Source organism: Papio anubis, chromosome 18 (genome assembly GCF_008728515.1).
Source record: "Papio anubis isolate 15944 chromosome 18, Panubis1.0, whole genome shotgun sequence".
In the NCBI taxonomy this organism is placed as follows: Eukaryota; Metazoa; Chordata; class Mammalia; order Primates; family Cercopithecidae; genus Papio; species Papio anubis.
This window is the reverse complement of record NC_044993.1, coordinates 15,868,345-16,007,872: the sequence shown is the minus strand read 5'-3', so window position 1 is coordinate 16,007,872 and position 139,528 is coordinate 15,868,345. Positions and strand designations below refer to the sequence as shown.

The 139,528-nt window shown below is 51.5% G+C and overlaps 5 protein-coding genes across 14 annotated transcripts in view; 3 read left to right on the top strand and 2 right to left on the bottom strand.

The window, feature by feature from the left end:
- The window catches only part of COG4 (component of oligomeric golgi complex 4), a 42,010-nt gene extending 29,542 nt beyond the window's left edge, over positions 1-12,468 (top strand). For both annotated transcript variants that reach the window (XM_003917166.4, XM_021932165.2), the window contains exons 13-19: positions 1,397-1,459; positions 9,270-9,386; positions 10,237-10,329; positions 10,860-10,943; positions 11,170-11,271; positions 11,549-11,677; positions 11,894-12,468. In XM_003917166.4, the coding sequence (XP_003917215.1) occupies positions 1,397-1,459; positions 9,270-9,386; positions 10,237-10,329; positions 10,860-10,943; positions 11,170-11,271; positions 11,549-11,677; positions 11,894-12,028 (723 nt within the window). In that variant the 3' untranslated portion in view covers positions 12,029-12,468. The remainder of the gene's footprint in view (positions 1-1,396; positions 1,460-9,269; positions 9,387-10,236; positions 10,330-10,859; positions 10,944-11,169; positions 11,272-11,548; positions 11,678-11,893) is intronic.
- A 293-nt stretch (positions 12,469-12,761) lies between these two features.
- Positions 12,762-41,008, bottom strand: FCSK (fucose kinase). 5 transcript variants are annotated; one of them, XM_031658101.1, is made up of 24 exons: positions 40,805-41,008; positions 31,413-31,516; positions 30,910-31,061; positions 29,544-29,594; positions 27,712-27,837; positions 26,731-26,803; positions 26,213-26,310; positions 25,742-25,822; positions 24,734-24,853; positions 24,380-24,551; positions 23,108-23,220; positions 22,466-22,567; positions 22,186-22,356; positions 20,437-20,501; positions 19,697-20,067; positions 18,744-18,954; positions 18,390-18,556; positions 18,073-18,294; positions 17,555-17,698; positions 17,281-17,400; positions 14,593-14,780; positions 14,402-14,501; positions 13,637-13,860; positions 12,762-13,461 (listed from the first exon to the last, which is right to left on the bottom strand). In XM_031658101.1, the coding sequence occupies exons 2-24, from the start codon at positions 31,492-31,494 to the stop codon at positions 13,360-13,362; spliced, it is 3,255 nt and encodes a 1,084-aa protein (XP_031513961.1). In that variant the 5' UTR covers positions 31,495-31,516; positions 40,805-41,008; the 3' UTR covers positions 12,762-13,359. The 5 variants fall into 5 exon arrangements, with proteins under 5 accessions (XP_031513961.1, XP_031513962.1, XP_031513964.1 ...); XM_031658102.1 differs by lacking the exon at positions 40,805-41,008 and adding an exon at positions 40,515-40,798 and having other exon boundaries at positions 12,765-13,461; XM_031658104.1 differs by lacking the exon at positions 40,805-41,008 and adding an exon at positions 40,182-40,506 and having other exon boundaries at positions 12,765-13,461.
- Positions 41,009-67,126: 26,118 nt separating this feature from the next.
- On the top strand, positions 67,127-126,322 carry ST3GAL2 (ST3 beta-galactoside alpha-2,3-sialyltransferase 2). 4 transcript variants are annotated; one of them, XM_009196841.4, is made up of 7 exons: positions 67,133-67,301; positions 106,852-108,205; positions 111,299-111,492; positions 118,066-118,245; positions 123,046-123,091; positions 123,356-123,475; positions 124,445-126,322. In XM_009196841.4, exons 2-7 carry the CDS (start codon positions 107,867-107,869, stop codon positions 124,616-124,618), a joined length of 1,053 nt encoding a protein of 350 aa, XP_009195105.1. In that variant the 5' UTR covers positions 67,133-67,301; positions 106,852-107,866; the 3' UTR covers positions 124,619-126,322. The 4 variants fall into 4 exon arrangements, with proteins under 4 accessions (XP_031513960.1, XP_009195105.1, XP_031513959.1 ...); XM_031658099.1 differs by lacking the exon at positions 67,133-67,301 and adding an exon at positions 82,381-82,684; XM_021932166.2 differs by lacking the exon at positions 67,133-67,301 and adding an exon at positions 104,585-105,653.
- Positions 124,796-126,322, top strand: LOC108583558 (WAS/WASL-interacting protein family member 1-like). The gene has a single exon (XM_017953552.3). It carries the CDS (start codon positions 124,825-124,827, stop codon positions 125,599-125,601), a length of 777 nt encoding a protein of 258 aa, XP_017809041.2. The 5' UTR covers positions 124,796-124,824; the 3' UTR covers positions 125,602-126,322.
- A 5,890-nt stretch (positions 126,323-132,212) lies between these two features.
- The window catches only part of DDX19A (DEAD-box helicase 19A), a 28,547-nt gene continuing 21,231 nt past the window's right edge, over positions 132,213-139,528 (bottom strand). For both annotated transcript variants that reach the window (XM_031658098.1, XM_031658097.1), the window contains 5 exons: positions 138,471-138,648; positions 137,900-138,137; positions 135,234-135,396; positions 134,050-134,241; positions 132,213-133,689 (listed from right to left, as the gene is read on the bottom strand). In XM_031658098.1, coding sequence (XP_031513958.1) covers positions 133,628-133,689; positions 134,050-134,241; positions 135,234-135,396; positions 137,900-138,137; positions 138,471-138,648 — 833 coding nt within the window. In that variant the 3' untranslated portion in view covers positions 132,213-133,627. The remainder of the gene's footprint in view (positions 133,690-134,049; positions 134,242-135,233; positions 135,397-137,899; positions 138,138-138,470; positions 138,649-139,528) is intronic.

Below are 139,528 nucleotides of genomic sequence, written 5' to 3'. Positions count from 1 at the left end.
AAGTGTGGGATTACAGGAGTGAGCCACCGTGCCCATGCTACTTTTATCATTGGTATTTCTGCACCTAGTCTGTAAGGCAGTCGTGTTATGAAAAAAGTCATCTTTGGACCAGAGTAGGGAGACCTGAATTCATTTTTTTAGTTTATTTGTTTATTATAAAGGATATTATATAGGATATAGATGAAGAGATGAAGAGGGCAAATTATGGGGGAAGGGGTATGGAGCTTCCATGCCCCCAGGTGGCCACTCCCCAGGAACCTCCACCTGTTTATCCATCTGGAATCTCAGAGACCCAAATTCTAAGCCTGGCTCCAGCTTTGTGGCCTTGTCACTCTGAGTGTCTGTCCCTTATCCTGCTTTATTATACTTCCTGACATTATATAATGCATTTGTTTACTATCTGGCTTCCCTTCTGGAATGTCAGTTCTGTGAGGCGTGGACCATGTCTGTTCTGTTAATTACTTTCTCTCAGTGCCCAGAACCGTGCCTGACACATCCAGGTGCTCAGTAAATATTTGCTGAATCAGTTGCTGTCTGACCTTGGTGAATCCTTTTACATTATTTTTTTTTTTTGAGACAGAGTTTTGTTCTTGTCACCCAGGCTGGAGTGCAGTGGCGCAATCTCAGCTCACTGCAACCTACACCTCCTAAGTTCAAGCAATTCTCCTGCCTCAGTCTCTGGAGTAGCTGGGATTACAGGCGCCTGCCACCATGCCCGGCTAATTTTTTGTAGTTTTAGTAGAGACAGGGTTTTGCCATGTTGGACAGGCTAGTCTTGAACTCCTGACCTCTTGCTCCACCTGCCTCGGCCTCCCAAAGTGCTGGGATTACAGGCATGAGCCACCGCGCCTGGCCAAATCATTTTACCTTCTGAGGTGTCTCATTTCCTCCCATGTACTGGGCTTGATAATATGTGTTCTGTGGGGGTATTTGGCAGACTCCATGAGTTAAAGAATGAGACAATACCTCATAGGTGGCAGGCTCTGTGGAAGCTTTTCTTTAATGAGTGTCAGGCTTTGTGTCACTGACCTGGGGCTTGACCATTTGGAGCCTCAGAACTTATCCCAGACCTGTATGCCTGAGTCATTTCTGCTCTGTAGGTAACACAGTACAAGAAGACCTGAAACCTGAACTCACTACCTCTGAGGTCCTGATAGCTTTAGGCTCCCTGGTATCAGGCACAGAATAAAGGGCCAGCCTGCTTCCCCATTCTGCCCAATCCAAGATCTAAGCGTCCTGCTCAGATGTAGCGGTGTGGGCTTTCACTAGCCCGAGTCTGAACTCCAGCCAGCCCTTCTCTGAGCTTCATGGAGCGCAGCTGTCAGCCAGTCTGGCATTGGAGTGGGTGGCAGGCACAGTCGGCAGGAAGTCACGTTCTTCCTTCCTCATCTCCCAGGTGACTCTGAACAACGTGGAAGTCTGCAGTGAAAACATCTCCACTCTGAAGAAGACACTGGAGGTACAACGGAAATTGCCTATCGGTGGTCAGCAGCCACTTTTTCCCATGTCGAGAGAGAGCCCTATACACACATCATGGTGAAGATGCTTATCCTGGTGACGTTGAGCCACACTCGAGGGGATTTCTTGGTGACTGACATGATAGCAAGGCATCCTTGGACCAGGGGGAAAAGCTCAGGAGTTGGAAGATCAGAATTCAAATTAGATCTTCCAGGCAAGGCACAGTGGCTCATGCCTGTAATCCCACACTTTCGGAGGCCAAAGCGGGTGGATCACTTGAGGTCAGGAGTTTGAGACCAGCCTAGCCAACATTGCGAAACCCCATCTCTACTAAAAATACAAAAATTAGCTGGGCATGGTGGCAGACACCTGTAATCCCAGCTACTTGGGAAGCTGAGGCAAGAGAATTGCTTGAAAAAAAAAAAAAAAAGAATCGCTTGAACCCAGGAGACGGAGGTTGCAGTGAGCTGAGATCGTGCCACTGCACTCCAGCCTGGGGGACAGAACAGACTCTGTCTGAAAATAACACACACACAAATTAGATCTTCCAGCACACAGTTGGCGTGTGACCTTGGCCAAGTCCCTTAGCCCTCTGAGCCTCAGTTCTCTCATCTACGAAATAAGATACATAGCTCCATCCTGCCCTAATTTGGGTTTCTTTGATAGCCCAATGAAAAAACAGGATTGAGGCCAAGTGGCTCATACCTATAAGCTCAACATTTTGGGAGGCCAAGGCAGGAGGATTACATGAGGCCAGGAGTTTGAGACCAGCCTGGGCAATGTAGTGAGACCTCATCTCTACCAAAAAAAAAAAAAAAAGGCCGGGCGCGGTGGCTCACGCCTGTAATCCCAGCACTTTGGGAGGCCGAGGCGGGTGGATCACAAGGTCAGGAGATCGAGACCATGGTGAAACCCCGTCTCTACTAAAAATACAAAAAATTAGCCGGGCGCGGTTGTGGGCGCCTGTAGTCCCAGCTACTCAGGAGGCTGAGGCAGGAGAATGGCATGAACCCGGGAGGCGGAGCTTGCAGTGAGCCGAGATCACGCCACTGCACTCCAGCCTGGGCGACAGAGCGAGACTCTGTCTCAAAAAAAAAAAAAAAAACAACTTTTTTTAAAATCAGGATCAGGGCTGGGTGAGGTGGCTCACGCTTGTAATCCTAACACTTTGGGAGGCTGAGGCAGGTGGATCATGAGGTCAGGAGTTCAAGACCAGCCTGCCCAAGATGAAACCCCATCTCTATTAAAAATACAAAAAGTGAGCCAGCCATGGTGGCGGCTGCCTGTAATCCCAGCTACTCGGGAAGCTGAGGCAGATAATTGCTTGAACCTGGGAGGCAGAGGTTACGGTGCAAGGTTGCGCCATTGCACTCCAGCCTGGGCAACAGAGGGAGATTCTGTTTTAAAAAAAAAAAAAAAAAAAAAAGAAAAATCAGTATCAAAAGCACCTTATAAAAATGACAAATCCCTGTATAAATGTAGGAGATTAAGATAAGGTTTGCCTAATCCTATACAAAGCTGTAGCTGTTATTTTTTAGAGGAAGGCAGCAGAGTATAGTGGAAATTGCTTGGGCTTTTAAGCCAGACACCCCAAGTTCAGATCTTCATTTGACCACTGCCCAGCTGTGTGGCCTTAGGCAAAATTCTGTAACCTCAGTCTCCTCATTCATAAAAGAGGATAATGACCTCTGTGCCACAGGACTGTTACAAGATGAATGTGATAACATGAACCACTTAGTACATGAGAGGCATGCAGTGGTACTTACTAGTTGTATTAACAGTTAAAAATAATAGTAGCTGGGCCGGGCGTGGTGACTCATGCCTGTAATCCCAGCACTTTGGGAGGCGGAGGTGGGTGGATCACCTGAGGTCAGGAAGTCGATACCAGTCTGGCCAACATGATGAAACCCTGTCTCTACTAAAAATACAAAAAAATCAGCTGAGCGTGGTGGCATGCGCCCATAATCCCAGCTACTCGGGAGGCTGACGCAGGAGAATCGCTTGAACCCCGGAGGTGGAGGTTGCAGTGAGCCAAGATTGCGTCACTGCACTCCAGCCTGGGTGACAAGAGCGAAGCTCCATCTCAAAATAACAGTAGCTGGGTGGCTTGTGCCTGTAGTCCCAGCTACTTGGGACCCTGAGTCAGAAGGATTGCTTGAGGCCAGGAGTTCAAGGCCAGCCTGGGCAACATAATGAGACCCCCCCCCCATCACTTAAAAAGGAAAAATAGGCTGGGCGCAGTGGCTTATGCCTATAATCCCAGCACTTTGGGAAGCCAAGGCAGGTGGATCACAAGGTTAGGCATTCAAGCCTGGCCAAGATGGTAAAGCCCTGTCTCTACTAAAAATACAAAATATAAAATTTAGCTGGGCACGGTGGCGAATGCCTATAATCCCAGCTACTCAGGAGGCTGAGGCAGGAGAATTGCTTGAACCCAGGAGGCGGAGGTTGCAGTGAGCCGAGATCATGCCACTTCACTCTAGCCTGGGCAACAGAGTAAGACTCCATCTCAAAAGAAAAAAAAGGTAAAAATAGTGGCCGGGTGTGGTGGCTAACACCTATAATCCCAGCACTTTGGGAGGCCAAGGCGGGTGGATCACCTGAGGTCAGGAGTTGGAGACCAGCCTGGCAAACATAGTAAAACCCCGTCTCTACTAAAAATACAACATTAGCCAGGCGTGGTGGTACACACCTGTAATCCTGGCTACTCAGGAAGCTGAGGCAGGAGAATCACTTGAACCTGGCAGGCGAAGGTTGCAGCGAGCCAAGATCATGCCACTGCACTCCAGCCTAGGCAACAGAGTAAGACTCTGTCTCAAAAAAAAAAAAAAAAAAAGTTAAAATAGTAAAAATCAATTTAAATTTAACAAAATAAAAATAACAGCATGGAGAGATCACTTGGTGAACTACTGGAAAATGAGGGGCCCAGTTCTTCCCCACTCCCAAACAGCCTCTGGGAAAGAAGTGAGGCCAGGGCCCTGCCTCCACAGTGAACAATTGTACAAAGGAGGATGCTTTGCAGCAGAGACAAAGGGCTCGGTGCACAACCTGGTGTGAAGTGTGGGCCTTATGCTGGCACACTGAGGAGGAGGCTGGAGCCAGCACACAGAGGAGAGAGGGGTGGCTCAGAGAGAACAGTCAGGCGGGTGTTTATAGTACTGTAAACTGGATTACATTAGGAATTTACCCCCAAAAAAGCCTCAAAATGGGGGATGGAATAAAATAAGGTGGCATAGGCCGGACGCGGTGGCTCACATCTGTAATCCCAACACTTTGGGAGGCCAAGGCGGGCAGATCACCTGAGGTCAGGAGTTCGAGACTGGCCTGGCCAACATGGAGAAACCCCATCTCTACTAAAAATACAAAATTAGCCAGGTGTAGGGGCTCATGCCTGTAATCCCAGCTACTCAGGAGGCTGAGGCAGGAGAATCACTTGAACCCGGGAGGCAGAGGTGGTAGTGAGCCGAGATCATGCCATTGCACTGCAGCCTGGGCAAGAACAAAACTCCGTCTCAAAAATAAAAATAAATACGGTGGCATAATATACCGATAATATAGTATCTGTCACATCGTATGTGTTCAACAAGTTGGCTGTCATCATTGTTGGTTTTTTGTTTTTTGTTTTTTGTTTTTTTGAGACGGAGTCTTGCTCTGCAGCCCAGGCTGGAGTGCAGTGTCGCGATCTCGGCTCACCGCAGGCTCTGCCTCCCAGGTTCACACCATTCTCTTGCCTCAGCCTCCCGAGTAGCTGGGACTACAGGCTCTCGCCACAGCGTCTGGCTAATTTTTTTTGTATTTTTAGTAGAGACAGGGTTTCACCGTGTTCGCCAGGATGGTCTTGATCTACTGACCTTGTGATCTGCCCGCCTCGGCCTCCCAAAGTGCTGGGATTACAGGCATGAGACAGAGTCTTGCTCTGTCACCCAGGCTGGAGTGCAGTGGCACGATCTCGGCTCACTGCAAGCTCCGCCTCCCGGGTTCACGCCATTCTCCTGCCTCAGCCTCCTGAGTAGCTGGGACTACAGGCACCCGCCACCGCGCCCGGCTAATTTTTTGTATTTTTAGTAGAGACGGGGTTTCACCGTGGTCTCGATCTCCTGACCTTGTGATCCGCCCGCCTCGGCCTCCCAAAGTGCTGGGATTACAGGCGTGAGCCACCGTGCCCGGTGGTTTTTTTTTTTTTTTTTTGAGACGGAGTCTCACTCTGTTGCCCAGGCTAGAGTGCAATGGCACGATCTCAGCTCACTGCAACTTCTGCAATTCTCCTGCCTCAGCCTCTGGAGTAGCTGGGATTATAGGCACCTGCCACCATGACCAGCTAATTTTTGTATTTTTAGTACAGTTGGGGTTTTGCTATGTTGGCCAGGCTGGTCTCGAACTCCTGGCCTCAAGTGATCCACCTGCCTTGGCGTCCCAAAGTGCTGGGATTACAGGCATGAACCACCTCTCCTGGCCTTGTCTTTATTTTATTTTATTTTTATTTATCTATTTTTTTTTTGAGACCAGTTCTCGCTGTGTTGCCCAGACTGTAGTGCAGTGGCATGATCTCAGCTCACTGCAACTTCCATGATTCTCCTGCCTCAGCTTTCTGAGTTGCTGGGATTACAGGCACCTGCCACCATACCCGGCTGATTTTTGTATTTTTAATAGAGATGAGGTTTCACCATGCTGTCCAGACTGGTCTCAAATTTCCAACCTCAGGCAATGCACCCGCCTCAGCCTCCCATAGTGCTGGGATTACAGGCATGAGCCACCATGCCTGGCCTTTTTTTTTTTTTTTTTTGAGATGAAGTTTCGCTCTTGTTGCCCAGGCTGGAGTGCAGTGGCGCAGTCTTGGCTTACTGCAACCTCCACCTCCCAGGTTCAAGCGATTCTCCTGCTTCAGCCTCCCAAGTAGCTGGGACTACTGGCGCACACCACCATGCCCAGCTAATTTTTGTATTTTTAGTAGAGACAGGGATTCACCATTTTGGCCAGGATGATCTCGATCTCTTGACCTCGTGATCTGCCTGCCTCGGCCTCCCAAAGTGCTGGGATTACAAGCATGAGCCACCACACCCAGCCGACATCATTGTTTTTAAGTCATGGCACTTTAGGCTATTTCTGACCTTATCCTTAACATGAGTCTATTGGGTTTTGGAAGTAAAATTCGGGGAAATATTAGAAATTCATACGCGAGCTTATAACTTTCATAGAATTAGCCAAGTAAAAGAGCTGAAAAACCTATTTCCATAAATCCCAGCCGCCCTTAGATTTGCATTTCACAGATGTTCTTACTTAGCCCCATCAGCAGCCCTTTGAGATAGGCAGATCAGGCCGGGCGCGGTGGCTCAAGCCTGTAATCCCAGCACTTTGGGAGGCCGAGATGGGCGGATCACGAGGTCAGGAGATCGAGACCATCCTGGCTAACACGGTGAAACCCCGTCTCTACTAAAAAAATACAAAAAACTAGCCGGGCAAGGTGGCGGGCGCCTGTAGTCCCAGCTACTCGGGAGGCTGAGAAAGGAGAATGGCGTAAACCCAGGAGGTGGAGCTTGCAGTGAGCTGAGATCCGGCCACTGCACTCCAGCCTGGGCAACAGAGCGAGACTCCGTCTCAAAAAAAAAAAAAAAAAGAGATAGGCAGATCAGGTGGCATGACATTCAGCTTACAGGGGAGGTTACAAGACTGCTCGAAGACAGTAAGTATCAGGAATACTGTGGGAGTGAAGGGCCTCTGTCTGCTAGAAGAGTCCCTCTGAGTTCTTCCACTCTGCTTCCTCTCTGGAGCCAAAACAGCATGAACTTTCTAAGGAGGCTACAAGAAATGTGGCAGCTCCTGACAACCTAAAACACAAGTTTCAAGCAGTTCCCCCTGGAGAGTTCTACACCTATGCTGTAGTGTGGTGATTAGAAACAGGCATTCTGGGCTGGACACGGTGGTTCACGCCTGTAATCCCAGCAGTTTGGGAGGCTCAGGCGGGCTGGCCAACGTGGTGAAACCCTGTCTCTACAAAAATACAGTAATTAGCTGGGCATGATAGTGGGTGCCCGTAATCCCTGCTACTCTGGAAGCTGAGGTGGGAGAATCACTTGAACCTGGGAGACAGAGGTTGCTGTGAGCCAAGATCATGCCATTGCACTCCAGCCTGGGTGACAGAGCGAGGCTGTCTCAAAAAAACAAAACAAGACAAAACAAAAAACACGATTTTTGGAGTCAGAATACCTGGCCTAGAGTCCCAGCTCCATGATTTATCTACGTTAAAAGACGGGTCTCTGCTGGGCGCAGTGGCTCACACCTGTAAATCTAGCACTTTGGGAGGCCAAGGCAGGTGGATCACCTGAGGTCAGGAGTTCAAGACCAGCCTGGCCAACATAGTGAAACTCCATCTCTACTAAAAATACAAAAATTAGCCAGGCATGGTGGCACGCACCTGTAATCCCAGCTACTCGGGAGACTGAGGCATGAGAATCGCTTGAACCCGTGAGGCAGAGTTTGCAGTAAGCCAAGATCATGCCACTGCACTCCAGCCTGAGCGACAAAGTGACTCTGTCTCAAAAAAAAAAAAGAGAGACAGGGTCTCGCTTTGTTGCCCAGGCTAGTCTTGAACTCCTGGGCTCCAGTGATCCTCCTACCTTGGCCTCACAAAGTCCTAGGATTACAATAGTGAGCCACCGTGCTCAGCCTTTCATGACTTATTGCCATGATTTTGAATAAATTATTAACTTCTGTGCCTCAGTTTCCTCATCTGTACAATGGGGATAATTTTACCTACTTCATAAAGGAGATACTTTTTTTTTCTGAAGGTCAGAGTAACTTACAGTAGTTCTGGGGGTTTTTTGGTTTTCATTTTGTTTGGTTTTTAAGCAGAATAGGTACTTTGGTCTCACTCTGTTGCCCCAGCTGGAGTGCAGTGGCACAGTCATGGCTCTCTGCAGCCTTGAACCCTTGGGCTCAAGGGATCCTCTCACCTTAGTCTTCTGAGTAGCTGGGGATGCAGGGGTGCAACACTACATCCAACTAATTCTTTAATTTTCTGTGGAGACGGCTTCTCACTGTGTTTCCCTGCTGTTCTTAAACTCTGGCCTCAAGTGGTCCTTGCACCTTGGCCTCCCAAAGTGCTAGAATTACTGGCATGAGCCACTTCGCCCAGCCTGGTACTGTAATAAAAGCAAAATGCTTAGAACAAAGCCCGGTGTACAGTAAGCCCTTAAACATTGGCTATGATCTTGACCATCTCCCTTTGGTAGCCAGACCAAAATATTTAAGAAGCAGAAACTGGCTTTTGTGGTTTTTTGGTAAATTTAAATAAAATTTAAAGAGAAGTAAATAAATATAAAAGTGGGAAAAAAGAAAATAAAAGGAGGAACTATAGCAATAATAGCTAGTGTCTCCTGTGCCAGGCACTGAGCTAGGCATGTTGTGCTTCATCTCATACATGAGGAGCAGGAATTGGTGTTCCCATTTTATAGACAGGAAAACTGAAGCTCAGAAACTTTAAATCATTTGCCCAACGTCACTCAACTAATACATGACTGAGCCAGGACTTGAACCTAGGAATGTCTGACTCTAAAGATAGGAAAAACTTTGTGGTATTTCTGTTTCTTATTCACTTCCCCAACACTGGTACCCCCCATATTACAGAGGGGGAAGTGGGAGCCAAGTGGATAGCCACCAGGATAGAATCGAGGTTTTCTGAAACCCATCCAGGACTCTTGACAGGCCATAGCTACACCCAGAGAAGGCTGGAGGAGTAGAACTGGCTGGTGCCTCTCCTCACACTCCCATGGCCCACGCATGCTTGGTGGTCTTACAGCAGTGTTCTCCCCTAGAGTGATTGCACCAAGCTCTTCAGCCAGGGCATTGGAGGGGAGCAGGCCCAGGCCAAGTTTGACAGCTGCCTTTCTGACTTGGCCGCCGTGTCCAACAAATTCCGAGACCTCTTGCAGGTAAGCCCCAGGTTCAACTGCTGACTGAATCCTGTGTCTGTATGTTGCTCTGAGAAGATTGTTAGCTGGCTCATCGTGTGCAAGGAAGCCAGGAGGATGGGTGAGGGAGCAGCAAGCAAGTCCTGATGCCTGGAGTTGTGCAGGTCCCTTGAGACTAAAGGCCCTGTTGGTTTTTCAGCAGTGAAGTTGTCACACTGACAAGCCAACCTCTAGTCCTCTAGACTTTCCACTTGGCCCCACAATGACAAGAGCCCTCAGAAGATGCTCAGAGGAAGCAGAGTCACATGGTTATTCTGACCTGTGGCCCTAGCCACAGGTGCTGCCTAGCACCCGGCATTCTGAAATCTCTCGTGAGTCTATCAGAATAGTCTCAAGGCCTCATTGTTACCCTGGACCTGAATCATCTGAGATCCGGAAAGGGGCATGTTCCTGGCTCCTCCTTTCATTAGCACTAGCTCTGTTATAACCTCCAACAGGGCCTGCAGAAAACCTCAGGGTTGGAAGAACACCTTGCAGTCAAGAGATGGGGAGAGGAGAGAGGGAAGGGGTGGGGAGAGGAGAGAGGGAAGGGGTGGGGAGACGAGAGAGGGAAGGGGTGGGGAGAGGAGAGAGGGAAGGGATGGGGAGGGAAAGGGAAGGGATGGGGAGAAGAGAGGGAAGGGATGGGGAGAAGAGAGGGAAGGGATGGGAAGAAGAGAGGGAAGGGATGGGGAGAAGAGAGAGGGAAGGGATGGGGAGAGGAGAGAGGGAAGGGATGGGGAGGGAACGAGAAGGGAGGGATGGGGAGAAGAGAGAGGGAAGGGATGAGGTGTGCCTTCTGTGTTACATGTCTCCACCTTGTCTTGTGCAGGAAGGGCTGACGGAGCTCAACAGCACAGCCATCAAGCCACAGGTGCAGCCTTGGATCAACAGCTTTTTCTCCGTCTCCCACAACATCGAGGAGGTTAGCCTGGCCACAGGCAGCCATCAAGCCCCAATGACCCCTCACCCCTAGCCCCAGCTGGAGGGAGCGGAGCCATCTGAACAGACTAGACCTTCCATGCTTCCCAGCCCACCCTCACCCTTGAAGACTAGGTTCCTCCCAGGAAACAGTTTGTCCCTAGTCAGAAGGGCTCAGAAAGACATGGAGTTTGCCTTGACCTAACTTATTCCCTTGTATTGGAGCTCTTTTTGCCCCACCTATGATAGACTTAGAAGCGTTTTTTTCCTCCTGGCCTAGTGATTTCATTCCTGTAGAACATGAGATCCAAGAAGGAATAAAATGCCAGGAACTTTACCATATTATGTGGGCTGTTTGCTGGTCAGTTTCTGCCAGCCTGGGTGTCTGAGCTGGTTTTAAACTAGATGAGTCAAGGCACAGGAAAGGAAGAACGTTTTACATTATTTTCTTAGAGGGATAGAGGTGGGTGGCAGTGAATGATACTTCTTAGAAAGAGGCCCATGGTGACCACCAGTCCTGCTTCCTGACAACAGGAAGAATTCAATGACTATGAAGCCAATGACCCTTGGGTACAACAGTTCATCCTTAACCTGGAGCAGCAAATGGCGGAGTTCAAGGTGAGTAGGGGCCCTAGGGATCCACTTAGGGAAATTACCCACCTCTGCCCAAACCAGCAGCCTGCAGGGTCTCATCACATTCCTTCTGGGAACCCTGGAAGCCCTTCCAACCCTAACCTGTAGAAACACTGCCCCGTGGCCTCACCTAACCATCCTCGCCACCTAAGACTCCAGCGTAGAGGCAGAGGAGTTAGGTGGGGCTCTGATGTCAACCCTCTATGTGCAGGCCAGCCTGTCCCCGGTCATCTACGACAGCCTAACCGGCCTCATGACCAGTCTTGTTGCCGTCGAGTTGGAGAAAGTGGTGCTGAAATCCACCTTTAACCGGGTAAGGTAAAGGGGTCATGGGTCTGCAGCTCGCGTTTCTCCTCTGAGGAAGACAAGCCATGCCACCACCCCAGGACTTGCATCCCCTCTGTCTGCTGCCCACAGGCCCTGCATGTCTGGGTCCAGTTCTGCCCTGACTTCTGAAGCTGTAGAGCAAACTGGAGCCACAGGGCACCACCTGAGGCCTGGCCAGCCTTGCCACCCAGCTCTGGGGGCAGTTGGAGGCCAGTTCTGCTTGGCCAGGCCTAAGTAGTTACTGGGCTTGGGTTCTTCTGCAGCTGGGCGGTCTGCAGTTTGACAAAGAGCTGAGGTCACTCATTGCCTACCTTACCACGGTGACCACCTGGACCATCCGAGACAAGTTTGCCCGGCTCTCCCAGATGGCCACCATCCTCAATCTGGAGCGGGTAGGTGGCTCGCCCTTGGCCCAGCCACGGAGGGGTGACTGAAAGAGGCAAAGATGGATCCCTGCCACTTCCCTCTAAACCATGTCTCTGCCAGCAGCCAGCCCTACAGGACACCTTCCCCTTCCCAAGTGCCCCTGCTCTGCCCCTGGTGGAGGCCAGAGCCCTCTTTCAGAATAGCCCCACCTTGCTGACTGGTCTCTATATCTTTCCCCACAGGTGACCGAGATCCTCGATTACTGGGGACCCAACTCCGGCCCATTGACGTGGCGCCTCACCCCTGCTGAAGTGCGCCAGGTGCTGGCCCTGCGCATAGACTTCCGCAGTGAAGATATCAAGAGGCTGCGCCTGTAGCTGCCTGGGTGAACACACCTGGCTCATCACACTTCCGGGCCTGTTCCCGAAGGGGCCCCAGCCAAGGAGCTGAGCGAGACTGTCTGACTTGGGGGAGATCTGACAGCCCAGACCTTTCTACAGCTGGCAGCAGAGAAACAAGGTCTGGACCCCCTCCATGCTCTGCCCTCAGGCCTGGCCAGGTGATGCTCTGGGGGCAGCGTCTCCCCACCAAGAGAAGCGGGCTCCTAATGAGGTAGGAAAGCCACGGCAGGCAGTGGGCAGCCCAGGCCAGCTTTCTGCGTGGATGGTCAGTCTCTTGCCCTCAAACACTACAGCAAACAAGCTACCCTGCCAGCCCTAGACAACTTGGGTACATCTGGGGACCTAGCAGTTAGGCTTGACTTCGAGGAAAGGCTGTGATGTTTATGATCCCTGAATAAAGCTACCCCTTGGAGAGATGCCAGTGTGCTGTTTCCAGGGAGGGCCAGATGCTATGGGGCAGGGCAGGTCTACCAGTTGCACTGAAATAGGAAGGCAAAACCCAAGACCTCAGCTTCCTCCCACACGCAGTGCAGCACACAGCTGTGTCCGGGACCCACGTGATGGCAGGAGCCCCCATCCAGTCCCAGACCCTCACGCCCCTATGGGGCCCTCAGCACCACAAGCTGGATCACCGCAGGGCCAGTTCCCCATGGTGTAGGAAGTGGGAACTGTTCCCAGGAGGAGCAAAAGTGACTTTATGAGAACCACCTGTAAGGACAGAGTGACTTTATTCCAAGAATGCCAGTCCTGAGAACCCACTTCCCACAGGCACCAGGTCACTTGGCACGGTCCGTAGCTTTGCTGGTTAAGGCCTGGGATGGCAGTGAATCGCTGGGTCACTGCCACCAACTTGGCAAGGGACCGCCACCCTCACTCCCACGCTCCCATGAGGGTGAAGCGTGAAGTCTACAACTCTAAGGAAGGCCACAGGGAATGCCTCGGAGGGCCTCTTCAGGGTTGGCCTTGCCAAGGGACTCCCAGCCATATGCCAAGGCTGGCTGTCAACCCTTTCCAGGGCCCTCGTGGAATGAGAAGGCCAGCCATAGGATTTGTAAAGGCCACATGGGATACTAAGCTTGGGACCTTCTTATGTCCAGGAGGAACAGAGGCTATACCTAGGCCACTGTCCACCAGGTCAGTCCTGTCCCAGGCACTCTCTGCTTGCCCAGGTCTTGCTCTGGTCAGCTTCCTTTGGGAGCAGATTCGCAGAGGTGGGTGGGGAGTAGGAGGTGGAGGTTCCCATGGGGCAAGGAAGGTGGGGGACACTGTAGCTCCAGGTTTTCTCCTGTTGCAGAGAGAAGCCAGCTTCATGGGAAAGGGCAACAGGTTGAGGCCTCGGTCCCCAGCAGCTTCAGGCTCAGGCCCTGCGTGTCCACTTCAACCAGGTGGATGCTGTAATTCCCAAGGCCCTGGACAGGACAGGAAGTATTTAGAAGGCTTTGGACAAATCTCAGGCCTTCTGGAGGCTGGACTGAGCCTGCAGGACCAGGGGAACTTGCAGATATAGCCCCTGGTTAACTGGTGGGCCACAGTGAGGTTTCTTGCCCCAAGAGGTCTCCTGACCAACCCCAGCCCCATCAGTACCTCGGTCTTGGCCAGCACCGCCTCCAAGGCCTCCTTTTGCTGTGGCTCCTTGGTCAACAGATAGAGAAAGCCTCCACCGCCTGCCCCAGCCAGGCTCTGGCCATGCACGTGGGGGGCCAGGACATCCATCATACGCCGCACAGCCAGGGGCTCACAGCCTGGAGCCATGAGCTTCTTCTGCTCCCAGTATGAGGTCAGGCACTGGCCCAGCAGAGGCAGGCTTCCTGAGGTGGGGCAGAGGGGAGTGATGTGCCTGGGCCAAGATACTCAGCACCCATCTGGAGATTGCATGAAGTGCCAGGACGTGCTGCTGAGCCAGTGTCATGGTAAAGAAGCCAGATTCCAGTGCTGGCTGGAGCTGGAAGTAACAAGCCCACCTCCCAGGACTGCCTGAGGACCAATGTGCAGGAAGCAACCAACACCACACCCAGCACAGTCGGCATCTAGGGAGCTATGAAGCCACACACTGGGGCCCTGCCCGGCTCAGACTTCCTTGGAACTCAGCCATGGGGTGAGTCCCTTCCCCTTTCTGCTTCCTGTTAGGTGGGGCTGGAGGGCCTTTCCCATGATGGAAATTTTGTGCTCAGATGTGACTTTCCCCTAAATGTGAGACCTTGGAGAGGACAGACAATAGGCTTCTGTTCCCAGAGGCCTAATATCTGGAGCTTGTGCCAAGCCTGCAGATGACCCTGGCCTCAAACCCACAAGTGGCAGGATACTCGCTCCTGGTGCCCTGACCCTCCCGCCCCGGAAGAAGCCCCTCACCTTGGCGGAAGGCTTCAGCACACTCCTCAGTTTGCTGCACCAGGCTGTGGGCATTCTGCACCACAGCAGGCAGTCGGGCGTACCAGCTCCTCAGCACATCCTGTGGACGGGGCAGGAGAAGGGGTGGTGAGGACCCAGGCCCAGCCAGCAGGCCCCCTGCCTGCCTCCCTCATGCTGGGGCCAGAGCTCACCTGCAGCAGATTCCGAGCCAGGCGGGTCTTGCCAGTGTACACCAAGAGCAGGTGGTCATTGAGCTTCTGGACAAAGCCCTCAGGCACTGTGACCTCTTCTACCTCCACCTTCAGCGGCAGCTGAGCCCGGGAGCGCCCCACCTTGATGCCAGGCATTAGGCCACCCACTTGGTCCTGCCAGCCACCTCCTGTGAGCCCAGGGCCTGTCACTGTTGGAGTCTGTCTGGCCCAGCTTCATTCTCCCAGTCTAGGCTCCCGGCCCTGCACCCCTTGCTGGGAGCAGTATGGAAAGATAGCTTCCCTCAACTCCACAGGACAGTGAGCTACGCAACTTCTGTCCCCAGGACAATCCCAGCAAGGGAATGGGCTTCACCCCAGGGCAAAGCTTGGAATTCCCGAGGCCTGAGTTTTGTTTTAGACCTAATGTGTAATTGGAATTGGGATAAACCACATTGAAGGATAAAGATTTTACACTATGGCCGGGCATGGTGACGCACACCTGTAATCACAGCACTTTGGGAGGCTAAGGCGGGCAGATCACTTGAGGTCAGGAGTTTGAGACCAGCCTGGCCAACATGGTGAAACCCCATCTCTACCAAAAATACAAAAATTAGCCAGGCATGATGGTACGTGCCCTGTAATCCCAGCTTCTGGGGAGGCTGAGGCAGAGGTTGCAGTGAGCTGAGATCTCACCGCTACACTCCAGTCTGGGTAACAGTGTGAGACTCTGGCTCAAAAAATACATATTTTACACTAACCTCTGCCCCTCATAGGGGAGTTTTAGTCAGAGGAGAGGCTGACAGATACCTTCCCTATAGCCTGAGTCTCCCTGCACCATCTTCTGACAGGTGGTTTATGTTGGAAGGAAGCTCATCAGGATCTATTTTTATCTTATCTAACTTACACATCTTTCCAGCTTCAGTAATGAAAGGTATGTATCATTTTCCTCCTTGTAGCTGCATAAAAATAACAAAACTAGTCCGGGCATGGTGGCTCACGCTTGTAATCCCAGCACTTTGGGAGGCCAAGGCAGGCGGATCACGAGGTCAGGAGTTCAAGACCAGACTGGCCAACACAGTGAAACCCCATCTCTACTAAAAATACAAAAAATTAGCTGGGCACGGTGGCAGGCGCCTGTAATACCAGCTACTCGGGAGGCTGAGGCAGGAGAATCGCTTGAACCCGGGAGGTAGAGGTTGCAGTGAGCCGAGATCGTGCCACTGCACTCCAATCTGGGTGACAGAGCTAGACTCCATCTCAAAAATAAAAAAAAAAAATAAAAATAACAAAACTTGAGTTGCTTCTGGGACAGACCCTTGATATTTAGGGAAGGGCCTGCAAGGGTTTAGAGTACGAAATGCAAAAGACAGGAGCCATCTGGAACTTTGCAACCAAATCCTGGTGGCTGCAAAGTGGCTAAATCTTGAAATGTCAAGACTTAACTGTGCCCCTCTGCTTCAGAGCACTTGGCACAGTTTGTAATACACATGCACCTGAGTGGTTATTGATTAATGTCTGTCTCCAGGAGACCACAGGATTTTTGAAGGCAGGGACCCCCTTTTTGCTCATTTTATCCCCGGGGCCCCACAGAGTGGGTTCTCAACAAATAGTCATCCGTTGGCCAGTGTAGAACTTGAATGGCGCACCTCAAAAGAAAGCTGGAAAGGCTTCCCCATCTGCACCTTTTGCTAATGACTACCGATTATGGGATATGAGTCACTACAGTGAAATGAGAGGCTTGAGCTACAGAGTGACAGAAAACACCACAATCAGGCTTCAGTAGGCCTTTGCAGCAGTTTCCTTCCAGGGGTGTGCTGGAGACGGGGCCTGACACCCTGAGGTGGACCTGAAACCAGACAAGCCTGTGGCTGCTCTACACTAGCCATGGGTTCCAGGGGGCTTGGTGGCCAAGAGGAGTGAGAAGCCTGGCACTGGTGACATTCGTTAGATCATAGTCATTGTTGGGCTCTTGCTGCCCTACCATATGGCCAGGGGGTGGGGGCGGGGGCACAGGTGATCGCATCTCAAGTAAGGGCATGATGCCAGAATGGCAGGCAGAAGGTCCAAACCAGCTCTGCCCAGCCCTACCTGAGCACAGCCCTGGATAGGCACAGTCACGAAGCATAGCACCTGGTTCCAACAAGCATAAAAGGCACAGCACAGGCCCAGTGCGGTGGCTCACGCCTGTAATCCCAGCATTTTGGGAGGCCGAGGCAGGCGGATCACTAGGTCAGGAGATCGAGACCATCCTGGCTAACGGTGAAACCCCGTCTCTACTAACAATACAAAAACTTAGCTGGGTGTGGTGGCAGGCGCCTGTAGTCCCAGCTACTCGGGAGGCTGAAGCAGGAGAATGGTGTGAACCTGGGAGGCAGAGCTTGCAGTGAGCCAAGATCACACCACTGCACTCCAGCCTGGGTGACAGAGCAAGACTCCATCTCAAAAAAGAAAGAAAAGAAAGGCACAGCACAGAATCTGGCACTCAGTAGATGCTCATGAAACAGCTCGTTGGGAGGTAGAACATTTCAAGTTGAAAGTGACCAGAGAAGGTCAAAGTGACTAGAAGGAAAGTATTTTCAACAGCAGCACAGTCATGTGGCTGTTGGCCAATCACATGCAAATCCACTCCCCCCGCAGGCCCTTGGGAAAGTGTCAGTGACTTCCCCCAACTCCAGGGCAGTCACATACCAGTGGTGAGCACCTGCTCCAGGTGCAGCACTGCATGGATCAGGGCTTCCGTGCCCACCACCCGGCCTGCAGCTCGCTGCAAGGCAGCCAGGGCAGTGCCTGCCAAGATGCTGCTGGTGCCTGCAGGGCAGAGAGGAGAGAGCAGGCATGAAACACCTCTGTCCTGCCCAGGCCTGCCTGACTCCCTCTAAGGGCAGAGGCCAGGGAAAGGGATCACAGGCAAGGTTGGAGGGCTGTGACAGTCAGTGGGTAGCAGGTGGCAGGGCCCGCTTACCCAGGCCAGAGCCGTGGGGCAGCTCAGACCAGGTGTGCAGCTCAAAGCCGCCCCCGAAGGTGCGGAGCAGCTGCTCATTCAGCTGGAGTTCCGAGTGGACATGCACGATCCCCGCGCAGATGAAGGCCGCCTTCAGCAGGGCCCCTGCAGAGGGACAGGCATGAGGAAGGAATTTGGTCTCCAAGGGCAGACGCAGACACCCACCCACCCTCATGACTTCCCAGCCAGTGCGGGACTCATCCGGTGGGACAAAAGTCCAGCAGCAGTACTGGCCCCACCCCCAAGCCATAAAAGGGCCTCTGGACTCCCAGACAGGGACACATGTCATCTCTACTTCCTGTGTCTGTAGGTGCCTATGCAGGTTGACTCCCAGCCCCTTCCTTCCCTTCAGGCTCCTCAGCCAGACTGGCTGGCTCCCCAGGCCAGACCCCAGTGGCTTGCAGTCTCTAGCTTTTGCCCCCTACCCCTAGCTGGCCATGTGTGCCAGCCCCACCTGCAGAGGTCTCAGGGTGCCTGACCTGGGGCATGGGGCTGGCAGTAGTCCCGCAGGTCAGCCAGGCACCGGCACACTATCTTCACAGTCATCTCATCCTGCCGAGGCCCCACCGCCAGCCACAGCTCAGGCTCCGGGATGCGGCGTGCCCTGGCTCCAATGGGCCGGCGGCCATCCACTCGCACAGCCAGGCCCAGCACAGCCCCACCAAGCTCATAGGCAAGGGGTGGCGTGTCACTCCAGCCCCCTACGGCAACGTGGCAAGACTCAAGTTGGTCACAGAAGCTGCCAGCCTGGCTCTGGGGCAGGTACCCTCACCCCCACCTACCACAAGGGGCTCACCAGAGAAATCCACACGGGCTGGGCACTCAGCCACCACCCACTGCCCAGGTCCCGGCAGCTCCACCGGCTCCGTGGAGACAAAGTGCTGGGCTGACATCACAGCCTGGCGGATCAGGATCTGCCCAGCCCCCTCATAGTGGCGGGCCGCTCGCACCAGCAAGGCTGGCCTGCCAAAAGAAGAGAGAGGGATGGCGGCATGCAGCCCAAGCTGGAGGCAGATTGCCTGGCTTTGGGGACCTGACTGTCCTGGGGTACCCAACGGTGCCCCACCTCTCTCTGGGCTTCGTCCATCAGGGGCCACTTCCCAGATAGCCAGGGGCATATCCAAGGGATCTGACCTCTGTTAGTACCCACCTGCTTAGCCACTTGTCCCTCTCCTGGGCAAGCGCCTCCACGCCCGCTGCCAGGTCTCCACACTCCAGGTATGAGAAGGGCCGCATCCACTCAGGGTTGGCAGCTGGCCCGCTCCGCAAGCCCCCACGGCCCTCTGCCATGCAGCCCAGGACGTCCGCCACACAGGCCAGTGCCCGCGCTGCCACGCCAGGATCTTCTGCCCCAGCTGCAACTGAGGGACCAGGAATTGGGGGTGGCAGGGGAGGAGGCCTGTCTTCAAAATCCTCTGCCCTGAGAGGCTACTCAACAGTCCCCAAATGCGCCAGACCCCTCACACCTCCTGGCTTTTGCCCACAATGTATCTTTGACTGTAACTGCACCCCTCCTCTCTGCCTGGCAGAGATCCTCTCGTCTTGCCAGTCCCAGAGTCCCAGCCCATAGGTGTCTCTTCAGCCCCACCCAGGACTCCCATAGTGGTGAAGAGCTCAGGCTCTGGGCTCAAACCACCTGGGCTCAGGTCTCAGCCTCACCACCAGCTAGCCGTGTGGCTCTGGGTGAGTAGCTTCAATACCAATCATGTCCATGGTCCCTGGGACCTTCCACGAGGTACGGCCTAGGAGGCTAAGGCTGTGAGCCCCCAGCAGTGTGCCTGGGACCTCACGCAGAACTGACCATGTCCCTTGGGGGCCCTGTCCCCTCCCCACGCTCTGCACCCACATCCCGGCACCCGGTACAGAACATGCAGGGTTTGCCGATGTGCCTAGGACCTAGAGCTCAGCTGCCAGGCCTCAACCTCTGACCAAACCCCACTGACAAGGATGAGGCCTTCCAGAATCCTAAAAGTAAACTCCAGCGTGCCCCTTCCCAGCTTGAGCACCTCATGGCCCCCTAGTCCCCTCGGGGGATGGCCCAGAGGACAGGGAGGGCAGATGCCCCTGGCCTGACTCTGCAGCACTACCAGCCCGCACACTCACCCTGGTCCAACGTGGCCAACAGGGGCCCAGGGCAGCCCTCGCGGACAGCAGCCCAGATCAGCGGGCGCAGGCTGAGGTCCTGCCGGGCCTCCAGCACATGCCGCGCTTTATGCAGGGCCTGGCGGAAGAACAGGTCCCGGCGAGAGGCCAGCGTGGCAGCCCGATCCAGGCATGGCTGCAGCTGCTCCCAGGACAGACGCCAGGAGGCTCGCCAGGCTCGCAGGGCCTCGCCCCCATCCTCCTGGCGGTCCAGCATCCACAGCAGGTCCTGGGGTCCCAGGTCCCTCGAAGGGTGGAGCACAGGAAAGAGGCGGGCGCTGGGAAGGCAGCACTCTGCTGGCGGCGTGTCAGGGTCCCACAGGTCCCAGGCTCTGATGTGGGGAGAAGGCACATTCCCAGGAGGGAAGCAAAAGCTCCAGTCTCCTCCCCAAGCCCTGAGCCACCTGTCAGTTCATGGGGACACGACAGTCTTCTCCGAGGTAGCACAAGTGGGCAATTCAGGTCTGGGGCCGGGCTGCCTGGCATCCTTTCCCAGACCGCTGAACAAGAATGCCAAAGTCAGCACAGCCAGAGACTGGGAGCTGCCCAGGGGAAAGTACTGGAGAGAATCTCAAAACCACCCAGGCCCCTGGATGGTAGCAGGGCCCGTGCTGCTCTGGGGCAGGGGAGAGACACACCTCGAAAAGCAGCAGTCACCCCAGCTGCCCAGGTCACAGAGACCCTAGGGGTGTCCACCTTACCGAACACCTGTCCTCTTGAAGAATTCACTCCAGGGTACGTTGAGATATGTGCCTGCCCCCTGTCTCTGGGGGAGAGGAGGAAGCAGTCAGGGCTGCAGGGGCCACAGGAAAGGGTTAGAGACACTAGGCCAGGGGGCCAGGAGCTGCTCAAGTGCTCATGTGAGGGCAGAAAGACAGACAAAGCACGTACTTGACCCACCCAGGCTGGAGCGCAGTGGTGCAATCAGCTCACTGCAGGTATGAACTCCTGGCCTCAAGAAATCCTCCCACCTCGGCCTCCCAGAGTGTTGGGATTACAGGCGTGAGCCACTACACCCAGCCATGGAGCAATTTCTGAAATTGCTTTCAGCCCTGCAGCTCCAACACTCCTGCCGAGGTGCCTGAAATCTGGAGCAGAACCCTGGGTTCCAGGCCCAACCCACCACAACTGGCTGCAGCCCAAGGCGGGTTACCTCCCTCTCTGAACCTCAGTCTCTAGCCTGCCAAATGGGGATAAAAATCTCCACCCAGCCAGGCGCGGTGGCTCACGCCTATAATCCCAGCACTTTGGGAGGCCGAGGTGGGCAGATCACGAGGTCAGGAGATTGAGACCATCCTGGCTAACACGGTGAAACCCCGTCTCTACTAAAAAATATTTAAAAATTAGCCGCGCGTAGTAGCGGGCGCCTGTAGTCCCAGCTACACAGGAGGCTGAGGCAGGAGAATAGCGTGAACCCGGGAGGCGGAGCTTGCAGTGAGCCGAGATCGCGCCATTGCACTCCAGCCTGGGCGACAGAGCGAGACTCTGTCTCAAAAAAAAATAAAAGGCCGGGCGCGGTGGCTCAAGCCTGTAATCCCAGCACTTTGGGAGGCCGAGACGGGTGGATCACGAGGTCAGGAGATCGAGACCATCCTGGCTAACACGGTGAAACCCCGTCTCTACTAAGAAATACAAAAAACTGGCCGGGCGCGGTGGCTCAAGCCTGTAATCCCAGCACTTTGGGAGGCCGAGACGGGCGGATCACGAGGTCAGGAGATCAAGACCATCCTGGCTAACACGGTGAAACCCCGTCTCTACTAAAAATACAAAAAACTAGCCGGGCGAGGTGGCGGGCGCCTGTAGTCCCAGCTACTCTGGAGGCTGAGGCAGGAGAATGGCGTAAACCCAGGAGGCGGAGCTTGCAGTGAGCTGAGATCCGGCCACTGCACTCCAGCCTGGGCGACAGAGCGAGACTCCGTCTCAAAAAAAAAAATAAATAAATAAATAAATAAATAAATAAATAAATAAATAAAAATAAAAATAAAAAATCCACCCAACCGGCCTGGCCAACATGACGAAACCCCATCTGTACTAAGCTGGGCGTGGCGGTGCACGCTGGTAGTCCCAGCTATTTGGGAGGCTGAGACAGGAGAATCACTTGAACCTGGGAGGCGGGGGTTGCAGTGAGCTGAGATTGGGCCGCTGCACTCCAGCCTGGGTGATAGAGCAAGACTCCATCTCCAAAAAAAAAAAACAAAAACAAAATCCCCACCCAGCCCAGCTGGCTGAGCAGATGCAAGAAGGGAGAAAGCCTGTGGAGACTCTGCTGGTCTCACAGCCTAACCTCACCCTACCTCCTCCCTCATCCTCTCCTCCTACATCCTACCCTCCTCACAGCCTGTCCCACGGACCAGTGCTCAGAGAACCCCGCCGTGGGGTGGGGGCCAGGACTCCTTGGGGCTCCCCAAAGCCTGAAGATGGGGGTGAGGGAATGCAGGGCGACTGCCTACCTCCCAGCTGTCCAGACGGCCAACAAGGGTGAAGGCATGGCCCGGGGAGCCGTGTAGCCGCGTACGGTGTCCCTGCAGGACAAGGTCATGCAGCTCCCAGCCATGCAGAGCCTCGGAGTGGGTTATGTCCAGGCCACTCACCATGCAGCCAGCGCCTATGTGAATAGGGCCCTGGCGGGGGACAGGGCAGACATCCTGGGTGGGCAGGCACCCAGCACCCCCCAACACACACGGGACGCCAGCACCCTTGCCCCAATATGCCCACGCGCTCAGGCCTCACCCGCAGGTGGCAGTGCTGCAGGACACTCCCAGGACCCAGCCGGACAGGGCCCTCCAGCAGGCAACTGACCACAGAGCTTCCAGCCGCCAGGAGCTGCTGCTCCTGTGCAGCCGGGTAGGAAGAGCATGAGGGTCAAGGGCCAGGGCTGCCTCAACTCTCCTCCCAAGCCAAGCATCTGGGGGCGAAGCGTCCAGGCCTACTGCTCCCCTGCCCTGCAGCCCCCTAGACTCCTCTCTGGACCTGCCTTGGCCCCAGCCTGAGGCCTATTTCCATCCCACCTGTCCAGCTACGCCCAACCCCGCCACCCTGGGGGCCACCTTTGAACCCTACCTGTCCCCTTTCTCAGCAGCACAGCACTGACCCAGGCCCACCACTGTCACCCCAGGCAGACCCCAAAGAAAGGTCTTCTTTAGCTTCTCAATCAGGTAAGCTCCATGCAGAATCCTGACTTGGTCACTTACTGGCTGTGTGGCCTTAGGCAAGTTACTTAGCCTCTCTGAGCCTCCAGCACTTCATGCGTAAGCCAGGGGTAACACCTGTACTCAGGCCATCTGTTCCAAGGCCGGCTATTGTCTCCTGGGAATCCACATCCCACCTGACCCCAGGCACCCAGCAGGCACCAGAGGGGCAGGGAGGTCTCACCTCCACCTGGGAGTGCACAATCTGGGCCCCAGGAGCCCCAGGGAGTGCGAGGCTGTGCAGGAACTCAGTGGCTGAGGAGGTCATGTAGCTGTAGCTGCCGTTGGAGACGTAGGCTGTAAAGACATAAGTACGGACCCCAACCCCATGCCTGCTGCGACTCAGGCTGGCCTCCCAGCAGCACAGACACATGGGGGCAGGTGTGGCAATGAGCCTGTTAGGGGAAACTGAGTCAGGAACCTGCCCAAAGCCACACAGCTAGAAAGCAGACAGGTTGGCTGGGCACGGTGGCTCACACCTGTAATCCCAGCACTTTGGGAGGCCGAGGCGAGCGGATCACAAGGTCAGGAGATCGAGACCATCCTGGCTAACATGGTGAAACCCCATCTCTACTAAAAATACAAAAAAAAAAAAATTAGCCAGGTGTGGTGGCAGGCGCCTGTAGTCCCAGTTACTTGGGAGGCTGAGGCAGGAGAATGGCATGAACCTGGAAGGCAGAGCTTGCAGTGAGCCGAGATCGTGCCACTGCACTCCAGCCTGAACAACAGAGCGAGACTCTGTCTCAAACCAAAAAAAAAAAAAAAAAAAATTAGCTAGGCATGGTGCCACGCACCTGTAATCCCAACTACTCAGGAAGCTGAGGCAGGAGAATCACTTGAACCCGGGAGGCAGAGGTTGCAGTGAGCCAAGATTGCACCACTGCACTCCAGCCTGGGCAACAGAGCCATACTCTGTCTCAAAAAAAGAAAGTAAGTAGACAGCTTAGGGCCAGGCATGGTGGCTCATGCCTGTAAACCCAGCACTTTGGGAGGCCGAGGCAGGCGGGTCACCTGAGGCCAGGAGTTCAAGACCAGCCTGACCCACATGGTGAAACCCCATCTCTACTAAAAATACAAAAATTAGCCGGGTGTGGTGATGCACGGCTATTATCCCAGGTACTCAGGAGGCTAAGGCAGGAGAATCGCTTGAACCCAGGAGGCGGAGGTTGCAGTGAGCTGAGATCGCACCACCTCACTCTAGCCGGGGCGACAGAGAGAGACTCCGTTTCAAAAAACAAAACAAACAAAGTGGACAGGCTGGGAGAGCCTAGGAATGAGACAAAAGGAAGACAGGAAGGGGAAGGAGGTAGCTCAGTGCGGGGCTCCGGCACAGGACAGGAGAACTGCCCAGTCCCTGTGCTAGGCTGCCTGTCCCCGCATGCAGTGAGCAGCTCCATTCTTGGGGTCCTCACTCCCATGGTCTCCCCACCCCAGGGAGCTGAAAGGCAGTACCCACCCATGGTAAGGGGCTGATCGCGAAGCTCCCTCCACAGCTGGGCCCGGGCACTCTGCAGATAACCTGCTACATCCGCATCGCCTTGCCCCAACTCTGGGGGCCTCCCCACCAGGAAGTCCTCCCTGGTCACGTTCTCAGCCATGCAGTACAGAATGTCAAAAAACAGAGACAGCTGCGGGAAGGGGAAGAAGCACAGCTATTGGCGTGGCAGGGGTTTAGCCCCCAAGTTCTGAGGCTAAACCAGGGCCGTCCCGTCTGTGGAGACTCTGCCCCAGAGAGGGGAAGTGGCTGGCCTGAGGCCACACAGTGCCTCATCCCCAGGCCAGGGCCCCCCAGCTGCCCTCCCCCAGTCACCTGAACAGGCCGGGCTCCAGAGTCCAAGCCCAGGTAGGTGCAGGCATCCAGGGGCGGGCTCACGTGGGTGGCTAGGAGGCGCTCGGCAGTCTCCACCGAGAAGAAGACAACCCCAGAGACCTGGAAGGGACCCCAAAAGGATCAGAGACAGAGAGCCCTGGACCAGGCCCTGGTACAAGTCAGGGAGGGCACATGCAGACGGGCCACGTGAAGCTGAGTGCCACACCAGGCAGGGAGTGTCGCCCTCTGACCACTCCACCACCCAGACTCCAGGCTTCTTTGGGGCAGCTCCCACCAAGGCACCTTCTGGGACCCCCTCAACTGTCAGGCCTCCTCCCAAACCCAGGTCTCTACCCTCATAGTGGCCCACTCCCAGATTTCCCCGCCTCTCCAATCCTTGCCCCTCATGCTGGAAGCATTCCCGGAGTCTGGCTCTAGGCCTCCTCCCGTCGCGCTCCTTAACTTGCTCACATTCTGGTTCTAGGCCTCCTTTTTGTGTTTGAGCTTTTGAGGTTTGTTTTGTTTTGTTTTGTTTTGCAGCGGACAGGGGGTTGATTCAGAGTCTCACTCTGTCACCCCGGCTGGAGTGCAGTGGCATGATCTCCGCTCACTGCAACCTCTGCCTCCTGGGTTCAAGCGATTCTCGAGCCTCCACCTCCCAAGTAGTTGAGATTACAGGCACACGCCACCATGTTCAGCTAACTGTTGTATTTTTAGTAGAGACAAGATTTCACCATGTTGCCCAGGCTGGTCTCGAACTTCTGACCTTAACTGATCCACCCACCTCAGCCTCCTAAAGTGCTTGGATTACAGGCATGAGCCACCGTGCACACCTGGTTCTAGGCTTTCTGGTTCAGGACAAGACCCTGAATTTCAAGACTACCCTGTCCTCAGATTCTAGCACTAGCTTGTCCTGGAGGCTTCCAGAAGGAATTGAAGGAAGGCAAACCCTCCCTCCCCATCCCATAATGTCCCCAAAGCCCCACAACCTGGGCCCAGCAGCCATACCAGTGGCACCCGCCCATCAGGCCTGACACACCGCTGAATCTCTGCCTCAGCGCCCTGGTAGTAAATGTCCAAAACGAGGCCCTGTATGCAGGGAGAAGCAGAATCAGGGGAGGGAGCAGGAAGGGATCTGGAAGGAGGCCACAGCCACAGGTAGCAGCAAGGGCGTTCTTCAAAGCAAAGCTGAAGATGCAAGGCTGGCAGTTGCTGGCGTTCTCAGGAGGCCTGAGATTTCTACTCCATGATGGCGGAGGACAGGCTTTAAATATCTTCGCAGTCCCAAGCCCGGGCACAGAGACCGGGCAGGCGGTCAGTGTGAAATGTATTTTTGGCCAGAGTGAGGGAGCACTGGCGCCGTTGCCATGGAGGAAACTCCTTGGATTCAGGAGCGTACCAAGAAATCCAGGATGAGAGGTTGACCAGTGGCAGGGGGAAGGCTGCCCCAGTCGGCTCCACTGCCCCCAGGGGAACTACCTGGGGGTCAGTGAGGTAGACGCCATGATTCCGAGCGTAGGCCAAGCTCCCTGGGAGGGCGATCACTCTGGCTCCCCGGAAGTTGTCCCAGCTGATCCCTGTGGGGTGGGGCAGTCAGGAGGCTCCCAGGGGCCTCGACCCAAGGCAGGGAGTCCCCCGCCAGGAGGAAGCAAGAGCCCAGGGCTGGGGCACCCAGGCGCCTCTAAAAGGGAAATACGGCTTCCAAGCCAAATGGACATTTCCCTGGGAAAATGACAGCCCTCCTCTCCCAAAGTTCTTCTGCAGAACCCTGTGGGGCAGAAGGGGCAGGGCTGCTTCTGTCCATCCTTCAGACAGACAGACTGAGGCACAGCAGGAGAAGCCCTGCCTCCACCGGGCTTCATTCTCCACACCCTCCAGCTTCCCATCTAACAGGGCAGTGGGGCAAGCCCAGAGGCAAGGTGGGCAAAGAAAGGCAGAGCTGGCTTCTCGCTGTGGCTGTGACGAGGGAAGGTGGTCCCAGGTAGTCTCAGGCTCACCAGGATTTACAGGAACAGACAGCAGCATGTCAGTACTGCAGACCCACACGCCTGGCGGGGAGCCCGGGCCCAGCTGCAGCGAGGGAAGGAGACAGAACACAGCTGGTGCCTGACCCAGCGCTTCACCTGCCCTCAAGGATACTGTGCTGTTGACGTAACAGGGGCCTCCAAGACCTGGTCTGCCCCGCCCTCTGGCTGACCCGGGTTTACAGCTTCTCCCATGTGACTAACTTTTTTGTTGTTACTGTGACAGGGTCTCATTCTGTCACCCAGGCTGGAATGCAGTAGTGAGACCGTAGCTCACTGCAGCCTCAAACTCCTGGGCTCAAGCGATCTTCCTGCCTCAGCCTCTTGAGTAGCTGGGACTACAAGAGCATGCCACCACGCCCAGGTAATTATTTAAAAATTATTTTGTAGAGAGGGGGTCTTGCTGTGTTGCCCAGGCTGGTCATGAACTCTTGGCCTCAAGTGATCCTCCCACCCTGGCCTCTGAAAGTGCTGAAATTATAGGCATGAGCCACTGCCCCCAGACACAACTAACTTCTTGAAGCTCTTTTTTTTTTTTTTTTTGAGACGGAGTCTCGCTCTGTCGCCCAGGCTGGAGCTCACTGCAAGCTCCGCCTCCCGGGTTCACGCCATTCTCCTGCCTCAGCCTCCCGAGTAGCTGGGACTACAGGCACCCGCCACCACGCCTGGCTAGTTTTTTTGTATTTTTTTTAGTAGAGACGGGGTTTCACGGTGTTAGCCAGGATGGTCTCCATCTCCTGACCTCCTGATCTGCCCGTCTCGGCCTCCCAAAGTGCTGGGATTACAGGCTTGAGCCACCGCACCCGGCCAAAGCTCTTAACTAACACTAGGCACCCTCAAAACCATTCCTCCTGGGGCCCCCCAGCTGAGCCAGCATAGATCATAGCTGGGGAACAGTGGGAGGGAAGTGGCTCTACCTGAGACAAGGCACTAGGGGTCACCACCCAGCCTCACCCGATAGGTCATGATGTCCAGCAGGCAGTCCAGGTTGCAGACCAAGGCTTCCACGGGGGCCTCGGGGTTCTCCACAGGGAGGCAGGTGAAGGCCCTGCCACAGTCATCAAAGGGGAAATCTCGACCCTGGGAGTAGGGGGACTGGTGAGGAAGCCCCGGTGCAGACAGCCCAAGGCCACCTCATCAGCTTTGCAGGCAGAAAGCCATCCAGTGGAGGGCTGATAAAAAATGTTCTCTTGATATTTTCTCCTACAATATATTTTTATATTATGCATTGCATTGCATTGCACTGAAATTTTTTAGACGAAGTCTTGCTCTGTTGCCCAGGCTAGAGTGTAGTGGCGCGATCTCAGCTCACTGCAAGCTCCACCTCCCAGGTTCAAGCAATTCTCCCACCTCAGCCTCCCAAGTAGCTGGGACTACAGGCGTGTACTACCACATCTGGATAATTTTTGTATTTTTAGTAGTGACAGGGTTTCACCATGTTGGTCAGGCTGGTCTCAAACTCCTGACCTCAAGTGATCTGCCCACCTTGGCCTCCCAAATTGCTGGGATTACAGGCATGAGCCACTGTGCCTGGCCACCAGGCCCTGTTTTAAGCATTTACATGTAGTGTCTCAGAATGTTCATATCCACGTTGGGAGGAAATTAAGGCCTAAAAAGGGTTAAGTGACTTCCACATGGTCATAGAGCTGATAAGCCTGGATTCTAGTCAATGCATAGAGTTAGATGGAGATATATATATATATATATATAGTTTTTTTTGAGATGGAGTCTCGCTCTGTCACCCAGGCTGGAGTGCAATGGCATGATCTCAGCTCACTGCAACCTCTGCCTTCCGGATTCAAGTAATTCTTCTGCCCCAGCCTCCCAAGTAGCTGGGACTACAGGCATGCACCACCATGCCTGGCTAATTTTTTGTATTTTTAGTAGAGACAGGGTTTCCCCATGCTGCCCAGGCTGGTCTCGAACTCCTGACCTCGTGATTTGCCCGCCTCAGCCTCCCAAAGTGCTGGGATTACATGTGTGAGACACTGCACCCAGCCTATATTTTTATTTTTTGAGACGGTCACCCGGGCTGGAGTGCAGTGGTGTAACCATAACTCACTGGCTCAAGTGATCCTCCCACCTCAGCCTCCTGAGGAGCTGGGACTACAGGCGTGCGTTACCATGGCGGCTAATTTTTGTATTTCTTTTTTTTTTTTTTTGGAGATGGAGTCTCGCTCTGTCGCCCAGGTTGGAGTGCAGTGGCCGGATCTCAACTCACTGCAAGCTCCGCCTCCCGGGTTCATGCCATTCTCCTGCCTCAGCCTCCCAAGTAGCTGGGACTACAGGCGCCCGCCACCTCGCCCGGCTAGTTTTTTGTATTTTTTTTTTTAAGTAGAGACGGGGTTTCACTGGGTTCGCCAGGATGGTCTCAATCTCCTGACCTGGTGATCCGCCCGTCTCGGCCTCCCAAAGTGCTGGGATTACAGGCTTGAGCCACCGCGCCCGGCCAATTTTTGTATTTCTTATAGAGATGGGGTTTCACCATGTTGCCCAGGCTGGTCTGAATCTCCTGGGCTCAAGCAATCCTCCCGCCTTGGGCTCCCGAAGTGCTGAGATTTACAGGCGTGAGCCACCGTGCCCGGCCCTAGATGGACCTTTTAATCTGATATTCTGCTGGGAAAATACGTGGTATATATTTAGCCAATTCACAATTTTTAGACATTTAGAATCTTCCAGATTTCACCTTGCACACACACTGTGGCAGAACATGCCTGAAGTCCTGCTCAACTCCACGAACTGGGATTCCGGCCTTCTGCTTGGCCCCCGCCCCAGAGCTCATTTACCATGTGCAGAATGAGGATCCAGGCCGAGTGCAGGACATCGGATGTGACCACCTGCAGGAGTGGGAAAGCCCTGTGAACAGAGGCCTCAGGCAGAGGCCCTGGAGGATGGCACCCTCCAATCCAGAGAGAGACCCCAACACAAATTTACTCAGGTACCCAAGGGACAAAAGGCAAGGTCAAACCAATGGCCACAGGCAGGCAAGGGGTAGCCCTGGTCCCTCCTGGATAAGGCAGCCCAGGGCCCTCCACCTGGGCCACCTTCTTGCTGCCTGGTTTGTTGCTGCTGTTGTTGGCTGTTTTGCGACAGGGTCTCACTCTGTCACCCAGTCTGGAGTGCAGTGGTATGATCCCAGCTCACTGTAGCCTCGGTCTCTTAGGCTAAAGTGAGCCTCCCACCTCAGCCTCTTAACTAGCTGGGACTACAGGTGTGTACTGCCACGCCTGTCTACCTCTTATTTATTTATTTATTTATTTTTTTGAGATGCAGTCTTGCTCTGTCGCCCAGGCTGGAATGCAGTGGCATGATCTCGGCTCTCTGCAACCTCTGCCTCCCTGGTTCAAGCGATTCTCCTGCCTCAGCCTCCCAAGTAGCTGGGATTACAGGCGTGAGCAGCCAGGCCCGGCTAATTTTTTTATTTTTATTAGAGAGGGGGTTTCACCACATTGGTCAGGCTGGTCTTCAACTCCTGACCTCAGGTGATCCGCCCACCTCGGCCTCCCAAAGTGCTGGGATTACAGGCATGAGCCACCGCGCCCGGCCTCTGCTGTCTGTTTTGAAGGGGAGGTTATAGGCGACAACAACTGGGGCCTGGCTGGGTGACTCTGGGGAGTCAGCTCCATAGCAACTACAGTGGTCCCCACCCCTGCTGGTGCCATCTCCCTCTGCAGAGCATGTCCAAGCCTATGCCTACCCTCACTCTGCACACAAAGGTGCTATGCAGATAAGGTGACCAGGTGAAGTGGCTGGTTGCACAGGAGACACGGGACCAGTGGGATGCTGACTCACATGCTCTGCCCAAAGCAGGCAGTCACATCTCAGTTCCAGTGAACAGTTAGTTGCCATGTGGGGATGACAGCCCAGACTAGCAAGACCTTTGAATGTTTCAAGAGAAGCCAGAAAGCCTCACTTTGAGATATTGGCTCCAACTCTCTAAAAACACTGCAAAAGCTGGCCCTGCCTTCTGCCCTCACTTGGACGACAAGGCAAAGATGAGTCCACCCAATTTACAGAAACAAAAACTGAGGCCAATGCGGAAGCCAATGCTGAATTAGCCAGGGCAATGGAGCCAGAGGAGCTGGGGATCTCAGAAATGACCTGGTTCCAGCAGGGACACGGACCAGGGAGGTGGCCCTGGTGAGCACTCACAGTGAAGCCTGCCCGGGCACTCAGGTGTTCAGCAGCCACCAGCAGGGCGTTGAGGGTGGCTCCTCCGCTGCCCACACGCTTCTCTGGGTCCTCCACGGCCAGTAACAGCGTCCCAGCAGGGATCTGCTCCCGCTTCTGCCGCACTTCCAGTTCTAGGGTCAGAAGAGACACTGGGACCTGACCCCCATCTCTCTGCCCTGGCCCAAAGCACCTGAGCAAGGCTATTGATCATCAGTGTTTGATCTTCCTTGACTTAGCTTTCCATATAGAAGGCCATTAGATCTTCACCCAACTCAGTGAGAGAAGTCCTATTACTCCCATCATACAGATGAGAAAACCGAGACACAAGGAATGACATGCCATGTATGCTGTCACATGGCTAGGGAGAAGTGCGATCTGGGTTTGAACCCAGGTCGGCCTGGCACCTGGTGTTGGAGGGACATAGCCAGGAAGGGGAGGGAGGTTCTCCATTAGGGGCAAGGTGGGAAGGGGGAGTCCCCTACCTCTCTGAAAGACCTGGACACTGTCCTTGTACTGGCAGGTCAGGATGACGACCGTCCAATCAACTCCCTTTGGCTGCTCCATTCTGGCCAAGCAGAGGGGCTTCCTGAGACGGCAATATGAGTAGATATGACTATTTGTTAAACTGTCATAACTAAAATTAATTATTTTTGTATACAATCTATGATTTTAACATGTGTATAGATTCGTGTTGGTATCACCACTATCTACACTCAGACAAACTTCCTCGTGCAACCTCTCCTCCCCGCCTAACCCGTGACAACCACTGATCTGCTCTCTAAAGCTACAGTTTCATTGACTTAAAAAATGTCGGCCGGGGCCAGGCACGGTGGCGCACGCCTCTAATCCCAGCACTTTGGGAGGCCGAGGCGGGCAGATCACGAGGTTAGGAGATCGAGACCATCCTGGCTAACATGGTGAAATCACCGTCTCTACTAAAAGTACAAAAAATTAGCCGGGCATGGTGGCAACTGCCCGTAGTCTCGGCTACTCGGGAGGCTGACGTGAATGACGTGAATCCAGGAGGCGGGGCTTTCAGTGAGCCAAGATCGCGCCACTCCACTCCATCCAGCCTGGGCAACAGTGCATGACTCTGTCTCAAAGAAAAAAAAAAAAAATGTCGGCCGGGCGCAGAGGCTCATGCCTGCAATCCTAGCACTTTGGGAGGCTGAGGCGGGCAGATCACCTGAGGTCAGGAGTTCGAGACCAGCCTGGCCAACATGGCAAAACCTCTTCTCTACTAAAAATACAAAAATTAGCCAGGTGTGATGGCGTGTGCCTGTAGTCCCAGCTACTCAGGAAGCTAAGGTGGGAGGACTGCTCGAGCCTGGAAGATTATGGCTGCAGTGGGCTATGATTGTACCACTGCACTCCGGCCTGGGTCACAGAACAAGACCCTATCTCTAATTAATTAACCAAAATAAAATAAAGGCCAGGACAGGTGCAGTGGCTCACGTCTATAATCCCAGCACTTTGGAAGACCAAGGTGGGAGGATTGCTTGAGCCCAGGAGGTTAAGGCTGCAGTGAGCCATGATCACTCCACTGCACTCCAGCCTGGTTGACAGAGCAAGACCTCAAAAAAAAGAGTCAAATAAAATGGAATATAATCTTTTGAGATTATCTTCTTTCATCCAACATGATGCCTCTGAGACGTATCCAAGTCATTGCGCATATCCGTGGCCCAAGCCTTTTATCGGAGGAGCAGTGTTCCCTCGCACAGACGGGCCGCATCTGTTTCTCCATTTACCCACTGAAGAGCATCTGGGCTGTCTCCAGTTTTTGGCAGATATGAATAGTCCTGCTATGAACCTCTGGAGACAGGTTTGTGTGAACAGAAGATCTCATCTCTCTAGGTGGACACCAAGGCGGATGACTAGGTGACACGATCAGCGTGTCTGCTGACATTACAAAATGTGGATGGGTGCCATTTCCCCAGGGAGCGTGCCCAGGAAGGAGGAAGGGAGGGCAGCAGGATAGGGTAAGAGTTGGGGCCACCCAGAGCAAGGGGGAAAGGAGGTTGAGAGCAAATGCCTAACCCCACCCCTCAGGCTCCTCAAGCTGATGGGGGTTCCCTGGAGAGGGGGGCAGCTGTGGGGAGCACATATGCACACAGAGCTGCAGGAGTGGGCACTCGGGGACCTCCCTTCCCAGGGGTCTCATCCAGCCCGGCAGGGGCTACAGCCGTACCCGCCCGCCATCTTCCTCCAGGGCACTCTCAGCAAGTAGGGGCAAAGCAAGGCCAAAGATTTGGCTTCACCCCTACCCCTGTCTCCCCCAACCTGCCAGCACTCCTGCCAGATGGAAAACCAATCTGACTCCTGAGCCCCTGGCCTCCCTGAGACCAATGAGTCCCCAGGAGTACCTGCACATTCACCTCTGGCAGGGCTCCCACTGCTGTCCCACAAAGCAGCACCCCCACTTCCTCCCTCCAGCCCTCAAAGCTCAGCACGCGAAAAGATCACGCAAGTAAGCTGCTCACCAACGGCTGAGCTGCGCCCTGAGCACGCGTCTGGTGGTCAGCCCACATCCCAGCCAAAGTGACAGGAAACCTGAAGCTCAGTCCAGGCTCTTCTTGTGCCAGGCTCTGCTGCCACCAGAAGAGAAAAGGCTGACAGGACACTACCACTCAGCAACACCCACACCTTCAGGAAAAGCCTCTGTCAGTAACAGAAATTGCTCCATTCCCTACTCAGCCCACAAGAGAAAACCAGAGGGGAAATTCCAGCTAGAAATCCCAGCCAGGCACTTGAGGGTGAAGGCTTCTCCCAGGACACCCACCAAGCTCTCCCTCCAACTTTGCCACCAATTCACCATATGGCTGTAGGCACCTCTAACCCTCAGGTCAGCTGCAGCAGGGAGTTTAACTAACAGATGCCCCCAGCTGCTACGATCTGAATCTCCCACCTTGTTTACATGGAGGCCACGCTTCCAACCAACCTTCTCAAAACCAACGACTGAGCACAGCTGGCACACTGAAATAGACCTATTCCTGTGAGATTCCAGACTCCTCTGGCAGGCAGCGTAGAACTGCACTGTCTTAGAACTGCACTGCCACCCGGGCGTGGTGGCTCACACCTGTAATCCCAGCACTTTGGGAGGCCAAAGTGCACAGATCACGAGGTCAGGAGTTCCAGACCAGCCTGGCCAATATGATGAAACTCCATCTCTACCAAAAATACAAAAATTAGCCAGGTGTGATGGCACTTGCCTGTAGTCCCAGCTACTCGGGAGGCTGAGTCAGGATAATCACTTGAACCCAGGAGGCAGAGGTTGCAGTAAGCTGAGATTGCACCACGGCACTCCAGCCTGGGTGACAGAGCGAGATTCCATCTCCAAAAAAAAAAAAAAGAGGCCGGATGCAGTGGCTCACATCTGTAATTCCAGCACTTTGGGAGACTGAGGCAGGCGGATTGCCTGAGGTCAGGAGTTTGAGATCAGCCTGGCCAACATGGCGAAACTTCATCCCTACTAAAAATACAAAAATTAGCGAGGTGTGGTGGCGGGCGCCTGTAATTCCAGCTACTTGGGAGGCTGAGACAGGAGAATCACTTCAATCAGGGAGACAGAGGTTGCAGTGAGCCGAGACCATACCATTGCACTGCAACCTGAGCAAGAAGAGCAAAAATCTATCTCGAAAAAAAGAAAAGATGAAGAAATTGCTGGGTGTGGTGGCTCATGCCTATAATTCCAGCATTCTGGGAGGCCAAGAGGCCAAGTCAGGAGGATCACTTGAGCCCAAGAGTTAGAAATCAGCCTGGGCGGCCGGGCGCGGTGGCTCAAGCCTGTAATCCCAGCACTTTGGGAGGCCGAGACGGGCGGATCACAAGGTCAGGAGATCAAGACCATCCTGGCTAACACGGTGAAACCCCCGCCTCTACTAAAATACAAAATTAGCCGGGCGTAGAAGGATGCATTTCTGTAGTCCCAGCTACTCGGAGGCTGAGGCAGGAGAATGGCGCGGAACCCAGGAGGCGGAGCTTGTAGGAGCCTAGATCGCACCCACTGCACTCCAGCCTGGGCGACAGAGCAAAGACTCTGTCTCAAAAAAAAAAAAAAAAAAAAAAAAAAAAAAAGAAATCAGCCTGGGCAACATACGGAGACCTTGACTCCACAAAAAAAAAAAAAAACCACTTCAAGAAATGAAGCACGAGATGAAATAATTCTACAAAGCTAGCAAGTAGCAGAGCCAAGTTTGATACTAAACCTTTTTTCCAGAGTATCCATTTTATTCCTTTCCTTTTTGAGCTGGATCTTACTGTATCCCCCAGGCTGGAGTGCAGTGGTACAATCTCAGCTCACTATAATCTCCACCTCCTGGGTTCAAGCAATTCTCCTGCCTCAGCCTCTGGAGTAGCTGGGATTACAGGCACTTGCCAACACGCCTGACTAATTTTTGTATTTTTAGTAAAGATGGGGTTTCACCATGTTGGCCAGGCTGGTCTCAAACTTTTGACCTCAGGTGATCCACCTGCCTCGGCTTTCCAAAGTGCTGGGATTACAGGCATTAGCCACCATGCCCAGCCTCTTTTTATATTGCCTTTTTTACTTTTTTTTTTTTTTTTTTTAAAGACAGGGTCTCAGTCTGTCACACAGACTGGAGTGTAATGGTGCAATCATAGCTCACTGCAGCCTCAACCTCCCAGGCCCAAGCAATCCTGCTACCTCAGCCTCCTGTATAGCTGGGACGCCACCATGCCTAGCTAGTATTTTCATTATTTGTTTTCTTTTTAAGAGATCGGGTCTTGCCATGTTGCCCAAGCTGGTCTCAAACTCCTGGACTCAAGCAATCCTCCTGCCTCAGCCTTTTTTTAAAATTAATTAATTTTTAAATTCATGCTTCCCAGGCTACTACAGGGTCCACTTGCTCAACCACTACAATAAACCCACTTTGTAGAGCTGAAGTACAAAAGGAGTAAATATATGTAAAGAGCTCAGTATGTATTATCTGTTGTAATTATGACAAAGCCTAAACAAATACAAGGGAGGGATGATTTACTAATAATAGCCACTAGGAGGTCAGGCACACTGGCTTACGCCTGTAATCCCATCACTTTGGGAGGCCAAGGCAGGCAGATCACTTGAAGTCAGAAGTTCAAGAGCAGCCTGGCCAACATGGTAAACCCTGTCTCTACTAAAAATATAAAAATTGGCCAGGCATGGTGGCAGGTACCTATAATCCCAGTTACTCAGGAGGCTGAGGCAGGAGCATCCTTTGCACCCGGGAGGTGGAGGTTGCAGTGAGCCAAGATCATGCCACTGCACTCCAGCCTGGGTGACACAGCGAGATTCTGTCTAAAAAAAAATTTAAATTAAAATTAATAGGCCGGGCACGGTGGCTCATGCCTATAATCCCAGCACTTTGGGAGGCTGAGGCAGGTGGATCGCCTGAGGTCAGGAGTTTGAGACCAGCCTGGCCAACATAGTGAAACCCCATCTCTACCAAAAATTCAAAAGTTAGCCAGGCACGGTGGTGGGCACCTGTAATCCCAGCTACTCAGGAGGCTGAGGCAGGAGAATCGCTTGAACCTGGGAAGCAGTGGTTGCAGTGAGCCGAGATCATTCCACTGCACTCTAGCCTGGGTGACAGAGTGAGACTTTGCCTCAGAAAGGAAAGGAAAAGGAAAAGGAAAGGAAGAAGGAAGGAAAGAAGGGAGGGAGGGAGGGAGGGAAGGAAGCAAAGAAGGAAGGAAGGAAGGAAAGAAGGAAGGAAGGAAGGAAGGAAGGAAGGAAGGAAGGAAGGAAGGAAGGAAGGAAAGAAAAGCCACTAGGACTGAGCACTCTGGACCACAGTTAAGGTGCTGTGATTTTTTGTATCCTGACAACACCCTTAGACCCTGCAAGATAAATATTATCTCCTATTATCTCCACTTCACAGAGGCCAGGAATAGTCAAACTTGCAACATATCTGGGTCTTTTGGATTCTTATTCAGCTGATGCTGATAATGTTATCTGGTTCCAAGCAAAGGCACTGAAAGACAGCAAGAGGCCAGGCACGGTGGCTCACACCTGTAATTCCAGCACTTTGAGAGGCGAAGGCAGGTGGATTGCTTGAGCCCAGGAGTTTGAGACCAGCCTGAGCAACATGGCAAAACCCCATCCCTACCAAAAACACACACACACACACACACACACACACACAAATTAGCCGGGCATAGTGACTGTGCTATAGTCCCAGCTACTCAGGAGGCTGAGGTGGGAGCACTTCAGCCCTGGGGACAGAGATTGCAGTAAGCTGGCACCACTGCATTCTACCCTAGGTAACAGGGCCAGACCCTGTCTGGAAAAAAAAAAAAAAAAAAAAAAAAGACAGCAAGAAAGAAATCCTTGAAATGGCAGGCTGTGGTGGTTCACGTCCGGAATCCCAGCACTTTAGGAGGCCAAAGTGGACAGTTGAGGTCAGGGGTTCAAGGCCAGCCTGGCCAACATGGCAAAACCCCATCTCTGTTAAAAGTACAAAAATTAGCTGGGTGTAGTGATGTGCACTTGTAGTCTCAGCTACCCAGGAGGCTGAGGCAGGAGAATCACTTGAACCCAGGAGGCGGAGGCTGCAGTTAGCCAGGATCGTGCCACTGCACTCTAGGCTGGGCAACAGAGTGACTCTGACTCAAGAAAAAAAAAAGAAATGCCCCAAAGAGAGTCCAATGGCCTAGAAGGTCTGAGCCTAGTCTTCATCTCAGCATAGTGCTGGAGAGACATGGGCAGGTGACAGGTCATGGTCAGAGTGGGGAGACAGGGGCAGAGGAACAGTCCTGGGTTGAGTATCAGTCCCAAAAGGCTCTGTCCCCATCTCTACTCCTTCCTGTAGGATCCTTGGCAAGTTACTTAACCTTTTTTTCTTTCTTTTTTTAAGATGGAATCTCGCTCTGTTGCCCAGGCTGGAGTGCAGTGGCGCGATCCTGGCTCACTGCAACCTCCACCTCCCAGGTTCAAGCGATTCTCCTGCCTCAGCCTCCCGAGTAACTGGAACTACAGGCGCCCACCACCATGCCTGGAGAATTTTTTGTATTTTTAGTAGAGATGGCGTTTCACCATGCTGGCCAGGCTGGTCTCGAACTCCTGACCTTGGGATCCGCCCGCCTCGGCCTCCCAAAGTGCTGGGATTACAGGCATGAGCCACTGCGCCCAGCAGTTACTTAACCTCTCTAAGCCTCAGTTTCCTAATCTGAAATTTAAGGCCAAAGACATCAACTTCCCATGACTGTTTTCAACATGAAATACAATGTAAAGTATGTGGCACACACCAGTGGCTCAATGAATGATAGATCTTTCCAGCCAGGCAAGGAAGCAGGAGAGTTTAACCTGTCCCTGAAGGAGGAAGGACTGGAAGCTCTCAAACATTCTCTGAGTTAAAGATTGCCCTGAAGAAGAAAAAAATCAGGGAAGGCCTGGGGAATCAAGCAAGGCTGAGGGGCATCCCCTGAGAGATTAACACAAAAGGTAAAATGATACAGGTAGCTAATACATATGGAGTGCTTTTTTCAGGCACTATGGCAAAGGCACATCAGTGTCACTTCACACGACCTACCCATCAGTCCTAAGAATTGGCTCTTATCTCACTGAAGCTCTAGACAAGAAAACTGTAGGGTTTTTTTTTGTTGTTTTGTTTTGTTTTTTGAGACGGAGTCTCGCTCTGTCGCCCAGGCTGGAGTGCAGTGGCCGGATCTCAGCTCACTGCAAGCTCCGCCTCCCGGGTTCACGCCATTCTCCTGCCTCAGCCACCCGAGTAGCTGGGACTACAGGCGCCCGCCACCTCGCTCAGCTAGTTTTTTGTATTTTTTTAGTAGAGACGAGGTTTCACCGTGTTAGCCAGGATGGTCTCTATCTCCTGACCTCGTGATCCGCCCGTCTCGGCCTCCCAAAGTGCTGGGATTACAGGCTTGAGCCACCGCGCCCGGCCGAAAACTGTAGTTTAAAAAGCAGAAACGCCTGGCGCCGTGGCTCACGCCTGTAATCCCAGCACTTTGGGAGGCCGAGGCGGGTGGATCAAGAGGTCAGGAGATTGAGACCATCCTGGCTAACACGGTGAAACCCCGCCTCCACTAAAATTGTAAAAAAAAATTAGCCGGGCGTGGTGGCGGGCACCTGTAGTCCCAGCTACTTGGGAGGCCGAGGCAGGAGAATGGCGTGAACCCGGGAGGCAGAGCTTGCAGTGAGCCGAGATCGCGCCCCTGCACTCCAGCCTGGGCCACTGAGCGAGACTCGTCTCAAAGAAAAAAAAAAAAGCAGAAACATAGCCATTAGATTGGCGCAAAAGTAATTTTGCCTTTTGCCATTCCTTTAATAGTACAGGCAGGCTAGGTTTCTGTTTTGTTTTGTTTTGTTTTTGAGAAACAGGGTCCAGCTTTGTCACCAGAGGGTGGAATGCAGCGGTGTGATCACAGCTCACTGTAGCCTCAAACTCCTAGGCTCCAGCGATCCTCCAATCCCAGCCTCCCAAGTAGCTGGGACTATGCATGAGTCCTGCTAGTTTTTATTTTTTGTTGAGATAGGGTCTTGCTTTGTTGCCCAGGCTGACCTACAACTCCCAGACTCAAGTAATCCTCCCGCCTTGACCTTCCAAAGGTCGGGATTATAGGTGTGAGCCACCATGCCTAGCTTGTTTTTCGTTTTTTGTTTTTTTGGTTTTTTTTGAGAGACTCTCACTCTGTCGCCAGGCTGGAGTGCAATGGCGTGATCTGGGCTCACTGCAATCTCCACCTCCTAGGTTCAAGCGATTCTCCTGCCTCAGCCTCCCAAGTAGCTGGGATTACAGATGTGCACCAACACGCCCAGCTAATTTTTGAATTATTAGTAGAGACGGGGTTTTACCATGTTGGCCAGGATGGTCTCAAACTCCTGACCACAGGTGATCTACCAGCTTCGGCCTCCCAAAGTGCTGGGATTACAGGCGTGAGCCACCTCACCCGGTTTTTTGTTTTGTTTTGTTCTTAATTAATAGTTCGCTGGAGTTACACAATCTCAAGAGGTACTGAGAAAGTGTGCCCTAAGGCCCTAAGGTTCGTTTTTTGTTTGTTTGTTTGTTTGTTTGTTTGTTTGTTTGAGACATAGTCTCGCTCTGTTGCCCAGGTTGGAGTGCAGTGGCGTGATCTTGGCTCACTGCAACCTCCACCTACTGAGGTCAAGAGATTCTCCTGCCTCAGCCTCCCAAGTAGCTGGGATTACAGGCATGAGCCTTGGCGCCCGGCCTCTACCCACTTTCAATAGAGCCTCATCTGCTGAGATCAAGTTGAAATATTTTTAGTGTCCTCACCTCCACGCTGTCCAAGACTGGCATAGGGCTGGGGAGCCAGAGATAGAATAAAGTACTAAGAACTCTTCATATGAACCTTTTGAAGATAGGTGGGTCAGGGACTGCACATTTTATAACTTTAAAAAGGAAAAAAATGCTCACGGAGGACTCTGATTTGCTGCCTTCTGAAATAACAGACCGAAAGAAGTTAAATGGGAGTAAAATCGTGTTGTAAATTACCCAACAGCGTATCATTGAGATTCGTGCATAATACTGAGCCCTGGCCGGGTAAACTGAGACAGGAGAAGCGGCCTCAAAGTAAAATCAGAGCAGCGCCGGCATCCAGAGTCCCACCTGCCTCAGGGTGAGGATCCTCTGAGGTCCGCATCCCTCCCGGTCCCAGCCGCCCGCAGGTCCCGCCGCACCAGCCGGGTCCCGGGGCTCCTTGGAAGACCCAGGCCAAGGGGACGCGGGAGCGCAGAAACCCCTGTGGGCTCCCGGGGACACCGCGAAGCTCCCGGGGACTCTTCCCTGTCAGGACCCGGGTGGCCCGCGGCTCGACTCTGTGCTCCCAGTCAGTAAGGGTGCACCGGGAAGCTGCTGGGGAGCACAGGCCCTGCGGGGACCCTCGCGGACTGACGTACCTGCCGCCGCCCGGCGCTCGGCGGAGCGGGCTCTTTAACGCGGGGCTGCGCGACTCTCGCGGCGCACGCTGGGAAATGTAGTTTCACCTCCGCGCCCCGCCTGGCCGGGCCCCCGCCCAGCATAAGACACTCTCGGAGCCACCGGACGGGCTAGCGTGGGTGGCCGGGGCAGCGCTTTCCTGAAGTGCAGCGGGGCTGCGATCCAGAAGGGAGGGAGGAAGAGGGCCGCTCCAGGACCCACGAAACTACAACTCCCAGAGGACAGATGCGCCTTAAAGACACAGGCCCTTTTTTTGGGACTTAGGGATCCGGGTTAACGTATTGCTTTTTTGTTTGTTTTCTGGTTTGGGTTTGTTTATTTGTTGTTGTTTTTTTTTAATCCCTTCTGGACGGCACCAGGAGCTGTCGCTTTCCTCGGGAGAGAAATCCACTGATGAAGGGAAAATAAAAAATCACAATTTGCCCAAGCGGAAGCAGCTGCCATTGGATTTGCAGTTAGAAGGTTTGCGCTGGTTTCATCACGTGGGTCCTTTGCGAAGAAACTTTCCAACTCCGTAGTGGGGAGAGGATCTGCGGAGCTTTCGGGAAAGTTGTGAATGGTAGCATTGATTGTCATAGATGAAAACTGGAAATACTCTTGAGTGTCTCTCTCTAGGTTACTATGTGAAAGGAAAATAAATCTCAGGACCCCAAAGTCACTAAGCCAAAGGGAAAAGTCAAGCTGGGAACTGCATCAGGCAAACCTACCTCCCATTTTATTCCTAAACAAGATAACTACAAAGATAAAAAAGCTAGATATGGCTGGCTCTCACAATTTGCCCACTAGGAAATTCCTTGTGTGCCCCAAAATCTGTACCCTCAAACAGTTATGTGGAATTTCACTCTGACAATGTAAATCGATGACTTATCTTCACAGGTGCTGGACTTTGACAGAACTCAAAGTCATTTCTCTGCTCACGTGAGACAAATGCATATCTCATTGCTTCCTCTGCCCTGTTTATTTTTTCTTATGTAAAGATACAAATTCACTAAGCTAGATGAAAGCATAAGTGACTAGTCCTCTATCCCCCTCTCACATGTGAAAGGCTGATCAAAGGCTCAGAAGAATGCATTTGCCTCTTTCCTACCCATGCCTTTAAAAAATTTCGTCTTTCAGGCCAGGCGCAGTGGCTCACACCTGTAGTCCCAGCCCTTTGGGAGGCCAAGGCGGGTGGATCACAAGGTCAGGAGTTCGAGACCAGCCTGGCCAATATGGTGAAACCCTGTCTACTAAAAATACAAAAATTAGCTGAGCGTGGTGTCACGTGCCTGTAGTCCCAGCTGCTTGGGAGGCTGAGGCAGGAGAATTGCTTGAACCTGGGAGACAGAGATTGTAGTGAGCTGAGATCGTACCACTGCACTCCAGCCTGAGCAACACAGCAAGGCTCCACCTCAAAAAAAAAAAAATTTCCTCTTTCCCCAATATCTGACCTTTCTCATATTGAAGCCCTCAAAATCATCCTTGGAGAAAGGTACAGACCTGTCTACCAGGTACACACGTTCTTAACTTTGGCAAAATAAACTTGTAAATTGATTGAGACCAGTCTCAGGTGCCTTTCGGTTTACAACTGGAAAACTAGGCACATCCATGCAAGACAGATCTATATGTTCAGTAGGGAGTGATGTTCAGGACCTCATGTTAAGGGAAAAGCAGCAAGTTGTACAGCAACATGTATGGGAAGCCCCTCAAATCAAAAATAATGTTTATGGATAGACAGTGTGTGGATACACAGGAACAGGGCTGGAAAGGAATGCATGCTAGGGAGAGACTGCTAAGGGTGGGAACAAGTGGGGAGAACTTGAGCTTTGTCTGTATTGTTTGAATTTTTCTTACAAGAATGTACTTTCCAAATCTGTTGTTAATAAGGAGCCTAAGGCTGGGCACAGGGGCTCACACCTGTAATCCCAACACTTTGGGAGGCCAAGGTCGGAGGATGGCTTGAGCTTGGGAGTTCAAGAGCAGCCTGGGAAACATAGCAAGACCCTGTCTCTAAAATATACATAAATTAGAGCCAGGTGAGGTGTCTCATGCCTGTAATCCCAGCACTTTGGGAGGCCAAGGCAGGCAGAAAACTCTGGGTCAGGAGTTCAAGATCAGCCTGGCCAATTTTTTTGTTATTGTTGTTTTGACACAGAGTCTCACTCTGTTGCCCAGGCTGGAGTACAGTGGTGCAATCTCGGCTCACTGCAACCTCCGCCTCCCGGGTTCAAGCGATTCTCTTGCCTCAGCCTCCCGAGTAGCTGGGATTACAGGTGTGTGCCACCACGCCCAGCTAATTTTTGTATTTTTAGTAGAGACAAGGTTTCGCCATGTTCAGGCTGGTCTTGAACTCCTGACCTCAGGTGATCCACCCGCCTGGGCCTCCCAAAGTGCTAGGATTACAAGCGTGAGCCATTGCGCCCAGCCAGTGGCCAATTTTTAAACATGAAAATTAGTCAGGCGTCGTGGCGGGCGCCTGTAATCCAGTTATTCAGCAAGCTGAGTCAGGAGAGTCATTCGAAGCCAGGAGGCAGAGATTGCAGTGAGCTGAGATCGTGTCACTGCACTCCAGCCTGGGTGACAGAGTGAGATTCTGTCTCAAAAAATAAAATAAAATCTATATATAAATTTACGAAATAAGGAGGCTGAGAGGCCCTGAGGTCAGTCATAATGGAGATGGACCCGGCTCTAACTCTGTGTAACCATCTATAAAGTGGGTGAATAATAGTATCAAATGTCTGAAATTGTCGTGAGGGTAGGATAAATGCTTGACTCCATAGTAAATGCTCAAAAAGTACTAACCGTTATAATTACTGTCATTATTCCCATCTTGCTCCATTAAAGCAGGATGTTTGGTTTGTTCACCATTGTATCCTCAGGCCCTAGAACAGTGCTGAGGACGTGGTAGGTGGTTAAAAACAACTGGTTGGCCGAGTGTGGTGGCTCACACCTGTAATCCCAGCACTTTGGGAGGCAGAGGCAGGAAGACCACCTGAGGTCAGGAGTTTGAGACCAGCCTGGCCAACATGGTGAAATCCCTTCTCTACTAAAAATACAAAAATTAGCCTGGCATGGTGGTGGGCACCTGTACTCCCAGCTACTCAGGAGGCTGAAGCAGGAGAATCGCTTGAATCTGGGAGGCGGAGGTTGCAGTGAGCTGGGATCGCACCACTGCACTCCAGCTTGGGCAACAGAGTAAGACTTCGTCTCAAAAAAAAAAACAACTGGTTGAATGAATGAAGAGCAACCTCCTGCTCAGCTCCCACCACCCGCCTCCTATTCACACTCTGTGCTTCCCTCAGTCTTCTCCCACTGGAGTCATCCCCTGTCTACACTTGCCCCAGGTATCATCCTCCTTCTCCCACTTCAGTGCCTGCTGTTTCTTCCGTGAACCCAGGAGGCCTCCAGGGAGGTGATGAGCTGCCTCCCACTGCTGCTGTTCTCAGCAATGCAGGTCCCAGGCGCCGCAGTGAAGTGGGAGGCAGGGATGCCTGCAACTGCAGCTTTGGCGGGGACTCAAGAAAAGAGAATGTGCCCCCAAGGAGCTCAGAGGCAAAGGGCTCCACCCTGCCTTCTAAGGCAGTATGGTTGGCAGAGGAGAGGTAGCTTTTTCCAGGCTGCTCTGGCACCTCCCTGCCTGAGAAGCAAAGAAACTCAAGGAACGTTTTTAGTAAAATGAAACCCTCAGTGCAGCAGCAGACACAAAAATCTGTACATGGTTTCACCATCTGGGGTACACAGAGCCATTACACACACACACACACACACACTCACACACTCTCTGTTACAAAATACAGCACAGTCGGCCGGGCATGGTGGTTCACGCCTGTAATCCCAGCACTATGGGAGTCTGAGGTGGGAGGATCATGAGGTCAAGAGTTCGAGACCAGCCTGGCCGACACAGTGAAACCTGTCTCTACTAAAAATGCAAAAAATTAGTGGAGATGGTGGCAGGCGCCTGTAATCCCAGCTACTCAGGAGGCTGAGGCAGAAGAATTGCTTGAAACCAGGAGGCGGAGGTTGCAGTGAGCAGAGATCATGCCATTGCACTCCAGCCTGGGCAACAAGAGTGAAACTCCGTCTCAAAAAAATAATAATAATACAATAAATAAAATAGAGCAGAGTTGGCTGGGCATGGTGGCTCATGCCTATAATCCCAGCACTTTGGGAGGCCTAGGCGGGCATATCATTTGAGGTCAGGAGTTCGAGACTAGCCTGGCCAACATGGTGAAACTCTGTCTCTACTAAAAATACAAAAATTAGCTGGGCGTGCTGGCACATGCCTGTAATCCCAGCCCCTCAGGAGGCTGAGGCAGGAGAATCGTTTGAACCCAGGAGGCAGAAAATACAGTGAGCCAAGATCATGCCACTATACTCCTGCCTGGGTGACATGGAGAGACTCCATTTCCAAAAATAAATAAAATAAAAATAAAATAGAGCAGAGTTTAGTGAATAAATCCAAGGATTAAACTTAGACAAACCCGCCCAGCTCCCACCACTTTCTTTTTTTTAATTTTTCTTTCTTCTCTCTTTTGAGGGTCTCACTCTGTTGCCCAGTTTGGAGTGCAGTGGTGCAATCACGGCTCACAGCAGCCTCCAGCACCTTGGCTCAAGTGATCCTCCCGCCTCAGCCTCCCAAGTAGCTGGGACTATAGATGTGTGCCACCACACAGGGTCTTGCTATGTTGCTGAAGCTGGTCTTGAACAGCTGGGTTCAAGCAATCCTCCTGCCTTGGCCTCCCAAAGTGCTGAGATTACAGGCATGAGCCACCACACTCAGCCCTTTAAAAACATTTTTTTTTCCTTATACCATAGAGACTGGGTCTCACTACGTTGCTCAGGCTGGTCCTTTTTTTTTTTTTTTTGAGATGGAGTCTCGCTGTGTCTCCCAGGCTGCAGTGCAGTGGCAGAATCTCAGCTGACTGCAACCTCTGCTTCCCGGGTTCAAGTGATTCTCCTGCCTCAGCCTCCTGAGGATTACAGGCGCGCACCACCATGCCTGGCTAATTTTTGTATTTTTAGTAGAGATGGGGTTTCACCATGCTAGCCAGGCTGCTCGAACTCCTGACCTCAGGTGATTTGCCTACTTCAGCCTCCCAAACTTCTAGGATTACAGACATGAGCCACCACTCTTGGCCTCCAGCCTGGTCTTGAACTCCTTGGCTCAAGCGATCCTCCCACCTCGGGATCCAAAAGTGCTGGGATTACTGGTATGAGCCACCACACCTGGCCTCTTATCACTTTCTAACCCTGTGGGCAAGCCACTCAACCTCTTTGAGCCCAGCTTCCTTATCTGTGAGATTAAAATAGAATTTACCAAATCAGGTTGTTGGGAGGGTTTAATGAGCTAATGCACATAAAGGGTTTAGTGCAGTGCTTAGTACAGTGTAGGCATCCAAACTCCTTATTGTTTTTTTTTTTTTTTTTTTTTTGAGACGGAGTCTCGCTCTGTAGCCCAGGCTGGAGTGCAGTGGCCGGATCTCAGCTCACTACAAGCTCTGCCTCCCGGGTTCACGCCATTCTCCGGCCTCAGCCTCCCGAGTAGCTGGGACTACAGGCGCCCGCCACCTCGCCCGGCTATTTTTTGTATTTCTTAGTAGAGACGGGGTTTCACCGTGTTAGCCAGGATGGTCTCGATCTCCTGACCTCGTGATCCGCCCATCTCGGCCTCCCAAAGTGCTGGGATTACAGGCTTGAGCCACCGCGCCCGGCCCCAAACTCCTTATTGTTAAACAAACAATCTACTGCCAGAATGTGAGGGTCCAGGTCTGGGAGGGAGGACTTCTTGGAGAAGGTGAAATCTTCAGGCCCTTGCCGGGCGCGGTGGCTCAAGCCTGTAATCCCAGCACTTTGGGAGGCCGAGACGGGCGGATCACGAGGTCAGGAGATCGAGACCATCCTGGCGAACACGGTGAAACCCCGTCTCTACCAAAAAATACAAAAAAATTAGCCGGGCGAGGTGGCGGGCGCCTGTAGTCCCAGCTACTCCGGAGGCTGAGGCAGGAGAATGGCGGGAACCCGGGAGGCGGAGCTTGCAGTGAGCTGAGATCCAGCCACAGCACTCCAGCCTGGGTGACAGAGCAAGACTCCGTCTCAAAAAAAAAAAAAAAAAAAAAGAAATCTTCAGGCCCCTGATGAGATGTGTGGCTGTTACTGGTAGCAGAAATTCCCTCTGGGTGCCAGGACCGCCCATAGGGATATCTTAGTTTGGGTCCCTAGATGCAGAGCCTGAGACACAAATTCTTGTGTAAGCGATTTCCTAGGGGAGTGGGGAAAGCGGAATAGGGCAGGGAAAGAAGCCAAGTAAAGATGTGAGTTCACCTAAATTTTGCCTCAATCTGATTGAACGGGGAGCTCTGGAGTATAAAATGCAATCCAGGCCCGGTGCGATGGCTCACACCTGTAATCCCCGCACTTTGGGAGGCGGGCGGGTCACCTGAGTGCAGGAGTTCCAGATCAGTCTGGCCAATATGGAGAAACCCTGTCTCTACTAAAAATACAAAAAGTAACCGAGCATGGTGACACGTGCCTGTAATCCCAGCCACGCAGGAGGCTGAGGCAAAAGAATGGCTTGAAACCAGAAGGCGTAGGCTGCGGTGAGCCAAGACAGCGCCACTGCACTCCAACCTGGATGACAGAGCCAGACTCTGTATCCCCTCACCCCCAAATAAAAGCCAGTTCCTTGGCACTGGAGGAAGAAAACTAAAAAAGTAAAAAAAAAAAAAAAAGCCCGGCACAGTGGCTCATGCCTGTAATCCTAGTACTTTGGGAGGTAAAGGAGGGCAGATCACCTGAGGCCAGGAGTTCGAGACCAGCTGACCAACATGGAGAAACCCCATCTTTACTAAAAATACAAAAATTAGCCGGGTGTGGTAGTGGTCACCTGTAATCCCAGCTACTTTTGAGGCTAAGGCAGGAGAATTGCTTGAACCCGGGAGGCGGAGGTTGCAGTGAGTCAAGATTGTGCCACTATCTTCCACCCTGGGGGATAGAGCGAAACTCTGTCTCAAAAAAAAAAAAAAAAAAGAAGGCCAGGCGTGGTGGCTGATGCCTGTAATCCCAGCACTTTGGGAGGCTGAGGCAGGTGGATCACGAAGTCACGAGATCGAGACCATTTTGGCCAACATGGTGAAACCCCATCTCTACTAAAAATACAAAAAGTTACCTGGGCATGGTGGCCCGTGCCTATAATCCCAGCTACTTGGGAGGCTGAGGCAGGGGAATCGCTTGAACCCGGGAGGCAGAAGTTACAGTGAGCTGAGATCTCGCCACTGCCCTCCAGCTTGGTGACAGATCAAGATTCTGTCAAAAAAACAAAACAAAACAAAACAAAAGAAGACGGATGCGGTGGCTCACGCCTGTAATCCCAGCACTTTGGGAGGCGGAGGCAGGAGGATCACGAGGTCAGGAGATCGAGATCATCCTGGCTAACATGGTGAAACCTGGTCTCTACTAAAAATACAAAAATTCAGCCGGGTGTGGTGGCAAGCACCTGTAGTCCCAGCTACTCAGGAGAGCAAGACAAGAGAATCACTTGAACCCGGGAGGCGGAGGTTGCAGTGAGCCGAGATCACACCACTGCACTCCAGCTTCGGCAACAGAGCAAGACTCGGTCTCAAAAAGAAAAAAAAAAACACCAGTTCCCTGCTTTAAAATAGTTTATAGTTTATTATCTAATGAAGTGATATAAACAAAAGACACCATGAACCACAGCTTCCTTAATTCCATTCATTTGATTTCATTTCAATTTGATTGGTTTTTGCATGTGTATTTTTTTTCTACTTTTTTTTTTTTTTTTTTTTTTTACAGACCGGATCCGGCCCTGTAGCCCAGGCTGGAGTGCAGTGGCACAATCATAGCCCAGTCTAACCTCAAATTCCTGGGCTCCAGGGATTCTGCTGCCTCAGCCTCTCAACTCGATAGGACTATAAGCTCTTGCCACCCTGCCCAACTAAATTTTATTTATTTTATTTTATTTATTTATTTAAAAAAATTTTTTTTGACAGAGTCTTACTCTGTCACCCAGACTGCAGTGCAGTGGCACGATCTCAGCTCACTGCAACCTCTGCCACCTGAGTTCAAGCGATTCTCCTGCCTCAGCCTCCTGAGTACCTGGGAGTACCTGCACCTGGCTAATTTTTGTTTTTGTTTTTGTTTTTTTGAGATGGAGTCTCGCTCTGTTACCCAGGCTGGAGTGCAGTGGCGCCATCTTGGCTCACTGCAAGCTCCACCTCCCAGGTTCACACAATTCTCCTACCTTAACCTCCCAAGTAGCTGGGACTACAGGTGCCCGCCACCACACCCAGCTAATTTTTTGTATTTTGTTTAGTGATCCACCGCGCCCAGCCTAATTTTTATATTTTTAGTAGAGATGGGGTTTCACCATCTTGGCCAGGCTGGTCTTGAACTCCTGACTTGACGATTCACCTGTCTCAGCCTCCCAAAGTGCTGAGATTCCAGGATGTGAGCCACCACGCCCAATATTTATTTTATTTTTGTAGGGAAGGGATCTTGCGATGTCGTCCAGACTGGTCTTGAACTCCTGGGCTCAAACAATCCCTTCACCTTGGCCTCCCAAAACACTGGGATTATAGGTGTGAGTCAGCATGCCTGGCCAACATCTAGATCATTTATTTTTCTTTTCTGAGACAGGTTCTTGCTCTGTCACCCAGTCTGGAGTGTGGTGGCTCGATCATCACTCACTGCAGCCTCTGCCTCCAGGTCCAAGCTGTCCTCCCACCTCAGCGTCCCGAGTAGCTGGGACTACAGGCACAGGCCACCATGATCAGCTAATTGTGTGTGTGTGTGTGTGTGTGTGTGTGTTCGCGCGCGTGCGTGATGGAATCTCATTCTGTCGCCCAGGCTGAAGTGCAGTGGCACGGTCTCGGCTCATTGCAACCTCTGCCTCCCGGGTTCAAGTGATTCTCCTGCCCCAGCTTCCCGAGTAGCTGGGATTAAAGCGCGCGCCACCATGCCCAGCTAATTTTTGTATTTTTAGTAGAGACGGGGTTTCACCATGTTGGGCAGGCTGCTCTTGAACTCTTGACGTCGTGATCAAACCACCTCGGCCTCCCAAAGTGCTGGAATTACAGGCGTGAGCCACCGCACCAGGCCAAATTTCAAATGTTTTGTAAAAACAAAGTTTCCCTATATTGCCTAGCAGCTCTCCAGCTCCTGGGCTCAAGTGAGCCTCCTACCTCAGCCTCTCAAAGTGCTGGGATTACAGGAGTGAGCCACTGTGCTCTTGCTCTTACCATGCTGCAACAAATAACCTTCTCTATGTGTAACTTTGAACATATACAAATAGGATACTTTGTTAGAAAGTAAATTGCTAGGGCCGGGCACAGTGGCTCACGCCTGTAATCCCAGTACTTTGGGAGCCCCAGGTGGGTGAATCACGAGATCAGGAGTTCAAGACCAGCCTGACCAAGATGGTGAAACCCCATCTGTACTAAAAATACAAAAAATTAGTTGGGCGTGGTGGCACATGCCTGTAATCTCAGCTACTCAGGAGGCTGAGGCTCAGAATTGCTTACACCTGGGAAGCGGAGTGTGCAGTGAGCTGAGATTGTGCCACTGCACTCCAGCCTGGGCAACAGAGCTAGACTCTGTCTCAAAAAAAAAAAAAAAAAAAAAAGAAAGAAAGAAAGAAAATAAAAAAAAAGAAAAAGAAATTAGGTCAAATGGTTTGCATTTGTAATTTGAAGATATTACTTCATCATACAGGTGGCACAGATTTCCAGTTACACTAGCAGTGGGATAAGAATGCCCCAGTAGGCCGGGCTGTACTCAAGCCTGTAATCCCAGCACTTTGGGAGGCCGTGAGGCGGCTGGATCACGCAGGTCAGGAGAGATCAGACCATCCCAGCAATTATGGTGAAACTCGCCTCTACTAAAATACAAAACTAGCCGGGCGGGTGGCGGCTTCAGTCCCAGCTACTCGGAGGCTGAGGCAGGAGAATGGCCTGAACCTGGGAGGCTGAGCTTGCAGTGAGGCCGAGATCGTGGCCACTGCACTCCAGCCTGGTGACATTGAAGCGAGACTACCTCCTCAAAAAAAAAAGAATGCCCACAGTAGGCTTCCGCTCACGCGGCTCAATGCCTGTAATTCAGCATCTTAGAGGCCATGGCGGATCATGAGGTCAGGAGATTGAGACCATCCTGATTCGCTAACACAGTGAAAGTCCCCGGCCTACTAAAAATACAAAAAATTAGCCGGGTGTGGTGTTGGGCCCCTATAGTCCTAGCTACTGGGGAGGCTGAGGCAGGAGAATGGCGTGAACCCAGGAGGCGGAGCTTGCAGTGAACACAGATCGTGCCACTGCACACTCCAGCCTGGGCAACAGGGCGAGACTCCATCTCAAAAAAAAAAAAAAAAAAAAAAAAAAAAAAAAGAATGCCCCACAGTCTTGCCAAGATAGTTATCAAGCTTTTTGATCGTTGCCAATCTGGTATGTGAAAAACGATATCTCAGTGTGGTGATTTTCATCTGCATTTCTTTCCTTAAGAGTGATGGCTGGGCGCGGTGGCTCACGCCGGTAATCCCAGCACTTTGGGAGGCTGAGGCAGGCGGATCACGAGGTCAGGAGATCAAGACCATCCTGGCTAACACGGTGAAACCCCGTCTCTATTAAAAATACAAAAACTTAGCCGAGTGTGGTAGCAGGCGCCTGTAATCTCAGCTACTTGGGAGGCTGAGGCAGAATGCCATGAACCTGGAAGGCAGAGATTGCAGTGAGCTGAGATCACGCCAATGAATTCCAGCCTGGGTGACAGCGCCAGACTCCGTCTCAAGAAAAAAAAAAAAAAAAAAAAAAAGAGTGATGCGGGGCCGGGCGCGCTGGCTCACTCTTATAATCCCAGCACTCTGAGAGGCTGAGGTGGGCAGATCACGAGGTCAGGATATCGAGACCATCTTGGCTAACACAGTGAAACACTGTCTCTACTTAAAAAAATAATAATAGTAATTAGCCAGGCTTGGTCATGGTGGCGGGCACCTGTAGTCCCAGCTACTCAGGAGGCTGAGGCAGGAGAATGGCATAAACCCAGGTGGCAGAGTTTGCAGTGAGCTGAGATAGGGCCACTGTACTCCAGCCCGGGTGACAGAGCGAGATTCCCTCTCAAAAAAAAAAGAGTGATGCGGCTAGGCGCAGTGGCTCACACCTGTAATCCAAACACTTTGGGAGGCCAAGGCAGGTAGATCACGTGGTCAGGAGTTTGAGACCAACCTGGTCAACATGGTGAAACCCCGTCTCTACTAAAACTACAAAAATTAGCCAGGTGTGGTGGCAGGAGCCTGTGATCCCAGCTACTAGGGAGGCTGAGGCAGGAGAATTGCTTGAACCTGGGAGGTGGAGGTTGCAGTGAGCTGAGATCACACCACTGCACTCCAGCCTGGGCAACAGAGCAAGATTATGTCAAAAAAAAAAAAAAAAAAGGCGGAAGGAGAAAGAGAAGGATCGGAAAGGGAAGGCATAGGGGAAGGGGAAAAGTGATGCTTCCTTTGCATCCCACTGAGGTACACAGGGAAAAAAAAAAGAAGAATGATGCTCTGAGAAAACATCAAGTGTTAGGCCGGGCACAATGGCTCATGCCTGTAATCCCAGCACTTTGGGAGGCTGAGGCGGGGGAATCACCTGAAGTCAGGAGTTCAAGACCAGCCTGACCAATATGGAGAAATCCCATCTCTACTAAAAATACAAAAATTAGTGGGATGTGGTGGCGCATGCCTGTAATCCTAGCTACTCAGGAGGCTAAGGCAGGATAATTGCTTGAACCCAGGAGGCGGAGGTTGCGGTAAGCCGAGATTGTGCCATTGTACTCCAGCCTAGGCAACAAGAGTGAAACTCTGTCTCAAAAAAATAAATAAATAGGCTGGGCGCAGTGGCTCATGCCTGTAATCCCAGCACTTCGGGAGGCCGAGGCAGGCGGATCACGAGATCAGGAGATCGACACCATCCTGGCTAACATAGTGAAACCCTGTCTTTACTAAAAATACAAAAATTAGCTGGGTGTGGTGGCGGGCGCCTGTAGTCCCAGCTACTCGGAAGGCTGAGGCAGGAGAATGGCGTGAACCCAGGAGGTGGAGATTGCAGTGAACCAAGATCGTGCCACTGCACTCCAGCCTGGGTAACAGAGAGAGACTCCGGCTTAAACAAACAAATAAATAAATAAAAATAAATAAATAAATAACAAGTGTTAGTGAAGATGTGGAGAAATTGGAAGCCTGTCCACTGCTGATGGGAGCGGAGAATGGTGCAGCAGCTATGGGAAACAGTATGGCGCTTCTCATAAAATTAACACTAGAATTACTAGGTCTGGATGGGACAGGCAGGGCTTGCAAAAGGATCAACAAGTCTTTGTCTACAGATTTATTACATCCGTCTTTGGAAGAAGAAAAGAAAAATCATAAAAGAAATGGCTACTTCAAAGTCCAGATTCTTATTTTATGGATGTAAAATGTTGAGATTGTCCCAAGATTACCAGAGTTTTCAGCCATGCTCAGACAGTGGTTCTTTGTGTGGGTTGTTTAACAGTATCAGCCTACAGAAGGAAAGGCCAGACTCACAGAGCGTGTTCACTGAGAGGAAAGCATCACGAATGGAGTGATCCACACCACTTCCGGAATCTGTGTTCTCTCACAGAAAGCCTTATCATAAGTCTAGCAATTCTAATTCATCTACCAAAATAATGTATTCATAATTATGTTTGATTTTGCAAAGTATACAACAGTGATCTATTTCGGTGTCCATTTTCCAATAAAGTCCTGATTATGGGCAAAAAAAAAAAATTACTATATGATCCAGCAATTTCACTTGCTGTGTCACCCAGGCTGGCGTGCAGTGGCCCAGTCATGGTTCACTGCAGCCTGGACCTCCCGGGCTCAATTGATCCTCTTGCTTCAGCCTCACAAATAGCTGGGACTACAGGCGTGTGCCACCATGCCTGGCTAATTTTGGTATTTTTAGTAGAGACAGGGTTTCCCATGTTGGTCAGGCTGGTCTCAAACTCCTGACCTCAAGTGATCTGCCCGCCTCGGCCTCCCAAAGTCCTGGGATTATGGGTGTGAGCCACCATGCCTGGCCTCATCTCTTCTATAATTATCTTTTTTTTTTTTTCTTTTTTGAGATGGCATTTTGCTCTGTTGCCCAGGCTGGAGGGCAGTGGCGCGATCTCGGCTCACTGCATCCTCCGCCTCCCAGGTTCAAGTGATTCTCCTGCCCCAGCTTCCCAAGTAGCTGGGATTACAGGCGTGCACCACCACGCCCAGCTAATTTTTAAATTTTCAGTGGAGACGGGGTTTCACCATGTGGGCAGGCTGCTCTCGAACTCTTGACGTCGTGATCAACCCACCTCGGCCTCCCAAAGTGCTGGAATTACAGGCGTGAGCCACCGCACCAGGCCAAATTTTAAATGTTTTGTAAAAACAAAGTTTCCCTATATTGCCTAGGCAGCTCTCCAGCTCCTGGGCTCAAGTGAGTCTCCTACCTCAGCCTCTCAAAGTGCTGGGATTACAGGAGTGAGCCACTGTGCTCTTGCTCTTACCATGCTGCAACAAATATCCTTCTCTATGTGTAACTTTGAACATACACAAATAGGATACTTTGTTACAAAGTAAATTGCTAGGGCCAGGCACAGTGGCTCACGCCTGTAATCCCAGTACTTTGGGAGCCCCAGGTAGCCCCAGGTGGGTGGATCACCAGATCAGGAGTTCAAGACCAGCCTGACCAAGATGGTGAAACCCCGTCTCCACTGAAAACACAAAACAATTAGCTGGGCATGGTGGTGCCTGTCTGTAATCTCAGTTACTCCAGAGGCTGAGGCACAGAATTGCTTATAAGCAGGAGGCGGAGCTTGCAGTGAGCCATGATTGCGCCACTGCACTCCAGCCTGGGCGACAGAGTAAGACTCTATCTCAAAAATAATAATAATAAAAATAAAAAAAGAAAAGAAATTGCTAGGTCAAATGGTTTGTGCATTTGTAATTTTGAAGATATTACCATCATACAGGTGGCACAGATTTCCAGTTACACTAGCAGTGGATATGGATGCCCCACACTCTTGCCAAGATAGTTATCAAGCGTTTTGATCATTGCCAATCTGGTATGTGAACAATGATATCTCAGTGTGGTGATTTTCATCCGCATTTCTTTTTTTTTTTAAGGTGGAGTTTTTCTCTTGTCACCCAGGCTGGAGTGCAATGGCATGATCTCGGCTCACTGCAACCTCCGCCTCCCGCATTCAAGCAATTCTCCTGCCTCAGCCTACCAAGTAGCTGGAACTACAGGTGTGTGCCACCATGCCGGGCTAATTTTTGTATTTTTAGTAGAGACAGGGTTTCACCATCTTGTCCATGCTGGTCTCGAACTCCTGACCTCATGATCCACCCACCTCGGCCTCCCAAAGTGCTGGGATTACAGGTGTAAGCCACTGCGCCCCGCCTGCGTTTCTTTTGAGAGTGATGTGGGGCCGGGCGCGGTGGCTCATGCCTGTAATCCCAGCACTTTGGGAGGCCGAGGCGAGTGGGGGGGGGGATCATCTGAGGGTAGGAGTTCAAGACCAGCTTGACCAACATGGAGAAACCACGTCTCTACTAAAAACACAAAAATTAGCAGGGCATGGTGGCGCATGCCTGTAATCCCAGCTACTCGGGAGGCTGAGGCAGGATAATTGCTTGAACCCAGGAGGTGGAGGTTGTGATGAGCTGAGATCCTGCCATTGCACTCCAGCATGGGCAACAAGAGCGAAACTTTGTCTCAAAAAATAAATAAATAAATAGCAAATGTTAGTGAAGATGTGGCGAAATTGGAAGCCTGTCCACTGCTGATGGGAGTGGAGAATGGTGCAGCAGCTATGGGAAACAGTATGGCGCTTCTCATAAAATTAACACTAGAATTACTAGGTCTGGATGGGACAGGCAGGGCTTGCAAAAGGATCAACAAGTCTTTGTCTACAGATTTATTACATCCGTCTTTGGAAGAAGAAAAGAAAAATCATAAAAGAAATGGCTACTTCAAAGTCCAGATTCTTATTTTATGGATGTAAAATGTTGAGATTGTCCCAAGATTACCAGAGTTTTCAGCCATGCTCAGACAGTGGTTCTTTGTGTGGGTTGTTTAACAGTATCAGCCTACAGAAGGAAAGGCCAGACTCACAGAGCGTGTTCACTGAGAGGAAAGCATCACGAATGGAGTGATCCACACCACTTCCGGAATCTGTGTTCTCTCACAGAAAGCCTTATCATAAGTCTAGCAATTCTAATTCATCTACCAAAATAATGTATTCATAATTATGTTTGATTTTGCAGAGTATACAACAGTGATCTATTTTGGTGTCTGTTTTCCAAAATAGTTTTGATTATGGGCAAAAAAAAAAAAAATTACTATATGATCCAGCAATTTCACTTGCTGTGTCACCCAGGCTGGTGTGCAGTGGCCCAGTCATGGTTCACTGCAGCCTGGACCTCCCGGGCTCAATTGATCCTCTTGCTTCAGCCTCACAAATAGCTGGGACTACAGGCGTGTGCCACCATGCCTGGTTAGTTTTTGCCCAGTCAAAAAATCATTTTATTATGGAAACTTCAAATCTATCCAAAGGTGAAAAAAAGTTATAATTAATTAACCTAGAGTAACTACTCATCCTCTTTTTTTTTTTTTTATTTGATATAGAGTCTCGTTTTGTTGCCCAGGCTGGAGTGCAGTGGTACAATCTCTGCTCACTGCAACCTCCGCCTCCTGGGTTCATGTGATTCTCCTGCCTCAGCCTCCCAAGTAGCTGGGATTACAGGCATTTGCCACCATGCCTGGCTAGTTTTGGTATTTTTAGTAGAGACAGGGTTTCACCATGTTGGCCACACTAGTCTCAAACTCCTGACCTCAAGTGATCTGCCCGCCTCAGCCTCCCAAAGTGCTGGGATTATGGGTGTGAGCCACTGTGCCTGGCCTCATCTCTTCTATAATTATCAATTTAACCAACCTTGTTGTATCTATCCCTATACCTCAACCCTGGAATATTTTGAAGCAAAAATTGAGAAAAAGACCCTATCTCAAAAAAGAAAAAAAAAAAAAAAAAAAAGGAAGAAAAACAGAAAATGAGACAAATAACACAATTGAAAGCAGGAGCTCAAAGAGATGTTTGTACACTCATGTTCATAGCAGTAGTATTTAAAATAGCCAAGAACTGCAAACAACCCATCATTGACAGATGAATGAATAAAGAAAACGTGGTATGTACATATAATAGACTATTATTCAGCTTTACAAAGGAAGGAAATTCTGACATATGCTACAACATGGATGAACCTTGTGGACATTATGCTAAGTAGAATATGCTGGTCACAAGAGGACCAGTACTATGTGATTGCACATTTCCTATTAGCTACTTGGTCATTTTCTTTTACTTTTTTTTTTTTTTTTTTTTTGAGAGACAAGGTCTTGCTCTGTCACACAGGCTGGAGTGCAGTGGCACAATCTCGGCTCACTGCAGCCTGGGCTGGGACCTCCCACGCTCAAGGGATCCTCACATCTCACCCTGCCAAGTTGTCTATTTGGTCATTTTCTTACAGATTTGCAGAATTATTTTGTATTAGGGCTGGGCGCGTTGGCTCAAGCCTGTAATCCCTAATCCCAGCACTTTGGGAGGCCAAGGTGGGTGGATCGCTTCAGGCCAGGAGTTCGAGACCAGCCTTGCCAACATGGTGAAAACCCATCTCTCCTAAAAATACCAAAATTAGCCCAGCATGTTGGTACGTGTCTATAGATCCAGCTACTCGGGAGGCTGAGGCAGGCTGTCACACAAGCTGGGGTGCAGTGGCGCGACCTTGGCTCATGGCAACCTGTGCCCCCAGGGTTCAAGTTATTCTCCTGCCTCAGCTTCCCAAGTAGCTGGGATTACAGACACCTGCCACCACGTCTGGCTAATGATCCTTAAGTGATCCGCCCACCTCAGCCTTCCAAAGTGCTGGGATTACAGGCATGAGCCTCCTTGCCCAGCCAAAAAAGACATTAAAAAAAAAAAAAAAAAAAAGGCCGGGAGCGGTGGCTCACATCTGTAATCCCAGCACTTTGGGAGGTCGAGGCTGGTGGATCATAAGGTCAAGAGATAGAGACCATCCTGGTCAAAGTGGTGAAACCCTGTCTCTACTAAAAATACAAAAATTAGCTGGGTGTGGTGGCATGTGCCTGTAGTCTCAGCTACTGGGGAGGCTATGGTAGGAGAATCACTTGAACCCAGGAGGCAGAAGTTGCAGTGAGCTGAGATTGTGCCACTGTGCTCCAGCCTAGCGACAGAGCAAGACTCCGTCTCAAAAAAAAAAAAAAAAAAGGCTGGGCGCGGTGGCTCATGCCTGTAATCCCAGTACTTTGGGAGGCCCAGGTTGGGGGATCACCTGAGGTCACGAGTTTGAGACCAGGCTGGCCAACATGGTGAAACCCTGTCTCTACTAAAAATACAAAAAATTAGCCAGGCATGGTGGTGGGCGCCTGTAATCCCAACCAAATGGGAGACTGAGGCAGGAGAATTGCTTGAACCTGGGAGGCGGAGGTTGTGGTGAGCTGAGATTGTGCCACTGCACTCCAACCTGGGCAACAGAGTGAGACTTTGTCTTTAAAAAAAAAAAGAGTGGGCCGGGCGCGGTGGCTCAAGCCTGTAATCCCAGCACTTTGGGAGGCCGACGGGCGGATCACAGCGGTCATCAGGAGATCGGTGACCATCCTGGCTAACACGGGGTGAAACCCCTCGCCTCTACTAAAAAATACAAAAAACTAGCCGGGCGGGCACCTGTAGTCCCAGCTACTCGGGAGGCTGAGGCAGGAGAATGGCGTGAACCCGGGAGGCGGAGCTTGCAGTGAGCTGAGATCCGGCCACTGCACTCCAGCCTGGGCGGCAGAACGAGACTCCGTCTCAAAAAAAAAAAATAAATAAATAAATAAAAAAAAAAAAAAAAAAAAAGAGTGGGGGTGAGGGTGATGTTGACATGGGGCTGAGGCATCTGGGGAGAACTTTCTAGGGGAAAGAAAACTCAAAGTGGACTTTGGACAGTCAGGCAGAATTTAGATGAATGGATAGGACCAGAAAGCACAGGGTAAATGGGTGGCCCAATTGGACAGGTAATTGGGAGGTAGTGCAGGTGATATGCTGGTGGGTCCTGTTGGAACTGAGGTCCCACCGAGGCAAAGACCTTTTAATTCTTCCTGAATAATCTGCTAACAGATATTTGAGAGATGGATGTAAACTCAGAAAGGCTCATTTAACTTCTGCCTGTGAGGGAATGTTGCCACTGAATGTGACTTGGGCACAGAGGCAAAGTCCTTGTAAGCAGGGCATGGCGGGTGATTGAATGGGCAGACTCCAGACTGCATATGGATTACTGAGTCCCCTATGGTCTGTGATGGGAACAAATGAAAAGGAAAACCGAGGCCAGGTGCGGTGGCTCACACCTATAACCACAGCATTTTGGAAGGTCGAGGTGGGTGGATCAGTCGAGCCCAGGAGTTCCAGACCAGCCTGGGCAACATGGTGAGACCCTGTCTCTACAAAAAAACACAAAAACTAGCCAGGTGTGGTGGTGGCACATGCCTGTATTCTCAGCTACTCAGCAGGTGGCTGAGGTGGGAGGATTGCTTGAGTCTGGGAGGTCAAGGCTTGTGAGCCATGATTGTGTCACTGCTTTCCAGCATATATGACAAAGCAAGACCCTGCATCAAAAAAATAAAAATTAAAAAAAAGGAAGGCCAGACACGGTGGCTCATGCCTGTAATCCTAGCACTTTGGGAGGCTGAGGGAGGTGGATCACCTGAGGTCAGGAGTTTGAGACCAGCCTCGCCAACATGGTGAAAACTCATCTCTACTAAAAATACAAAAATTAGTCCAGCATGTTGGTACACATCTATAGACGCGTCTATAGACGTCCAGCCCTGGCCAACGCGGTAAAACCCTGTTTCTACTAAAAATACAAAAAAAAAAAAAGAAAATTAGCTGGGCATGGTGGCAGATGGTGGCACTTTGGGAGGCTGAGGTGGGTGGATCACCTGAGGTCAGGAGTTCAAGACCAGCCTGGCCAATACAGTGAAAACTTGTCTCTACTAAAAATACAAAAATTAGCAAGGCATGGTGGTGCGTGCCTGTAGTCCCAGCTACTCGGGAGGCTGAGGCAGGAGAATCACTTGAACCTGGAAGGCAGAAGTTGCAGTGAGCCAAGATCTGCCACTGCACTCCAGCATGGGTGACAAAAGCAAAACTCTGTCTCAAAAAAAAAAGGAAACAGAAAAGTACCTCTGAGTCCATGTTAGTCAGAGTCCATTGCCTCTGGCAGCTGTTTGCAACTTGTCCAAGGACCTAGGGTTAACTCACCCTTTTGACTCTTTAATTTTTTTTTTTTTTTTTTAAAGACAGAGTCTCGCTCTGTTGCCCAGGCTACAGTGCAGTGGCGTAATCTCAGCTCACTGCAACCTCCACCACTCGATTCCAGTGATTCTCCTGCCTCAGCCTCTCCAGTAGCTGGGATTACAGGCATGTGTCACCACACTTGGGTAATTTTTGAATTTTTAGTAAAGGTAGGGTTTCGCGCCAGGTGCGGTGGCTCACGCCTGTAATCCCAGCACTTTGGGAGGCTGAGGTGGGCGGATCACAAGGTCAGGAGGTCAAGACCATCCTGGTTAACATGGTAAAACCCTGTCTCTACTAAAAATACAAAAAAAAAAATTAGCTGGGTGTGGCGGTGTGTGCCTGTAGTCCCAGCTGCTGGGGAGGCTGAGGCGGAAGAATGGCGTGAACCCGGGAGGTGGAGCCTGCAGTGAGCTGAGATCATGCCACTGCACTTCAGCCTGGGTGACAGAGCAAGACTCTGTCCCCAAAAAAAAAGACAGGGTTTCGCCATGTTGGCCAGGATGGCCTCGAACTGCTGACCTCAGGTGATCTGCCCACTTGAGCCTCCCAAAGTGCTGGGGTTACAGGCATGAGCCACCATGCCCAGCCCCTCTTGACCCTTTTGTCTTTTTTTTTTTTTTGAGATAGAGTCTTGTTCTGTCACCCAGGCTGGAGTGCAGTGGCACAATCTCAGCTCACTGCAACCTCTGCCTCCTGGGTTCAAGCGATTCTCCCTCAGCCTCCCAAGTAGCTAGGGCTACAGGCACCCGCCACCACGCACGGCTAATTTTTGTGGTTTTATTCAGTAGAGACGCAGTTTCACTATGTTGGCCTGGCTGGTCTCAAACTCCTGACCTCGTGATCCACCCACCTTGGCCTCCCAAAGTGCTGGGAATACAGGCGTGAGCCACCACGCCCAGCCTGTTTTGACTGTTATTTATTTATTTATTTATTTATTTTTCCGGAAAGGGTCTCAGTCTGTCACCCAGGCTGCAGTGCAGTGACACAATCTTGGCTCACTGCAATCTCTGCCTCCTGGGTTCAAGCAATTCTCTGCCTCAGCCTCCTGAGTAGCTGAGATTATAGGCGCCTGCCACCATGCCTGGCGAGTTTTTTTTGTTTGTTTTTCTGTTTTTTTTTTTGAGAGGGAGTCTCGCTCTGTTGCCCAGGCTGGAGTGCAGTGGCACAACCTCAGCTCACTGCAAGCTCCACCTCCCGGGTTCATGCCATTCTCCTGCTTCAGTCTCCTAAGTGACTGGGACTACAGGCTCCTGCCACCGCGCTCTGCTAATTTTTTTGTATTTTTTTAGTAGAGACAGGGTTTCACCATGTTAGCCAGATGGTCTCGATCTCCTGACCTCGTGATTCGCCTGCCTCGGCCTCCCAAAATGCTGGGATTACAGGTGTGAGCCACTGCGCCCGGCCCAATTTTTGTATTTTTTTTAGTAGAGACGGGGTTTCACTATGTTGGCCAGGCTTGTCTCAAACTCCTAACCTTATGATCTGCCCACCTCGGCCTTCCAAAGTGCTGGGATTACAAGCGTGAGCCACTGTGCCCAGCCCCTTTTGACTCAGTGAGATAATGAGCGGGGAGCTAGAGCGTGGGCCCCTGTGACTCAGAGTAGATACCTACTTTGTCAAAGATAAACAAAGTTAAGGAAAAAAAAAAGATAAAGCTAGATGTTAGTTGAAGTGGTAAGGACAGAACAGGCACACAGTGGCCTGTAATCCCAGTACTTTGGGAGGCTGAGGTGGGAGGATCGATTGAGCCCAGGAATTCAAGACCAGCCTGGGAAAGATGGTAAGACCCATCTCTATTTTAAAAACAAAAGAACATTAGCTGGGCATGGTGGTGCATGCCTGTACTTCCAGCTCAGGAGGCTGAGGTGGAAGGATCCCTCGAGCCCAAGAGTTCGAGGATGCAGTGAGCCATGATCACACCACTGCACTCCAGCCTGGGTGAGACAGCAAGACCTTGTCTCTAAAATGAAAAGAAAAGGTGGTAAGAACAGATTTTAATTTGTAATACACTATTGCAATAGGGAAGAGGGTCCAGTGTGAACTTGGCCCAACTTTGATTTGTACAGAAGTGACTGGGAATTTAAATTTATTTTTTAGAGATGGGGTCTTGCTGTGTTACCCAGGCTGGTCTCAACTCAAGTGATCCTGCCACTTCGGCCCCCAGAGTAGCTGGGATTACAGGCACAAGTCAGTGAGTCTGGCAAGATAACTTGTGTTTTTTGTTTGTTTTGTGACAGAGTCTTGCTCTGTTGCCCAGGCTGGAGTGCAGTGGTGCAATCTCAGCTTGTTGTAACCTCTGCCTCCCAGTTTCAAGTGATTCTCCTGCGTCAGCCTCCCAAGTACCTGGAACTACAGGCACCCACCACCATGCCTGGTTAATTTATATATTTTTAGTAGAGATGGGCTTATTGCCATGTTGGCCAGGCTGGTCTCGAACTCCTGACCTCAAGTGCTCCGCCTACCTCAGCCTTCCAAAGTGCTGGGATTACAGGTGTGAGCCACTGCTCTCAGCCTAAACACCTTAAAACTTGTGTTTCAGAGTGGATGAAGGAGTAGGGAAGGTGGCAAGCAGGGGTTCGGTAGAGTCAAGGACATGAAAAGTTGCAAAGGATCGGGCAATGTACAGCTCTGTCCACTAGCTGGCAATTATTGAAGTTAGGATTCTATCCTCCCACATCATCCTTCAGGATGATGACATTCAAGGAATGGCTTTCAGGTCCTTGAGAAAGACACTCTTGAGTTGTAGAAGATACTTATACATCTCAAAGGATCAGAGAAGGAATTCACAACTGTGAGCCCTTTTTAGTAAATGCTCTGAGAACGTGTAGCCGGAGCCTATGGTTGGGTGTTGCCTGGAACAGTCAATTCTTTCGGCAGTGGCGGGCTTTCTCAGGCAGGCACTTTTAGGTGAGATTGGGTCATGCTAAGATGTGACCTTGAACTGTTAGAAACTATATTAGTGTTTAAGTCTTTTTTTTTGAGACAGAGTCTCACTCTGTTGCCCAGGCTGGAGTGCAGTGGTGCAGTCTCTGCTCACTGCAACCTACACCTCCTGGGTTCAACCTACACCTCCTGCCTCAGCCTCCCCAGTAGCTGGGATTATGGGCACCCACCACCACGCCCCACTATTTTTTGTATTTTCAGTAGAGACAGAGTTTCACCATCTTGGCCAGGCTGGAAGAGTTCAGGCCACCCCTGAATTCCTGACCTCGTGATCCACCCACCTTGGCCTCCCAAAATGCTGGGATTACAGGTGTGAGCCACCGCACCCAGCTTTCTTTTCTTTTTTATAAATAGAGACAGGGTTTTTCCATGTTGCCTAGGCTGGTCTCAAACTCCTAAGCTCAGACAATCTATGTGCCTAGGCCTCCTAAAGTGCTGGGATTACAGGCATGAACCACTGTGACCAGCCTTTGCAGAAGCCTTTTAATGTGGAGGGAGAAGGGTGGGTAAAATCACTTGAGTTGAGAGTCTGTAGGTGTTTTTTTGTTTGGTTGGTTTTTTTTTTTTTTTTTTTTTTTTTGAGACGGAGTCTCACTCTGCCAGTCAGGCTGGTGTGCAGTGGCACGATGTCGACTCAATGCAACCTCCGCGCCCCTCCGGGTTCAAGCTGTTCTCCTGCTTCAGCCTCCTGAGTAGCTGGGATTACAGGCGCCTGCCACCACGCCCGGCTAATTTTTGTACTTTTAGTAGAAACGGGGTTTCACCATCTTGGCCATACTGGTCTTGAACTCCTGACCTCATGATCCATCTGCCTCAGCCTCCCAAAGTGCTGGGATTACAGGTGTAAGCCACCATGCCTGGCCCTTTTTTGTTTAAGACAGAGTCTCACTCTGTTGCTCAGGCTGGAGTGCAGTGACAGGATCTCAGCTCACTGTAACCTCCACCTCCCAGGTTCAAGCAATTCTCATGCCTCAGCCTCCCAAGTAACTGGGATTACAGGCACGCACTACCACGCCCAGCAAAGTTTTGCATTTTTGGTAGAGACAGGGTTTCATCATGTTGGTCAGGCTGGTCTTGAACTCCTGGCCTCACGTGATCCACCTGCCTCAGCCTCCCAAAGTGCTGGGATTACAGGTGTGAGCCTCAGTGCCCAGCCTATTTTTTTTAGTATATGCTAAACAAGGGGTGGATTATTCATGAGTTTGCTGGGAAAGGGGCGGGCAATTCCCCAAAGTAAGGGTTCCTCCACTTTTTAGACCATATAGGGTAACTGTCGGGTGTTGCCATGGCATTTGTGAACTGTCATGGCACTGGTGGGAGGGTCTCTTAGCATGTTAATGCATTCTAATTAGCATATAATGAGCACTGACGATGACCAGAGGTCACTTTCATCACCATCTTGGTTTTGGTGGGATTTGGCCAGCTTCTTTACTGCCACCTGTTTTATCAGCAAGGTCTTTGTGACCTGTGTCTTGTGCAGACCTCCTATCTCATCCTGCGACTTAGAATGCCTTAACCTTTAGGGAACACAGCCCAGGAGGTCTCGGCCTTATTTTACCTAGTCCCTATTCAAGATGGAGTCGCTGTGGTTCAAATGCCTCTGATACTGGGATTATAAGCTTGAGCCACTGAGCCCAGCCAAGAGTCTGTAGTTTTCATGGGCCAAGATTGAGGCCTAGTTGAGAAGGGGGCTTGGCGAAGCTTGTCTAGAGTTTGGTCAAGGAGCTTGGTCAGCTGACAGGTGGAAGAGTCTAGGTTCCTCCTGCTTGAGGGTGATGCTTACTAAGCTTTCTTTTCAGCAGTTTGTAGCTGCAAGAACAGCAGAATAATAGGTAGTAAGAAGGGCCCACCTGGGTCAAAATGAGAACCATTCTTGGTTGGGTGTGGTGCTGGCACTTTGGGTGGCCGAGGTGGGCATATCACTTGAGGTCAGGAATTCCAGACCAGCCTGGCCAACATAGTGAAACCCTGTCTCTATTAAAAATACAAAAATTAGCCAGGTGTGGTGGTGCATGCCTGTAATCCCCGCTGCTCTGGAGGCTGACGCACAAGAATCACCTGAACCCCAGAGGCAGAGACTGCAGTGAGCCGAGATCATCCCACTGCATTCCAGCCTGGGCGATGTAGCGGGACTCCGTCTCAAAACAAATAAACAAAAAGAATGAGAACCTTTCTCAGTACCTGACAAGCCAGGAATCTACTGCCCCACCTCCCACTTCCCCAGCCTGTCTTAGGCCATAGCCCACCCAGAGGTAGCAGACACTACTAAACTGACCTTGTCCTAGGGGTTTGATATCACAAATCCTGGCTTGTATCCATGGCTTGGAAGGTAGCACCAGGCATGCCCCTGCTGCCCACCTTGCACAAGAAAAACCTTCCCAGCTTTAGGGGGAATTTCAAGGGGTGCCGGAACACCTGCAGGCAGATGGCTCAAGTGGTATCTTCCTTTAGGGAGTGTACTGATTTACTGCTATTAAAGACAGCATTCCTGGCAGAGCACAGTGGCTCACATGCGTAATCCCAGCACTTTGGGAGGCGGAGGCAGGAGGTTCGCTTGAGCCCAGCCTGGGCAACATGGGAAGTTTGAGACCAGCCTGGGCAACATGGGAAAACCCTATCTCTACAAAAAACACAAAATTTAACCGGGTATGGTGGTACATGCCTGTACTCCCAGCTACTCAGGAGGCTGAGGTGGGAGGATCTGTTGAGTCTGGGAGGTTGAGGCTGCAGTGAGCCGTGATCACGTCACTGCACTCCAGCCTGGGCGCAAAAACAAAGAGCATTCCTGTGCTAAATTGGACTAGACTGGGACCCTGCCTTCCCGGGTTTGGCTCTTCAGGGCCATTATTAATTATCCCACAGAAGGGCCATCCTTGAAAGAGGATACCGGTGTGCTAGCAGCAAACACCAACAGCAGAGGTTATCAGGTTATCAAAGCAGTAACCGGCAGCATGAGTAACACCTGGAAACGGGGTAGCAATGCCAATCCTGGGGCCTGCCCTAGAGCTAAAAGAACCAGAAGCTGAGAGTGGAGACAGCAATCTGCGTTTAAACAAGCTCACCAAGAGGATCCCATACACACCAAAAATTCAGAACCACTTTAGCCTCACCTCAGCCTGTTGGAGGGGCGAAACTGCGGCCCACCTGGAGTTTCATAAAGGTTTTGAACTAGGTGCGGAAGTTAGGGAAAGGATGAGCTAAGAAAAGACATGCCAAATATTTAAAATGCATTCACTTTGCCCTCAACAGTAGGAAGCTACAGGCATCTACAGAGCCTGCAATGGGAGATGCCCCCGTGGATGAGGAAACAACAGACACTCTGCCCCCTTTTCCTCTCTTCCCGGGTGGGGAACACAAAGTCCAGCGAGGCCAAACCCCCGCCTGCACCGCTGATGGGGTCTCTCTCCCCTTGGGCCAGGGCGCAGCATCCCCACCGCAGCTTGGGCTTTCAGAGCCTGGGCGTGAAGCCAAGCTGGCCTCAGGTCGCGGCTCTTTGAAAGCGCGAGTGGGAACAGTGCCCTCCGGCCCGGCTCGTCCGCAGCTGGCCACAGCAGCATCTGACAGGCGTCCTCGGCTAGTGTGCACCTCCCTGGAAACCCAGGTATCCCACCCGGTTCGGGGCCGTCTGCTCCAGGCGCCCGAGCCTGGCCTTCTGAGAATGAAGACTTCCCATCCCCCTCCTTCTCCCCTCCTGCGGGGCGGACCCCCGAGCCCTAGCGAAACTACAAAGCCCACAATCCCTGGGGTGCGCGCGCTGTCTTCTGGGAGATGTAGTCCTGGACGCGGGGCGCCCCCGGCGGCCCAGAGCCGCCTAGACTCCATATCCCAGCATGCCGGCGCGCGTGCGGGGGGCGGAGGGAGGGAGAAACGGGGAGGATGTGAATGGGGTGGGGGCAGTCGCCCCTGTCCCCCACCCTTCCCTTCAAGCCGGGCAGGGGTGGGGGGAGGGGCCGGGCTGAGGCGGCGGCGGCGGCGCTCGGGTAGGGCTGGGCCAGGCAAGGGCGGGACTAGCCCACGGCGGGCGGACAAGAGAGCCGCGAGCTAACGGGTCCGGACGCCGGCGGCGGCAGCGGCGACGGCTTTCTGCGCCGGCGGAGGCGGCGGCAGGAGCGGCGAGTATGGCCCGCGCAGCGCCGGGCGCTGACTGAGGTGCGCGGGCGGGATGAGGGCGGGCGGGATGCGGAGCGCCCCGGGCCCCCGGCTGCCCAGACCTCCCATGCGCGGGCAGCTGGCGCGGCCCAGCGGCCCGGACCGGCCCGGTCCAGCCCCGCAACTTCCCCCGGGCCGGGGCACCGGGCTCCCTCGTGTAGGCGGGGGTCCGCGCGCGTTGGCCTCATTCCGGATCCCCGCCTTCTGTTCTGCAAGTCCAGCCGCTCCCAGCCTCCCAGGGCTCCCGCTCCGCTCCTCTGCCGGTAGCCCCCAGCCCCAGCCCTCGGAAGAGCTCCCTGCCCTGGTCCCGACTTCATTCCACTCCCTAGTTCGTACCCCTAACCCCTGGCTCTCCCGGCCTCTGCTCCACCTGGGAGACCCCGGCCCCACTCTTGGCCGGAGCCTGTCTGCCCCATCAGCACCTCTCTCCTCTCTCCCCTGTGATCTTTCCCCTACCTGGCACTGCCCCCTAACCACCCTCAGTGGCCCAGTTCTCACGGCTCGACCTTCCTACTTTGGGGAAACTGAAGCACGTAAGCCAGAAACTTGGCCAGTGCTCCAGTCCCGTGGAGGCTGGCCTGAACCCCGTCTCTCCTCTCTCCTGTTCCTTCTCTGCCTGGGAATGGAAGTCATTTCTTCCCCCCAGTCATTACCCTGTGACTGGACCAAACTTCCACCCCCTGCTACAGCTCTGGGCTGAGCTCACTTGATCTCCCCTTAGCTTCCTGTCACTCCTGTTGGCCTTCCCTACTTCGCATAGCCCATTCCGGGCCCCCTCTGTCTGTAGAGGAGTCACCACCCATTGCTTGCTTGCTCAAGTTAGCCTTTCGAGTTATCTTTTGCCAACTGCATCCACCTCCCGTCTCCCATCTCCCATCTTGCCTCTTGCTTTACAGCTGCGTAAAGGAGCGGAGGACTGAGTCAAAAGTGGTGTTGGAGAAAGGGACTAAAGGGGCTAGAGTGCTGGGGGCAGGCAGGGACCTGGGGCCTCTTTTCAGTCAAAGCCTCTAAGGGGGTACACGCACTCTGGGGCCTCTGGCCAGTAACTCACACTCCTGCCTCGTCTTTGGGACGAATGTTTGGAAGCTCGTTGGCCACCCCTTCCTTGCCCGGTGGGCTCTGAAGCCTCTCTGAGGTGGAAGGTATCCCTGGTTTTTAGAGAGAGGGTGGCATAAGAGGAGTCTGGGAGACCACACCCCTCAGCTTCATCTTGCTTCTGCTGCTAACTTTGGAGGGGTTGCCCTTTCAGGGAGGGATGCCTGCTGGCTGCCCTGATCTCTCTGTGGAGGAAGGCACAGAGTATGTGGGCGGTGATCTCAAGTTTTGTCGTGGTGCTCAGTATTTAGAGGGAACGAGGGCTCAGAAAGGTGGCACAGATTTGCCTGTATTATTCAGTTTTTTGTTTTGTCCTCTTCAGATTTTTTTTTTTTGCGGGGGCGGGGGGGCGGAGGAGGATGGTCATCCATTCTACCCCAGTCCCCAGTTTCCAGTGGGATGGGTGGAGGAAGGGAGGGACAGGAGGCTCCAGGAGTTCTGTGGGGTCCTGAAGGAGCAATTTTGATCTGAACCAGATGGTTCGCTGCTTCAGCAACCCCCTTCCCAGCCCTCCCCCTTGGCTGTGAATTGGATGCTTTTAACCTTGTAACTTGAGAATGGAGGAAGGGAGGCCAGGGGGCCAACTGTCTGTGTGGGTGTTTATGTCTGCCTCTGCACCCTTGCCTGCAAGCCTGGCAGGGGCCTGTGGGAGTGACCACGCATGGGAGTGCATTGTTGTGATGTGCTGTGGCACGCTGATGGCTCCTGGGAACTTTTGGAGTGCAAATCCCAGATAAAGCCAAGCTTCTAAGAGCAACTGGCTATTGCCTCAGGGGAGCATTTCTACTCCAGCCAAGCCTCAGGGTAAGGACCACTCTTCTTGAGAAGGCACCTGAGATTAAGGAGTCTGCAATACCAGGATTGGGGATTTGGGGAGGCTTGGTTTTTCCATGTCTATTCTTGGCAAAAGAAGACCTGAGGGGTAGGGTCTGGGGAGAGGGATGGGAAATGGATTCTTTTGCATTGTTCTGTACCACGTCCTGCCTTATTTTGGCGGTATTTGTGTACTTCATTTTGGCTGTCATTAGACTGTGGATGCTCTTCAAATGTGTCCTCATTTTCTGAAATACCACCACCTGGCTTGGTCCTCAGCACATAGTGGGTGTTCAGTAAGTGAATTACAGCAGAAGGTCTCATGGTTACAGGTTTAGGGAAGGATTCTTCACCCTTGACTGAGAGTCAGAGTCCCCTGGAGAGCTCGTTAAGGCACAGATTGTGTGTGGGGGGGGACTCCAGAGTTTTATGGTTTAATCTGGGTGGAGCCTATATTTTGCATCTCTCTCCAGCTCCCTAAGCTAACACTTTGAGAACCACTGGTTTGGGGCCATCACAATTGCTTGAGAGATTAATCCAAGCAGATGTAAAGTCTTTTTTTTTTTTTTTGAGATGGAGTCTCACTCTGTTGCCTAGACTGGAGTGCAGTGGCACGATCTCGGCTCACTGTAGCTTCCGCCTCCAGGGTTCAAGCGATTCTCTTGTCTCAGCCTGGCTGACCACCCATTCCTGGGGTGACAGAAACTTAGGATTACAGGCATATGCCAGGACACCTGGCTACTTTTGTATTTTTAGTAGAGACAGGGTTTCACCATGTTTGCTAGGCTGGTTTTGAACTCTTGACCTCAGGTGATAGGTGATCCCCCCTGCCTTGGCCTCCCAAAGTGCTGGGATTACAGGCGTGAGCCACCGCTCCTGGCCAGAGGTAAAGTCTTTTTTTTTTTTTTTTTTTTTTTGAGACAGAGTCTTGCTCTGTTGCCCAGGCTGGAATGCAGTGGCATGATCTCAGCTCACTGCAACCTCCGCCTCCCAGGTTCAAGCGATTCTCCTACCTCAGCCTCCCCAGTAGCTGGGATTACAGGTATCTGCCACCATGCCCGGCTAATTTTTGTATTTTTAGTAGAGATGGGGTTTCTCCATGTTGGCCAGGGTGGTCTTGAACTCCTGACCTCAGGTGCCCCGCCCGCCTCGGCCTCCCAAAGTGTTGGGATTAGAGGTGTGAGCTGCTACACCTAGCTCAATGTAGTCTTTTTTTTTTTTTTTGAAACGGAGTTTCCCTCTTGTTGCCCAGGCTGGAGTGCAATGGCATGATCTCAGCTCACTGCAATCTCTGCCTCCCAGGTTCAAGCTATTCTCCTGTCTCAGCCTCTCGAGTAGCTGGGATTACAGGCATGCACCACCATGCCCGGCTAATTTTTGTATTTTTAAATTTTTTTTTTATTTTTTGAGATGGAATTTTGTTCTTGTTGCCCAGGCTGGAATGCAATGGCACGATGACAGGTTACTGCAACCTCCACCTCCTGGGTTCAAGTGAGTCTCCTGCCTCAGCCTCCCAAGTAGCTGGGATTACAGGCATGTACCACCACGCCCATCTAATTTTTTTGTATTTTTAGTAGAGACGGAGTTTCTCCATGTTGGTCAGGCTGGTCCCAAACTCCTGACCTCAGGTAATCTGCCCGCCATGGCCTCCCAAACTGCTGGGATTACAGGCATGAGCCACTGTGCCCGGCCAGCTAGATGTAAAGTCTTAAGAGGGACTTTCTTCCACCTTACTTCCCCACCAGGCTATTCTGGCAGCTGTACTGGTTTGACTTTTCTTTCATTCTGATGTTGCCTAGGATTGGTAATGATTGGAAGGACACTGCCCCACGGTTTTTTGAAGGAAGGCCCCACAACCAAGCAGGAAATTTAGGAGCCGTGGCTTTGGAAAAGGGTAACTGTGTGGACATAGTGAAGCAAATTGCTACACCGGGCCCTCGTCTGGCCTGTGCCTGTTTCCCCAACCAAATGGGTTGGGGTGCCTGCCAAGTAAAGTCCTGCCATGGCTGCACACTAGACAGGGTGCCTGGGAGTCTTTGAAATTTAGAAAAGCAGGAGGCATCACTTACATTGTGCTTTGCAGAGCATTTTCCAGCTGTTGTTTTATAGGTCAGTGGAACATTTATAAGGCAGATACAGACTTAGGTAGGGTTACTGAGGAACAGAGAGATACACTGTGGGTCACACAGCGGCCCTGGGACTCCTGATTCCAACGCCAACGGAGTGGCTGCTGAACCAGTTGCTGCTAATAGCTTGAATCATGGCTGCTGTTCATTGAGTGTTTGCTGCCAGCCAGGCACGGTGCTAGGTGCTCTCTGGTGTTAGTGAATCCTCACAGCAACACTGCAAGGCTGGCGTTGTTGCCGCTGCTTTGTAGATGATGAACTGAGACTTACAGAACTTATCAGTCATGCCCAAACAGACAGCAGGAGGATCTGGGATTGAAACTCATGTCTTTCTGCCGCACAGCCCCTGCTCTTAGTTCCTGCTCCTTGTTGTGCTCAACAAACCTTAATTGTCCTTTGGGGTCGTCTGCCCCCAAAAATCTGAATTTTGTTTGTTTGTTGGTTGGTTTTTGAGACTGAGTCTCATTCTATCGCTAGGCTGGAATGCAGTGGTGTGATCTCGGCTCACTGCAACTTCCGACTCCTGGGTTCAGGTGACTCTCGTGCCTCAGACTCCCAAGTAGCTGGGATTACAGGCACGCACCACCACACCCAGCTAATTTTTGTATTGTTACTAGAGACAGGGTTTTACCATGTTGGCCAGGCTGGTCTCGAACTCCCGACCTCGTGATCTGCCCACCTCAGCCTCCCAAACTGCTGGGATTACAGGTGTGAGCCACTATGCCTGGCCAAGTCTGAGTTTTTTTGAGCCGAGAACTTTGCTGAGTGTTGTGGAGGAGACAGTAATGTCCAAGTTGCTGTCCCCTGGGAGGGGGATAAGACAAGTCCACCAGTAGATCTACAGGGGAAGTGGCCAGTTAAAGAAGGTCTAAGTCATCCCCATAGGGGGCTCAGAAAAGGCATTTGAGATGGGCTTCTAAGGGTAGGTTTCCAGGCAGTGCCTGTGGGCTGGAGGGGTGTGCAGGCCAACAGGTACAAAGACAGGCTATCACAAGGCACATTTAGGGAGTTGTCCCTTTTGTCTAGAGCATAGGGGATTTATTTAGAAAGTAGTAAGGAATCCTGTTTGGTTGCAACCAGAAACTTGGCTGCCTTTGGCAGCAAAGCATTTCCTTGGAAAGCTGTGGGAACTATAAAATCAGAGTGATGACTCAGGACCCAGGTCCCCTCCAGGGTCTTGGAGTGGGTACAGCAGGGACCAAAGGCCAGTCTCTTCAGGGAACCACTGTTGCCAGGATGCATCTGCTCCAGCTGTGCTCAGTCATTTTGTCACCACTTGGGATTCATATCCGAGGGAGGAAATGTGTGGTTGGCCCAAACTGGGCCGTGTTCCCTTGTTCCCTTCCTTGGCCAGTGAAGGGCTGGTGGCATGTTGGGCAGTTCCCTCGCAACCCTGCATTCAAAAGCAAAAGTCTCCAGAAGGAGAGAAAATAGACACTGCAGAAAATCAGTCCAGACAGGTGCTGGATAAGGACTTGAACTGACAGGTGGTGACACAGGGGGCTTTAGTCTGACTAGTTTCTGAGCAGACTGAGGGCAAACTGACAGCACAGTATGGCTGGGTCATAAGGGGACAGGGAGAGGAGGGAGGGAGGAGATGGAGAAGTAGATAGAGTCCAGGTGAGATATCATGCAGGCTGGCACTTGGCAATAGAAGCGGAAAAGTGGGAACAGTCTAGAGAGCTTGCAAAAGTAGCTGTCTTCGGAGCAGACACTTGATGGCCTGGGGCTTGTAGTTTCAGTGCCTGATGATGAGAGCTGGTTCCTTTACTGAAATGGGGCAGTCAGGAGGAGGAAGAGTTGAGGAGAAGGTGATGTGGACTTGCTTTGGAGGAGCTGTGTGCTTATGCTGACCACACAACTGGAATCCTGGTGAGCTGCCTGAGGTTGGGGGCCTTGCCCTGAGGCCGTGGGGCCCCTGAGCCCCAGAGGCTCTCTAGGTGCTGGACGCAGCTGGGGCTCTCTGCCAGCTGGGTGCTTTTGCATCTCTTCTGTTTCCACATGCAGCCAGGGATGGGCTTCTCCTTCCCCTTCTGTCCTTTCAGTTCCCATGTCCCAGCTTCCCTCCCACACACCTGAGCCCTTACCAACTAAAGGGCCTGGCCCTGCTTTCTGAAACCGAGTTTTCCTTCCTCTCTGCTCAGAGTGCTTGTTAATGGTAAGTCCTCATCAGCTATTAGGGTAGACATCTCCAAGTGACATGTCGCAAGGAGGGGGTCTGAACTTTACCTGCTATCTGGGAGAAATCAGGCTTTTTCCTCCAGTTATGCCATGCTCATCAGGGACCCCTGCCTATGTCCCTAACCAGCCATTTTAGAGTACTTCTTGTTGCTATTTATAAATTATTGTTGTAGTTATAACACATTGTCAAGCTTCCATGTTGCCGTTGTGGACCTTGTGGGGTTCCAGGGCACAGGCCGGGCTTTGGGCAATCCTAGCTTTCCAGCTGAGCCCTGGCGGTTTCCTGCTGCAGAAATGGGTGGGAGGGAGGCAACAGAGTTGTCTTGGGTGGAGGCAGGAGGAGCTATGCTGAAGGGTGCCTTATCCCTGCGGATTCTTAGAGCAGGTCATCTTCCTGGAGTGAAGAGGACTTCCTTCAATTCAAATATATGTGCTGTTTTACCTTCTATTAATGCAGCAGATATTACTGTGTACAATAAGGTGAATAAGGGCCAAGGTAAATCTAGAGGAAAAAAATGTAATCTTTTAAAATTTTGCCAGTCATGCTAAATGGGGCTCTGTCACCCAGGCTGGAATGCAGTGGTGCTGTCATAGCTCACTGCAGCCTTGAACTCTTGGGGCTCAAGTGGTCCTTCCACCTCGGCTTCCTGAGTAGCTGCAACTGCAGGTGTACACTATTTTGTGCCCAGCTAAGTTTTTTAATTTTTTTTTTTTTTTTAAGACAGAGTCTTGCTCTGTTGCCCAGGCTGGAGTACAATGGCATCATCTCGCCTCACTGCAAGCTCCACCTCCTGGGTTCACACCATTCTCCTGCCTCAGCCTCCCGAGTAGCTGGGACTACAGGTGCCCGCCACTACGCCCGGCTAATTTTCTTGTGTTTTTAGTAGAGATGGGGTTTCACTGTGTTATACAGGATGTTCTTGATCTCCTGACCTCATGATCTGCCCGCCTCAGCCTCCCTAAGTGCTGGGATTACAGGCGTGAGCCACCGTGCCTGGCCATTTTTTTTGTTTTTTTAAGAGATGGAAGTTTTGCTGTGTTTCCCAGGCTGGTCTTGAACTCTTGGCTTCAAGTGATCCTCCCACCTGGCTACATTTTATTTGCATGATGGTAATAATTAACACAACACACATAGTTCTGGTATCAGATTTTGAAAACAACTCAGCTTTTTCTTTCGGATGCTGTTAGTTTCCAGGTGAATGGGCCCGTCCTCCTGGGAGGTGGCATTGTGGGGCTCAGGGGCAGAGAGGGGACCCTGAGGTGTTGAGGCATGACCCAAGTACCTGCTCTGCTTTCTCTCTTGACTGAGCAGTCCTAGCCCTGTGGGCAGGCAGCAACCCCCAGCCTCAGCAGGTCAGCAGCCTTTAGAGGGAGAAAATTGGCAATAAATGTTAATAGCTAATTGGTCCACAGGGAACTACTTTGGTGTGGAAAAATCAACCAGTTATTTATTTGTGTGGCTAAAGGGAACTTAGAGGGACTAGGGCTGACAGTGAAGAGGGGAAGGTGAGGAGAGGCACAGGTCAGGGGATTGCCCTGCTCTGTCACCCCCTTCTCTCCACCCCCTGCTGCCTCCTTCACACCCCCTCCTTCCTGTCTTCTTCACAGGCTTCCTTTGAGTTTGCAAGGGACATTAGTAGAATGTGGAATCTCCCCTGCCCTGTAAGTCAGGTTTCCCCAACCTTTGTTCCTACCCAAGTTCAGTTAAACACAAAGCACCAGCGATTTGATGCAGGCAGTGAATTGGAACCTGAGTTTCAGGGGGAAGTGAAAGTTTCTGTGGGCCTGTGTGGAGTCTGTAGGCTACACAAGAAAAGGTGGCAGCAACCAAAGGGAATGAGGCTGTATGGGAAAGTAAAGGGGGAGGAGAGAACCCCGGCCTCCTCGGTTCCCATCTCTCTTGGGTGCTCTAGGGAGCAATGTGAGTCCCGGGTTCGGGTTGCCAGACCACAAGGGAGTTTCTGGGGCCTGGCCCTCTCTCTGTTCCTTCCTGTCCCAGAGGGCTTAGTATTTCCCTGGATTGAGGCCTGTTTAGTGTTTGGCTGTTTCCTGGGGCCTCCAGCATGGCTCAGAGATCCCAGGTCCGTGGGTAGGAGGAGATGGCGAGGAGAGGAATGGGCACCCCGTTCATGCTCCCCTTGTGAAGGGGACCAACACTGGCACTTGCTTACACTGGAAGAGGCTGTGGCATGGGAAGCAGGTCAATGGTTTGCGTCAAGGAGGTGCAGCCCAAGATCACAGTGGTGGCTGTTTGATGAAGGATTTTCCTCAGTGCCTGAAAAGCAATTTACTCTTGTCCTTAAAGCAGCAGTGGGCAGACTTTTAGAATGAGTGTGAGTTTTAATCTCAAGTGGCAGTGCCCAGCTGTCTGCATTCCTCAGTCCCTTCAGACCTGGCTCAGGTATTTTGGAGGGCATGGTCTTCCACCCATGCTGCCAGTCCTGGCAGTTCCTGCCCAACCTGCATCCCTGGCCATACCCTCCCACTCATGCTGTGCGGACAGAGTGAGGCCTGCTGGTCCTCTGTTGGCAGCGCAGAGGCCCAGGTGGAGGCCTGGGCTGGCCGAGGGCCCAAGAGCCTCAGGGCAGGTCTGTTTGGCTGTCCTCAAGGGAAAGCAGCTTGTTATTCTCAGGGGGCATGAGGGAGCAGCTGATTTTCACAGTCCAGGGCTTGGTCTGGTTGGAAGCATACAGGATTCTTGCTGCGTTAGCTACCCACAGGGTTTTGGTGCTGTGTGACCCAGGGCAAGTCATTGCCCCTCTCTAAGCCTGGGAGGCCGAGGCGGGCGAATCACCTGAGGTCAGGAGTTCAAGCCCAGCCTGGCCAATACGGCAAAATCCCATCTCTACTACCAAGACAACAAATTAGCCGGGGCCAGGCGCGGTGGCTCAAGCCTGTAATCCCAGCACTTTGGGAGGCAGAGGCGGGCGGATCACGAGGTCAGGAGATGGAGACCATCCTGGCTAACACGGTGAAACCCCATCTCTACTAAAAAAAATACAAAAATCTAGCCGGGCGAGGTGGCGGGCGCCTGTAGTCCCAGCTACTCGGGAGGCTGAGGCAGGAGAATGGCGTGAACTCGGGAGGCGGAGCTTGCAGTGAGCCAAGATCCGGCCACTGCACTCCAGCCTGAGCTGCAGAGCGAGACTCCGTCTCAAAAAAAAAAAAAAAATTAGCCGGGTGTGGTGGAGGGCTCCTATAATCCCAGCTACTGGGGAGGCTGAGGCTGGAGAATCACTTGAACCTGGGAGGCGGAGGTTGCAGTGAGATCACACCATTTCACTCGAGCCTGGGTAACAAGAGCGAAACTCTGCCTCAAAAAGAAAAAAAAAAAAAGAATTTAAAGCCCTGCTCAGAGATTCACTCTTAAGCCATCTGGTCAACCTGACAGAAGCCCGCCACAGCCCGAGTGGGGAGGTAGTACTGGGGACCCAGGAGGTCATCATGAGGGCCAGATGTCTGTGGGAATTGGCTTGAACTTTCTCCTAACCTGTTTGGATGCGTTAAACAGCAACCTGCTCTGGCATCTGCCTGGAGAACTCAGGCTCCTGCAGCTGAGGGGACTGTGCTTGGTTCCCCTGCGTCCAGTAGTTCCTCACCCCCACTTCCAACTCGTGCTCTGTCCTGGATTCAGGCAGAAAACTCCATCGGGTCTCTTTCCTCCCTTCTTACTCTGGCCACCATTTAGGTCCTGGGGTGACTGTTAATAGGATTCCCATTTTTTTATTTGCCAAGTTCTCCCCCACCCTTTTATGTCCTGTGCTCCGCTCTAGCCAGGCTTTTTCCCAAAGCCAGGGTGGGAGGTGGAATCACAGACATCCTGGGAGGCGCTGGGTCAGCCTCACAGCCACGTGGCAGATCTGTGAGGAGTTGAGAACCCGCTTGGAAGGGGCGGGGTAGGATCTCATTATAGAGAAGAGGAGGAAGGTAGTGAGGAAAAGGCCACACATACCAAGATACAAAGGCCTGAACTGAGAAGGCTGGGGACATTTGGGGACCTTGAGGAGTCCAGTTTGAGCAGAGCATAAGGTTTCCTGGATCGTATCCAAGAGGGAGGGGTAGGATAGAGGGGTCTGGGGAGAGATGGGCCCCAAGCCGCACCCTAGCAGGGAGGAAGGGGCAGGCTTTCCGGCAGCCTCTGGCTGTCCTGCGCTGGTCACAAAGAATTGTGCTTACAGGAAGTGTGGGAGGGGTTGTTAATGGCAGTTTGTTCACAGGCTGCTGAAGCTGCCAAAGGTCAGTCTGATAAGAGGGAAGAGATAGACTCCTTGAGTTTTGTAATGCCAGATAGCTGCCTTCTCGTAGCTGGCCCCACAGATACTGACAGTTGATTCTGGTGCTGCTGCCGCTCTGTCACCTCCTCCTGAAATACACAACCCCTGGCTTTGGCCCAGCTGGGTTTCCCCTGCCTGGCCACCAGCTCCCTTTCCCATCTGCGGTCAGCTGTGCACTGGGGGAGGGGACAAACCTGGCAAGACTGAGCTCATTCTGAGCCTGACTCAGGAGTTTGAAGCCTCCCCAGGAGTGGCGCCAGGGCTGTGGATGGAGCAGTGACTTCCAGACCCTTTCCGTTCCATTTTGGTCTCAGGGTTATCCTGCAGTCCAGCCAGCCAGACCTGGGGCCTTTGGGGAGTTCTGCCTTTACCCCAGAGCATTGGGAGGTCTGGCTTTTGTGCTGAGAGGAATTAGAGATGGGGATCTGATGAGATTTGCTTATGTGAAGACCACTTTGGCTTCCCTATGAAGAAGGAGTTGAAGGGGGTCTGTTTAGTAGATCTGGGGCTTAAGTGGTTAGGAGGCTGCTGTAGGTGAAGAATGACATTTCCTTGGATGGAGTGATGGTTGTAGACAGAGCAAGAGATAGAAAGATCTGAGAGACATTTCAGTGGTAAAAATTAGTTGAGATTTGTAATAGATTGGCTGTGAGAGATTGAGGAAGGAGGGCTCACATATGACTCCTATGGTTCAGAGTTAGATGGAAGGGGGTTCCTTTCCCAGAAATTGGCAATACAGAAAGAAGACTGGGTTTGGCTGGGCGCGGTGTCTCACACCTGTAATCCCAGCACTTTGGGAGCCCGAGGCGAGCGGATCACGAGGTCAGGAGATCGAGACCAGCCTGGCTAACATGGTGAAACCCTGTCTCTACTAAAAATACAAAAATTAGCCAGGCGTGGTGGCGGGCGCCTGTAGTCCCAGCTACTCAGGAGGCTGAGGCAGGAGAATTGCTTGAACCTGGGAGGTGGAGCTTGCAGTGAGCCGAGATCACGCCACTGCACTCCAGCCTGGGCAACAGAGCGAGATTCCATCTCAAAAAAAAAAAAAAAAGAAGACTGGGTTTGAGGGGCTTGGATTATGCATGAGTTTCGTTTGGAGCAGGTTGAGTTTGAGATACTTTTGGGATACCTCTAAGGTGTATCGTCTAAAAGACAGCATCCAGAAATTAGTGGGATAGATGGGTCTGGTGTTTAGGGGCGTGACTGGCACCATTTGAAAAGCCAGAGATGGTCAGGTATGGTGGCTTGCATATGTAATCTCAGCACTTTGGGATGCTGAAGTAAGAGGATTGCCTAAACCCAGGAGTTCGAGACCAGCCTGGGAAACATAGGGAGACCACGTCGGTACAAAATATTTTACGAAGTAGCTGGGAATGGTGTACATACCAGTGGTCCCCTCAGGAGGCTGATGTGGGAGGATTACTGGAGCCTGGGAGGTCAATCCTGCAGTGAACCATTTTTGCACCACTGCACTCCAGCCTGGGCCACAGAGCGAGACCCTTTCTCAAAAAAAAAATAAAATAAAATAAAATAAATTAAATTAAATAGAAAAAGAAAATCCAGAGATAATCCTTAAAGGTTGAAAAACACTTTTGGTTCAGGCACGGTGACTCATGCCTGTAATCCCAGCACTTTGGGAGGCTGAAGTGGGTGGATCACCTGAGGTCAGGAGTTCAAGACCAGCCTGACCAACATGGAGAAACCTCGTCTCTACTAAAGATACAAAATTAATCTGGGTGGTGGTGCATGCCTGTAATCCCAGCTACTCAGGAGGCTCAGGCAGGAGAATCGCTTGAACCCAGGAGGCAGAGGTTGTGGTGAGCCAAGATTGTACCATTGCACTCCAGTCTGGGCAACAAGAGTGAAACTCCATCTCAAAAAAAAGAAAGAAAAAACACTTTTGAGGGCTGGGTGCGGTGGCTCACACCTGTAGTCCCCGCACTTTGGGAGGCTGAGGCAGGTGGATTGACTGAGGTCAAGAGTTCAAGACCAGCCTGGCCAACCTGGTGAAACCCCATGTCTACTAAAAATATAAAGAATTAGCCAGGTGTGGTGGCACGCACCTGTAGTCCCAGCTACTTGGGAGCCTGAGGCAGGAGAATCGCTTGAACCCGGGAGGTGGAGGTTGCAGTAAGTGGAGATTACGCCATTGCACTCCAGCCTGGGTGACAGAGTGAGATTCAGTCTCAAAAAAAAAAGGCCGGGCGCAGTGGCTCAAGCCTGTAATCCCAGCACTTTGGGAGGCCGAGATGGGTGGATCACGAGGTCAGGAGATTGAGACTATCCTGGCTAACACGGTGAAACCCCTCTCTACTAAAAAATACAAAAAACTAGCCAGGCGAGGTGGCAGGCGCCTGTAGTCCCAGCTACTCGGGAGGCTGAGGCAGAAGAATGGCGTAAACCCAGGAGGCGGAGCTTGCAGTGAGCTGAGATCTGGCCACTGCACTCCAGCCCGGGCGACAGAGTGAGACTCCATCTCAAAAAAAAAAAAAAAAAAAAGGCTTTGGCCCCCATAGTGCATTACAAGTTGAGAAATGAAATGTAGGATCCTAACTTCCTGTTACGTTCTGAATGGTGTACGTTCTGTATGCGCCCTGCCAAGTAAGTAGCTTTATAAAGTTCTTGGCCAGGCATGGTGGCTCACACCTGTAATCCCAGCACTCTGGGAGGCCGAGGCAGGCAGATCACCTGAGGTCAGGAGTTCGAGACCAGCCTGACCAACATGGAGAAACTCCATCTCTACTAAAAATACAAAATTAGCCGGTCATGGTGGTGCATGCCTGTAATCCCAGCTACTCAGGAGGCTGAGGCAGGAGAATTGCTTTAACCCGGGAGGTGGAGGTTGCAGTGAGCCGAGATTGCGCCACTGCACTCCAGCCTGGGCAACAAGAGCAAAACTCTGTCTCAAAAATAAATAAATAAGAAAAATGATAGAAAATAAAATAAAGTTCTTGCAAATGAAATGGAAAATGGTTGCACATGGTGTAAGATTATATCATTTGGACTTCTTTAATTACACTGGCCAAAAATTCAATTTGAAGTGCCCTTTGATGTAAGGGAAACCTTTGACTCAGGTGCCTGTGGGTATGACTGGCCACACGCAGGGAAAATAATGCCGCTCTTGGTTCCCACGTGATGGAAGGTGTCTGCTCGTGGCACAGGCCTCTTTCCTCTCGGCATCTCTTCTCAAGATGCCTTCTGGAGTCCTGGGTTCACTCTGATGTGGAGCCTGTGTCCAAACTCGAACCAGGCACTGTGGCTGGGTGCACTGGTGCCCTGATTGGCCAAGCCTGGGTTACAGGGCACAGAGATGGCAGCTGGGGAGAGATGATTCCCCAAAGACCTGTTGTTCATGATAAAGATGTCTTTCATTGAGCTGGGCATGGTGATGCATGCCTGTAGTCCCCACTGCTTGGGAAGCTGAGGTGGAAGAATTGTTTGAGCCCAAAAGTTCAAATACAGCCTGGTCAACATAAAAAAAGATGTGATAGGCCAGGCGCAGCAGCTCACGTCTGTAATTCCAGCACTTTAGGAGGCCGAGGTGGACGGATCATCTGAGTTCAGGAGTTCAAGATCAGCCTGGTCACCATGGTGAAACCCTGTCTCTGATAAAGATACAGAAATTAGCTGGGTGTGGTGATGTGCGCCTGTAGTTCCAGCTTCTCAGGAGGCTGAGGCAGGAGAATTGCTTGAACCCAGGAGGCAGAGGTTGCAATGAGCTGAGATCGTGCCACTGCACTCCAGCCTGGGTGACATAGTGAGACTCTGTCTCAGGAAAAAAAAAAAAAAGTCATATATTGAAGTAGTGGTAGGTACCATTTTGACCCATGGAGACCATGCTTTGCTGTAGTTCTATTGCCATTTATTAATTTACCTTGTTAAAAGTTGAATGTTAGAATGTAAAATGGAACTTAAAATTGTTAAGTCATAGCCGGGCATGGTGGTTCACGCTTGTAATCCTAGCACTTTGGGAGGCTGAGGCAAGCAGATCACCTGAGGTTGGGAGTTTGAGACCAGCCTGACCAACATGGAGAAACTCTGTTTCTACTAAAAATACAAAAAAAAAAAAAAATTAGCTGGGCATCATGGCAAATGCCTGTGATCCCAGCTACTCAGAAGGCTGAGGCAGGAAAATCGCTTGAACCCAGGAGGTGGAGGTTGTGGTGAGCCGAGATTGCCCCATTGCACTTCAGCTTGGGCAGCAAGAGCCAAACGTCATCTCCAAAAAAAAAAAAAAAAAAAAATCATTGAGTCATTCCATTTGCAGATCAGGAAGTGGAAGTTGAGAAATTTGCCCAAGGTCCCCAAACCAGGAGGTAGAAGAACTGAGGCAAGAACCCAGGTTGTCTGAAGTGCAGACAGGAGGCTCTTTCCAGTATGGAGTACTGACTTTTTTGTTTGTTTTGAGATGGAGTCTTTCTCTGTCACCCAGGTTGGAGTGCAGTAGCTCGGTCTTGGCTCATTGCAGCCTCTGCCTCCCAGGTTCAAGCGATTCTCCTGCCTCAGCCTCCCCAGTAGCAGGGACGACAGGTGTGTGCCACCATTCCCGGCTAATTTTTGTATTTTTAGTAGAGATGGGATTTCACCACGTTCGCCAGGCTGGATTCAAACTCCTGACCTCAGGTGATCTGCCCGACGCAGCCTCCCAAAGTGCTGGGATTACAGGCGTGAGCCACCGCACCCAGCCTAAAGTGTTGATTTTTATGGCAAATGGTCCCTTCCTCCTAATGGCCCGGGGGAGATCTGTGTGTGGCTAGGTCCTGTCTGAGATGGAGACATTCAGTGACATCAGCTTCCTGAATGCCCACCCTCCTGTGCTGTTTCTTGCTGGCACTGGGATGAGGACATGGCTCTGTTGTGGCTGTGCTTTCTGGATTCTGTTGAGAGATTTGGGGTAAGTCGTGCTGCCTCTCTGTCTCCTTCTTTGGAAGAGAATGCCCAGGACAGTGGTGCCAGTTTCAGGTACAGAAAGACAAAAATAGCGCTCTTTTGGACTCAGTTCTCTGTCTCCTCCAGTTTGTGAGGGGACAGGTATTTGACTCAGCTTGGCAAAGCCAGGAATGGGGTATTGTAGTAAGAGCTCAGCAGTGTGCTCTGGGCTTTGAGTCTCTGACTTAAGAGGAGACCTCAGTTCGGTCTTACACAGGCTTCTTACCTCAGGTAAGTCACTTTGCTGGGGTCTCTGGGCCAGAGGTCAAGGCTGCCCCTATGAGGGCTTTGGGCTCTTTGAGGGTATGGCGTTATGTGTATATTAACAAAATGCTGGTGCGCCTGGGAACTTTGGGGCAGTGCTCACCAGCTCCTGAGTTCTCGGGAGTGAAGTTTGGGACTAGATGCCTCTTTCATTCTGAGCCTCTCCCTCCTGTGTCTTTCCTTTTGCCCTTCAGATGTTTGCTGACAGCCAGTTCTCTCCCGAACTGTCTGCCAGCCCAGACTGACCTGTCTGCCTCTCCTGCTCGGTGCTCAGAGCACCCTGCCTGTTTATGCCTGAGGCCGGTTCTAACTGGTCCCCTAATCCCGTCTCACACACACCTGTTCCCTTTGGCTTAGCCGTAGTGTCGCCTCTCGTCCCTGTTTCCTTCCTCTCTGTGAGGCTGAAACTCAATGTTACTTGGGGATATAGCACTCCACAGCCTACAGTCATTGGTCATTTAATCTTTGCAGGGAGTGTGTGAGGTTAGTAGGTAGGCATTAGCATGCTCATTTTACAAATGGAGGACCCGAGACCCAGAGAGGTATGATTTGCCCAAAGACACACAGCTGCTTTGCTATTGAGCACAGCCAGTCCTGGAATCAAAGTCCTCTGGCATTGGTCCATCATTCACTGTGAAATGTTAGTGCAGGCTGGGCATGGTGGCTCAGGCCCATCCAGCACTTTCAGAGGCTGAGACAGGAGAGTTGGGGTCAGGAGTTCAAGACCAGCCTGGGCAACATAGCGAGACCCTGGCTTTACAAAAACAAGCAATAACAACAAACAAAATGGTAACTCATAGGCATGAGTTAACCACATGTGGGGTGGGGATGCCCTAGCCTCACAATGGGGAGGCAAGGGCTTGAAAGCAGAGTCAGGCATGGTGTTGTGTGCACCTGTGGTCCCAGCTGCTCAGGAGGCTGAGGCTGAGGCAGGAGGTCAAGACTGCAGTGAGCCATGAACCCACCACTACACTCCAGCCTGGGCTGGAGTAAGACCTTGTCTCAAAGAGTGGTGGGGTTTGAAAGCAGGCCCTGGGCCCCGCCTCCTCACAGCCCCAGTCCCTGATAGCACCATCATGTGGGTGATGCCTGTGTAACCCCAAGCTATATAATAAAGCCAGACAACAAAGACAGCTCCCTGGGGGCCACTGTAATGGACCAAGGTCTGTGTATCCCTCCTTTCCACATCCCCCCAAACTTGACAACAGCAGTGCATGGCACAATGGATGTTGTCTTGGCAGGGAGCTTATAACTCAGCTTAGGCCAGATCCAGGAGGACAGGTCAGTCCTTGAGGAAGGGCAGCAGGGACCGAGGAGGGCCCCTGGCCTCCCCCGCCCTGATTTTTCTCACCGGGAATGAGGCTCAGAGGCGGTGCCAGGGAAAGGCCCACTTTGGGCCTACTCACAGCAGCGATAGTGCCACTTTCCAGAGGTGGTGAACTGATTCCCTAGCAACCAGGGGCCCTGCCTGAGTAGGTCACAGCACGTTGTCGGCTCCTCAGGAAAGAGGAAGACTGCTCAGCTAGAGCTCAGGACACATGAAGGCAGGTGTGTGCTGGGCTCTCAGGGCACTGTCCTCCCCAGCCCACCTCCCAGGGCTGAACCTTAGTGACAGGGAAAAGCAGGGTGTGGGCCAGCGATGCTTCCCAAAGCCACCTGCAGGGTTGATGCTGGAAGTTACCCGATGGCACTAAGCTGCCCATGGGCTCGCAGTGACCTCTCTTCCTAGCTGAAACTTCCAGGGTCCCTGTTGGACAGGAAGTGTCCAGAGGACACAGCAGCTGAGCAAGGGGCCCACCTCTGGTTCCCTCCGTCTTTTCCTTTGCGTTTCTGTACCTTCACTCTGGAGGGCTAGGCAGGGGGACATGACTTCCTTTCATTCTTGTGGTCCAAGCATGGATGCAAACACCTTCCTTGAGTTTCCATGAGCATAGCTGCCACAGGCTGACCTTTCCGAAAGACATTACTAAATATAAAAGGAGAACAAAAGAAAGCTAAAGATAGGGTGTGTGAAGAATAAAAACAGCCTGGCTCACAAAGAACAAGTTACTGGTTTGTTTCCAGGGCTTTCGGACCCTGCCCTGTTATTCCCCTTCCAGGAGATAACCACCTCCAAGGCCAGCAGACATCTGCACATCCTTTTGCCAGGCTCTCTGGCCTCCTAGTGCTGGCTTATCCACTGTCTAGGTTGTGTTCTAGGACCCGTGCCACCAGGAATCCTCTCCAGACTACTGGACCACCTTGTGGTCAGATCTCTGTTCTGCCCTCTTCTCTACCCAGGGCTGCTGGCTGTGGTGGTGGAGGGAGGGATGCCTGTTTCCCTAGGTCTCCCAGGTGATTGGCACCTATGTGACTGGACCTTTTAGGAGTGCAGCATTGTTCCAAGTAGGCCTTGGAATATGACCTACCTCTTGCCATACTGCTCAGGCCAGTTTAGCCCACGAGCTGCCATGCAAAAGGCTTTCTCCAACATCTGATCTTGGCAGAAACTATACAAGTCTCCCCACCTGGTTCCTTCCTCCCACTGGGCCACAAGAATAGAAACTGATAAGAAGTTGGCCTGGTTGATGGAAGTTTTTTGTGTAGGCTGGGGAAAAGATTGTTCTAGGTTTGGAGTGGGGCACAAAAAAAGCCCCACCACACGTCAATGAAGGAAGTAGATAAGATCCTGGCCAAAAAGTTCAGTTTCTAGCCTGTGGTGTCAGCTCTGCGTGCTGCTTAGCATCTGGGCGGGGCCCAGGAGCCAGATGTGACTCCAGGCTGCTGCTTGCTGGCGTGTGCAGTATGCCCATTTCATTCCAGGTGTTCACTTGCAGTCCCAAGAAATCAAAAGAACCACTGCCTCACAGGGAAATGTGGGGGTAGGATAGATTAAGAAGGGGGTCAAGGCCGGGAGTGGTGACTCACGCCTATAATCCTAGCACTTTGGGAGGCTGAGGCGGGCGGATCACCATAGTTCAAGAGTTTGAGACCAGCCTGGCCAGCATGGCAAAACCCTGTCTCTACTAAAATACAAAAATTAGCCGGGCATAGTGGCGGGCGACTATAATCCTAGCTACTTAGGAGGCTGGGGCAGGAGAATCACTTGAACCCTGGGGGCGGAGGTTGCAGTGAGCCGAGATCATGCCATTTCACTCTAGCTTGGGCGAAAGAGCAAAACTTGGTCTCAAAAAAAATAAATAAATAAAAAGGAAAGGGGGGTCAATTTGTCAGTTGTGGTGTCCCCCCCCCACCTATAACTTAGGAGCCCTTTGGAGGGATTTGCCTGGTACAAAGTAGGCCTCCATACCTGCAGCCTGGACTGTTGCTGTCACCATATTGCCTGGCCCCAGTGGCTCTAGCAGATACCCCACCTTGGTAGCTTGTCTGGGCAGGAGGATGAAAGATTATAGGCAGAGGTCATACCAGCCCGGTGGAGGAGGCGAGGTCTGTGACTGGGGCTGATGATGAGAAAGAACCTTGTTTTCACCTGTACCTTTGAGTGTGACACCAGCACTAGCCAGGTGAGCGAGCTGCTCCGACCTCTGGCCGCCAGGCTGGGACAGGGAAGCCTCTGAGACCCGAGGCTGCTGCACCCCCAGGGCCTCATGTCCCACAAGCTCTCAGCATTCTCAGGGGCTTAGCTTGTCCTGTGTGTTGGAGCTTTGGGCTGAGCCTGTTTCGGTATGCCAGCCGGGTCACTGTGCCACTGCCCTCTGGTTTGCAGAGGGCCTCTATGCCTATGCAGTGACTCCACAGACCCCATCTTGCAGCTTTCCTTTCCACTGAAGCAGTCACTTCCCCTGCTGCCTGGGCCCCTGTCTTGCGGGTTCGCAGTGCTGGTGGTTGGATTGTGACCTCTCTCCTCGTATTCTCTCCCCTATTCTCACATCCCTCACAGGATCTGGGGATAGATGGTGGATTTTTAAGTCCAGTCCTTCAACTCTGGGCCACAAAGACTGGCCTGGAGGTTCCAGAGCATATCTCCTCTTTCCCTTGGTATGCATGGGCGGGACTTGGAGGCACCCTAGCTTAGCCCCTTGCCATCAGCCCCTGCTGGGGTCTAGCAGGCCTGAGCCTTTTCCAGGGTGGTCAGCCTGCCGGAGCTTACAGTGGAGGGAGGGTAGGAACCAGACCAGAGTCCCTTGCCATGTTCCAGCCTTGATGTTGACATCCAAGAGTTGGGAGAGGGGGAGGGAATGCCCTGCCCTCCCTGCCACTTTGTGTGAGTTGCCCTGGCTGGGCTCTTTAGGAGAGCGTTTGTGTCCCTGCCCTGGAGTCTCCTCTTCCTGCTGTGTGCACTTGCTCGGGGTTGTTCCAGGAAGCCTCTGGTGTGGGGGGCTCTGTTGCCACCAGCTGATTTCCTGCCCCAGGTGCGTGGGTAGGGGAGGAGAGGGTTGAAGATTACCTGGAGAAATCGCTCGCTTTGCTTCCCTTTCACCCCTCTTCTGGAGAGGACAGCAGAGTGCACAGAGGTTCTCTTCTAACCCTCTCACACCCAACCTGGTCCTCCACAACCAGGCTAGAGCGTGTCTGTGTATCTGGGGAAGCCAGGGCTTGGGGAGGAGTGGACTGATCCGTGTTTTGTGAAGGTCAAGGAAGGCCCACTTTGATGAGGGTGAGTTTGGCAGGGAGCATGGTCCTGCTCGCCGAGGCGGGCTGTAAGTGGAGGACTGCGTCTGCCTTTTCCTCCTTGAAGCCCCAGCTCTGCCCTCAGCAGTAGTGCCCTGCTGGTGCTTAGTATTCCTGTCACTAGCTCTGCCTCCTTAGAGAGGGGAAAGTCTCCAGTTGGGACCCTGGGATGCCAGTCTCTGAGGTCAGCTGCCCCTGATACCTTCGGAAGGGGCAGCCCTCCTGGAGGAAGGATAGCTGTCAAAGCCAAGGAGCCCTGACTTTGTGGTAGGCTGGAGGGCTTGCAGGAAGTCCTCAAAACAGGAGCTCCACTGCTGTGCCCCTTGACAGAGCAGGAAGCTGGCCTGATTGTTTCCTGAGAGGACCCACCAGACCGTAGGAAAAAGGGCTTGGCTAAGAGGTCAGTGAGGGTTGTTCCCAGTCTGGCTGCCACTGCCTGGTGTCGATCAATAACTGTTGGCAGAACACACACATCTTGTTTTTCTCTTGTGATTCAAAGCATACTCCAGACATGCAGATGAGCGCAGAAGGAAAGAGGACCCTGACAGCTCCTCAGTGGCTCCTTATTATACATCCGCGGTGTGACCAAGATCAGAATCATAAGCAGTGATGAGCAGCCAAGCTACCTGGCATTCTGAATCCTGTCTTGAAAGGAAATCAGAGCAGACCGTCAGCACTTTAGTCCCTTCACCCTGGGAGATATGTGGTCCAGTTTAATGGCCCCTTGGAGGCCATCAGAGGGCAGGGTTGGGAGATGAACTTCTAACACTCCCCCCGCACCCCCAGCCATACCATGCCACCCCACATTCTCCAGACCCTCTCTGGCTTCCCCTGGGCTACCGTTTATTCATCCCACTTCCTACTTCCTCCAGAAGTCTCCCCTGGAGACTTGGGTTCCTCCCCCTGTCTCCTACCTTCGGGGTCTTCCACTCTTTTTCTGTCTCTGTTAATGTCTGAGGCTTTTGGCTCTGCAGAGAAACTCCTTATTATAATAATTTTGTATTCTAGAATCTTGTTCCTGGCTTGTGGCTCTCTGGCCTGAAGACTCAGGGAGCTGTTTAGAACGAGCTCAGGTCAGGCCTCTGCTCTGCAGGGTGTGCTAAAGTGGGGGCTGGGGAAGGGGTCACGGCCATGTTCCATAGGATGGACGTGCACCCTCCTCTGCTGGATGTAGGGGCGAGGATCAACCAAGGTAGAGCTGGCCCTGAAACCACAACCTTCCTGGAGGCTGGTGCCTGCTGGGAGTGGGACCCCAGGGAGGAGAGTTCCTGTGGGAAGCGGGGGCTGGGAAGGTGGAGCAGGGCTGGGGTGCTGTGGAGCCAGAGTGAGGGCTGTGCGGGAGGGGTTTGTGCCTTGTGATGCCATGGGGCTCCTGCAGAGCTGTGGCCCTCAGTCTGCCCAACCCAGGACGATAGCCATGGAGGTAGAGCTTTATGTGTGCCTTTATGTAATCCTCATGGAACCACTTCTAGATGGGCGCTATTCCCATTGCATAGATCAGGACCATGAGAGAAGTTACATGGTCAATAGCTGTCAAGTGGCAAACCCACAATGTGAATCCAAGTTTTTCTAGGCACTTTGTTCATCTCGAGATGCTTTGAGCCGAGGTGAACGGGTGAGCGATCTGGAAAGCCCCAGCTGGGAGAACTGCAGCCTGCGGTGCTGAGGGGAGTGAGCTGCAGGAGTTCCAGGTCAGCAGCTGTGGCGGATGTCTGTTGCTGGGCCCTTAACAGCAGCACGCTTCCACTGTCCCTGCTTGGTCCAGGCAGCTGCTTCAGCTTTACACGCACACCCCTTTCCCACAGGCTCGGATTTGCTCAATCTGGTTTGTACCTGAGGTCTCATGTTTCTGGGTGGTCCAAGAGAAGTTAGGGAAAGCTCTCACTTGTAGAATGTCAGAGATGGAAAAGTGGGGGCAGAATATAATTATCACTTTAATATGCATACTTATGTAATTCATAATAATGGTTTCAAAGCATTTTTTATAACTATCATTTCTTTTGATTTTTATAGCCCTGGGCTTATGTAGAGAGATGATACACTCAGTTGGGCAAACATTTATCGATGCCTCCTATATGGAGGACAGTGGTAGGCGCTGCAGTGGTACGGAGATGAGGAATTAAATAGCATTGTCTCTGTACCCTGAGAGTTCTTAGGGTTTATAAGTGAGAGACACATACATGTCTTTTTAGTTTCAGTGTAGAATCTTAATAAATGTGGGCCAGATTTGGCTTGGGATCCAAATTAGTTTGTTAGCCTTAGAGAGTAGGGTCTGATAAGAGATGAGGCTGGGGAGGAGAACCAGGTTTGGGCATCTCTGAATGCTATTTATGTTAAGGATCTTGACCTTGGCTGCATGAATAAGGGCACCCCATCTCATGCTTTTGAAATACATTAGCAGCTGAAAGAAATAGGTGAAACTGGAAATCACAGTGGTGGTCAGCAGTAACCAACGCGGAGATCATCGAGGAGGAAGAGAGTGGAGGTAGGATTGCTTCCTTTTGATTGTTAAAGAATCTTGGAAGCTGGGCACGTTGGCTCACTCCTGTAATCACAGCACTTTGGGAGGCTGAGGTGGGTGGATCACTTGAGGTCAGGAATTCGAGACCAGCCTAGGCAACATGGTGAAACCCCATCTCTACTAAAAATACAAAAATTAGCTGGGCGTGGTGGTGTGCGCCTGTAGTCCCAGCTACTCAGGAGGCTGAGGCAGGAGAATCGCTTGAACCAGGGAGGCGGAGGTTGTGGTGAGCCGAGATCCCAAGATCGTGCCCCTGTACTCCAGGCTGGGTGACTGAGTGAGACTCCGTTTCAAAAAAAAAAAAAAAAAATTATTGGAAGCTGGACACGGTGGCTCAACGCCTATAATCCCAGCACTTTGGGAGGCCGAGGTGGGTGGATCACTTGAAGTCAGGAATTTGAGACCAGCCTAGCCAACATGGTGAAACCCCATCTCTACTAGAAATAGAAAAATTAGCCAGGTGTGGTGGCACATGCCTCTAGTGCCAGCTACTCAGGAGGCTGAGGCAGGGGAATCGCTTGAACCTGGGAGACAGAGGTTACAGTGGGTTGAGATCACACCACTGCAGTCCAGTCTCGATAGAGGGAGAGCCCATCTCAAAAAGAAAGAAAGAAAGAACCTTGGAGCCTGGGCAATAAAGCAAGACCCCATCTCTACAAAAATAAAATAATCAGCTAGGTGTGGTGACATGTGCCTCCCAGCTACTTGGGGGGCTGCAGCAGGAGGATCACTCGAGCCATGGAGTTTGAGGTTGCAATGAGCCATCATCACATCACTGCGCTTTAGTCTGGGGGAGAGAGCGAGACCCTGTCTCTAATGAAAAGAAACAAAATAGCTTTTCTTCTTGGCCAGACAAGGTGGCTCATGCCTGTAATCCCAGCACTTTGGGAGGCCTAGGCAGGTGGATCACCTGAGGTCCGTGTAAGGTTAGCCGAGAGACAGGACGAGAAAGCGGGGGGGCGAGAGAGAGGGCAAGAGAGGCCGGGCGCAGTGGCTCAAGCCTGTAATCCCAACACTTTGGGAGGCCGAGGCAGGCGGATCACAAGGTCAGGAGATCAAGACCATCCTGGCTAACACAGTGAAACCCCGTCTCTACTAAAAAAAATACAAAAAACTAGCCGGGCGAGGTGGTGGGCGCCTGTAGTCCCAGCTACTTGGGAGGCTGAGGCAGGAGAATGGCGTAAACCCGTGAGGCGGAGCTTGCAGTGAGCCGAGATCCGGCCACCGCACTCAAACCTGGGCGACAGAGCGAGAATAAAAAAAAAAAAAAGAGAGGACAAGAGAGAGGACGTGAGAGAGAGAGAGAGAGAGAGACCCAAGGTCAGGTGAATAAGTTTATTAACCTGCCGGGCTGGTCCACCACAGTCAGAGGAGACAGCCCTGAGCTTACAAAATGAGGGGTTTATATGGGGGAGAGAGACCCTGGGGTTGTTTGTCAGTTAACTTTACCACATATCATCTCGTGACTGGCTTACAATATATTATCTTGTGAAAACAGGAATTTACAAGAGGGCATAACTTAGGTTTATCCACATTTCTCGTGACCTTCCCCGTGCCGCCCAGAGGGCTGTAATCTAGTAAGTTTGGTGACCTTGCTGTGGCGCCTAGATAAGGGTTCAGGAATGCAGCTGCAGAGTATTCAGGGTAACTGTCAGCTGCATTGTGTCAGAGGGCTCCTGGGGCAGCTTGTCCCTAACAGTCAGGAGTTTGAAACCAGCCTGGCCAACATGGCGAAATCCCGTCTCTGCTAAAAATAGAAAAATTGGCCGGGTGCGATGGCTCATGCCTGTAATCCCAGTACTTTGGGAGGCAAAGGCAGGCGGATCACGAGGTCAGGAGATCGAGACCGTCCTGGCTAACACAGTGAAACGCTGTCTCTTCTAAAAAATAAAAAAATTAGCCGGGCGTGGTAGCTGGCACCTGTAGTCCCAGCTACTTGGGAGGCTGAGGCAGGAGAATGGTGTGAACCCGGGAGGTGGAGCTTGCAGTGAGCTGAGATCACACTACTGCCTGGATGACAGAGTGAGATTCCATCTCAAAAATAAACAAACAGAAATTTGACCTGGAAATTAAAAATAACCTGCTTGGCTGCTTGGTAACAGTCTGGACTAGAATTTGGCTCCTGAATTAATTGTTCTGATTTTCAGTGGAACTTCAGGCTGGGCCTGTGTTGGCAAACTGGGGACTTAGTCGGATGGGCCTTCCATTGGGGTGTTTATATGGCCGGTGTGCAGTTTTCACTAGTCAGGTGAGAGACTGAAATGAGCAAATGGTGTGGAAGAGACTGAAGTCCCGTGTTACCTGGGCCAGGGAAGGCCTGCCCAGACCGCGTCTGAAAGATCCTGTTTGCATGTCTGCACTACCTACCCCATCCCTCTGTGGACTGGAATGAAGGGTAGCAGTGGGAATGGGAGAGCAGTTTGAATCCGGCCTTTCAATCAGTTGACCCCAGGGTATCTGTCTCCTTCCCTCACTGTGTTGGCTAGAGTTCTATGAATCTTGTTAGAGATGGTTTGATACCTGTTCCCAAGAGATTAGTATTGGCAGGGATGCCCAGTTTCCTGGTACGAATAGTTAAATCCAATTCATCCAGTCAAGATGCCACTGTAAATTTATACTCTAAACACATAGCAGTAATACATAAAAAGATAAAATTCTAAAAACATATTCATGCACGCCCCCGCTTTTCTACCCCTCACCACGCTCAGCATGATAAATATCCCTGTGGATGAGAAATAGACAGGAACTCAAGGAAGAAAGCCGGGCTCAGAGCGGGCCTGCTGGTCTCTGAATCTGGAAGCAGAAATTTGGGATAACAGAGCTATAAAGTGTTACACTTGGAGCGTGGAATTAGAGCTAGGAAATTGCTTGAATCCACAGGCTGGACAGTAGCCTGAGAAAAGTTGCTACTGACCATTTCCTGGGGCTATAGCTTATGTTATGTTATGTTATGTTATGTTATGTTATGTTATATTATGTTATGTTATTTTTCTGAGATGGAGTTTCGCTCTTGTTGCCCTGGCTGGAGTGCAATGGCATGATCTTGGCTCACCTCAACCTCCGCCTCCTGGGCTCAAGCGATTCTCCTGCCTTAGCCTCTGGAGTAGCTGGGATCACAGGCATGCGCCACCACACCCGGCTAATTTTTTTTTTTTTTTTTTGTAGTTTTAGTAGAGACAGGGTTTCTCCATGTTGGTCAGGCTGGTCTCGAACTCCTGATCTCAGGTGATCTGCCCACTTCGGCCTCCCAAAGTGCTGGCATTATAGGCATGAGTCACCACACCCGGTCACACCACACCCGGTCAGCTTTTTATTTTTTATAGAGACAGAGTCTCACTCTGTTGCCCAGGCTGGCATGCAGTGGCACGATCATGGCTCAATACAGCCTTGACTTCCCTGGTTCAAACGATCCTGCCACCTCAGCTTCCCAAGTAACTAGGGCTATAGGCACTCACCACCACTTTTTTTTTTTTTGAGACAGAGTTTCACTCTGTTGCCCAGGCTGGAGTGTAGTGGCTCGATCTTAGCTCACTGCAACCTCCTCCTCCCGGGTTCAAGTGAGTCTTCTGCTTCAGCCTCCTGAGTAGCTAGAAATACAGGCATCTGCCACTATGCCCGGCTTATTTTTTGTATGATTAATAGAGATAGGGTTTCACCATGTTGGCCAGGCTGGTCGTGAACTCCTGATCTCAGGTGATCCACCTGCCTTGGCTTCCCAAAGTACTGGGATTACAGGTGTGAGCCACCATGCCCAGCCTCAAGCCATCCTTTCACCTTTGCCTCTTGACTTTCTGGGACCTCAGGCGTGCACTACCACACCTAATTTTTTTATTTTTTATTATAGAGATGGGGTTTTGCTATGTTGTCTAAGCTGATTTTGAACTCCTGAGCTCAAGTGATCTGCCTGCCTAGGCCTCCGAAAATGCTGGGATTACAGGTATGAGCCACTGTGCCCAGCCTAGAAATAATATTTAAAGAGATAATGGCTTGAAATAATGGCTTGAAATTTCAGATTCGAAAAAACAGCATGAACATCAAACAGGATAAATAATATGTCACTAGATATAATACAGTGAAACTACAGACAATGGTAGGATTTTATTTTGCTTTCTGAGGCCAGGTTGGAGGGCACTGGCGCAGTCACAGCTTACTGTGGCCTTGACCTGCGAGGCTCAGGTAATCCTCCCACCCCAGCCTCCTGAGTAGCTGGACGTACAGAAACATGCCACCACGCCCGGCTAATTTTTGTATTTTTTGTAGAGACAGGGTGTTGTGTTGCCCAGGTTGATCTCAAACTCTTGGTCTCAAGCATTCCGCCCACTGTGGTCTCCCAAAGTGCTGAGATTACAGGCATGAGCTGCCATACCCCACGAGACTAAGAGAGTTAAAAACTGCTGGAGTTAAGAAAGAATTCCAAGAATTGACAGTTAGATCACAAATAACATCTTATCAACATTGGATGCCAGACAACAATAGAAGAATGTCTTAGAGAAGCTCCTTGTCAACCTAAAATTTCATAGCCAGCTATCATTCAAGAATTAGGTAAAATAAAGGTGTTTTTAGACAGGCTAAGACAGTTTTATCACCTACAGACCTTTGCTGAAAGAATGGTTACAGATGTACTTCAGTTAAAAGAAAAGTAAACCCCTGAAGAAAGATTAGGTTGTTGGTGTCAACAGTGAGCACAGAAGTGGATACATGTTGGTCAATTGAATTAACTTTTTTTTTATTTTTTGAGATGGAGTTTTGCTCTTGTTGCCCAGGCTGGAGTGCAATGGTGCGATCTTAGCTCACCGCAACCTCTGCTTCCCGGGTTCAAGTGATTCTCCCACCTCACCCTCCCGACTAGCTGGGATTACAGGCGTGTGCCACCACGCCCAGCTAATTTTGCTTTTTTTTTTTTTTTTTTTTTTGAGACGGAGTCTCACTCTGTCGCCCAGGCTGGAGTGCAGTGGCCGGATCTCAGTTCACTGCAACCTCCGCCTTCCGGGTTCACGCCATTCTCCTGCCGCAGCCTCCCAAGTAGCTGGGACTACAGGCGTCCGCCACCTCGCCCGGCTAGTTTTTTGTATTTTTTAGTAGAGACGGGCTTTCACCGTGTTAGCCAGGATGGTCTCCATCTCCCAACCTCGTGATCCGCCCGCCTCGGCCTCCCAAAGTGCTGGATTACAGGCTTGAGCCACTGCGCCCGGCCTAATTTTGCATTTTTAGTAGAGACAGGGTTTCTCCATGTTAGTCAGGCTGGTCTCGAACTCCTAACCTCAGGTGATCCGCCTGCCTCGGCCTCCCAAAGTGCCGGTATTACAGGCGTGAGCAAGGTGTCTCTCATGATCGTGAGATGGCTGCCATAGGTCCAGTCGTTATATCATCACCCTGTGACATCCCAGACAGGAAGGCACAGAGATCCTAGGAGAAAGGAAGCTTTCTTTTCATGTGCTGCTGCTGCTTTGTTGTTGTTGTTGTTGCAGTCACTGTCATCCAGGCCTGAAGGTGTGATCTCCGCTCCACCCACTTCAACTTCCACCTCCTGGGTAAAGTGAGTCTTGTGCCTTAGCCTCCTGAGTAGCTGGGATTACAAGCACTTGCCCCCAAGCTCAGCTAATTTTTGTATTTTTAGTAGAGATGGGGTTTCACCACGTTGCCCAGGCTGGTCTCAAACTCCTGACCTCAGGTGATCTGCCTGCCTCAGCCTCCCAAAGCAATTACAGTCGTGAGCCACTGTGCCCGGCTGTTTATTTGGAAAGGAAAATCTTTCCAAGATGGCCCTAGCAGATACTCCCTTGGGTCTCATTGACCTGAGCCTGTCCATCCTCAAACCAATTCCTGGTGAAAAAGGGACAGGCTTGCTGTGGTTGGCTCTGGTTGGCTTTAGCCAGTCTTGCATCATCTGCCAGCACTGGGTCCTTAGCTGCCCAAACAAATCAGGATTCTGTTGGCAAGTGAAAAAGAGAGTGGCCGCTGGTAGGCAGCCAACAGTGTCTGCTACAGACGGCAAAACACAGAGACAAAAAAAAAAAAAAAAAAAACCAACAACAAAAAAACAGATCTTAAAGCGCTTTTAATTTTTTTTTTTTTTTTTTTTTTTGAGACGGAGTCTCGCTCTGTCGCCCAGGCTGGAGTGCAGTGGCCAGATCTCAGCTCACTGCAAGCTCCACCTCCCGGGTTCACGCCATTCACCTGCCTCACCCTCCCAAGTAGCTGAGACTACAGACGCCCGCCACCACGCCCGGCTAGTTTTTTGTATTTTTTAGTAGAGACGGGGTTTCACCGTGTTAGCCAGGATGGTCTCGATCTCCTGACCTTTTGATCCCCCTGTCTCAGCCTCCCAAAGTGCTGGGATTACAGGCTTGAGGCACTGTGCCCGGCCAAATTTTTTTTTTTTTTAAGGGAAAACTGGAATTGTTGACCACATTACCACGGAAGAATAAGAATAGAGAATTTTATTGTTAAGCCACACCAAATTTCTGCCTTGTTAAGAGAATGGCATTACTGAAAAACTGAACACTTCATCAAGAAAATGTACATATAAGATTAATCTCTAAAAAAAAAAAAAAGGAGTATAATTTCCAAACCAGGAGGGGGGAAAAAGTGGTGAGGGTTGGGTGGGTGCGGTGGCTCACACCTGTAATCCCAGCACTTTGGGAGGCCGAGGCAGGGGGATCACGAGGTCAGGAGATCGAGACCATCCTGTCTAACATGGTGAAACCCCGTCTCTACTAAAAATACAAAAAAAAAAAAAAAAAAAATTTGTGGGGCATGGTGGTGGGCATCTGTAGTCCCAGCTACTCGGGAAGCTGAGGCAGGATTATGGCTTGTACCCGGGAGGCGGAGCTTGCAGTGAGCCAAAATCAAGCTACTGCACTCCAGCCTGGGCGACAGAGCAAGACTCCGTCTCAAAAAAAAATAGGGTGGTGAGGGTGGAGATAATATGTCAACCCAAGTCAGGAAAAGAAAAGAACTAAAGAAAAAATAGTAGACAAAACACTAAATAAGATAGTAACATAAGTCCAAAGTGAAATGGATTAAACTCATCTATTTGAAAACAACAAGAGTATCAGGTGAAATAAAAAGCAAAGAAGTCTGAGGGCTGAGCAAGGTGGCTCATACTTATAATCTCAGCTCTTTGGGAGGCCAGGTTGGGAGGATCATTTGAGAACTGGAGTTTGAGATCAGCCTGGCAACATAGCAAGACATCATCTCTACAACAACAAAAAAACAAACCAACAAAAGTAGCCTGGGCTGGGCACAGTAGTGCACACCTGTAGTCCCAGCTACGTAGGAGGCTGAGGCAGGAGTCTGAGAGTTCAAGTCCAGCCTGGGGAATATAGCAAGACTCTGTCTTTACAAAAAAGAAAAAAAAAATTAGCCAGGTCTGGTGGCATGCGCCTATGGTTCTAGCTACTCGGGGACCTGAGGTAGGAGGATCATTTGAGCCCAGGAGGTCGAGGCTACAGTCAGCTGTGATTGCACCACTGACATTCCAGTCTGGGTAGCAGAGCGAGATCCTGTCTCAAAAAAGGGGAAAAAGCCCGGGCGCGGTGGCTCACACCTGTAATCCCAGCGCTTTGGGAGGCCCAGGTGGGTGGATCACCTGAGGTTGGGAGTTCGAGACCAGCCTGGCCAACACGGTTAAACGCCATCTCGACTAAAAATACAAAAGTAGCCAGGTGTGGTGGCGCATGCCTGTAATCCCAGCTACTCAGGAGGCTGAGGCAGGAGAATCACTTGAACCTGGGAAGTGGAGGTTGCAGTGAGGCGAGATCGTGCCGTTGCACTCCAGTCTGGGCGATAAGAGCAAAACTCCGTCTCAAAATAAAAAGGACGCCGGAGGTGGGAAGCTGTCTAGAATGTGGAGAGACCTGGTCTTCCCCGCACAGGTGGTTTGAACTTCTTTCATAAAATAGAGATAAGGTCTCACTCTATTGCCCAGGCTGCAACCCCTGGACTGAAGCGATCCTCCAGCCTCAGTCTCCCAAAGTGCTGGGATTATAGGTGTGAGCCACCACACCCGGCTGAGAACTGTTTTTCTACGTGTTACTTTATGCCTTAGTATAGATAGGTACAGCAAGATACTGGATTTCTCCCTGCCCACCCCGACTCAAAACACAGTGGGGCTCCCTCCCGAGGCAGCACGTGGTGGATCTGAAGGCACCCTTCCTCCCAACTCCTCTGCCGCACCCCTCCCTGTGCCTCAGCTTCCTCCTCTTAGAAGCTGTTTCTTTATTTTTTCTTTCTTTTCTTTTGTTTCTTTGAGCTATCTCCTACAGGAAGAGGCTGTTAGGGTGCAGCCTCGATCCTTGTCCAGTGAAGACTGACAGTTTATTTCTCTAGGACTTCATTGAAAGCCAAAGTTATGTTCTTGGTTTGAAGAAGGGTGTTAGCTCTTGCCTTCTGGGTTTCTGACTACAAATTCTGGGCAGCATCGGAGGTACCAGAGCTGAGATTTCAGCTGGATATCAAGTCAAGGCTGGATGTCCTGCAGGAAGGGAGTGACTGCCCGAGGGTTTGGTGCTGGTGAGTGGAAAGGGCCTGAGTCCCAAGGGTAGTACTGAGGGGTCTGTGCCAGAGGCTGATGCCAGGGTGTTGCAATGCGGGTGACTTCAGTTAACCAAGCAGGGTGGTGAAGTGGCCCATTCTCAGACAGGTCAAGGACAGGCCTTGCTGCTTTTGAGTTGTTGGGGAGGGAGGGGCTTTCGGTAACTGACCACCTGCCCCCCCTCAACTCCTTCTGCCTGGTTTGGGTGCTGCCCCCACCCAGGAGGCAGGGAGTGTTCCGGATTGCTAGGCTGGCAGGGATCTGGGACACAGCGAATCTTTTGATGGTTGTACCCCAGTTAATGGAAGAATGCTTTGGGAAGGCAGTGGGGGCTGTGGAAGGAGCTGTGGGCTTGAAGTCATCAGACCTGGCATGGCGTTAAAGCATCTTCACTTCCGTGGCATTAAAGCATCTTCACCTCCGCCTGGCTGACCTTGTTCAGCTGGTCCTGGGACTCTTGCGCATACTAAATGAGAGGCTATCCCCCGAAAATGCTGAGAGGTTCATGAGGCATCGGGCCATTGGAGCAGTAGGTTGTGGCTTAATGCCTTTAGAATGAGCTTTGGGACACGTCCTCAGGCTGTGTGTAAGTGGGTGAAGAGGGGCTTTATCTTTTGTCCTTCTCCCCTCCCTCCCAGAGGCAAGCAGCACCCATCCCCCCAGCCTCAATGCCTTATTTTGACGTTTCTTTTCTCTGCATACCAAGAAGGTTATATTCAACTGTGCTGGTCTGAGGTGGTGCTCTCCTGCGCTTCATTAGGTTAATTCGTTGACGGTTGTCTCCTGGGATCTGACCGAGAATTGGCTCTAAAGCTGCTACAGCCTCCAAAACAGTCCCTGCTGTTCTCCTTTTGGGGCACTCTCTGCTTTGCTCCTCAATCCGGTGCTTTTGTTGATCCTTCCATTTACCTGCAAGCTGGTGAGGGTCTCCTTTGAGGTTCCCTGTACTGGGAGGCGGAAGTAGCTCAAGGCTGCATCTCCTGGGGATGGAAGATGGAGTCTTCAAGGCCCTTGCTGCCCCTGACCTCTGGATCCTGGCTGCCAGTTGCTCTGGACAGCCTCAGCTACCTGGACATGGATCAGCCATTCAGGGGACATTTATTGATAAATGGTCTCCCCAAATTTGCCAAATTTGTGACCACAAACTTCTTAGAAGACTGTAGGATTGGTACAGTGGCTCACGCCTGTAATCCCAGCACCTTGGGAGGCCTAGGTGGGTGGATCACTTGAGGTCGGGAGTTTGAGACCAACCTAGCCAACATAACGAAACCCCATCTCTGCTGAAAATACAAAAATTAGCTGGGCTTGGTGGTGTGGGCCTGTAGTCCCAGCTACTTGGGAGGCTGGGGTAGGAGAATTGCTTGAACCCAGGAGGCAGAGGTTGCAGTGAGCCAAGATTGCGCCACTGTACTCCAGCCTGGGCAACCGAGTGAGACTCCATTTAAAAAAAAAAAAAAAATAGGCCATAGTGTTGCCTAGCCACCTCCTAAATTTCCCTAGTTACTCCCTTTCTCTTTTAGAAGACTATTTCACACCTGGTCTCTCTGTAAATCTCCAACCCCAACAATAAAGGGACCCTCACTGTCTGTGCTACTTGCTCGGCTTTGCCACCTGTCCGACACGAAGCCCCTCCAGGAGGACCAGGCTCGATGCCGTCATCTCTTGCTGCTCCTGGTCTTTTTTCCTCTGTTTGCCTCTTTTTCCTGCATCATAAATTTCTCCTCTAATAATTCATTCCCATCAGTGTACACACATTCTGGACCATCTCTCAGCTGAACCCCATTCCACATTCCACTCTTACATCCCATTCCTTTTTTTTTTTTTTTTTTTTTTTGAGAGAGAGTCTTACTCTGTCACCCAGGCAGGAGTGCAGTGGCGCGATCTCGGCTCACCACAGCCTCTACCTCCCAGGTTCATTCGAGTCTCCTGCCTCAGCCTCCCAAGTGGCGGGATTACAGGCGTGAGCCACCGCACCTGGCTGTCAGTGGCTTTTAACCTATTCATCACAAACAATTTTAGAACATCACCCCAGAAGGAAACTCCAGCCCACAGGCAGTCATTCCCCATTCTCCTCTATCCCCCAGCCCCTGGCAACTGGTAGTCTACTGTCTTTCTCTATGGATTTGCCTATTCTGTACATTTTATATAAATCATCCAGCATGGGGCCTTTTGTGCCTGGCTCCTTTTTTTTTTTTTTTTTTTTTTTTTTTTTTTAAGACATAGTCTTGCTCTGTCGCTCAGGCTGGAGTGCAGTGGCGCGATCTCAGCTCACTGCAAGCTCCGCCTTCCCGGGTTCATGCCATTCTCCTGCCTCAGCCTCCTGAGTAGCTGGGACTGCAGGCGCCTGCCACCACGCCCGGCTAATTTTTTGTGTTTTTAGTAGAGACGGGGTTTCACCATGTTAACCAGGATGGTCTCAATCTCCTGACCTCGTGATCCACCTGCCTCGGCCTCCCAAAGTGCTGGGATTGCAGGCTTGAGCCACTGAACCTGGCTGTGCCTGGCTTCTTTCACTTAGCACGGGGTTTTCAGGTTTATCCATGCTGTAACAGGTACCAGAATTTGATTCCTTTTTATATCTGAATAATACTCCCTTGTACGTATATACCACATTTTGTTTATATATTGGTTGAAGGAACTTTGAGTTGTTTCCATGTTGGCACTCTTATGAATAATGCTGTGTACAAGTTTGTTTTTTTTTTTTTTTTTGAGATGGAGTCTCGCTCTGTCACCAGGCTAGAGTGCAGTGGCGTGATCTCGGCTCACTGCAACCTCTGCCTCCGAAGTTCAAGCGATTCTCCTGCCTCAGCCTCCTGAGTAGCTGGCACTACAGGCACTGCCACTACGCCCAGCTAATTTTTGTATTTTTAATGGAGATGGGGTTTCACCAAGTTGGCCAGATGGTCTTGATCTCTTGAACTAGTGATCCACCCACCTTGGCCTCCCAAAGTACTGGGATTACAGGCGTGAGCCACTGCGACCAGCCATGTGTACAAGTTTTTATGTGAACCTAAGTTTTTATTTCTCTTGAGTTTATGCCTAGAAGTGGAATTGCTGAGTCATATGTTATGGTGACTGGACATTTAATCTTTTGAGGAACTGCCAGACTGTTTCCCAAAGTGACTGCACCATTTCACATTCCCACCAGCAAAGTCTGAGGGTTCCAATGTCTCTGCGTCCTCACTAACGCTGGTTATTATCTGTCTTGTTAATAACAGCCACCCTGATGGGCAGGAAGTGGTATCTGATTATGGTTTTGATTTGCATTTCCCTGATGATTAATGACGTTGAGCATCTTTTCCTGTGCTTGAGCCTTGCAATACCCCTGGATCAGTCATTGTGAAGGTCACCACTGCCCTCCATCCAGTGGTCAATTCTCAGTCCTCACCTTACTTTTTCAAACACTTGACACTGTTAATTCCTCCTTCATTCTTGAAACTTTCATCTCTTGGCTTCCCAGATGCAGGGCTGTTTTTTCGTCTTACCTCACTGGCTTTTTCTTTCCTGGCTTCTCTTTTAGACAGCAGAGTGCCCCAGGCTCTGTCCTGAGCCGCCTACTCTTGTCTGTGGCAGACCCTCCCTAGATCATTTCTTCTGGTCCTATAGTTTTAAGAATGAACTGTACTCTGATGACTCTCAAATATATCCCTCTAACTCTGACCTCACCCATGAGCTTCATACAGGTGTGTCCAACTGCCTGTTTCCATCTGCATGTGAATGTCTAAAAAACTTCCTTTTTTTTTTTTTTGAGTTGGGGTATCACTCTGTCACCCATCTTGGAGTGCCATGGCATAATCACGGCTCACTGCAACCTTGAACTCCGGGGCTCAAGTGATCGTTACACTTCAGCCTCCTGAGTAGCTAGGACTACAGGCACGTGCTACCATGCCCAGCTAATGTTTTTACTTGTTTATTTGTTTGCTTGAGACGCAGTCTCACTCTGTTGCCAGGCTGTAGTGCAGTGGTGTGATCTCAGTTCACGCAATCTCTGACTCTCTGGTTCAAGCAATTCTCCTGCCTCCGCCTCCCGAGTAGCTGGGATTACAGGCACCCGCCACCACGCCCAGCTAATTTTTTGTATTTTTAGTAGAGACGGGGTTTTGCCATGCTGACCAGGAAGGTCTCAATCTCCAGACCGCGTGATCCGCCCACCTTGGCCTCCCAAAGTGCTGAGATTACAGGCGTGAGCCACCATGCCCAGTGTTTTTACTTTTTTGTAGAGATGGGTTCTTGCTGTATTGCCCAGGCTGGTCTCAAACTCCTGACCTCAAGTGATCTTCCCGCCTTGGCTTCCCAAAATGTTGGGATTACAGGCATGAGCCACCACACCCGGCCTAAAAGACATTTTAAATTTAACCAGAACTTTTGTTTTTTCTCAGCAAAACCCATTAATTTTCTGTCTTTTCTGTATAGTGAATGGCACCCCCATCCACCAGGTTTGCTCAGGCCACAGCCTCCATGTCTCCCTGATTCCTGTCTTCCTCTTCCCACCCTGTTCCCCTCTTCCTTTCCCCATGGGCCCCCTCCTTGTACCCTCCAACTACCCTACTAGTTAAGCCCTTCAGAGTACATCCAGCCATTTCTCACCACCTCCACCACCTGGGATATTGCAGCAGTTCCTTTCTGGTCTCCCTGCTAGTCTTATGCAACAGCCAGAGTAGTCCTTTAATAAAACATGTTTTAACCTAAAAGCATTTTAGATTTTTACTGTGAAATGCATCATAGACTCAAAGTAGTATATAGCGTGTTTGTGCTCTTTAAAGAATAAACAAGAAATACTCCTCCATGGCCGGGTGCAGTGGCTCATGCCTGTAATCCTAGCAATTTGGGAGGCCGAGGCGGGTGGATCACCTGAGGTCAGGAGTTGGAGACCAGCCTGGGCAACATAGTGAAACCCCATCTCTAATAAAAATAAAAAAAATTAGCTGGATGTGGTGGCACATGCCTGTAATCCCAGCTACTCGGGAGGCTGAGACAGGAGAATTGTTTGAACCCAGGAAGTGGAGGCTGCAGTGAGCCAAGATCATGCCACTGCACTCCAGCCTGGTGACAGAGCAAGACTCCGTCTCAAAAGAAAAAAAATACTTCTGTACCCACCACCTGCATTATGAGGTACGCAGTACTCCTGAAGCGTCTTCAGCCCTCCTTATTTCATCTACCTCTCTTCTCCCTCCAGAGGAATTCCCTGAATTTTGTGTTGTTTCCTTGATTTTCTCTATTATTATCTTTACAGAGAGGCATAGACAATGTCTTGCTTAGCTTTGCATATGTTTTAGCTTTTCATGGATTCGTGCTGTGATCATTTATCCATGACTATTCTTTTTGCTCGATATAATAGTTTTTTGGCCATATTCATCCCTGTTAATGTCTGAAACTGGAGTTCATTCGTTTTACTATATGGCACAAAATGCACCACAATTTATCCATTCTTTTTTTTTGAGACAGAGTTTCGCTCTTGTTGCCCAGGCTGGAGTGCATTGGCGCGATCTCCGCCTCTGGGGTTCAAGCGATTCTCCTGCCTCAGCCTCCCGAGTAGCTGGGATTACAGGCATGTGCCACCATGCCCAGCTAATTTTGTATTTTTAGTAGAGATGGAATTTCTTCATGTTGGTCAGGCTGGTCTCAAACTCCCGACCTCAGGTGATCCACCCACCTCGGCCTCCAAAAGTGCTAGAATTACAGGCATAAGCCACCACGCCTGGGGTTTTTTTTTTTTTTTTTTTTGAGACAGGGTTTTGCTCTTGTCACCCAGGCTAGAGTGCAATGGTGTGATCTCGGCTCACTGCAACCTCCGCTTCCTGGATTCAAGTGATTCTCCTGCCTCAGCCTCCCACATAGCTGGGATTATAGTTGGCCACCACAACGCTTGGCTGAATTTTTGTATTTTTAGTAGAGGTGGGGTTTCACCATGTTGGCTAGGCTGGTCTTGAACTCCTGACCTCAGGTGATCCACCTGCCTCAGTCTCCCAAAGTGGTGGGATTACAGGCATGAGCCACCAGGCCTGCCTTCTCTGAGCTCTTTGTATTGAGGTACGCATGGTCTTATCATGAATGATCTGAGTAGCTGTGAAGGGGAGCGAGCCCATGACGCAGTGGGCAGCTGAGAGGCACAGGTAGAAATGAACTGTGAGAGAGTCAGTGCCAGGTCACTTTTGGGATTTTTAGTGCATGTCAGGGGGCCTCTGATTTTTTTTTTTTAGCTCCTCCCCATGGCTCCATTTGCCCTCACCACAGCAAGCTGAGCAGCCTAAGTTTGCAGTAACACCTGGACCTGGGGCTCCCAAAGCAAGGGCCTTTGCCAGATGCTCTACTTCTCTGCTCTTTCCAGACATGTTGTCAAAACCAGGGATTTTCCTCTCCCCAACAGGCAGTGCAATTCCATCAGGTGCCCCCTGCGTTGATCTAGCATCCCAAGGAGTTAGTGACCTCTGATTGAGTTGCTTCCTTTGGAAGCCTCCTGTGCCAGCTTTGCCCAGCCCCCGCCTTCAGTGGCCACTGCAGGACTGCCTAGCCAGAAACCAGGTCTCCCCAGGCAGGACCTCTTGCTCCCATCAACTGCAAAGTCACTGCCTTCCAGGGCCACCTGCCTCATGACTGGCTCTCCTCAGGTCACAGGAAGCTGGGAGCGGAACCCTGAAAGAACTTGAGTTCTTTCCTTAGATGCTGAGCATGCAGCAGGCAGAGGGAGAATGAGAGGAGACAAGGACCTGGCTTCCCGTCTACAGTCTGTTCAGACAAGGCCATGACTAGAGTGGGATCTGCTAAATGGGTACAGCAGAACATTGGAAGAAGCACCTTTGAGCCAGTACTGCTGGGGTCTCTGGATTAGAGCCAGGAGCCCTGGTGAGGCCTGTGGGTGGGGCTTCACTTGTGACCCTGAGAAGCCAACTCCACATCTCCTTCCCTCTCACTCCTGAGCCCTGGGTGGTTCAGGGAGGCCACAGCCTTTCTGTGCCCTGACCTATCCCAAAGTCACCTCTATTCACAAGGTCGTGACCTTAGGTAAGTTCCTCTACTTTTGTGAACATCATTTTCCCACCCAGAATAATGTCCTTATTGCAATATGTTCGTTCCATTCCCTGCTGGCTTTGTGGCCACAAATGGAGGGGCAGCTAGGTTTCTTGAACACAGAGCCTGAGAGGCCTTGTCTGCAGCTGCTGGAAGCAGCCAGGAGACCCCAAAAGTGGGCTGGAGACTTCAACAAGGATCGGGAACAGGGCTGCGCTGAGAGGCCCAGGGGCTAGGTCAGCAGCGCTGCTAGGCGGATTTGGAGGGGAGCTGGGGAGAGGCGAGGCAGCCAGCTTTGCAGGATTCCCACGGCACAGAGCCAGTGCTCAGGGGTTCCCTTCTCAGCGTTCCTCTCACCTGCTGTGATTCTCTCGCACCTGGCATGGATCCGAGCTCCTTTCCTTATGGCTGAGACCCAAACTGCCTACAAGTGGCCTCTTCTCCCTGTTCTTGTCTGGAAGGGCAGCATGGGGCCTTAGGCTGTCAGCGCTACCCCGGACCCTGGCATTCACTTTGTCCATAATGTACATATGGATGTAGGCAACTGCCCTCAGGGCTGTCTTGGGGCAGGACCAAGCCCAGCAGCCACACCTCCTGACACAGCCAGGTTCTCCCCCAACGTCGGAGCTGACAGGACTGTTCATGGTTCACTGAGTGGACCCAGCAATGCCTCATTGATAATCCACAGTTGAGAGAAGAGGGGCGGTCAGAGACCGGCCAGCCCTCCCTTCTGACTGGGAGAGGCCTCTGCAGGCACTGACAGGCTCCAAAGAGCGCTGTGGGGGCAGTCAGCATCCATAGTCCCCTGGGATCTTCCCTGGGCTGTTTTCTCTGACGTTTCACCTGAAACTAACTGTACATAGCTGAGCTAGGAACCTTCTAAATCTGATACTTCCAGCATGTGGCTTAGGGAAAATCACTTGACTCCTTGTTTACCTTCTGGCTAAGAAGTAAAAACTCTGGGTTAATCTAGTCCTCCAGGCCCTGGAGTCCCACAGAGTGATGCTATCTGTACAACTAGAGGGCAGAGCCCTTGGTCATGTCCACCCTTTGATTAAGTGGGCATCTCCTGTGCTGCTAGCTTTGTCCCCTATGGGACTTGGGGTGGGGTTGGGACAAAGCCTGGTGCTGGGACAAAGCCTGGTGCCCGTGCGATTCATCTGCACATTATTTCTCCTCTCTGCCATTTTAGGGTCGCACTGCGGCAGCCTGGTGCTCGACATGTGAAAGGGAACCTGTCAGGATTACTGCGAGCTAACAGCAGGACAGGCTGGCCCCGGGGAGCGGGGATGGGCAGAGCAGCTGCTGAACCTGGGCCAGCAGTACCAGGAAGGAGACCTGGGCCCTGATGGGGAGCTCAGCACACGCTCGCCTGACCCAGATGGTATTGGACACAGTGCCCCGCTGAACGGCAGCTGTTCCCAACGCCAGAGGACCCCACAGCCACAGTAGGAGCTTTGCGACCCCTATGCAACTGCAGCTGGGGGTGAGACCACGAGGAGAAGGGCCCAGCACCTCATATGGGAAGCAGTAGGGCAGGACCTACCACGAAAAGGACCTCGATCTCTGCAGCAGAGTTTTCCAGCACTCACAGCCTTCCCGTTTTTCTCCTCTCAGGCCTGGGGTTTGGCTTCCCTCCTCTGGCAGAGGTTTTGGGCCAGGAGGACCAGCCGAGGTGGGACACGTGCATGGAACCCAGGTCTCCTGAAGCCCATGTGCTCTCTGTTGTGATTGGAGTTCTAGGGCTTCCCCGCTGCCGGGGACGAGGGGCCGCCTCATTGTCTGCTCATGAACCACAAGGACCCCGACTGCTCCAGACTGGATTATTTCAAGCCGCCAAAGAGGGGGACCCCTAGAGCTGGCAGCCAGCAATCCCAAGGGACTAGAGGGCTGCGATGGACTGACCTCCCCCTCACCAGGGTGGCGGGAGAGGCAGAGCCTCTGTGGCCCAGCTAGTGACAGACCCAATGAAGCCCTAAGCAGGGGCCCCACCTGACTCAGGGACAGGACAGTCACTCCTGCCAACGTGCGTTCTCCCCACATTGAGGGAGAGCGTGGCAAGGGACCCCTGCCACTGTCCCCTGCTACAGCACGTGCCCCTATGCCCTTTGCATGTGGTGCCAGAATAGACAGGCTACACTGTGGCTGGCCCCTCAGTGGGCTGGGAAAGGAGTGGCCACGGTGACCACCACCCACCTGCTGGCACCATGAAGTGCTCCCTGCGGGTGTGGTTCCTCTCTGTGGCCTTCTTGCTGGTATTCATCATGTCCCTACTCTTCACCTACTCGCACCACAGCATGGCCACACTGCCCTACCTGGACTCGGGGGCCCTGGGTGGGACGCACCGGGTGAAGCTGGTGCCTGGCTATGCTGGCCTGCAGCGCCTTAGCAAGGAGGGGCTCTCAGGCAAGAGCTGCACCTGTCGCCGCTGCATGGGTGACACTGGCGCCTCCGACTGGTTTGACAGCCACTTTGATGGCAACATTTCCCCCGTCTGGACCCGAGAGAACATGGATCTTCCACCGGATGTCCAGAGGTGGTGGATGGTAAGAGTTGCTGCCCCCTTCCAGGGATCTGTCCCCGGTTTTAAAGCCACTCAGGGCCCCCTCTTGGATTTCTGGCCCCCAGAGTCTTGACAAAGTGTAATGCCTGTTTGACCAAGCCATTTATAGGATCACAGATGACTGAAGGGCAGAGCGAGCATTGACCTGATGGAGTGGACTAGTATTTTCCAGTGCCTGTAGGACCTGAGCATAGGCCAGAAATGCCTCCTGGACCAGGCAGGCAGCACAGACACAGGGAGCAGGTGGGAGTGAGGAGTACAGCCATGGGGGGCCTGCCCCAGAGGAAGGAGGCAGCCACCCCTTGGCCCCAGCAGTTGTTGCTGCACAAGGCTGGATCTGGGTTTTTTTTTTAAGCAAACCCAGAAATCCAGATTTTAAAACTAAGTATCCTAATTTATGAACATTGACTCACAATAATTGTTTTCTATTTGTTTGTTTGTTTGTTTTTTGAGATGGAGTCTCATTTTGTCACCCAGGCTGGAGTGCAGTGGTGCCGTGATGGCTCACTGTAACTTCTGCCTGCGGGTTCAAGTGATTCTCCTGCCTCAGCCTCCCTAGTAGCTGGAATTACAGGCGTGCGCCACCACCCTCAGCTAATTTTTTTGTATTTTTAGTAGAGACGAGGTTTCACCATGTTGGCCAGGCTGGTCTCAAACTCCTGACCTCAGATGATCCTCCCGCCTCAGCCTTCCAAAGTGCTGGGATTACAGGTGTGAGCCACTATGCCCAGCTGAAATAATTGTAAATACCATTATAACAGAGCTTCTTGCTTGGTTCTTTACAATTGCTGGAAGACTTTTTACTGGGCTGGGATAAGAAAGCCTTGTAGGGAAGGCTGGGCGCGGTGGCTCATGCCTGTAATCCCAGCACTTTGGGAGCCCAAGCTGGGCGGGTTACGAGGTCAGGAGTTTGAGACCAGCCTGATCGACATGTTGAAACCCCGTCTACTAAAAATTTAAAAAAAAAATTAGCCAGGCATGGTGGCAGGCGCCTGTAATCCCCGCGACTCAGGAGGCTGAGGCAGGAGAATCGCTTGAACCTGGGAGGCAGAGGTTGCAGTGAGCCAAGATCACGCCACTGCACTCCCGCCTGGGCAACAACGTGAGACTCTGTCTCAAAAAAAAGAAAAGAAAAGAAAGGTGTGTAGGGAAGATTTAATCTATTTTATGAAATAAAGTATTGCCTGATTCTAGAGTTAAAAAAAACAAGCAATGTAAAGAACCGTCAGGGGCTAAGGGAGTTGAAGGGGTGGGGCTGGGGGGTTCTCCCTGTCTTTCCAGTCATCACTTTTCTGCTACTTGTAATTCCTTCTGCCTCGCCCCAAGGCTCTGGAGTCACTCCCCAGGCTCTGCAGGCCATCTGGTTGCCACACATGTCATGGGTGGAACCATGTCAGCACTGAGCCCCTGCAGGCTCCCAAGCTGTGAGGGATGAGCTCTTGTGATCAGGCTTATCAGAACGATGCCACAGAACATGCCTTCCAGCCCAGACTATCAGAGTGCCCAAGGACCGGGGTCTGCAGAGCTAGGGCCACTAGGAGCCCCGTGGGCTCTTACTGTGACAGCTTTTTTTGATACAGGTTCTCACTGTCTTTGCAGTGGCACACTCTTGGTTCACTGCATCCTTGACCGCCCCCAGGCTCAAGCGATCCTCCTACCTCAGCTTCAGAGTAGCTGGGACTACAGGCGCGCACCACCACACCTGGCTAATTTTTATATAGGAATTCTTGTCTCAGAGTCAATCTCTCCCTACAGATCAATCTCCCATCTCCCCTGAGCAGGCCCTGCTCACCCACAAACCCATTGAGTTATGGCTCCATCTACAGAATGTTTTATTTTATTTTTATGTGGGGTTTTTTTTTTTTTTTTGAGTAAAAATAATTCCAACACTTTTGAGTAAAAGTAATTTACTTTTGAGTAAAAGTAATCCCACACCTTGGGAGGCCAAAGCAGGTGGATCACCTGAGTTCGGGAGTTCGAGACCAGCCTGACCAATATGAAAAAACCCCATGTCTACTAAAAATACAAAATTAGCTGGGTGTGGTGGCGCATGCCTGTAATTCCAGCTAGTCAGGAGGCCGAGGCAGGAGAATCGCTTGAATCCAGGATGCGGAGGTTGCGGTGAGCCAAGATTGTGCCATTGCACTCCAGCCTGGGCAACAAGAGTGAAACTCTATCTCAAAAAAAAAAAAAGAAAAGTCAGGATTTCATTTTTCTTATTTCATATGAAATCCTTACTTTCTTTCTTTTTTTTTTTTTTTGGGATGGAGTCTCGCTCTGTCGCCCAGGCTGGAGAAAATCCTTACTTTCATTGTCTCTTGAAAAATGGGAAACTTTGGCCCTTCTGGGCTCATGATCCCACGTGGCAACAGTTGGCTGAAGTTGCCCTTCTTTGCCGGGGCTCAGATCTGTTGGGTGTGGACCTTACCTACCACGTTACTCCTGTGTGGTACCTGCTGGGTCCCTAAGCATCTGATTGGTGCTGCCTTGTTTCATGGTCTTTGACCACCAGCTGGTTAGTACAGGTCTCGCTGGTAGGAGGGGACACCAGGACACCAGTTTTATTCCAGCCATTCTGGCTCTGAAAGAATTATCAGCCTCTCTGCCCTTCCCTGGGTGGGGGCTCAGGGAGTGGCTGGACTGTTGCCCTAGACGCGGCTTCTGCAACCCCAGTCCTCAGCCTGAGTGCTGAGGGCGCCCCCTGTAGGCTGACCAGGAAGGAGCCCCTAAAAGAGGCTGCTCTGTTCCGTGGCCCAGGCCTGCAGGTTCCCAGAGAATGTGTGAAAGGCACCTTGATCCAGAGCCCCTCCTAGTGCATCAGAGCCACCCGTGACTAGCAGGGCACCCAATCTCCGGACGTTGAGACTCACTCACAACTGGGGACTTCGCTGTCGTTGAGAGAGGGAGAGACCCTCACTGCCCAGAGGAAAGAATCCCTGTTCCCTGGCAGAGCCCTGGATAAAGAGGCCTGTGCCCAGGCACTGGAGAGTGAGAGCAGAAGAGGGGAGGATGGGGCCCCTCCTCCTTCACACACCTCTCCCCTTCCTCATTTTCCGTCTTCCTCTCCCTTCCATAGATGCTGCAGCCCCAGTTCAAATCACAGAACACCAACGAGGTGCTGGAGAAGCTGTTCCAAATAGTGCCCGGCGAGAACCCCTACCGCTTCCGGGACCCCCACCAGTGCCGGCGCTGTGCTGTGGTGGGGAACTCCGGCAACCTGCGGGGCTCTGGCTATGGGCAGGACGTGGACGGACACAACTTCATCATGAGGTGAGCCCCTGCGGAGCCCAAGGGTGGGTCCAGGACGGGCCTCCGGGAGGGGGACTGCTCTCCTCTGCCATGTCTGGCAGAGTGCATGCTGCCAGTTACCAATGTGCTCTGGGGCCCTGCCTCCCAGCGTCTTTCATAGCAGGCTTGGAGCTCTCTCCTTTGCCTGTTTGGGGTGGATGGGGAGCCAGAATCCCAAATCTAAGCTTTGCTTGAGGCCTGCACTCTGTTTCCAATGCTCTGAATTCCTCTGGAAACAGCTGACATGCGATTCCTGGCTGATGTTTGGTGAAAAATCCCACCAGAGGCCGGGCACGGTGGCTCATCCCTGTAATTCCAGTGCTTTGAGAGGCTGAGGTGGGAGGATCGCTTGAGCCCCAGGAGTTAGAGACCAGCCTAGGTAACATGGCGAAACCCTGTGTCTGCAAAAAATTTTTAAAGATTAGCTGGGCATTGTGGTGTGTGTCTGTATTCCCATCTACTGGGGTGGCTGAGGCAGGAGGATTGCTTGAACCCAGGGATTCGAGGCTACAGTGAGCTATGATTGTACCAGTTCACTCCAGCCTGGGCAATAGACTGAGACACTGTCTCAAAAACAAAAATTCCCATCAGAAGCCGGCCCTGTCCTCCTCATCCCCTCAGCAGCTGAGCGAGTGAGGGCCCCAAGCCCAGCTAGCATCCTGCTTCTCAGCAGCAGGTGATTCTCTCTGGCAGATGCACGGAATGCAGATGTCGTGGGTGCTAAAAGGAGCTGTTTGGTATTTGCTCTGGGGCTCATTCATTCCCAAGACGTCTATTCCCCGCCGTGAGGAGGGGAGAAGAGTTGGGAGGGCGTTCAGTCCTGACCGAGACTCTGCAGCGAAGGCCTGGGCATGAACAGGGAACGGGGGCAGGCTCGCAACCTGAACATGGGCTGCTTGCTCTGCTCCAGAGCCTGTGTTTTCTGATGTCCCCCCTTGACTTGGCTGGGGACAAGAAATGCCACAGTGGGGATCCTTCTACCCAACTCCTTGATGGAGGAAGAGCCTGAAGAACCGAGATCCTGCCAATGCCCAGTTTTCACTCATCTCTTAGGCTGAGCATTGCAGAAAGACCAGGTTTCCCAGGAGGCAGAAGGAAGGGCTTTGTCTTAGAAACTGTTACTGTCTCCATAGCAACACAAAGGCAGCAATATGTCTCGGAGGCATTCAGCATTCCATGTAAGACCTTCCTCATGTTGGGAAATGGTGCAAGTGGGAGGGTGAACAGGATGGACTGGACCCTGTCCAGGACCCTGGAACCACCTGAGGATATCCATATCCTCCAACTGCTGATAACCCAATGGGAGAGAGATGGGATGGGAACTGGTGTTAGAGGGGCCTCTCCTCTTTCCAGACACCATGGCCAGGTTGGGAATTGAGGGATCTGTCACTTCCATGCAGCTCTGGGCACTCGGAAAGTCCAGGACAGTGCTCTCAGCTGCCTGAAGCACCTGCATCAGGTTTGAGCTTTCACTGGGCAGGCACCTACGTGATGGTCAGGAAGCTCCTGGGTGGAAGCCCTGCAGGCCCAAAAGGACTGGCTCTAAGTTTCCTGGCCGGTACTGTCAGGCGGGGCTGCAGAAAGAAATTTATAAGGCTGGGCGCGGCAGCTCACGCCTGTAATCCCAGCACTTTGGGAGGCCGAGGCAGGCAGATCACCTAAGGTCAGGAGTTCAAGACCAGCCTGGCGAACATGGTGAAATCCCATCTCTACTAAAAATACAAAAATTAGCCAGGCATGGTGGTGCATAACTATAATCCCAGCTACTCAGGAGGCTGAGGCAGGAGAATCGTCTGAACCCAGGAGGCGGAGGTTGTAGTGAACCAAGATCATGCCATTGCGCTCCAGCCTGGGCAACAAGGGAGAAACTGTCTCAAAAAAAAAAAAAAAAAAAAAAAAAAATTTATAGATGCTTCCTCCCGGGGGCCAGGTAAGGAAGTGGGGTGGTATAGAGTGGACCCCAGAATCACTTTCTGGAAGGAGTGACCTGGGTAGTAATTGGCCATCTGCTGGTCTAAGGAACTGGCTGGCAGTGGGTAAGCTGGGCTTGCTGGTGTGAGCCTGTAGTCCTAGCTACTCGGGAGGCTAAGGCAGGAGGATCATTTGAGCCCAAGAGTTTGAGGCTGTGGTGAGCTGTGATGGCACCACTGCACTCTAGCCTGGGCAACAGAGCAAGACCCTATCTCAAAAACAAAAACAACAGATGGCACTGGGGGTGACTCCAATTGTAGGCATATCCAAGTTTGGAACCAATGGTCCTGGAAGCAAGACCCACTGGAGGGCTGAACTGAGTTACAGCAAGATGATGGCCTGATCCACCTGTGCCCCGCCCACCTCGCTGCCATTCCCTCCTCCTCTTTGTCCTCTGAGCCCTGTGGACCGCTTCAAGTCCAGTTAAGCTGATCTTGCCTCAGTTGGCCTGCAGATCCATCCACAACTCCGAGAACAGTGCCCTCTAGACAGGAGGCGTGCCACAGATACATGCAGGAGTGCAGGAGACTAGGCAGCCAACAGCATGTCCTAACCAGGGAGTACACACCCCACTTGCGCCCTGGTCTGAATACTTCTTTAGCTGCTGGAGGCAGCCAGGGACAGATTTCTAGAATGCCGTGTTCCCGAGTCCCAGAGATGCAGCTCATACTCCTTGTCCTGCTCTGGCCCCTTTCCAGGGCGTGGCTTCTCCAGGATGAATTAGAGCCTTGAAACAAAACCTCGTCCCTGTTAGAGTGCCATGTTCCTTCCCTTTCCTGTGGAGGCTGTGAAACATCTTTTGGGACCTCTTGCTCCCTTCATTCCCAGATATTTCGAAGCTGGTGACTGGCCAGCCACGGGGGAAGTGAGGGAGGGCCAGGCTCTGTAGCACGGCCAGCCTGGAGGCAGGGTGACCCTGGCTGACAGGTCCCATGGGGACTTCATGACAGCTCGGGCTGCCAAGTCGCTGTAGAAGGTGGGTCTTCAGAAGCCAGCCTGGGCTGGATGCAGCCCTGTGCTCTGCAGAATCTCTTGGCCTCACCATCTCTGGTGAGATGAAGTTTGTTTCTTAGGTCCTCTCAAGTGTACACCTTGGCTGGGCATGGTGGCTCACGCCTGTAATCCCACTACTTTGGGAGGCTGAGGCGAGAGGACTGATTGAGCCCAGGAGTTCGAAGCCAGCTTGGGCAACATGGCGAAACCCCATCTCTATTTAAAAAAAAAAAAAGGGAGAAGAAAAAGAGCATACCTTGATCCTAGCTCCTGCCCCACCCAGGCCCCGGCCAGCCTGTGTCACCAGCCCAATTCCTCCACCTCCTGCTTACCCCTGCCATACCCTGGGCAGCTGAGACACACTTCTGGCTCTGACGTACCCTGTTAAGGCTTCCTCTCCAACTGCTCTGTTCCTCACAGGCCCCATGGTGCTTGGCAGGAGGCAGGTCCAGACTGCGTCAGTGTGACCGTAGGACCCCAATGCCTGTGTGGGGAGTTCGGCAGCCCACAAGCTGTTAAGAGTTATTCATGGGTGGGAAAGATACTTCTTGGCTCTTCTAGGAGACAGGATCTCTAAACCCTAAAGACTGGGCTCAAAGGGGCAGTTCACTGAAAGACATGAATTTGGGGGAGAGGCAGGAACTAGATCCCTGTTCTGGAGACAGAGCATGTTAGTTTCTCTGGAAGAAATTCTAGGTATCTGCTTGAAGCTAGCTAGAACGAAGTGGTTAGGAACACAGATGTCCTCTAGGTTTTGAGACCTCCAACCCCAAAGCACCCTCCAGACCCTCAAGGGAAAATGAGAGGTAGGGGGCACAGCGATGTGACCGGCAGGGCAAGGGGACAGCACAGCCCACTGTCCTCCCCAGTCCCGTCCTTGATGAAGATAGCGTGGCAGCCCCTGCAACACAGCAAGTCCTCACCAAGGCCAGCTAGCTGCTGCCAGCCACTGTAAGGACAGGGAATGTTTGTGCTGGTTTTACAGAACTGGCATAAAAAGCCGGGAGAGCCACCTAGGGACTGCGCTCCCTCCCTCCCTGGGTCCCTGTGCTCCTAGTGGAGGGCCAGGTTATGATCACCCTGCCTTGGTAGTCATGATTCCACAAGGTAAACAGTCATAACAGAAAAAAAATACAAACCAACAGGTTTGTATTTAAACCTGGTTCACCTGTTACGTAAGATGCATACTAAAAAGGGGAGCTTTGGTTTTTACTTGTCTTGTATTTTGCATAAATTGAAAGGAAGTGGGGCCGGGCGCAGTGGCTCACGCCTGTAATTCCAGCACTTTGGGAGGCCGAGGCAGGCGGATCACGAGATCGAGACCATGGTGAAACCCTGTCTCTACTAAAAATACAAAAAATTAGCCCGGCGCGGTGGCGGGCACCTGTAGTCCCAGCTACTCGGGAGGCTGAGGCAGGAGAATGGCGTGAATCCAGGAGGTAGAGCTTGCAGTGAGCCGAGATCACGCCACTGCACTCCAGCCTGGGCGACAGAGCGAGACTCCTTCTTGGCTTATTATACTCACAGAGAGGGTTTCTAGACAGGAGCCACAGCAATGTCCCCTCTGTCCAGACAGCAGCAGAAGAGAGGGGACATTGCACATCACCAGAGAGATAGCAAGGGCAGACCGTGAGAACTTGGGACATTTCTCTTGGCCTTGGAGTGGAAGGGCAGACAGGGTCTTAAGGCGGCAGACAGGAATAGGGTGGTAGTAGGTGGCAGGACAGAGGCTTCCATCCAGCCCAGGGCCTGAGGGAAGGCTTGAACTTCCTATCTTTCTTTCACCATCTTACAGGAAAGAGGCAGAACAGCCAAGTAAGGTGGAAGCTGTGGAAGGCTGTTCTTTAAAAGTTCTTTCTTTTAAAAATTGTAAAAGGCCAGGCCTGGTGTCATCTGCCTGTCGTCCCGGCTACTCAGGAGGCTGAGGCAGGAGGGTTGCTTGAGTTCAGGAGATTGAGACCAGCCTGGACAACATAGTGAGACCCCTATCTGTACAAAACAGAAAACAAAACGGGCATGGTGATGCACGCCTGTGGTCCCAGCTGCTCAGGAGGCTGAAGCTGGAGGATTGATTGAACCCAGGAGGTCGAGACTGCAGTGAGCCATGATGATGGCATTGCACTCCAGCCTGAGTGACAGAGTGAGACTTAAAAAACAAACAGGGCTGGGCGTGGTGGCTCGGGACTGTAATCCCAACACTTTGGGAAGCCGAGGCAGGCAGATTGCCTGAGGCCAGGAGTTTGAGACCAGCCTGGCCAACATGGCAAAACCACTTTTCTACTAAAAATACAAAAGTGGCTGGGTGTGGTGGGTCACGCTTGTAATCCCAGCAGTCTGGGAGGCTGAGGCAGGCAGATCACTTGAGGTCTCGGGAGGCTGAGGCAGGAGAATCCCTTGAACCCGGGAGGTGGAGGTTGCAGTAAGCTGAGATCACACCATTGGACTCCAGCCTGGGCGACAGGGCGAGACTCCGTCTCAAAAAAAAAAAAAAAAAAAAAAAACCAAAAAATTAGCTGGGCGCGCTGGCACATGCTTGTAGTCCCATCTACTCAGGAAGCTGAGGAAGGAGAATTGCTTGAACCTGGGAGGCAGAGGTGGAGGTTGCAGTGAGCCAAGATAGCACCACTGCACTCCAGCCTGGGCAACAGAGTGAGACCCTATCTCAAAAATAATAGTTAAAGTAAATAAAAATGTATACAGTAAAAAAAATGAGTTAAGCCCCCAAAGTTACTCTGAGAGTAACCTTTTTTTTTGGAGACAGTCTTGTTCTGTCACCCAGGCTGGAGTGCAGTGGTGCGATCTCGGCTCACTGCAGTCTCTGCCTCAGGGTTCAAGCACATCTCCTGCCTCAGCTTCCCAGGTTGCTGGGATTAAAGGTATATGCCACTATGCCAGGCTAATTTTGTATTTTTTTCTCTAGTAAAGATGGGGTTTCACCATGTTGGCTAAGGCTGGTCTCGAATTCCAGGCCTCAAAGCAGTCCGTCTACCTTGGCCTCCCAAAGTGCTGGGATTACAGGTGTGAACCACGACACTCGACCTGTTTGATTGATTCTAGTGTTACTATTGTAAATAATCTGCAGTGAATATCCTCATACACATCTTTGCACACTTATGTAACCATTTTTTTTTTTTTTGAGATGGAGTCTCGCTCTGTCACCCAGGCTGGAGTGCAGTGGCCCAATCTCGGCTCACTGCAAGCTCTGCCTCCCGGGTTCACACCATTCTTCTGCTTCAGCCTCCCGAGTAGCTTCAGCCTCCCGAGTAGCTGGGACTACAGGCGTCTGCTAGCACGCCCACTAATTTTTTGTATTTTTAGTAGAGACGGGGTTTCACCGTGTTAGCCAGGATGGTCTCGATCTCCTGACCTCGTGATCCGCCCACCTTGGCCTCCCAAAGTGCTGGGATTACAGGCGTGAGCCACCATGCCTGGCCATAACCATTTTTGTAGGTTAGATTTCTAGCAATGGAATTGCTTGGTTGGAGTATACACCCGTTTGCATTTTTGATGGATGGCTTCGAACTGTCCTCTAAGAATCTTGTACCAGTTTCCATGGCAGTTGATTCTCATGTCACCCTCTTGTCCCTGCAGGATGAATCAGGCGCCAACCGTGGGCTTTGAGCAGGATGTTGGCAGCCGAACCACCCACCATTTCATGTACCCTGAGAGTGCCAAGAACCTGCCCGCCAACGTCAGCTTCGTGCTGGTGCCCTTCAAGGCCCTGGACCTTCTGTGGATTGCCAGCGCCCTGTCCACAGGGCAGATCCGATTGTGAGCCTCTTGCTGGCCTGGGTAGAATATGGGTAACAGGACCACCTTGGGCAGAGTCTTCCTAGGGGTCAGATTGTAGAATTCCTTTCATTGAATATTTTGGCCAAGAGGAGCTGATGAGAAGGGAGGGCCTAAGATGGCGAGTGAGCTGAAGACACAGCTTGCTCTGTGTCACCTTCTGCATGGTGACATGTAGCATACTGATGGTGGAAAGATGAGGAAGGACCATCTTTTTTTTTTTTTTTTTTTTTAAAGACAGAATTTCACTCTTGTTGCCCAGGCCAGAGTGCAGTGGCGCCATCTTGGCTCACTGCAACATCCGCCTCCCGGGTTCAAGCAATTCTCCTGCCTCAGCCTCCTGAGTAGCTGGGATTACAGGGATGCACCACCACGCCCCGCTAATTTTGTATTTTTGGTAGAGACAGGTTTCTTCATGTTGGTCAGGCTGGTCTCGAACTCCCGACCTCAGGTGGTCTTCCTACCTCGGGCTCCCACAGTGCTGGGATTAGAGGCGTAAGCCACCACGCCTGACCAGACCGTCTGATTTTGGTCTCCTTTCTGGGTGATAGCTTCTGACTGAGGAAGCTCTGCCTTCTGAGGACTTTCTTTGGGGGCAGTCATCCCATCATAGCTGGGAACCATGGGAAATCTAGTTCACAAAGTATATTTTTTAGCAGCTTTATCAAGATAAGATTCACATCCCATACATCTCACCTATTTAATGTGTACAATCCGGTAACTTCTTATATATTCAGAGTTGTATAACCACAGCTACAGTTAATTTTAATTTTTAATTTTAATTATTTTTTTGAGATGGAGTCTCACTCTATCACCCAGGCTGGAGTGCAGTGGCGATCTTGGCTCACTGCAACCTCTACTTCCCGGGTTTAAGGGATTCTTGTGCCTCAGCTTCCTGAGTAGCTGGAATTACATGCCACCATGCCTGGCTGATTTTTGTATTTTTAGTAGATATGGTGTTTTGCCATGTTGGCCAGGCTGGTCTCAAACTCCTGACATCAAGTGATCCACCTATCTCAGGCTCCCAATGTGTTGAGATTACAGGCATGAGCCACCACATCCGGCCCACAATTACTTTTTTTTTTTTTTTAAACAGAGTCTCACTCTGTTGCCCAGACTGGAGTGCAGTGGCACAATCTCAGCTCACTGTAACATCCGTCTCCCAGGTTCAAATGATTCTCCTGCCTCGGCCTCCCGAGTTGCTGGGATTACAGGCATATGTCACCATGGACCTGGCTAATTTTTGTATTTTTAGTAGAGATGGGGTTTCGTCAGGTTGGCCAGGCTGATCTCGAACTCCTGACCTCAGATGATCTGCTCACCTCAGCCTCCCAAAGTGCTGGGATTACAGGGCATGAGCCACCACACCCAGCCCCGCAATTAATTTTAAAACATTTTCATGGCTGGGCACTGTGGCTCACACCTGTAATCCCAGCACCTTGGGAGGCTGACGCAGGCAGATCACGAGGTCAAGAGATCGAGACCATCCTGGCCAACATGGTGAAACCCCGTCTCTACTAAAAATACCGAGGCAGGTGGATTACGAGGTCAGGAGTTCGAGACCAGCCTGGCCCACATGATGAAACCTCGTCTCTACTAAAAATTCAAAAATTAGCTAGGCGTGATGGCATGCACCTGTAATCCCAGCTACTCAGGAGGCTGAGAAAGGAGAATCGCTTGAGCTCGGGAGGTGGAGGTTGCAGTGAGCCGAGATCACGCCACTGCACTCCAGCCTAGGCAACATGAGCAAAACTCTGTCTCAAAAAAAATAAAATAAATTTTTTGGCCGGGTGCGGTGGCTCATACCTGTAATCCCAGCACTTTGGGAGGCTGATGCAGGCAGATCACAAGGTCAAGAGATTGAGACCATCCTGGCCAACATGGTGAAACCCTGTCTCTACTAAAAATATAAAAAATAGCTGGGTGTGGTGGCAGGCACCTGTAGTCCCAGCTACTCAGGAGGCTGAGGCAGGAGAATCGCTCGAACCTGGGAGGCAGAGGTTACAGTGATATGAGATTGTGCCGCTGCACTCCAGCCTGACAACAGAGACTCTGTCTCAAAAAAAAAAAAAACAAACAAACAAAAACATTTTCATGTTCTGCTGGATGCAGTGGCTCACGCCTGTAATCCCAGCACTCTAGGAGGCCAATGACGGGGGGATTGTTTGAGCCCGAGTTCGAGACTACCTTGGGCAACATGGCGAAACTGTCTCTACAAAAAATACAAAAATTAGCCAGACATGGTGGCACGCTCCTGTAGTCTTAGCCACTTGAGAATGAGGTGGGAGGATCGGATCGCTTGAACCTCAGAGGCAGAGAGAGGTTGCAGTGTGCTCAGATTGTGCCACTGCACTCCAGCCTGGGCAACAAAGCGAGGCTCTGCCTCAAAAAAAAAAAAAAAAAAAAAAAAGAACGTTTTCATGTTCTAAGGGTCTTTCATCTAAAGATAAAAATCTGAAGATACCCCTGGGTCCCTAAGCCATCACTCCCCACTCCTCCCACCCCAGCCCTAGGCAACCATTAATCCACTCTGTCTCACCATATATTTTTGTTTTGTGGTAAAATATACACAATATAACATTTATCATTTTAACTGTTTTTAAGTGTAAAGCTCAGTAACGTTAAGTATATTCACATTATTGTATAGCCATCACCAGTGTCCATTTCTAGAATGTTTTCATTATCCCAAATGGAAACTGTACACATTAAACACTAACTCTCTATTTTCCTCTGAACCCCAGGTAACCTTATTCTACTTTCTGTCTCTATGATTTAACTATTCTTGTTTGTTTGTTTGTTTGTTTTTGGAGATGGAGTCTCACTCTGTCACGCAGTCTGGAGTGCAGAGGTGCCACCTCGGCTCACTGCAACCTCCGCCTCCTGGGTTCAAGCGATTCTCCTTGTCTCAGCCTCCCAAGTAGCTGAGATTACAGGCAAGCGCCGCCACGCCCAGCTGATTTTTTGTATTTGTAGTAGAGACAGGGTTTCACCATGTTAGCTAGGATGGTCTGTATCTCCTGACCTCGTGATCCGCCCACCTCAGCCCCCCAAAGTGCTGGGATTACAGGCATGAGCCACCGCGCCCAGCCTGTTTGTTTTTGAGCCTGAGTCTTGCTCTGTTGCCCAGGCTATAGTGCAATGGCATGATCTCGGCTCACTGCAACCTCTGCCTCCCAGATTCAAGCAATTGTCATGCCTCAGCCTCACCAGTAGCTGGGACTACAGGCATGGGCCACCACGCCAAGCTAATTTTTGTGTTTTTTTTTTTTTTTTGAGATGGAGTCTCGCTCTGTCGCCCAGGCTGGAGTACAGTAGCACGATCTCGGCTCACTGCAAGCTCCGCCTCCCAGGTTCACGCCATTCTCCTGCCTCAGCCTCCCGAGTAGCTGGGACTACAGGCGCCCGTCACCATGCCTGGCTAATTTTTTGTATTTTTAGTAGAGACGGGGTTTCACCATGTTAACCAGGATGGTCTCGATCTCCTGACCTCGTGATCCGCCCACCTTGGCCTCCCAAAGTGCTGGGATTACAGGCATGAGCCACTGAGCCCGGCCAATTTTTGTGTTTTTACTAGAGACGGGGTTTCACCACATTGTCTAGCCTGGTCTCGAACTCCTGACCTCAGGTGATCCACCCAACTTGGCCTCCCAAAGTGCTGGGATTACAGGCGTGAGCCACCACACCCGGCCTGATTTGACTGTTCTTTATGCCTTATGTAAGTGGGATCATAACAGTATTTGTCCTTTTGTCTGACTGACTTTACTTAGCATAATGTCCTCATAGTTCATCCATATTGTAGCATGTGTCAGAATTTCCTGTTTTTTGAAGGCTGAATACTATGCCAATGTAGGGATATACCCATTTTGTTTATCTGTTTATCCTTCAAGGACACTTGGTTTGTGTTCTACCTTTTGGGTATCATCACCATGTATTTTATAAACACAGAAGTAATGAGTTACAGTTTCCTGACTTTAGGATGTTCATTATCTCATGTTTGGGAGACCTGAGGGCTAAAATGGGTGCAGTAGAGTTGAAGTACCGTAGACACTCAGAGAAGGGCATGTAGGTTACGGGCGCCATGGCTGGCTACAGGGAGGTGTGGTCTGGGAAGCCTGAGGGGAGTGGATCAAGAGCAGGGGTGAGAGCAGAGACATGGTGGATTGGAGATGATTGCCAGCTCTACTGGAGCACAGAGCTAGGAGAAGAAGGTTGGGGCTGGACTAGGGACGGCCCCATTGCTTGCCTAAAACATCCCCATTTTATCTTGGATGCCATGGGGAGCATTGAAGGTTTTGGAGCAAGGCATGGCAGTGATGAACAAGCCACAGGAGAGTAGTCTAGAAGCAGAGCAGTCTGGAAGTTGTGGGGCTGACATTGCTCAGGCCTGGCATGGGGGGCATCCCTAGGAGCCATGGGGCCACCTGAAATCTTATCTTTTCTTCCTTTCCCTTCTCCTTTCCTTTCTCCCCTCCCCTCCTCTCCTTTTTTTTTTTTTTGACAGAGTCTCCCTCTGTCACCCAGGGCGGGAGTGCGGGGGTGTGATCTCGGCTCACTGAAACCTCAGCCTCCCAAGTAGCTGGGATGACAGCCGTGCTCCACCAAGCCCAGCTAATTTTTTTTTTTTTTTTTAGTAGAGATGGGGTTTCACCATGTTGGTCAGGCTGGCCTCGAACTCCTGGCCTGAGGTAATCCACCTGCCTCGGCCTCCCAAAGTGCTGGGATTGTAGGCATGAGCCACCGCGCCTGGCCTGAAATGTTACATTTCTTTCTATTTGCTTACAGCACCTATGCCCCAGTGAAGTCCTTCCTTCGAGTGGATAAAGAAAAGGTAAGCTCCCCACTTCCTCCGCACCTCAGTGGAAACAGTGCTGGCCCAGCCTGTGCGCCTGGTCCTGTAGCTCAGGTGTTCCAGTTCCCCTCCAGAACCTCAGGGTCCCCATCTGCCCAGATGCCTGACCCCAGCAGGTGCCACACGATTCAGGAGACACATGCACAGGTCTGCTGACAGGCATAGGCAAGTAGAAGCCGCTCAGTCTAGCCTGAATCTCTGCCCCTAAACCCCTCATATACCTGTCATCTCTTCTTCTCCCAGGTCCAGATCTACAACCCAGCCTTCTTCAAGTATATCCATGACCGGTGGACAGAGCATCATGGGCGGTACCCTTCCACGGGGATGCTGGTGCTCTTCTTTGCCCTGCATGTGTGTGATGAGGTGGGTAGGCCTGTGGTGTGGGTGGTGGGAACCCATGGAACAGAGGAGTGCAGGCCTTCTGAGGTCTTAGTAGGCTAACAGAGGAATGTGCTTCTGTAGGCAGAATTCATGTGGCCTTGGTTTTCCCCATCTCTAGACTATAAAGTATAGCTATGCCTTTCCCAAATGTTTCTGCTTTCATGATTCTACTAAATCCAAAATCTCTTCATTAAAAAGTTAAGTTATTGACCCCGTGGTGGCTGACGCCTGTAATCCCAGCACTTTGGGAGGCTGAGGTGGGTGGATTACTTGAGGTCAAGAGTTCAAGACCAAACTGGCCAACATGGTGAAGCCCCATCTCTAGTAAAAATACAAAAAATTAGCCAGGCGTGGTGGGGCACGCCTGTAATCTCAGCTGCTCGGGAGGCTGAGGCAGGAGAATCACTTGAACCCAGGAGGTGTAGGTTGCAGTGAGCCGAGATAGCGGCATTTTACTCTAGCCTGGGTGACAGAATGAAAAAGAAAACAACAACAACAAAACATAAATAGAATGGAGAGTGTATGTAGTTGAATTCCATCTGGACGGCTGCCCCCACCAGCTCTGAGCCCCAGGCCTACTTTGTGTAAAAATGGAGCTTAGTCGTTCAGAGAACCCGTTCCACCAGTGACCAGGGTTGCCCTGCCACGAAGAGCAAGAGCTGAGGCCCAGCACGCGCACGTTGCCGGCAAGTGCTTCATTGAATGGTGCTGATCAAAGTACTCCATTTAAAAAGAAAGAAAAAAAAAGGAATTAGCAAGGGCTGCAGAGGAAGGACAACTGCAAAGGGAAGGTGGTGTCCCCATGTGAGTCCATGTTCTTAGGCCAGGCCTGGGGGCTCCCGCATCTCCCTGGAGCCTCCCGCTCCCCTCTCCTCTCTGTCATCCCGAGCCCGCCCTGCGCCATTCTCTGGGTCACCGCCTGGGGTGACGCTGCGCTGCGCTTCCCCGCAGGTGAACGTGTACGGGTTCGGGGCCGACAGCCGGGGCAACTGGCACCACTACTGGGAGAACAACCGGTACGCGGGCGAGTTCCGGAAGACTGGCGTGCACGACGCGGACTTCGAGGCCCATATCATCGATATGCTGGCCAAGGCCAGCAAGATCGAAGTCTACCGGGGCAACTGAGCCGGGCCTCACCGCGACCCTCCCGGCACATCTGTTAGGTGCCGGCGCTCCGACCAGGGACCCGGGACCTGCAACCCAGGACCAATCATGCTGCAGCCCCGGGGGCGTCCGCTGCGCCCCGCCAATCACGAGACACTGGGGACCGGCCGGGCCTGGCACTAATCTGCGCTGCGGTCGGGCGGAGCTTCTGTTTCTTCCAGGCAATCATGCGACTCAAGGAGAACCTCTGGCGCTGTGTCCAGTCTCCTCCAATCAATGGCCTTCGGGGGCGGGCCGGCGGCCGCTCAATCCCCACTCCCTCATGCTTTGGGTTAGGGTTTTCTTTCACGCTTTCTGAGGAGGAGAGCATGGCGCAGGCCTCGGCGAAGCACTTCCCTGAGGCTCGGCCGGAGGAGCGTTTCCATCGCTGGCCAGACCCGGAGAACGGGCAGTCGCTGCGGGCGTCAGGAGAGGTGGCCGCCCGGCCCCTTTCCCCGCCTGCCCGGATGGGTGCGTGCAGACCCACCAAAGAAAAGCGGTCGCTGCGGGGCTCAGGGCTCGGGACCTCCAGTCCCACCTCGGCGGCGCTGTGGGACGGCCGCGCCCCCAGGGCCGCCTGCGTCTCCAGGAAGCCGGGAGTGGCGTCCCCTGCGGGGTGGGGTGCTCCCAGGCCGAACTCCGGACAGGTGGAGGGGACGGCAGGGCTCGAGGAAGCCCTGTCCCCTCCAGTGCAAGGTGCTCTCACGTGTGCCCTCTGCCCTCCCGTTCACCCGCAGCCTTCTCAGCGCCTCTCCCTGGGCCCGGGGCCGCCTCACCAGCCTGTTGCTCTGGAAAACAGTCCACAGTCCCCGATTCCATCCATACGCCTCCCCCCCCCCCCGCCCCCGTTTTCGGCGGGCTCTGGGGAGGGGGCTGCACGGCAGAAGGAGGCTGGCGATGGGCCCAGCTGCCTGTTGCATGCACCTCCTCCTCCACCCATAGCCTCTTGCCTGGGGAAGAGTTAGCCTGGGGCTGATACTTTGGTTAAGCTGAAGCTGCCGAGGGTGGTCGACCTGCAGATTCTCTGCAAATTCTGAGCTGGCAGAGCCCGCAGCCTGGAGCCGGCCGGGGAAGAGGAGACTTACACGCTGCAGGCCGCCTCCCTCCACCCTGCTCTCCATCTCCCACTTCAGAAGGGCTGGGAAGCTTACGGCCGGGGTTCCACCTGGAAGCTGCTTGCATGGCTGAACCCAGCTTAGGTTCCTAGCGGGGCTGCTGGTGGAATTCTCTCCCTTGGAGGCTGGGGAGGTTTAGGAGGGGGAAGGCTTCTGTGAAGCTCTCAAACCACTAATAGAGCCCCCTCCCCAACAGTGACGGCGCAGACGCTCCCTCTTTTTAGTTGACACCACCAGGCAGCCTCCTGGCTGTTGGTAGGTTCCTGCAGCTGGCTGGGGGAACAGGGACTGGCAGGGGACTTTGTTAGGGGAGGGTTGGGATGGGCAGTGGGCCCTGAAAGTTAATATATTCGAACCTAGCTCGAGTGTCGTTCTTTCCAATTCCGAAAGTAGGAAGAGTAAAAATAGGGGTGATTGGGGTGAGGCTAGAATGCCTCTCTCAGGGCGCCCCCCCTCCCCCACCGTTTTAGAGAGCTAGGCCCCAGCCAGTTTTGTCACTCCCATCTCAATGCTTCCCGAAGAGGCTGTTTTGAGTGTTGAAAAGATGAAAATGCAATTATGCCAAACAGTATTGAGCAGAATAATTTATTTCTTTTTTCTTTTGCTTTTGCTTTAAATCATGAATCCCGCCAGGCATGGTGGCTCACACCTGTCATCCCAGCACTTTGGGAGGCCGAGGCGGGCGGAGTACTTAATACTAAGGTCAGGAGTTCCAGATCAGCCTGGCCAACATGGTGAAACCCCGTCTCTACCAAAAAAAAAAAAAAAATACATATATATACACATATATATACACACACACACACACAAAAATTAGCCAGGCGCAGTGGTGCGCTCCTGTAATCCCAGCTACTTGGAAGGCTGAGGCAGGAGAATCCCTTGAACCCGGGAGGCAAAGGTTGCAGTGAGCCGAGATTGTGCCACTGCACTCCAGCCTGGGCGACAGAGCAAGACCCTGTCTCAAAAAAAAATTAAATCATGAATCCCCATCCTGGAAGAGGTAGGTCCCAGCATCCAGCCAGATCTTTTCTGCAATAGTAATTTAAACAAACTTGTTTATTTCCTTCCCTTTCTCGTTCTGAATTAAAAGGAGCAAAAACTGTCTAGTCCTTCATTGTTCTGAAATGGGCATGATGGTGGGAAGAAGGCAGCTCTCATAGGGTAGCTGTGACTGATAATAGCTGAGAATGCTGGGGCATATGGGAGGAGCGAGATGACTTCCAGACACCCTCCCCGCCCCCTCATACAACAGGCACCTCATTCCTGGACTCTGCTCTCCAAGACACTGAAGTCTGAGCGGGTACAAGCATTTTGGTTAAAAATCAGCTCATTGTCACCTCTTGAGTTCCCTCCAAGAGAGGAACTCATTGGAAAGAATTCCTGGTAGCATCTCCTTGCAGTGGCTGTCCTGTAACCACTCTGGCCTCTCTCAACATGATGTCTCCAGGTCTCCATCAGGCTCCGATGCATTTGGGTGGCCACAGGCTGGGCTGTCCCCACCTCTCAGGGAAGTGCATCTAAGTCCGGTTTGCCCCTCTGGCACAGCCCTGCCTCCACAGCCCAATTTCCACCATGCCACAGGCAACCCCCATTTTTATTTATTTGATTTATTTATTTATTGAGACAAGAGTCTTGCTCTGTTGCCCAGGCTGGAGTGCAGTGGTGCTATCTCGGCTCACTGCAACTTCCATCTCCCAGGTTCAAGTGATTCTCCTCAGCCTCCTGAGTAGCTGGGATTACAGGCGCCTGCTACCACGCCTGGCTAATTTTTGTACTTTTAGTAGAGACAGGGATCGCTTCTCGGCTTTTGGCTAAGATCAAGTGTAGCAGAGACAGGGTTTCGCCATGCTGGCCAAGCTGGTCTCAGACTCCTGACCTCAGGTGATCCACTCGCCTCAGCCTCCTGAAGTGCTGGGATTACAGGTGTGAGCCACTGTGCCTGGCCCCAGCTAAGTCTTAAGGCCCAGTGGAAGACAGTGTGTACGACAGCCTGTCTATGAACCTGCCAAGATCTGTTTCTTGTCCTGCATATCCCTCAAAACTGACTGCCTTATGCTGCAATTGGTCGGCGAGCACACCAAGTGCCAGACCTCCAGAATACAGAGTCCCACATAATCTCATCTTTTTAAAATTTCCTGTTGGCCAAGCACTGTGTTGTTTTGACCCAGCAAGGATACCAAGGAAGTGGTTCTAGTGCAGTGTACCCCACTGTCACCTCTCTCTGAGGACAGCCACCACTGAGCTTTTCAGAGATGCCGGTGCCCTCTCATGAATGCATGCATGTTTGTAATTTTTCTTTTTCTTTTTCTTTTTTAATTTGAGATGGGGTTTCACTCTAGTTGCCCAAGCTGGAGTGCAATGGCCCGATCTCGGCTCATCCCAACCTCCACCTCCCGGGTTCAAGTGATTCTCCTGCTTCAGCCTCCCGAGTAGCTGGGATTACAGGCAAGCACCACCATACCCAGCTAATTGTATATTTTTAGTAGAGACAGATTTTCTCCATGTTGGTCAGGCTGGTCTTGAACTCCCGACCTCTGGTGATCTGCCTGCCTCGGCCTCCCAAAGTGCTGGGATTACAGGCGTGAGCCACTGTGACTGGCCACTTTTTTTTTTTTTTTTTTTGAGACTGATTCTCACTGTCGCCCAGGCTGGAGTGCAGTGGCGGGAATCTCGGCTGATTGTAAGCTCTGCCTCCCGGGTTCACGCCATTCTTCTGCCTCGGCCTCCCGAGTAGCTGGGACTACAGGCGCCTGCCACGACACCCGGCTAATTTTTTTGTATTTTTAGTAGAGACCATGTTCACCAGGATGGTCTTGATCTTCTGACCTCGTCATCTGCCCATGTCGGCCTCCCAAAGTGTTGGGATTACAGGCGTGAGCCACTGCGCCTGGGCCTTTTTTTTTTTTTTTTTTAAGAGACAGGGTCTCCTGTCACCCAGACTGGTGCAGAGCTCACTGCAGCCTCAAAAACTCCTGGATTCAAGTGATCCTCCCACCTCAGCCTCCAGAGCAGCTGGAGCCCGGCTAAAAAAATTTTTTAAAAATATTTTATGGCCAGGCACGGTGGCTTATGTCTGTAATCCCAGCATTTTGGGAGGCTGAGGTGGGTGGATCACAGGGTCAGGAGTTCAAGACCAGCCTGGCCAAGATGGTGAAACCCCATCTCTACTAAAAACACAAAAAAATTAGCCGGGCGTGGTGGCGGGCGGCTGTGATCCCAGCTACTTGGGAGACTGAGGCAGAGAATTGCTTGAACCTGGGAGGTATAGGTTGTGGTGAGCTGAGATCAAGCCACTGCACTCCAGCCTGAGCAACAGAGTAAGACTCCATCTCAAAAAAAAAAAAAAAAAGGTATTTTACCTATCCACAGGCAGCAGACAAGGAAGTATCTTCTGTGACTGGCAAGGTCAGATGCATCATTCCTTGCTAGGCAAAGGGAAGGTAAAATACTGAAACTACATTTTTAAAACTAAAAGTATTCCCTTTTGAGTGTGAATTAAGAATCAATGCGCCTTCTCACTACTCTTGTGAAAAAAAATCACAGCTCCTGCAGCAAGTCTATGCCTGGGTAACAACCAACCCACAAAATCCAAGAGGAGGTCCCCCTCTCCTGCCTCTGTGAGGCTGCGGAGCAGTATGTATGTGGGCCAGCCTGGTCCTCAGAGTGTGGAATTAACATCTTTCCTCTAGCGACTGTTTGTGCTGCTGAGAACAGCACAGGCTCTCTGGCAGCCTGCTTCTCTCCAGGGGAAGCCTGTGAAGCAGAAGAAACATATGGCATCTGCACTCAGGGCGCCCAGTTCCATCCGGCCTCCCTATAAAACGACTTTGCCTTTCCTTTTTTAAAATTACAAAAAAAATTCAACCAATACATAAACATATGAAGTGAATCACCGAGGGCCTTCCTGCAATATCTTTTTTGTGCCCACCATTTGTCATGGAATGGGTAAAGGGGACCAGAGAGGGAAGAGACGCTGCCCCCTCGTGGGGCCATGGCAGTCCCCTGGGCTGTGTCTGCGCGGTGCTTCCTGTGAAACGCTGTTACCACAGGCACCGCACTGGAGACCATGAAAGGGAAGAGTTTGAGATCTCAGCTATCTTTGCTATAAATAGAAATAAACCTTAACTAAGGCTTGAGTACACTTAGGCTGGACACGGTGGCTCACGCCTGTAACCCCAGCACTTTGGGAGGCTGAGGTGGGTGGGTCATGAGGTCAGGAGTCTGAGACCAGCCTGGTCAACATGGTGAAACCCCATCTCTACTAAAAATACAAAATTTAGCCCAGCGTGGTGGCAAATGCCTGTAATCCCAGTTACTTGGGAGACTGAGGCAGGAGAATCACTTGAGCCCGAGAGACAGGTTGTAGTGAGCCAAAATCGCACCACTGCACTCCAGCCCAGGCAACGAGAGCGAAACTCCATTTCATAATAATAATAATAGTAATAATAAAGTAGTGAGACAAGAATGGGCAGCTCCCCAACAGAAAAGATTTTCCAAGAAACTGAATATTTGCCAAGCCTCACTAAGTCAAAATCGAAAAAACAATGACATAATCTCTTGGCAAAGTTTTAAACATTGATTATAGTGTTGACAACCATGTAAGATAATATGTATTTTTGTATCACAGTAACATAAATTGCTAAAAACCTTTTGGCAAGTGTAAATGGCAATGAATTAAAATTTTAAATGTCCCTACTCTTTGACCCAACAATTATACTTCCAGGAATAATAGCCTGAAGTGATTTTCACCAAACGCTCAAAAATAAGAGGTTGGGCACGGTGGCTCATGCCTGTAGTCCCAGCACTTTGGGAGGCCCAGGTGGGCAGACTGCTTAAGCTCAGGAGTTCAAAACCAGCCTGGACAGCATGGTGAGACCCCATCTCTACAAAAATTAGCTGGGTGTGGTGGTGCAGGCCTAAAGTCCCATCTACTTGGAGGGGTAGGCAGGAGGGTCACTTGAGACTGGCTCGAGGTTGCAGTGAACTGAGATCATGTCACTGTATTCCAGCCTGGGTGACAAAAGTGAGAGCTGGTCTCAAAAAAAAAAAAAAAAAAAAAAAGAACAAAGAAGTTCAGGCTGGGTTAAGGGCTCAGGCCTACAATCCCAACTACTTGGGAGGTTGAGGTAGGAGGATCGCTTGAGCCCAGTAGTTTGAGACCGGACTGGGCAACATAGTGAGGCTCCATCTCTACAAAAATAAATCTTTTTTTTTTTTGAGACGGAGTCTTGCTCTGTCACCCAGGCTGGAGTGCAGTGGCCGGATCTCAGCTCACTGCAAGCTCCTCCTCTTGGGTTCACGCCATTCTCCTGCCTCAGCCTCCCGAGTAGCTGGGACTACAGGCACCCGCCACTTCGCCCGGCTAGTTTTTTGTATTTTTTAGTAGAGACGGGGTTTCACCGTGTTAACCAGGATGGTCTCGATCTCCCGACCTCGTGATCCGCCCGTCTCGGCCTCCCAAAGTGCTGGGATTACAGGCTTGAGCCACCGCGCCCGGCAATAAATCTTTTTTAAAAAGATGTTCAGGCCAGGCGCAGTAGCTCACACCTGTAATCCCAGCACTTTTGGAGACTGAGGTGGGCGGATCACGAGGTCAGGAGTTTGAGACCAGTCTGACCAACATGGTGAAACCCCGTCTCTACTAAAAATACAAAAATTACCCGGGCGTGGTGGTGGGCACCTGCAATCCCAGCTACTCAGGAGGCTAAGGCAGGAGAATGGCTTGAACCTGGGAGGTGGAGGTTGCAGTGAGCCAAGATCACACCACAGCATTCCAGCCTGGGCGAGAGAGTGAGACTCCATCTCAAAAAAAAAAAGATGTTCAGCTGGGCGTGATGGCACACACCTACAATCCTAGCACTCTGGGAGGCCAAGAGAGGCAGGCAGATCATTTGAGGTCAGTTCGAGACCAGCCTGGCCAACATGGCGAAACCCCGTCTCTACTGAAAATATAAAAATTAGCCGGGCATGGTGGCATGCGCCTGTAATCCCAGCTACTTGGGAGGCTGAGGCAAGAGAATTGCTTGAAGCTGGGAGCAGAGTGTTGCAGTGGGCCAAGATCACGCCACTGCACTCCAGGCCAGAGTGACACTCTGTCTCAAAAAAAAAAAAAAAAGTTCATTGTAGTAATGTGGGTAAGAGCCATGTACTGGAAATCCCCCATGCCTGTCACTAGAGGAACCAGGAGATAAATGCTGGGACAGCTACATGCTGAAAGGACGGTGGATGGTGTTTCCAGGGCAAGGAAGATGTGTGTGTATTGGACCTTCAACATGTCTAACACATGCTGATCAGTGAAAGCAGGTTGCACAGTAGTGTGAATAGAATGTTCCCATTTTTGTAAAAGAAAAATGGGTTTATGCAAATAAAAGGCAATATGGTAGAATAGTCACCAAGCTACCAGGAATCAGGATCCCAGAGGAGTAGGGATAGAGAGCACTCTCACTTTATATACACACACGCCTTTTTAAAATGAGTATATATTTGTCTAATAAGCGGAAAAATACAAATAAAAACAAATCATGATTAGTAGAGCATTTCTCATAATTACTTTAAAATGTCTTAGCATAATGAATGATGCATACAGCTATAATTTATCCATCCTTATTTATTTATTGAGTCAGGGTCTCACTCTGTTACCCAGGCTGGAGTGCAGTGGCGCCATCTCAGCTCACAGCAGCCTCTACCCAGGCTTCAGCGATCCTCCTACCTCAGCCTCCCGAGTAGCTGGGACTACAGGCGTGCGCCACCACGCCCAGCTACATTTTTTCTATCTTTGGTAGAGACGGGGTTTCATCATGTTGGCCAGGCTGGTCCCAAACTCCTGAGCTCAACCGATCCACCCGCCTCAGCCTCCCAAAGTGCTGGGATTACAGGCATGAGCCACCACGCCCGGCCTATTCATCCTTATTCATATTATGTAGGAATCAGAGCTCTTCATAATGTCCACTATTATAAATGAGCAGCATAATCAGAGTATTCCCTTGGTCATAACTTCCGTTCCAAACTGTTGCTCAGCTCCCGGCCCAGTGTGACACCCAGGGGTAAGAACCAACTACGTGTGTGCTCACAAACTCACCTGGGGTCTCCCGGCTGCCGAAACTGAGTACCAGGGGCCTAAGCAGAGGGAGCAACTGAGAGAAGGAAGAGAAGTCAAGCCCAGGCCCAGCCCCTTCATCGGCCCTTGCCAGGTCACTCTCTCTCAAGAGGTCAGGATTCACTGACTTCCATGTTTCTCTCCAAATCTGAAGTTTACAAAGTAGCTGAGCTGCTCATCAGGGATACGCAAGGCTACTTTCTGCAGCAGAGAACAGAAGTGAAAGGGAGAAGGGATAAGCAAGAAAGTCTCTGGATTTCAGGAGAAGGAAGACGGCCCAAGGGCAAGAGAAACACATGTGAAGGGTCCAGTGAAGAGACAGGGAGGGGGCAGCTCTGGCCTCCTCTGCTGCCGCTTCCCTCGTTCAATCCATGGCGGTGAGGCTCACACCATTTTCCACTCAGCCTCCTCCGCACAACCTGCATGTCTACCATTTCTTCAAGGGCTGGAGCTGGTTCCACGATGCCTAGCCAAAATCTGAAGGGGGTCTTGGGGCTAGTGACTGCCAATGTGACCAGATTATTATAAAGATGTGGGAAATGTGGCTTTTAAAAAAGTAGGGAAAGGACCCAATTTTCCAAAATGCAAATTTTTCCTTCTACTGCCCCCTGTCATTTGCACACATTTTTGTCAAGTCCAAACATAATTTGAAGTGAGGTAGGTAGTTTCTCTCTACTCATGCCGTTGTCCTTGGGGTGATGTTGGGGGCTGTGCCCTGAACGCACTTGTCTCCCGTGCAGGGGCAGTGTCAGGGCTGGCACCAGTGGCTGGTGGAGCTTCTCAGTTGGCTATTTTCTCAATCTCATCCAAATCATCTGTGTCCAATCGTTCTATCTTCTTATCTGGGGGAAAAATACACAGGTCTCTACCGTGCCCAGGAATGTGCCCCACCCCGGGCCACAGCAATCATTCATTCATCCCCAAAGGCTCCGGGTGCCTGAGCAGGGGGCAGCAGGGCCCCTAGTCACTGACAGCAACAGTCAGAGCCCCACGCCCCGAAGCCCGGTCATGGGGGAGCTGTCCTTGGAGTCCTTGGGTCCTGAAGTCTCCAGGTGTGGCCCTGAGAACTGCCATATGGTCAGAAAGGAGGGGAGTGTGCCAGGGACAGAGCCTCTCTTGGGGCTACAGAAGATCCTACCCCTTTCCTCACTCCACCCCCCTTAGTAAAGGGCACCAGGCACAGGACCCTCCCCGGGACTCACTAAAATGCTCCTGGATTCTGTTCAGGATGTTCATGCTGTGCTTGCTGTCCACCATGTTCACTGCCAGGCCCCTCTTGCCAAAGCGGCCTGTGCGCCCGATCCGGTGCAGGTAGGTCTCGTTGTCAGGGTTCCCGTCCTTGTCCACGGGAAGATCAAAGTTGATGACGACAGACACTTGTTCAACATCGATGCCTATGGGAAGGAGAGATGGAGGGTGAGAGGACTAAGGACAGGAGACAGAAATCACTATTGTCCACAGGTAGGTCAATGCATACCAACTTTGGATAGAGGGAAAGAATTTGGGACAGGCCAACTCTGGGAATTGGGTACAAGAGAGGGCACATATAGGCAGGCAGCAGAACCCAGAGGAAAAGAAGAGAACTTTGGCAGGTGCCAACAAAATCATGAAATCAATCAGGGAGATTGTGTCTCTGGGAGACACAATGTTCTGGAGATGGGCGCCCCTGGAAGAGCAGGCTCCGTTCTCTACCACTCAGATGCCTGTACATTTCCTTCCACCAAGTCAGGACTCCTGGCTTCTGTGAGAGTTCTTTTTCTTTCTTTTTTAATTTTTGAGATGGAGTTTCGCTCTTGTTGCCCAGGCTGGAGTGCAATGGCGTGATCTTGCTCACCGCAACCTCCATCTCCCGGGTTCAAGCAATTCTCCTGTCTCAGCCTCCCGAGTAGCTGGGATTACAGGCGCATGTCACCACGTCTGGCTAATTTTTGTATTTTTAGTAGAGATGGAGTTTCATCATATTGGTCAGGCTGGTCTCGAATTCCTGACCTCAGGTGATTTGTCCACCTCGGCCTCCCAAAGTGCTGGGATTATAGGCGTGAGCCACTGCGCCTGGCCTCTTCGTTTTTTTTTTTGGAGACGGATTCTCACTCTGTCACCCAGGATAGAGTGCAATGGCACAATCTTGGCTCACTGCAACCTCCATCTCCAGGGTTCAAGTAATTCTCCTGCCTTGGGATTGCAGGTGTGAGCCACCGTGCCCAGCATGTGTGAGTTCTTATCACCTGAGGGAAATGCAAACAGTCTCTCCTAGAAAGGAATATTGTCACCAGCCACACCGATCTCCCTGAGACCATACAACTTTCCTGTATACAAGGATTTCTGGCTCTAACTGGGCCTGGGACCCCGAGCCTGGCAGACCAGGTAGGACACGTCCTCTGCTCACCGCGGGCACACACGTTGGTGGTCACCAGAACCTTCTCTTTGCCCTCTCGGAAGCGCTCAATCACCGCAGCCCTCTGCTCCACCATCATCTCCCCACTCAGCAGAGCCACCTGGTGGCCTTCTTTTGAGAGCTCTGCTGCCAGCCAACTAGCTGTTTTACGAGTCTGGAAGAAAAAAAACAATTGAGAAATGAAAAGTATTTGAGTATATATTTTTTCTTTTCGAGACAGGGTCTTGCTGTCACTCAGGGTGATCTCAAAAGTCCTGGGCTCAAGCCATTACCCTGTCTTGGCTTCCCAAAGTGCTGGGAGTAAAGGCGTGAGGCACCACACTCAGCTGAAGATATTTTTGATCTGGAAAACTGCTCCTGAAACCTTGCAGCTAAAGGCTAAATTTCTTAAAATTATAAACCCGATATAGTGCAACAGGGAGTAACAATGTCACCTGGGTTGTAATCTTACAAAAATATTTGTACCTGGCTAGACATGGTGGCTCACACCTGTAATCCTAGCACTTTGGGAGGCAGAGGCACGTGGATCGGTTGAACTCAGGAGTTTGAGAGCAGCCTGGGCAACATGGTCAAACCCTGTTTCTACAAAAAATTTAGCTAGGCATGGTGGCGTGGGCCTGTAAGTCCCAGCTACTTGCAGGAGCTGAGGCAGGAGAATCATTGTAATGGGAGGCAATAAAATGCAGGTGAGGAAATTCTTCTAGATTTAGGAGTCTTAAGAGACATGACAATTAAATGCAACAAGCAAACCTTGACTGGCTCTTGGATTTAACAAAACAAAAAGCAATAAAGATGAGCTGGGCACAGTGCCATATGCCTGGAGTCCCAGCTACTTGGGAGGTTGAGGTGGGAGAATCGCTTGAGCCCAGGAGTTTGAGTCCAGCCTGGGCAAGGTAGTGAGACCATCTCAAAAGAAAAAAAAAAGAATATTTTTTTGCGCCAGGCACAGTGGCTCACGCCTGTAATCCCAGTACTTTGGGAGGCCACATCAGGTGGATCACCTGTGGTCAGCAGTTCAAGACCAGCCTGGGCAATACGGTGAAAACTCCTCTACCAAAAATATAAAAATTAGCTGGGCATGATGGCAGGTGCCCGTAATCCCAGCCACTTTGGAGGCTGAGGCAGCAGAATCACTTGAACCCGGGAGACAGAAGTTGCAGTGAGCCAAGATGAAGCCATTGCACTCCAGCCTGGGTGACAGAGCTAGACTCTGTCTCAAAAAAAGAAAAAAGAATACTTTTGGCACAAGTGGAGGAAGGAGAATGTAGATTATATTTGAGATATTACTGTTATCACTATATCATTACCTTGTATGTTTCTTTGTTTCGAGACAGAGTGTTGCTTTGTGAGCCATGCTAAGTGCAGTGACATGATCACAGCTGACTGCAGCCTCTAACTCCTGGGCTCAAGGGATCCTCCCACCTCAGTCTTCCGAGTAGCTGAGACCACAGGTGTGTGCCACCACATCCAGCTAAATTTTTTTTAAAGAGTTTTAGAGATGGGGTCTCCCGATGTTGCCCACGCTGGTCTCAAACTCCTGGGCTGAAGCGATCTTTCTGACTTGGCCTCCAAAAGTGTTGGGATTACAGGCATCAGCCACTGAGCCTGGCCTCTTTTTTTTTTTTTTTTTTTTTGAGATAGAGTCTCGCTCTGTCACCCAGGCTGGAGTGCAGTGGCGCAATATCGGCTCACTGCAACCTCTGCCTCCCGGGTTCAAGTGATTCTGCTGCCTCAGCCTCCCTAGTAGCTGGGATTACAGGCATGCGCCACCACGCCTGGTTAATTTTGTATTTTTAGTAGAGACAGGGTTTCTCCATGTTGGTCAAGCTGATCTCCAACTCCTGACCTCAGGTGATCCGCCCGCCTCGGCCTCCCAAAGTGCTGGGATTACAGGCGTGAGCCACCGCGCTCACCTGTCTCTTTTATTCTAAAATCATTTTGACATTTTCTTCAGAGATCTTAAATATTTATTTTTTCTATTATCAATGAGAACTATCCTATTTTCTAAGTATTTGCTGTTTGAGACTGGAAAACTATGTGTGTGAATGTTATGACTAACCATCTTGCTGAACTTTTTTTTTTTTTTTTTTTTGAGATGGAGTCTCACTCTGTCGCCAGGCTGGAGTGTAGTGGTGTGATCTCAGCTCACTGCAAGCTCCGCCTCCCAGGTTCACACCATTCTCTTGCCTCAGCCTCCCGAGTGGCTGGGATTACAGGCACCCGCCACCATGCCCAGCTAATTTTTTGTACTTTTAGTAGAAATGGGATTTCACCATGTTAGCCTGGATGGTCTCGGTCTCCTGACCTCATGATCCGCCCACCTCGGCCTCCCAAAGTGCTGCGATTACAGGCATGAGCCACCGTGCCTGGCCATCTTGTTGAATTTTTAATTTTTCTTACAAATATGAGTTGATTCTCTTGGGTTACGCAATAATACATCATCCACAAATAAGACATAAAGTTCAGGGGCTCTATGTTTAGGCTATGTATCCCTTGGGATACTACCATTACCCCCACTAAAGGAGAGCCTGTCTCTTACATCTTCAGAAACCACTTCCTTTCTTCCCACGGCGCCCAGGGGCATCCAGTCCTCCTGAGCCCTGTGGGGAGCTGGCTGAGAGGGAAGGGCCAGGCCTGCCACTGCTGCTACTACTCACATGGCAGAAGATCATGGCTTGAGCAATGGTGATGGCCCCATAGAGGTTACACAAGGCCTGGAACTTCTCGTCTCTGCTGCTGCACAGGACATAGTACTGCTTGATGGTGTCCAGGGTCTCTTCCTCCCGCTTCAGTTTGATAATATTTGGGTCTGGGACCACTTTCTGGGCAAACTTCCAGACAGAGTCTTCAAAGGTGGCAGAGAAAAGCAGCATCTGGCAGTTCCTGGGCAGCATCCTGCAAGGGAAGGCCCTGGCATGTGGCCCCAGGTGGCCCCGGGAAGCAGCGGAAGCACAGCCTCCCCAGCTGGAAGGGTCTAGATGCCCAGGAAGGCTGAAGGGGAAGGAGGAGCAGCAGGCCTAGGTGGGGGACAGGGGTTGGGGTCTCCTTTCTCAGCCCAGGCTGGGAGGGACTGTGGTCAGTGCTGACATGGAAATGGCCTGTCAAACAAATGCTGCTGAGAGTACGAAAGACAAGTCCCTGGCAGAGGCCAGAGGAGGCGTCTGAAGTGAAGGGAGAAGACACTGCAGATGGGGAGGCTGAGGAGTCCTCTGCCCTCGAGATCCCTACCTCTGGATGCGGATGCTCTGATCCTGGTGGCCCTGAGTGGCTATCATGACGTCAGCTTCATCCAGAACAAACACCTTGATTTTCTTGGGATCAATGAACTTGAGCTTGGAGCACCAGTCCAGCACGGTCCCAGGGGTGCCAATGACAATCTGCTCGCTGATCTTCTGGCCTCTTTCCACTGTGGAGACCCAGGTGATTTTCATGGGTATTTCAAAGGCAAAGCCAGCTCTGGAAATCAAAGCCCTGCCCATCCTTCTAGGACTAGGAGAACAAGTTATTTCCAGATTTCAAAACACACATGAGTGTTCCCCTCAGTCTTGGTTTCTTCTGCTGTGAAGTGGGCAGAATGATACCTATCTCAGTGCACTGTGGTCAGGATCAAATCCCACACAGCAATCCTTCAATAAGCATCAGTTCCTTTCTTCTTCCTCCTATAATCCAACACCATCCAACTCTTTTTATGTTTGTTTATTTATTTATTTATTTTGAGACAGGGTCTCACTCTGTTGCCCAGACTAGAGTGCAGTGACACAGTCATGGCTCACTGTAGCATTGACCACACAGGGTCAAGTGATCCTCCTGCCTCAGCCTCTCAAAAGGCTGGGACTACAAGCTGGCACTTCCACGCTGGCTAATTTTTTTTTTTTTGAGATGGAGTCTTGCTCTGTTGTCCAGGCTGAAGTGCAGTGGCGTGATCTCGGCTCACTGCAAGCTCTGCCTCCTGGGTTCATGCCATTCTCCCGCCTCAGCCTCCTGAGTATCTGGGACTACAGATGCCCGCCACCACAACCGGCTAATTTTTTGTATTTTTTAGTAGAGATGGGGTTTCACCGTGTTAACCAGGATGGTCTCGATCTCCTGACCTCATGATCTGCCCACCTCAGCCTCCCAACGTGCTGGGATTACAGGTGTGAGCCACCACGCCCGGCTGCTTGGCTAATTTTTTTTGTGTGTGTGTGTGTGTATGTTGCCCAGGCTGGTCTTAAACCATGTGCTGAAGCAATCCTCCCACCCTGGCCTCCCAAAGGGCTGGGATTGCAGGTGTGAGCCACTGTACC

Coding starts and splice junctions, on each gene's coding strand:
- LOC108583558 (XM_017953552.3), top strand. CDS start 124,825: ATGCGACTCAAGGAGAACCTCTGGCGCTGTGTCCAGTCTCCTCCAATC.
- FCSK (XM_031658101.1), bottom strand. CDS start 31,494: ATGGAGCAGCCAAAGGGAGTTGATTGGACGGTCGTCATCCTGACCTGC. Junction 18,295..18,389: donor AGCCCGTGTGGATTTCTCTG/GTGAGCCCCTTG, acceptor ACGTTGCCGTAG/GGGGCTGGAGTGACACGCCA. Junction 13,462..13,636: donor CGGTGCTGGCCAAGACCGAG/GTACTGATGGGG, acceptor TGTCCTGTCCAG/GGCCTTGGGAATTACAGCAT.
- ST3GAL2 (XM_009196841.4), top strand. CDS start 107,867: ATGAAGTGCTCCCTGCGGGTGTGGTTCCTCTCTGTGGCCTTCTTGCTG. Junction 118,246..123,045: donor TCCACAGGGCAGATCCGATT/GTGAGCCTCTTG, acceptor ATTTGCTTACAG/CACCTATGCCCCAGTGAAGT. Junction 123,092..123,355: donor TTCGAGTGGATAAAGAAAAG/GTAAGCTCCCCA, acceptor TTCTTCTCCCAG/GTCCAGATCTACAACCCAGC.